Source organism: Psammomys obesus, unplaced genomic scaffold, assembly GCF_907164565.1.
Source record: "Psammomys obesus unplaced genomic scaffold, mPsaObe1.curated_primary_1811, whole genome shotgun sequence".
Taxonomy (NCBI): Eukaryota; Metazoa; Chordata; class Mammalia; order Rodentia; family Muridae; genus Psammomys; species Psammomys obesus.
The window spans coordinates 42,343,626-42,475,552 of record NW_026585504.1 but is presented as its reverse complement, the minus strand read 5'-3'; the positions used below and the strand labels follow the sequence as shown (position 1 = coordinate 42,475,552).

The 131,927-nt window shown below is 44.8% G+C and overlaps 7 protein-coding genes and 1 pseudogene across 10 annotated transcripts in view; 4 read left to right on the top strand and 4 right to left on the bottom strand.

Annotated features, from left to right (window-relative positions):
- The window catches only part of Agbl2 (AGBL carboxypeptidase 2), a 38,855-nt gene extending 5,462 nt beyond the window's left edge, over positions 1-33,393 (top strand). Inside the window, exons 5-18 of one of the 2 annotated variants that reach the window (XM_055604385.1) lie at positions 50-103; positions 2,149-2,334; positions 5,064-5,171; positions 9,660-9,813; positions 12,665-13,447; positions 14,896-15,052; positions 19,436-19,562; positions 21,164-21,264; positions 22,466-22,596; positions 25,330-25,396; positions 26,026-26,148; positions 26,633-26,740; positions 29,061-29,147; positions 32,601-33,393. In XM_055604385.1, coding sequence (XP_055460360.1) covers positions 50-103; positions 2,149-2,334; positions 5,064-5,171; positions 9,660-9,813; positions 12,665-13,447; positions 14,896-15,052; positions 19,436-19,562; positions 21,164-21,264; positions 22,466-22,596; positions 25,330-25,396; positions 26,026-26,148; positions 26,633-26,740; positions 29,061-29,147; positions 32,601-32,774 — 2,360 coding nt within the window. In that variant the 3' untranslated portion in view covers positions 32,775-33,393. Of the gene's footprint in view, positions 1-49; positions 104-2,145; positions 2,335-5,063; positions 5,172-9,659; positions 9,814-12,664; positions 13,448-14,895; positions 15,053-19,435; positions 19,563-21,163; positions 21,265-22,465; positions 22,597-25,329; positions 25,397-26,025; positions 26,149-26,632; positions 26,741-29,060; positions 29,148-32,600 lie in introns of those variants that run through there. The other variant, XM_055604378.1, reaches the window with a different exon arrangement.
- Positions 373-781, bottom strand: LOC129674434 (60S ribosomal protein L28-like; annotated as a pseudogene).
- A 21,115-nt stretch (positions 33,394-54,508) lies between the features above and the next one.
- Positions 54,509-73,540, top strand: Mtch2 (mitochondrial carrier 2). 2 transcript variants are annotated; one of them, XM_055601155.1, is made up of 13 exons: positions 54,509-54,689; positions 56,909-56,993; positions 57,143-57,249; positions 62,075-62,101; positions 62,285-62,347; positions 63,986-64,043; positions 64,506-64,557; positions 65,526-65,585; positions 68,448-68,541; positions 69,627-69,674; positions 70,514-70,581; positions 71,540-71,596; positions 73,332-73,540. In XM_055601155.1, exons 1-13 carry the CDS (start codon positions 54,603-54,605, stop codon positions 73,339-73,341), a joined length of 816 nt encoding a protein of 271 aa, XP_055457130.1. In that variant the 5' UTR covers positions 54,509-54,602; the 3' UTR covers positions 73,342-73,540. The 2 variants fall into 2 exon arrangements, with proteins under 2 accessions (XP_055457130.1, XP_055457126.1); XM_055601151.1 differs by having other exon boundaries at positions 54,510-54,689; positions 71,540-71,615.
- An 18,205-nt stretch (positions 73,541-91,745) lies between these two features.
- On the top strand, positions 91,746-96,993 carry C1qtnf4 (C1q and TNF related 4). The gene is made up of 2 exons (XM_055601149.1): positions 91,746-91,803; positions 94,791-96,993. Exon 2 carries the CDS (start codon positions 94,796-94,798, stop codon positions 95,768-95,770), a length of 975 nt encoding a protein of 324 aa, XP_055457124.1. The 5' UTR covers positions 91,746-91,803; positions 94,791-94,795; the 3' UTR covers positions 95,771-96,993.
- Positions 96,994-97,071: 78 nt separating this feature from the next.
- Fam180b (family with sequence similarity 180 member B) lies at positions 97,072-99,337 on the bottom strand. Its single transcript, XM_055602984.1, is given in 7 exon segments — positions 97,072-97,104; positions 97,245-97,341; positions 97,343-97,399; positions 97,401-97,459; positions 97,461-97,568; positions 97,783-97,853; positions 99,307-99,337. Coding segments are annotated over 7 exon segments (456 nt in total).
- A 493-nt stretch (positions 99,338-99,830) lies between these two features.
- Ndufs3 (NADH:ubiquinone oxidoreductase core subunit S3) lies at positions 99,831-108,377 on the bottom strand. Its single transcript, XM_055601142.1, has 7 exons — positions 108,240-108,377; positions 108,076-108,141; positions 106,326-106,423; positions 105,822-105,971; positions 103,493-103,618; positions 103,246-103,365; positions 99,831-100,082 (listed from the first exon to the last, which is right to left on the bottom strand). Exons 1-7 carry the CDS (start codon positions 108,301-108,303, stop codon positions 99,915-99,917), a joined length of 792 nt encoding a protein of 263 aa, XP_055457117.1. The 5' UTR covers positions 108,304-108,377; the 3' UTR covers positions 99,831-99,914.
- A 9-nt stretch (positions 108,378-108,386) lies between these two features.
- On the top strand, positions 108,387-114,441 carry Kbtbd4 (kelch repeat and BTB domain containing 4). Of its 2 annotated transcripts, none has more exons than XM_055601130.1 (4): positions 108,387-108,466; positions 109,325-109,942; positions 111,120-111,226; positions 112,888-114,441. In XM_055601130.1, the coding sequence occupies exons 1-4, from the start codon at positions 108,448-108,450 to the stop codon at positions 113,746-113,748; spliced, it is 1,605 nt and encodes a 534-aa protein (XP_055457105.1). In that variant the 5' UTR covers positions 108,387-108,447; the 3' UTR covers positions 113,749-114,441. The 2 variants fall into 2 exon arrangements, with proteins under 2 accessions (XP_055457105.1, XP_055457098.1); XM_055601123.1 differs by having other exon boundaries at positions 108,427-108,563.
- Positions 114,442-114,557: 116 nt separating this feature from the next.
- Positions 114,558-121,584, bottom strand: Ptpmt1 (protein tyrosine phosphatase mitochondrial 1). The gene is made up of 4 exons (XM_055601111.1): positions 121,215-121,584; positions 121,042-121,122; positions 117,626-117,817; positions 114,558-115,159 (listed from the first exon to the last, which is right to left on the bottom strand). The coding sequence occupies exons 1-4, from the start codon at positions 121,560-121,562 to the stop codon at positions 115,025-115,027; spliced, it is 756 nt and encodes a 251-aa protein (XP_055457086.1). The 5' UTR covers positions 121,563-121,584; the 3' UTR covers positions 114,558-115,024.
- Positions 121,585-131,927: the final 10,343 nt, after the last annotated feature.

Genomic DNA, 131,927 nt, shown 5'->3' with positions numbered 1-131,927 from the left:
TCTTTCTTTCTTTCTTTCTTTCTTTCTTTCTTTCTTTCTTTCTTTCTAGGGCCTACCTGTTTATCTTCAACTGGGCATGCTCAGATAGACACTGGAACCAGAGGTATTGAACTTCTTATAAGTATAGCACGGATCTGAAATTCTGTTTGTCAGTTGCTGCACTATAGTTTTTTTAAATGTGTGTGTTTGCATGGTATATGTTGTATGTACATCTGTGGGTGTGTATGTTCACCTTTAGAGGCCATTGCTGTATGTCTTTATCCCTCGCAACCTTAATTTTTGAGACAAGCCCCCCCTCTCTCTCTCGTGTGTGTGTGTGTGTGTGTGTGTGTTTGAAAAAGTCAGTGGACTCTTGTTTCTGGGGTGTGGTGCTCAGGAGCTCTTGGTGCAACTGGTCCTGTTCCTCTTCACCACCAGCTTCTGGCTTGGCAGGGTGGCACTGTGGCTGCGGACAGCCGCTCTTCGAAGATCAGGGCGGTGCTTCCTCTCTGAGATCATGTGTCTGGTGCTGCTGAGGGTGGCCGGAGCACTCTTGTTGATGGTGGTCCTCGAGTGAGAAGTGGCAGGTTTTCGCTGACCAGATCTGCGTTTCATGGCGACCATGGCCCCTTTTGCCGTTGGCCTCGGGCTCCACCGGCAGTCAGGCGGTGAATCAGCCTGTTGAAGCGCAAGGAGTTGCAGCACTTTAGATTATCGGGCTCGGTGCTGTAGGTCTGCTCGTTCCTCTCCATCAGGAACTGGAGCACTTCCGAACAACCATCCATTGCAGATGTGTGGACATAGCAGCAGCCCCACCCTACGGCGACCAGAGATGGAAAGGGCTTTGCTTTTTTTTTTTTTTTTTTTGACAGGGTTTCTCTGTGAAGCCTTGACTGTCCTGGACTCACTTTATATACCAGGCTGGCCTCGAACTCACAGAGCTCTGCCTGCCTCTGCCTTCCATGCCTCCCATAGTACTGGGATTACGGCGGGCGGGTGGCTGAGACATGGTCTCTCTTACTGAGCATGGAACTCACTGATTTGGCTAAACTGCCTGGCCAGTGAGCTTCAGGGGATCTACCTGTCTCTGACCATCCCAAACTGGGAAAAAAGACCTGCACCTTTATTCCCACTTCTTATATAGGCCGTGGGCCTCTGAATTCATGTCTGCAAGCTCTTGCGCAGCAAACCAGCTTACCAGTCTACCAGCTGAAGTATCCGCCACCACCTGAGAATTATCATCTTTTTTCTTTCCTTTTTTTCTCCCTATTTCTGTCTGTCTGTCTTTTTTTTTTTTTAATGTGTTTTTTTTTTAAGGACATATTCATTATTTATACAACACTCTGCCTATACACCAGATCTCACTATAGATGGTTATGAGCCACCATGTGGTTGCTGGGAATTGAACTCAGGACCTTTGGAAGAACAGTGAGTGTTCTTAACCTCTGAGCCATCTTTCCAGCCCCCTGTCTGTCTGTCTTTGTATAGGCTGGAGGACAACATTGGGTGCCCTCCTCAGAAATGCTGTCCACAAGCATACATCACCATGCCCAACGTTTTTGCCTATGTCCTGGAGATTTAAGTTTAGGTCTTTGTGCTTCTGTCACTAGAGTTAATGGAGTGTTTGTGCTTTCCCCCATCGTGTTGACAGGAGAAGTGAAAGTCTTCACTGTTGGGAGATCTTGGACCCATTAACTTGAATTTTAAACATTCTTGATTGGCGGTGCACACTTTTAATCCCAGCACTCAGGAGACAAGCAGGCAGATTTCTGTGGGTTCAAGGCCAGCCTGGTCTACATAATGAGTTCCAGGACAGCCAAAGCTACACAAGAAAAACAAAAATCTAGGTTATGCAGAATTTCGACCTAGCGGTTTATAATTTTTATCTGTCATTTTACGCGGTCTACTCTCTTTAAGCTTTTATTGGTGATGGGGGCATGTTACAGCAGCATCTCTGTGCACACTGTGTGCGCCCACCTAGCCTGGAACTCTGTGCAGAACAGGCCTTGAACTCACAGAAATCTTCCCGCCTTTGCCTCCTGAGAGCTGGGATTAGAGCTGTGCACTACCACACCCGGATTGCTGTTAAGTGATCTCCTTAGAAAAGAGCAGTAAATCCCTCGGGGTGGAAAAGGAAGTTGCTCCTATGTTTTCTCTTCCTCTCAGCAGATTCCCTTATGCTGAGCTCCCCACTTGTGAGGAGCAGGCAGCTTCTTTACAATGACCTGGATGAAGTAAAGCCACGCCTTCGAGAACCCCGAGAGCTCTTTTCGTTCATCTCTAGCCGAGGGCCCCTGCAGCTTCCAAGATGGCCAGTGGAGTGTGAGGTCATCAAGGAAAACATTCACCACATTGGTAATGTGTGTGTGTGTGTGTGTGTGTGTGTGTGTGTGTGTGTGTGTTCCTACTACTTTATCGTGCTTTGTTACAAGGCTGTAGGATTTAACGTTGACTATGTGCACACGCGCACCTGTCTCGTGGGCACACGGAAGCTGGAGAGCGGGCCAAGGTATCATGTCTCAGGAGCAGGCCCTTTTGTCCCCGGTTTTAAGACAGCGGCTCTTGCTGGGACCGACAGCTCACAAATGAGGCAGATAGCCCCAGCTGCCCCTCCCCAGCTCCCCAGCGCTGTGGTGTACATGTTCACTCCCAGTTCTCCAGTGTGCGTCCGTGCTGGCCAGCCCAGGTCCTCATGCTCACACCGTAAACACCTCGGCACTGCTGCCAACTCTCCAGCCTTAGAATTTCCTCTTTCAAGCCAACATAGAAGGTAAGACAGGAGGTACGTCTGGTAACTAACCAAAGCAGACACTAGAATGCTTCTGTGTCCAGGAGTGGGAGGATAGCTTTTTTGAGGCCAGAATTTATAAATACTGAAGCCTGTTTTCTCAGCTTTTGTGCATTAGTCACAAAAGCTCCATTCCCACTCAGCTTGTGGATTCTATTTTGTGATGTAAGAGTCCTGTCTACCTGTCTGAGCTCTTGGTATACAGTCCTTTTTTTTTTTTTTTTTTTTTTTTTGAGAAAAAGTGGTTTTTTTCAAGACAGGGTTTCTCTGTGGAGCCCTGGCTTTCCTGGAACTCACTATATAGACCAGGCTTTCCTGGAACTCACAGACCTTCCTGCTTGTCTTCTGAGTTCTGGGATTAAAGGTGTGATATACTGCCCAACTGGCATACAATATTTTGCATATGTATATATATATATATATATACGTTTGTATATGTATATATATTTATATATTATATATGTATATATACACATATATATATTTTATATAAATATATGTGTGTGTGTATATATATACACATTTAGTTTTCGAGATAGCTCTGGCTACTGAACAAAGGCTTGAATTTCATTTTCAGCACCCGGGAAACAAAACACAAAAGCCCAACTCTGCTATTCCCATAAAAAGCTCTAGCAAGCGTAAAATAAACTTAAGAACAGTAAAAAGTATGTTCTGGCACTATGGACTCCATCACTTACATCCAGGCTGGTGAAAGGACCTGGAAAACAGATGTGGCTCTGCTCACTGGCTGGTTCCAGAGGACCTGGCTTTAATTTCCAGCACCCACGTGGTACTTCACAACCATCTGTCATTCTGGCTCCAGGAGACCTGATGCCGTCTCTTTGCCCTCCTAGGTCACCAAGGATGCACGTGGCACACATGCATCCACATATGTGTGTAGATCTATGCAGAGAGTCCCTGTCTCAAAAACACAGAACAAGCAAAAAGGACAAAGTTTCTGACTCTTAAAGTCATCACTTAAGGCTTTATTTTCTCTGAAACAAAGAATGTGCTTTTCTGTAGTAACAAACTGTGTCTCTGAGGCTGGAAAGATGGCTCAGTGGTTAAGAACTTTTCCTAGTTTAGGTGACTACTGCTGTGATGAAACACCATGACCAAGAGCACCTTGGAGAGGAAAGGGTTTATTGGGTTTATACTTCCACATCATTGTTCATCGTCAAAGCAAGTCAGGGCAGGAACTCAAACAGGGCAGGAACCTGGAGGCAGGAGCTGATAAGCAGGCCATGGAGGGGTGCTGCTTACTGGCTTGCTCCTCCTAGCGTGCTGAGCCTGCTTTCTTACAGAACCCTGGCTCCAGCCCAGGAGAGGGCTGTCCCCACCACTCACTAATTAAGAAAATGCCCCACAGGCTTTCTCACAGCCTGAGCATAGGGGGGTGTTTTCTCAATTGCGGTTCCTTCTTCTCAAATGATTTTAGTCTGTGCCAAGTTGACATGAAATTACCCAGCGTAGAGCTCTCGTTCCTCTTCCAGAAGATCCAAGTTCGGGTCGGAGCACCCACGTCCGACAGTTCACATCCACCTGTAGCCCCAGCCCTCCACAGGCACTTGCACACGCTTGGCATACACTCATCCAGACACACATAAATTAAAACACATAAAAAAATTAAATAGCATGTATCTGGCCACATTTCCCTTTCTTCAAGGAAACCCAGGGTCAAGATGCAACCACTGATAGTAACCTTTTGAATTTTCTTTTAAAATTTATAATGGGGGTAGACGGCCAACACACAAGCCTGACAAGCTGAGTTGGAATGCCAGAGTCTACGTAGAAAGCTGGAAGTGATGGGCAGCATACATCTGTCGTCCCCGCGCTGCTAGGAGATGGAGACAGAGTTGTTTGAAAGCTTGAGGTCCAGCCCACCTAGAGTACATAGTCCGAGAGAGGAAACAAAGAGACACTGCCTTAAACACGCATGTGAGAGCAAATTTCTGAAGGCTATCCTCAGAGCTCCCGTGTACACACACCCAGGCACATGAACACAAACAAATTATTAAAAAAAATTGTGATTTTACTGTATATGTATCAATGCTGGTAATACCCCCAGGAGCCTGTGCATACTGGGCACATGCTACCATTTGGCATGCCGCTTGCTCAGTGTCTGCCCTTAGCTGTTACAGAAGGAAGCATGACACTGAATTTATAAGCAGGCTGGAAACTTGGGATGAGAATTAGGTTGGCTTGAACAACATTAACCACTCGAGTAATTATAATTCTATATTCACTTTTATTGTGTCGTCTCTTATTCTGTACTTTGGGAAATATCTTCTTTCAGAGTGGGTTCCACCTGAGCCGGAGTATTTCTACCAGCCTACGGGGCATGAAAGGCTACCAGAGGTTGTGGGAGAAGAGCGAGGCACAGTTGTCTACCAGCTGGATTCAGGTACTGTCATCGCTCTGAACAGCGAATGATAACTCCCACAGAGTTACAGTAAACCTGGTGTGCACAATAAAAGTGATCTGACTTTTTAAACACGCATCCCTGTGTCTGTGTGTTTATGGGCACATGTGCCACGGTGCAGATTTGGAGGTCAGAGGACAGCTGATGTCAGTACTCTCTCACCTTGATGTCGGTTCCAAGGATGAAAAGCTCCTTGACCCACTCAGACATCTTGCCTGCCCTAAAAATGGCTTTACATCCTTCCTCTTTTACTACAAATACTTGCGTGTGAATAAGGAGGATGTATTGTATGGGAAAAGGTACACCACAACATACGCAGAAAAAGAGAGGTCAGAGGACAAGTTCTGAGAGTCACTTACGTCCTCCTACTAGGAGGGACCCAGGACTTAGGCTCAGGTTGTCAGGCTTTGGTGGCAAGTTCTTTTACTTGTTGGATCTTCCTGCCTCTAACAGTGCTCTTTAAAATTGCCACCTTAATGATAATTTTGTCTTTGGCCTGTGTGGAAGCTTTGACAGTCATGACCGATGAGCTGTATGTTTTCAATGGTTTATTTTTAATTACTTTTAAATATTAGTCTGTGTGTTAGGATGTTTTTCCTGCATGAATGCTTGTGCACCACATGCATACAATAACCATGGAGGTCCCAAGAGGGTATATTGTATCCCTTGAAACTGGAGTTACAGGAAGTTTTAAGATACCATGTGGGTGCTAAGAATTGAATCCAGGTCCTTGGAAAAGCAACCAGAGCTCTTAACTGCTGAGCCATCTTTCTAGCTCTTCAATAGTTCCTTTTAATTTATATTTATACATGTATATTTTTGAGACAGGGTTTCTCTGTGTAGCTCTGGCTGTTTGGAATTCATGCTGTAGACCAGGCTGACCTCGAACTTAGAGATCCTCTTGCTTCTTCTCCCAAGTGCTGGGATTAGAAGTGTGCGCCACTACCATCCAGTTTAACATTTTTAATGTCTTATTTTATGTGCATTGGTGTTTTGCCTGTATTTATGTCTGTGTGAAGGCATCACATCCCCTGGAACTAGAGTTACAGACAGTTGTAAGCAGCTGTGTGGGCACTAGTAATAGAACCTGGGTCCTCTGGAAGAACAGCCAGTGTGCTTAACTGCTGAGCCATTTCTCCAGCCCAATAGTTCTTTTTTTAAATGATGATACATTGTTTTTTCTTTTTCTGTCTTTCTCTTTTTCTTTCTTTCTTTCTCTCTTTCTTTTTTCTTTCTTTCTCTCTTTCTCTTTCTTTCCCTCCCTCCCTCTCTCTCTCTCTCTCTCTCTCTTTCTGTCTTTCTTTCATTTGTTTTTGAGACAGCATCTTTCCATGTCACCCTGGATGTCCTGAAGCTCACTATTATAGACCAAGCTAGCCTTGAATTGACTGAGATCCACCTGCCCCTACTACCCAAGTCCTGAGATTATAGATGCGTGCCACCATGCCCAGCACATTTCTCTTCATTGATGAATGTTATTGAGTTACAGAAGTTAGTCCACCTTAAATGATACTTTGAAATATTAAATAAAATAATGAAATTTCTATATTAATGGCATCTGTTTGCTGAATGGTACTTTGCAGTTTCTTAAAAAAAACTGCTCTGTAGGCTTCCAGCTTTCAGCTAGAATGGGCTTATGTACACTTGATTTTCTTCTGTGTTTATTTTCTTCTCCTGATCACTTCTTTATTTGTGTGTTTTCTCCTTTGCTATAGTTTATTCTCTGGCTGTTTGTTATCTAAACTTTACAGAGACAAGATTGCATATGAAAATAAAAGTCGTAACAAGGATCAGTTAAGAAAATGGGTTTCCTGAGGCTAGGAGTGGTAGTACACACTTTTAATCCCAGCTCTTGGAAGGCAGTGGCAGGCAGAACTCTGTGAGTTCAAGGCCAGCCTCGTTTACGTAGAGAGTTCCAGGCCATCGAGTGCTACAAAGATATATACATACATATGATTATATATGATTAAGTATGCGTATATCCTTGAGACTAGAGAGATAGCTCAGAAGCTAAAAACACTTAATGCTCTTCCAGAGGACCTGCGTTTGGTTGCCATAATCCACAATGGGTAGCTCACAACCTCCTGTAACTCCAGCTCCAGGGAATCTAATGTCCTCTTCAGGTCTTCATGGGTACTTGCACATAGGTAGCATGCACATACAAATGAATGAAAAAAAAATCAGATTCTTTACAAACACTGCTTTTTTTTTAATGCTCCATGGTCAGCATGCTTCATAGCATTATCTTGACAATTAGTGAGTCTTAACTGCTGAAATATATAATGTATATTATAATAGTATATGAATATAATAAATATAATGAAAGTATAGTAAAAATTGATTACAATTGTGATCTTCATAAGAAATGCAGGATTTTATGAAGTATCTGATGGATACTAAAATTGCCTAAATCACAAAGTCATTGACAAATAAGTAAAAAAATAAATTTTCACCAAATTAACAGGAGTATCAAAGAAAAATGATAAAGTAGGTTCTTTAGGAAACAATACTAAATACTGTGGGACAAAGAGAGATCTTTGAAACTATAAAGATCTGATGTGTAAAACCTGCAGATGCCAGCTGGGAACACAGCTTAGATAGAAAGGTACTTGTTTGGCAGTTCCAAAACCCTGGGCTTAGTCTGCAGCACCAGAGAGCAGGCAGCACTGTGGAGACAGGAGCAGGGGGATCAGAAGCTCAAGCATATCCTGGGCTACATGTGGAGCTCCAAGCCAGCCTGTACATGTGAGACCCTGGGTCAAAAACATAAGTGAGGGGTCGGGCCTGGTATGGTATGTGCCTTTAATGCCAACAGAGGCAGGTAGGGCAGATCTCTGTGAGTTGAGGACAGCCTGGTCTATGTATGAACTTACAGGCCAGCCAGAGCTACATACAGAGATTCTGTCTCAAAAGAAAAAAAACAAAAAACATGTAACACTCTCACTAAATTTGTATGCAAAGTCATGAAATATTTTTAAACAATTTATTATTATTCGAAGCATCAGGAGGAATGGATTATAAATAACCTAATTTTTTGTTTTTAAAAATTAGTTTATTAACCAATCGTGTTGGCACATGCCTTTAATCCCAGCACTCGAGGAGGCAGAGGCAGGCAGATCTCTGAGTTCAATGCCAGCCTGGTCTATAAATTACATTTATTTATTTGGGGGAGGTGATCATGTGTACCATAGCATATGTTTAGAAGTTGGAGAAGAACTTGTAAGAGCTGGTACTCTGCTTTCACCATGTGACCCTTGGGACCACAACTCAGGTCATCAGGCTTGGTGGCAATTGTCATTATCCACTGAGCCATCTTGACAACAGAATACCTAATTTTCTTAAGCTGCACTTCTTGTTATAGCCTTGATTTCTCCGTGTAGACCTGAATGTTTCGGAACTCACTCTGTAGACCAGGCTGGCCTCGAACTCAGATATCCACCTGCCTCTGCCTCCTGAGTGCCGAGATTAAAAACGTGTGTCACCATGCCCGGCCAAGCATTCTTTCCAAAAGATTTTTATTTTTAATTATGTCCACCTGTGTGTAGGTGTGTGTATATGTACATATGAGGAGAGGGCTCTCTGGTATCAGGAGAGGTTGTTGGATCCCCTGCAACTAGAATTGTAGGCAATCAGGGGCCTCCTCATGTGGCCGCTGGGAGCCCAACTCCAATCTTCTACAAGAGCGTTCCCCATAGCTTTGTTTTAAAAATAAGGTGCTCACCATAACCTTTATTTTTCACTAGCCACTGACATTTTGAATCTCCTCTAGGGAAATTTAACCCGTGCCAATTCTTCTCAAATGTTTATCTTCATTTTATCCTGGAAGAATATGGCAAAACATTACATGCAATGTACTTTATTTGTACATTATCCTTTTTAAAATTGATAGGTCCTAGTTGAATGTTTTATAGAACAAGACTGCAGATGTTTACAGAGCTTCTTTTAAGAAACAGCCAAAATAGCCCTGTTTCTGATTTCTCTCACTTTCCGACATTGTCAGGGTTGGTTGTTTTAGCTTTGGTGATCTGGCATAGTTTTGCTGCGTGGCCCGGAGCTTTGTGGCAATCCTCCTACCCTAGCCTCCACCAGAATTCCAGGAAGGTGGGCGAGGACTTCAGCTCTCATCAACATCCTTTAAAATCAATATTTAGATGGAGACAAGCGGTATCCGCTTTGCCAAGGCTCTGACGAAAAAGGCAGTACTCTAAACCACTTACAGGCTTGAGAGCGATGCACTGTAGGAAATCAAGGGCCTCTGCTGGAGCTGGAGCTTACTAGGCAGAACACTAGCCTGGGGCGGGGGGGGGGGTGAGGCCCTGGGTTCAACCCCCATTGCTATGTGCAAAAGCGTCTAGCAGCTGTAAAGCTAAGGATAGTTAAAAACCCATGAAATGTTTGTAGGGTGGGTAGGGCTCGGCAGCGATGAATGAATTCTGAATGGAGCCTAACGGTATCTTTTCTCATCTGCAGTGCCCACAGAAGGTACCTATTTCACAAATTCCAGAGTAGGAGGCAAACGAGGAGTTATCAAGGAACTTGCTGTTCCGTTACAAGGGCCGGAAGATAGTACCCTGCTGTTTGAGTCCCGGTTTGAGAGTGGGAATCTGCAGAAAGCTGTCAGAGTGTGAGTAACAAGGAGCTTCTCAGAGGGTGGTGACTGAGAAGGCCGAGAGGTGTCTTTAGGAATGACTTCAGGAATTCAGGACGCTTGCAAAAGAGAGGGGTAGAAAACGCACTAAGAGGATGACAAAGAGTGGGCAATTATGACTAATTTTTCCCCGGAATAAAACGTCATTTCTTCTGCTTACAAAAGAAAAGAAGAGTTCACTGAAAAGTTGTATCAGCCCTCTCTGTAGACTCGAGGAGGGCATGGGAGGGGCAGAGGGAGGGAGGGAGGGTAGATTGGGAGGGGACAAGGTAGGGGGGCTACAGCTGGGATACAAAGTGAATAAATTGTAATAAATAAAAAATAATAATTTTTTTTAAAGTTGTATCAGTGAGTTAGGCACCTACGGCACACAGTGCTTGGGAGGCAGGCGCATCTCTGTGAGTTCGAGGCCAGCCTGGTCTACAAAGCGAGTACAGGACAGCCAGGGCTACACAGTGAAACCCTGTCTCAAAAGACCAAAAAAAAAAAAAAAAAAGTTGTATCAGCAAGACGACTCAGTGGGTAAAGACACTTGCCTGTCAGCTTACGACTTGAGTTCAATCCCCGGACTCCACCTGAAGGTCGAAGTAGACAAGCAGCACAGCACACAAGACCCACAAAGTCGGTCTGTGCCCTCCACGCAGACACCGGGGCGCGCACACGCTCACACACACACAACGATACTTAAAACTCTAACACTTTGTACAGCATAAAAAGCCCTGTGTGTGAGAACTATCAGTAGTTTGGTATTTGTGCCCAAATGTGTGTGTGCAGTACACACAGATTGCATGTACGAGTATGTGTAAGTATACACGTATGAATATATGTGCCTCCTCGTGTTTATCTGTGAAGGCACAGTGGCATGTGCTTGTGTGTCCATCTACTCAGGCGGCTAAGGGAGGAGGACTGCTCGAGGCTAGGAGTTCAAGACCAGCCTGGGGAAGGATGCAAGTCCTCATTTTTAAATAACTGAAGCGTGCATATAATTCTATGTCTATCCCATACCGTATTTACCCAGTCCCTCAGGGCCAATCACAATGGTTTTTTTGGTTAATTATCTTAATGAATGAACACCCTTATGAATTATGTTTTTAAATTTTTGTGGTCTTACAGGATGAATTCTAAAAAGAAAATTATTAGGTCAAAGGGTTTGGACCCTTGAAGCTCCACTGTGGCTTCAGTTCCCTTCATTGGTATGTGGAAAGGCCTCTCTCCTAATGCCGACCAGATAAACACAGAAGGTTCAGCATTTACAAATTGAGCCAGGAACCGATGGTGGCGCATGCCTTTAATCCTAGCGCTCGGGAGGCAGAGGCAGGTGGAGCTCTATGAGTTTGAGGGTGAGCCTAGTCTACAGAGTGAGTTCCAGGACATTCAGGGATACATAAAGAGACTCTGTCCCAAAACAAAACAAACAGACAAGAAGCAATGGAACCTGGGAGCTGGAGCAGTGGCTCAGCAATTATGAACACTTGCTACTCTTGCAGGAAACCCAGGTTCCCAGCACCCACACGGGGGCTCACAAACACCCATGACTCCAGTTCTAGGGGATCTGACCCCCTCTTCTGACCTTCACAGGCACCAGCTACACACATGGAACATGTACATATACTCAGGCAAAACATTCGACACCTAAATAAATCTAAAGAAGATTTTAAATCGAACCCAGTGCCTGACACATACTAAGCACGTGCCCCACCGCTGAGCTGTCCCTACCCACTGTCCACTCATTTCAATATACATTTTCGTAATTATGGGCGTGGGTGAACATCTTGTTCTCTTTGCCTTATACATTTCCTTTCGTGAATTTGGCTTTTCATCTCTATTTCTTTGTTTTTGGGGACAGGATTTGCTACATCTCTGATATTGGCCTTAACTTTAGAGACCTCCTACTTCAGGCTCTAGTCCTAAGATTCTAGGTGTGCTCCACTGTACCTAGCTTCTTCTTTAAAAAAAAAAAAAAAAAAAACAACTCTTCCCAGAGAGGAAAGGACACACTTTGGGGCATGCATATGTGTTTGTGCAGGTCAGAGGACAACTTGAAGGAATCGATTCTCTCCTACGTGAGTTCTGGGTTTCACCACATGAGTTCTGGGAACTGAACTCATGTCATCAGGCCTCGTGGCAAGGACCCTTCCCCTCCAAACTGTCTTGCCAGCCCCAGTATCTTGCTCCCTTAAAGCAAAGATAATGTACTCCAGAGATCTTCAAATTGATGACCAGAGATGAAAACAGCACTAGGGCTTGAGGCTTTTCACGACTTGATCTCATCTGTGAGATGGATAGCTAGCAAGCAGCCAGGAGAGGGCACTGTGCAGTGTGTTCCGGAGGAACGTGCTACAGTGACAAGAAACTGCTTAGTGACGTACCAGAAAGAGACCAAGAAGTTAACAGAACCTCCAAACACCCCTTGCAGCAGTAAATTTGTTTGTTTGGCTTTTTAAAACAAGTTTTCCCTAAGTTCAAAAACCCTAGGTAACTCAGGCCAGCCTGAAATCCACTGTATGGTCCAAGCTGGCTTGGAAATTATTATCCTTTTATCTCCGCCCCGGGGCAAGTGCTGTGATTATTAGTACGTCACACCGTATCCAGCTCATAGTAAGATTTGGAACTCTCCCTTCTCAGTCCCAAACAAATTTTCCTCCCACATGCTTCATTAGTATATTATGAGACTTGGAAAAGTAGGTAAACCAGAAAAGAAACAGCTGTGCCAGCCAGTTGTCATCAATCTGTTTTTCCAAGGAGAAAACAATACTTTCCCATATTTGCCTTGAGAGGGAGGTGATGAAGTTGTAGAAATGTTCTTTTTTCTTTCTTTATGTTACAGAGGCATCTTTGAGTATGAGCTCACGCTGCGAACTGACCTCTACACAGACAAACACACTCAGTGGTTTTACTTTAGAGTTCAGAACACCAGAAAGGACATCACCTATCGCTTCACTATCGTCAACTTGCTGAAACCCAAGAGCCTTTATGCAGAAGGGATGAAACCTCTTATGTACTCTCAGTTGGATGCCGCCACCTACAACATTGGCTGGAGGAGAGAAGGACGTGAAATCAAGTACTATAAGAACAACATGGATGACAGGCAGCAGCCGTTATACTGTCTCACCTGGACCGTTCAGTTTCCTCATGACCAGGACACTTGCTTCTTTGCACACTTTTACCCATACACTTATACTGACCTGCAGTACTATCTCTTGTCAGTAGCTAACAACCCCATCCAGTCTCAGTTCTGCAAGCTCCGGGCTTTATGCAGGAGCCTAGCAGGGAATACTGTCTACTTGCTTACCGTCACCAATCCGTCCAGGGACCCTCAAGCGGCAGCTGCAAAGAGAGCTGTGGTGCTGAGCGCCAGAGTTCACCCTGGGGAAAGCAACAGCTCCTGGATCATGAGAGGCTTTTTGGACTTCATCCTTAGCAACAGCCCAGACGCCCAGCTGCTCAGGGACATCTTTGTCTTCAAAGTGATTCCCATGTTAAATCCAGATGGCGTGATTGTGGGGAATTACCGGTGCTCCTTAGCTGGAAGGGACCTGAACAGGCATTATAAGACTGTTCTTAAGGATTCTTTCCCTTGCATTTGGCACACCAAGACCATGATCAAAAGGTGAGAGCTCTTTGTTGATAATTTTGTGAACGCTGTGAGCATTAGTGCCAGCTACTCCTACCTTAGGAGGAGGAGGATCTCTCTTACTTGAGAGGTCTGGTATGGCTTGGAGAGTCTTTGCAGTCACAAATTAATTTTCAGACCTTTAAATCACATCAGGTCTCTAAAAGAAAACTAGGCATGCATCAATATAGCAACCATTTTAACCCTTCTCCCATCCCTCTGGAATTGAATTTAAGGCTTAGCGCATGCTAGGCAAGCACTCTCTCACTGAGCTATAGTCCCAGTTTCATTCTTTTGGGGAGGGGGTGTGACAGGATTCTTTGTTTTAGCTCTGGCTGTCCTGGAACTCTCTCTGTAGACTAGGCTGGCCTCAAACTCACAGAGATCTGCCTGCCTCTGCCTCTCAAGTTCTGGGATTAAAGGTGGGCGCCACCACTGCCTGGCTTCCATCTTCTCTTTTGTGACAGAATCACCCACTGACCCTAGAGCTTCCTGTTTTGGCTGGACTAGCTGGCTCTCAAGCCCCTGGAATCTGTGTATCTCCCCAACCACGTTCTCTGTGTTTCGGCTCTAGACACTCCCTACCACGTTCAGCTTTTACGTGGGTGCTGGGAACCTGAACTTGGCTCCTCATGCTTGCATAATAAGCACTTTATCTACGGAGCCACTTCTCCAGCCCAGTTATTACATGTTCATTTCTGATGGAAGGTCTGGGGTGGAATTCACTATGTCAGACTGGCCTCAAACTGCAGAGATTTGCCTTGCTCTGTTGGGATTAAAGGCTTGTGCCACCATGCTAGGCTCAGTCTCATTTTTTAGTCAAACACAACTGGATGGAAAAGATCAGGGAAGTTTTATCGCTATGAAACTGTAATCATAATGAAACTAACAGTGCTTAAGTATGAAATAACAGATACTATGATCCATGCTTTACACCTCGGCCCATTTAGTGTCCCCATTCACCCTCGGAGATTGCATGTGGTCAATATCCACTATTGTATGCAATAAGGAAATTGAGTTCCAAAATTGTTAAATAACTTGAACAAGGTCACAGAGCTGGCAAGCAACAGGGTATGAATTTGAACACAGGCTCTCTGACGCAGAATCTGAGGGCCCTAAAATCACCATATGTTGCTTCTAATGAAGAGAAAGTAATAAATTAGTCTGCCCTTTCAGGACTGTGTGAAAGCAGCTTGAAGCTATCAGGTAATAGCACCCATCTTAAAAATCTTCCATTCCACTGGAAGTGAGCACATAACAGATAAGATATGGATGAAACTTTCTAATCACACCTGTGTGTACATATATGAAAAGGGTTGGACTGATGGGTTTGACCAACGTGTAAGGATTTTACTATTGACTGATTCTGCGACCACCGATAGGCAAGTGATTTAATCTCCTATGAGTTTGGATGTTCACTGCATCCTTTGTTTGTCCCCCAATAGACTTCTGGAGGAAAGAGAGGTTCTCTTGTATTGTGATTTCCATGGGCACAGCCGCAAGAACAATATCTTCCTGTATGGCTGTAACAGCAACAGCCGCAAGCACTGGCTCCACGAGCGAGTCTTCCCTTTAATGTTGAGCAAGAATGCACCAGATAAGGTAAGCATGTGCTGTAATCTTCTGACCTTATACTGAGGGACAAAGGGACGCATTGCTTCCTAGATGAAGTGTTTGGCTTATTGTGTTTAACGTTATTATCTTTGGTGAATCCCAGGGACCTAGGTGTTAAGAATTTTTAAAAAAGATTTATTTATTCATTTTATGTGCCTTGGTGTTTTGCCTGTATAGATGTCTCTGTGAGTGTGTCAGAAATCCTGGAACTGGAGTTGCAGATATGTGGGTGCTGGGAATTGAACCTGAGTCCTCTGGAAGAGCAGCTAGTGCGCCTAACTGCTGAGTCATCTCTCTAGCCCCCTAGGTGTCAAGAGTTAGAGTGTAGGTTTAAGAATTGCTTTGTCAGGAACTGGAGAGATGTTTGAGCTATTAAAAGCGCTTGTTGCTCTTGCAGAAGATCCAGGTTCAGTTCCCAGCACCCACATGGTGGCCCACAGCCGTATATAACCCCAACTCCAGGGGATCTGATACCATCTTCTGCATCTTCTGTTCTCTGTTGGTAGCAGGCACACACATAGTGCGCATACATACATTCGGGCAAAACATTTACACACATAAAACATGTAATTTAAAACAAATTTTCCTTATATGAAGAGATTTATTGTAGGGGGTAGGGAGAAAGAGACTGAGACAAAGAGATAGAGAGAGATGTGGAAGAGCATAGGAGAAAAGAAAGAGGGGGATGTTGCGGTACCCCCAGAGAGAAAGTCAGAGAGACCATTCTTTTTAAATGGTGGGTCAGCCAGGCATGATAATGATTGACGTTAATGCCAGCACTCTGGAAGCAGAAACTGGCAGATCTCTGTGCTTCAAGGCCAGACTAGTCTACATAGAAAGTTCTGGGCGAGCATGGGCTACAAAGAAAGATAAGCTAGGACACAAGTGCACCTTGAATACATTAAGTGAAAGAAGCCAAATGCAATATTATATGATTCCATTGCATGCGATGCTCAAAAGAGACATTTTTTTCCTTACCATGCTAGGGATCAACAAGGACCCTGTTCGCGCTAGCCATTGAGCTATGTCCACAACCCAGAAAAGGCAAATCTATATCTGTTCATTTGTTGGTTTTCAGAACAGGGCACTATGAGTGTGCCCCAGCACGAGTGTGAAGGTCAGAGGACAAGCCTGAGTCTGGGACCTGTACATGAGGGTAGGCGCGTTAGCAGCAGCTTCACCCCTAGACCTCAGGTTCCTCTCTGGGTTATGGACGGAGATGGTCTAAACTGAGACTGAGGTGATAGGTGAACAACTGTGTAAATATATAAGCCGCTGAATTAGGTATTTTTAAACTGTGGGGCTGTGTGCTTGTCTGTTACGACATGGTCTTGGTTTGTAGCCCTGGCTGCCCCCTCGTTCTCTATTTAAACCAGCAGCCATCCATCTGTCCTTGCCTCTCAAATACCAGGATTACAGACATGAACACCATGCCTAGCAGAATGATAGACATTGTGTATGCAACTGCGTAACTTAAATTAATTCATTTTCTTCCTGTGCAAATTATCTCAATTAAAAATTATTTGGGGGAGGTTACTGAATTCAGGGGCTCCTGCACACTACCTGTGTGCCCCACCACTGAGTTCAACCCCATCTCAAGACATTTTTTTGTTTGTCTGATTGTTTTTCGAGACAAGGTTTCTCTGTGTAGCCCTTGCTGACCTAGCACTTGTTCTGTAGACCAGGCTGACCTCAAACTTAGAGATCCACCTGCCTCTGCTTCCAAGTTCTTGGATTAAAGGTGTGTACCACCTCCACGTAGCAAGATAACTTTTTTTTTTAATTGCTCTAGCTATTTCGCCTGGTCAAAAGTTGAAACTTTTACCAAGTAAAGTAATAATCCTAACACTTTAGAGGCCAAGACAGGAGACATCATGAAGCTAGTCTAGGCTAAAAACTTAACAACTGTTGAAAACAACTTAAAGCTTAATAGTTAACTAACAGCTTTGTGACCACTGGGCAAATACAGATAATGTACGTTAGTTTAGAAGTTGCTTTTTCCCATTATAAGTAGATTCACAAGTATAACTGCCATTAGAGATTGGATTGGATTTAGAAAAATGATAGTTCAAATTTTCATTGGGCTGTGTGTGACAAGGCTGAAGATGTAGCTCAGTTGAGCAAGGGCTTGCCTAGCTTGCAGGAGCACCACATATGCAGGACATGGCAGTACATACTGGTAAATCCTAGCACTCAGGAGGTGGGGACAGGAGGATCACAGAGGGCTACATAGTGAGTTTGAAGCCAGCCCTAGGGTACGTTAGCCCCATGACAAAAACAGAAAACCACTATGAGAAATGTTTTACAGCCTGCTCTCTATTACGAAAGCAGCATTTTTCTCTCCTTTTTTTTCTTCAGATGAAATAATATCTATAAGTCAGTATCTAAAACAGCTAAATGCAGAACTATGGGGCAGGAATTAGAACCCTGCCTGCTCTGGCTCCTTCAGTCTTCCAGGCAGGCATGCTCGAAGGTACTCCTCTAGAACCCCTGGATTCCACAGCACTAGAGAGTGAAATTCCTTCCCATTGTAAAACCTGTCCGTAGAAGGACAGGATGATGTCCAGATATGTTACAGGCTGCAGATCTTGAAGAACTGAGCAGGGCATGAAAAGAAAAGGACATTGAAAACCTAGTGAAAAGACTAACACTATGTGTTGCAGGGGTTTTGATCCCATTGTGAACCCCAAAATTGTGAAACCCTACTTCTGGTTTGCCATAGTTGAAGCCTAACATACACCTTTAATCCAAGAATTTTCTGTTTATTGTAAACAGCCCTAGCACACACCTTTAATCCTGTACACAGGATTTAATAAAGTTAACTCTAAGTCAAGAGGTGGCACAAGAAACCAGCTAACAGTGATTAAAGAGTAGAAGGGACTTTGAGTTGAGGGGTATTTAAGACTGTGTGGAGTGGGAGAAAGGGCTTTGGGGGATTTTTAGCTCTATAGCTTAGGCGTTAGCTCCCTGGGTTTTTGAGCTGGCTCTTTGGGGCTTAAGCTTAGGCCTTGTTTTTTTTTTTTTTTTTTAAGATTTTATGTATTTATTTTATGTGTATGAACACTGTTTTCATGCACCAGAAGAAGGAATCAGATTTCATTTCAGATGGTGAGCCACCATGTGGTTGCTGGGAACTGAACTCAGGACCTCTGGGAAAGCAGCCAGCACTCTTTTTTTTTTTTTTTTTAATTTTATTTTTGTCTTATCAGTTACATTTTATTAACTCTGTATCCCAGCCGTGTCCCGATCCCTCATTTCCTCCCAGTCCCTCCCTCCCTCATCTCTGCCGTGCCCCTTGCCAAGTCCACTGATAGGGGGAACCTCCTCCCCATTCATCCGATCCTGTTTTATCAGGTATCTTCAGGACTCAGCCAGCACTCTTAACTGCTGAGCCGTTGCTCTAGTCCGAGCCTTTAGAATTTTTTTCCATCCAGACCTGAGCTGAAAAGGAAGGTCATCTGGGTGCTTTCTCTGCCTCTCTTAGCAAGCAGGTTTTCATCCCAGCATCTGGCTCCTGAGTATTTATTGGTAAAATAGAATGGTTGGGATTTTCTTTTTCTTTTTTAAAGCAACAGCCACGGGAGGAGAGAACCCTAGACAGAGACTATGGGGAGGGAGTTAGAAACATATATATCAATAACCTTATTTAGAGGTTGGGCAGTGCTGGTGCATGTCTTTAGTCCCAGCATTCAGGAGGCTAAGGCAGGCTGATCGCTATGAGTTGTAGGCTAGCCTGGTCTACAGAGTGATTTCCAGGACAGCTAGGGTTACACAGAGAAACCCTGTCTTGAAAAACAAACAAAAACTTATTTGGCGGAAAACCTAGAGTTGAGAGTTCATATTCTATGGCAGAGAGTAAGTCATAGAGCCCATTTGAAACACATGCGTGTAGTCCCAGCATTCAAAAGGCAGAGGCAGGAGGATTGAAAATCCATTGGGATACATGTCAAGAAAAGAAAAAAGAAAAGAAAGGAAAAGAAAAGAAAAAAGACTTACAAAAGCTGGCCAGCACCTGATGTCAAAGTGTGCCAGTATTCCCAGATTCCTAGGGATCTTTATCTGGCAAGATGCTTTGGGACAGAGGGCAAAGAAGGCTAGGAAGTGAAATTATCTGTTTCTTTCCCTTTTAAAGACCACAGTCCACATTAAATGCTGGGAGGCCTATTATCTCCGCAGCTGAGGCAACCACAGAGCTCCTCAGCCACCACTACATTTTGACAATTCTCCAAACCAGTGTCTTAATGGAACATACTTTAGGAAATAATGCCTCGGAAGCTCCCGAAGAACCATCCTCGTTTCACATTAATGACTCTGAGACATCTTGTATTTGCTAGTTTATATAATTAACAGAGACCATGGGTCTGTTTTTAGTTCTCTTTCGACAGCTGTAACTTTAAGGTGCAAAAATGCAAAGAAGGAACAGGAAGAGTCGTCATGTGGCGGATGGGCATCACCAACAGCTACACCATAGAGTCCACCTTTGGCGGGTCCACCCTGGGTAAGAGAGCTGGGCAATGTGCAGTGTCTGGGGTGGGGGAGGGGAAAGGGCTGGGTAAAGCTGGAGACCTCATGGCTACAGAGGATCTCCTCGATGGCCTTGGGTACCCTAAACAGGAATATAGAATCCAGTGCTTCGCCGTAATGTTTCCTCAGGGCCTGGAATTGGGATGATCCAGGTTTGACTTCCAGCTGCATTTATTATTTCTGTGACCCTGGGTCACTTGTTGAATTTCTGGGATGCTCACATTCCCTCAAAGTGATAATATTACGACCTGGTTATGAATAGCGCTTTACCAGGCAAGACATGCCACAAAGTAAAACCAGAATAATTTTAAAAGAACTTGACAATCCATTGCAATAGTGAACTTTTTTTATTGTCAAAGATTCTTCTGAGCGAAACTAAAGCTGGGGTAGGGAAGGGAGGAGTGGCGCTATCCTGTTCAGAAACATGCTATTCTAGAATAAGACATGGTATCTTAAATTTATTTTTATTTTATTCATGTGTATATCTGTATGTGTCTGTGTATGTGTGTATAATGTGCACGCGCACGTGTGTGTGTGTGTGTGTGTGTGTTTGTGAGTGACACAGTATGGGTGCTAGGAACCAGTCTTGGGTCCTGTGGAAGCACTGTTAACACTGAGCCATCCAGGCCTGTGAGAAGTAGTATTTTTCTAAAAAGCTGCTCACAAATTAGGTTTGCATTTAACCTGTAAGATTTAAGAAGTCGAAAAGATGGCTCAGTTGTTAAGAACATTCACTCTTCTTTGGAGAGGATCTGGGTTTGATTCCCAGAACCCATGTACTCACAGTCATCTGTAACTCCAGTTCCAGGGGATCCAACACCCTCTTCTGACCTCCACAGTCACCAAGCACACTTATGGTGCAAACATACATACAAAAAAAAAAAGCATTCATATTCATAAAATAAATATTAAGCCAGTGCAGTGGCATAATAACGATGGGACTGTGGTCCCATAACTTGGGAGCCAGAGACAGGTGGATCTCTGTGAATTTGAGGCCAGCCTGGTCTATAAAGAAAGTCCAGGATATCCAAGGCTACACAGAGAAACCCTGTCTCAAAAAAAAAAAAAAAAAAGTAAAAAAGAAAAGAAAAAAGAAAAATAAATATAAATATTTTAGAAGTAAAAGATTTAAGGCTGGAGACATAACAGTGGCTAAGGATGTTTGCTGCTCCTCCAGAGGACCTGGGTTCAATCCCAGCACTGAAGTCAGGCAGCTCACAACTGCCTGTAACTCCAGCTCCAGAGGACCCAATGTCTCTGATCTTTCTGAGCACTTTGTACTTATGCTCACAGAAACCTACGGCTACATGTAATTTTTACATTTTTATTTTTATATTTTTGTGTGTGAGTCTTTTGCCTGGACCACGTGTAGACAGTGCCTGCAGAATCCAGAAGAGAGCAATGAATTCCCCTGAAACTGGGTTATGGTTGGTTGTGAGTCACCATATAGGTCAGGGTCACTAACCTGGGTCTTCTGCAAGAAGAGAAAATTCTCTTAACTGCTAAACCATCTCTCCATCCCCACTTTTTTTTTAATCTAATAAATGTTTGTTTGTTTGTTTGTTTGTTTTCCAGGCAGTAAAAGAGACACTCACTTCACTATTGAGGACCTGAAGTCCCTAGGCTATCATGTCTGTGACACGCTTCTGGATTTCTGTGATCCTGACCAAACCAAGGTAAAAATGGATAATCAGGACATGGGTCCAGAGTCCACCCAGACAGTCTTTGTCTTCCTCTTAATATTATTTTTACCTGACGTTTTTTATCATCAGCGAAAATGGAACCCCTAGCCTGTAAATTGTCAACAACAGTAAATTGTCCCTAACTTACAGTTTTGCTCATGGTTGCACACATGTCGCACTCGCTTCACTGAACGAATACTGCCCTTTGCACAAGCAGATACCCCTGTTGCACGGCTAGGCCTCGGCACTTGCTTTCCTTTCCCGTGTCCTTTCAGTTTCTTAAAATCTTATCGTTCGCCTCCACTGTAAGTATTCTCCAGCTTGCCTCTGTCCTAAAGCATGAAGGTTTCCTCTGGCCGTGTTCTTCTAGTGGCTATTTCCGATTCTCTTACTCAATTTGAGAGGGGGTATGCATCCATAGTAACTCATGTCTCATGTTCCTGTTGAAGTGTTGGCTTGATGTGCACTACCTTGGGTACAATGCTTGGTAAAGAATTAGAAGTACTGTTCAGCCAGCACTTCCCTTCCCCCTGTGATGCTGGAGATGGAACACAAGGCCTCCTCCCTCATCTGGGGCACGGCTCTCCTACTTACTTACATCTTTATCCAGGCCATCCTTGCCAGAGGCTAAAGTCAGAACAACTCTTCCTTCTGACTCAGTTAGGGTTTTACTGCTGTGAAGAGACACCAGGACCACTCTTAAAAACATTTAACTGGGGCTGGTTTACAGTTTCAGAGGTTTAGTCCATTATCGTCATGGTGGGAAGCATGGCAGCATGCAGGCAGCCATGGTGCTAGAGAAGGAGCTGAGAGTTCTGTGTCTGGATCTTCCAGCAGCAGGAAGTGAATGCCACACTTCCTCCAAGGCCACACCTACTCCAACAAGGTCACACCTCCTAATAGCTCCCTATGAGCCGATGGAGGCCATTTTCTTTCAAACCACTAACCGTGCTTGCAACCTGGAAAATAAAGGAAACAATTGCAGAAGTGAGATATAGCCATAGAATAGTGGCTAAGACATTGCTCATTCATCTTCTACTTTAAAATAGTTTGACTTGTATAACCTATATAACTTATAATGTCCTCAGTAGAAGTCATTACAGCTTACCCCAACAATAAATTAAGTGCCTTTCAGCATACACTCAAAAACATTGCAGGAAAAGCTTGTAAAACTGTTTTTCCCTCTGCTATATAGTACATGCATTGTCTACAAGAGCTTAAGGATCTCTTACAACAAGAAATCTACAAAAAGTTCAATAACTTTGGACAAGATATGGATTTAGAAGTAAACTGGAGTGATATTCCTTTGTCTGACATTGAATCCAGGTAAAAAACTTCATTTCAAAAAAAAAAAAAAAAAGCTGAGATTGGTAATACATCCTTGATTCCAGTACTTGAGAGACAGAGGCCAGGGGCCTTGGAGGTTTAAGGAAAGCCTTAAGGAGTTACATTTACATGTCACCCCGCCCTCTTATTTATTTATGTATTTATGTATGTATTTATTTATTTATTTATTTACCTAACTGTGTATGTATCTATGTATCTACGTATCGTGTATCTATATCTATCTGTCTGCTATCTATCTATCTATCTATCTATCTATCTATCTATCTATCTATCTATCTGTCTGTTTTGAGACAGTCTTACTGTATCACCCTGGCTGGCCTGAATCTCATGGAGATCTGTCTACCTCTGTTGAATAAAAGGCATGCCCATGCAGATTAAAAGCATGTCCATGTCTTGAGACCTGTGCCACGTATGGTAACACATGCCTTTAATTCCAGTGCTCTGGAGGGATATAGGCAGGTATCTGTTGGTACAAGGCCAGCCTGATCTACATGGTGAGTTCCAGGAAAGCCAGGGCTACATAGAAAGACCTTATGTCTAGTTACTTTTCTATTGCTGCAACAAAACACCATGACCAAGATAACTTAGAAGGTGTTTAATTGGATTTATGGTTTCAGAGAATTAGAGTCTGTGAACAAAGAAATGGTGGCAGGAACAGCTGAGAGCTCACATCTCCTTTTTGGTTTTGCTTTATCTTGTTTTCTTTGAGATACTATATAGTTCTGCCTGTCCTGGAACTCACTATGTAGACCAGGCTGGCCTCGAACTCATTGAGATCCACCTGACTGTGCCTCTGAGTGCTAGAATTAAAGATGTATGCCACTGGAACTGACTTGGGAGCTCATATTTTGATATGCATGTAGGAGGCAGAAAGAGACACTGGATGGCTCCAGTCTTTTGAAACCTCAACACCTCCCTCAGCGACACATGACCTCCTACAAGCCCACACCTTTTCTAATCCTTTTCAAACAATTCTGCTAACTGGGCCCCCATTTATGAACTTAGGAGGCCATTCTCACTCAAATCACCACAGCCTGTCTCAAAAACAAAACAAAAAATGGCCCTTGTAATAATTCAAATGAAAAGTGATAGTAAGTTAGAACAAAATATCAGTGGTGATTGAAGGAGGTGTCAATCTGATTGGATCTAGACTGATTTCAGTCTTACAGTCATAATTACATGCTCTGAAAAGAGCCGGACCAGCAAACAGAAGTGAGGAAGGTGGGGCTTCCCAAGCCCACCTTAGCAACTGGTAAAGCCTTTCAAGGCAGTTAGATCCTGTTATGTTCAAAGCAGTTGGATGTCTTGATGGTGAGGCCACTGGCCTCTTGGTGTTCCTCAGGCTTCTCAGATTCCAATTGGATCCACTCCTTCGTCCTAAAATCGGACAGGAAATCTACAGAGGTACTATGAGGAACCAGAACAATGGAGAAGACAGGGAAGAGAGTTTGTGGAGGAAGACTTTAGATTAGTCTATATTTACACCCAGAAGTTGTGAATGAAGAATTGAAATAGTTAACAGTAGTAGTCCAGGGCCAGTGAGGTAACTCGCTGGCAAAGAACCTGCTCGGCATGTGCGAGCCCCTGGGATCAGTCTCTAGCCCCTTCCCCTCAAACAAACAAAACCTTTCCAGACTTTTTATTTTCTTTTATGTGGATATGTACTTTGCCTTCATGTATGTATGTGTATCACATTCATGCAGTGACTGTAGAGCTCAAAGGAGGGCACAGAACTCTCTGGACTGAATGACAGAAAGGCGTGAGCCATCATGCGGGCTCTGGGAACGGAACTAGGGTCCGCTGAAGAGCAGACCGTGGTCTCCATACCTGAACCACCTCTCCAGACCCCTCCAATGTTTTTGTCTCTTCCTTCCTTTCTTCTTTCTTTCCTTCCTTTCATGTGTGTTTGTTTATTGTTTGTTTGTTTTTAGACAGAGTCTCACAGTGTAGACCTGGCTGGCCTGGAATTCACTATGTAAACAAGACTAGCCTCAAATCCAAAGAAATCCACTTGCTTCTGCCTCCAGAGTGTTTTTAGTTAGAGAGACACACCACCACATCCAGCTTGTTTTCCTTATTGAGACAGGGTGTGACAGTAGCCCAGGTTGGACCCAGCATTTCTCCCGCTTCAGTGTCCTGCATGCTGACTTAGAGCTGTGCACCACTGCACCTGCCTACAAGTTCTTTTTGTTTATTTGTTTTTGTTTTGTTTTTTTCCAATTGAGACAGGGTTTCTCTGTATAACCCTGACTGTCCTAGACTCACTTTGTAGACAAGGCTGGTTTCGAACTCACAAAGATCCATCTGTCTTTGCCTTTCAGAGTTCTGGGATTGCAGGTGTGTGCCAACGTGCCTGGCTTGCCTAAAAATTCTCGCAGTCGTTTTCATGGTGTTTAGCCTGTTGATTATTTATCACGTTTATGTATTTATACATTCAGCACGTTTTCCCAGAGTAATTGGTAGAATGCTGGCTTTTGGAAATTAGTGTCAGCTCAAAAGAAACAAAGAAGGGAAAGCCTCTGTTTTCAGGGAAATCACATTCTCTAGGGCCGCACCCGGTGTGTCCCCTGGTCTCACTCACCCTCCACCAGGGCACCTTTGCCCATCTGCCAGTCCTTGCTTCTGCTGATTGTAAACTCCTGGGTACAGAGCCACTGCCTCCTTAATAACAGTTGTTGTCATCGTCTTCTTCTTTTCCCCTTTTGGAACTAGCACGAGTGGTTCCGACAGCTCCCTCTCGGATGGTCTTCCTGTTCATCTAGTAGGCATAGCAGATGAGGTGAGAGCGCACTGATTCTTGTCCGCACCCAAAACATAAAAATAGAAAAGAAAACAACCTTAAAGCATCATAACACTAGATAATAGGGGAACTGTTCCAGCGGTCCTAGAATCTTCAGAAAATACAGCAGCACTAGTCCTGGGGATGCCGCAAGCATTTGCTAAGGACGAGTGGGTTCCTGGTTTCCGTCACCAGTGAGTCGAACAGAAAATTACAGTTGTGCCCCAGCTGGTCACCCTGCCCCGGAGTGTTTTGCTGTGTCCTTTCTGTGCTTCTTGCTTAACCTCTGGAGCTTCTTTAGAGTAACATCAGGCTGGATATTTTGGCCACATGTCAGTGATCAGAGAGATCTGGACCTGACCTTGTTACCATAGGCCACCTGGTCTTGTGTTGTAAATCACGGACCTTTGGGCATTGATCCAGCTGCCCTTTGGTAGCAATCTATATTGGTGGGAGTCAGGTGCGTTTAATAGGGAACAGCCCCTGGACAGAAGCTGGTTGAACTGTTGACTCCCTCTCCACATGCGGGCTACCACCTGCTCACTATTACATGAAAACTGCCATGTGAGTTATGATGAGCATAACTCAGCAACCCCCTCTGACCAGTTTCTCTGTCATTTCTGGAACAGCTGAATCAGAAGATGGTGTTAAAGAAACCAAAAAAGAAGAGACTGCAGACTAGAAAACAGCGAAATGAGCAGTACCAAAAAAGTTATTTGATGCGGGAGTTAAAGTTAACAGAAGATGCCCCAGTAAGCCATCTCTGCTGCCCACTTCTGCCGTTTATCATCGGTGCTCCAAGGCCGAGGCAGGAGACAGGGCTAGAGTTTATTCCCAACCAGAAGGGGTGGTGGGAAGGGGGGGGGTGCTTTCTGTTTGGAGGTCAGAGTTCTTCCTCAGGTCTTCTGATGTGTCTGAGCAGATTTCAGCCTCATCCCACAGGTCCTCTCCTATCCTTCACTCAGACACAGCACGAGAAAGAGGCGGGAGCTGGGGAGTGTTAGCTGGAGCTCAGCTAGCGTGGCCGGGTGGTTGAGATGAGGGTCAGGAGGGGACGCCTCTCCCCCCGTGTTTGGAGTCTGGGAATATGGTATGGTAGTATGGTAATAGTCACCAGAGCCACCCTGCCTAGACTCTGTGCTTTCTGTAGAGAGAAGTGCTTTCAAGAGCACTTCACTGGTGGGTGAATTGGGTAGATGAGGATCAACTGGAAAACTTTTCACTCAATCCTTGCAGGGAAGGCCAAGATTTGCTTCTACTCTGCACAAGAAATCTACTTTTTTGAAAAGTCCACAGAATTCTAGTTCTTCAATAATGAGAAGTGAAAAGCCAAGGCTCAATGAGGTATTTTTGCTTGACTCTTTGTCACAGGTTCTCTGATTTCTCCAATTAGCATATCAGTCCTGCTAGGTGAAGGACGCAGTAGCCATTATGTTACCTGGGGATGAAGATGATGCTAACATTGCTTTGGATTAAAAACTGAAATCTTATATCAAATATTGATGATTTGTGATTTTATATGAAGAGCATGAGAGGAGGCGACTTTACTCATCCATACATGCATTCATACATACACCCACACATTAACAGACTGCCTATGGTATGATGGGTCCTTTACTGGACACTGACAGTGCAGCGGTAAACAAGACGCCATCTTTTCCTGAGATCTCAGGTGCTGCAGAGGAAGATACACGGAGAGGAGGCGCCCAGACAGCTTTCAGTGCTTTAGAATCTTACAGCCGAAATCCTGATTCTCACTGGATATGTTGGCACACACCTGTAATCTGAGCACTTAGGAAGTAGAAGCAAGGAGACCAAGGAGATCCACTTGAGATCTAGTACCAAAAGGGGAAAAAAGTAGATTTCAGAGTAAAAGTTTATGGCTCAGTGGTAGGAAACTTGCCTTCTGTGTGTAAGGCTCTGAGTTCAGTTCTCAGCAGTGCTTTAAAAAAATGTTTCTTGAACCAGGCATAGTGACATAGGCCTGTAATAACAGCTCATAGAGAGACTAAGAAAGAAGGACCACAAGGTCAAGGCAAGTCTGGGTGCCTTAGAAAGACGCTTCTCTAAATATGGAAGAAAAGATCCTGGAAAGATGGCTCAGCAGTTAAGGATGCTTGCTGTTCTTGCAGAGGACCTGATTTCAGTTCCTAGCACCCACATCAGGTGGCTCCCAGCTGTCTGTAGCTCCATCTCCAAAGGATCTGTTGCCTCTTCTGCCCTCCACAGGCACCTGTATATACACTTATACATATATGCATACATACATACATATATACATACATATTGCCTTTTCTGGCCTTCACTGGCACATGGCATACACTAACACATACATACATATACACTTATACAGATATATATGCAAACATATACACAGTCACTCACATACACACACACACATACACTCACATACACACACCTCACAGGTTTTGATACAATAGTGGCTGGTTCTTAGTCGATTGGATAGAAAGAAAATGAGCCTTCCTCATATAGAACTCTTCTCTGTGGTTATCAACAATACAGCAAGTCCAGTGAGTTCCAACTGCACTATCCTGGGGAAACCCCACAGAGTGCAACCATTTCAGCTCAACACTAAGGACTACTGAATGTCTAACACATGTGCCAAGACCACAAGCTTTCAAGTCTGTTCAAATTCCAGCCCCATTCCAGCCCAGTTTGAGAGACATGACTCTGAAATTGGAAAATTCTGTACCATGAAACTGGTTTCATTAAAACAAACAAACAAACAAAAAACGTACTAACAAGCATCATATAAAAAGTCAGTGAGTTGACTCAGTGAATAAAGACATTTGCTGCTCAAACTTGCAACCTAAATTTGATTTCCAGAGTTCACAGTATAAGGAAAGAAACTCCCACGGGTTGTCCTCTGACCTCCACACATGTCATGCACACAGTTGCCCACTTACACACACACACACACACACACACACACACACACACACCCCAACACAGTAATAACAATACATTTTTATTATGCAAAATTATCTTTAGACAAGGTTTGGCTCAATGGGTGGGAGCCTGCTGAGGAGGCGTGAGGACCTGAGCATGAACCCCTACTGCCAACGTAAAGTCAGGTGTGGCAGTTTCCGATGTAATCTCAGCGGAGGAGGCAGAGACAGGAAGGTGCCAGGGCCCGGCTGGCCAGTCTAAACCAGTTGATGAACTCCGGGTTTAGAAAGAAACTCCACAGCTGTCACCCTGTCACACTAACATACACAACACTTACACACACAACACGTCCATACAGTACCTGCAGGCCCTGTGCGTAAGTGCGCATCTGGAACTCAGTAAATGTCATGCTTACACCAGGCTAAACCTGACATCCAGAACACTTGCGTTCCTAAGCATTTCTGAGAATCCTCTATTGTGTGAGCTGCTCAGCTGGGAGCGCAGCGTCTGAGATGCTAATGCCTGCGTCAGCGGTAGCTTTAGCGTCGGAGGGGATGGGACACTGGATAGCTCCAGGCCCCTAGGGGTACCAAATAAACATCCATACTGCCCTCCCGGGCTGCCGCTCCTCTGTGTTTTGCCTTCCCTTTTGGGTTAGCCTCCTCAGCCAGTATGCATGAGCAAAAACTGTGTAGTTGATATACCCACAATGTTCACCAGGAGAATTTAGCGAGGATGTATTCATTTATTTTAGACACAGTTAAGTGGAAGAAACAAAGACACATCCCTGGATCCAACACTGAGCAGCCTGGTTCTACCTAAGAGTAAAGAAAAAATTCAGGTACTCACCTCATTTGTACATACACATGCCAGCAGTTAATCTTAGTCAATGTTCTTGTTTTGTTTTGTCTGTGTGTTGTTTTGTTTGTGACAGGTTCTCGATACATAGCCTCTTCTAGCCTGAAACTCATTATATAGACCACCTGGCTGGCTTCATGGAGACTTCCAACCATCTTCCTGCCTCTGCCTCCCAAGTGCCAAAATTATAAACGTGCACTACCACGCCCAGCTTAATTAATTTTCACACATATTGTGTGATTTGGATGAGTGGTGCTTCTCTCCACACTGTTACCTTCTCAGATTTGTTCTGCTCTGGTGAACATCCAAGGTAGTTTGTACCCTCAGGCTCAAACCACCTTGGCCACTCTGGGGCACAGCCCTCAAGGTAGGACAGGATTAAAGCTGGCTCACACAGAGCTAAAATTTGGATATCAAGAGTTTAATCTCAGGTTGGAGATTTAGCTCAGTGGTAGAGCGCTTGCCTAGCAAGCACAGGCCCCTGGGTTCAGTCCTCAGCTCTGGAAAAAAAAAAGGAAAAGACAAAATAAAAAATGATCTATTTGTTTAAAAAAAAGTTATTAAAAAAAAGAGTTTAATCTCAACTAGTATCTATTAGGCTGCCATCATTTTGAAGATCCATGGAAGTATGTCAGTTGAAGTTGATAGTAGGTATGTAATGTTAGTGTCATAGGATGTCATCATGTCATGTCATAGTTGGCATGTATGGCCAGCATTAACAATGATCACTCAAAACTGAAGTATATAAATATAAATGACTTGTCTATTTTATGTTCATTTTATGTTGCTGTAACAGAATGCCTGAGGCTAGGTAATTTATAAAGGAAAGGAATTTGTTTTCTGTTTTGTTTTGTTTTTTTTATTTTTGTTTTTTTGAGACAGGGTTTCTCTGTGTAGCCTTGCCTGTCCTGGACTCTCTTTGTAGACCAGGTTGGCCTGAAACTCACAGAATCTGCCTGCCTCTGCTCCCCAAGAGCTGGGATTACAGGAGTGTACCACCATGCCTGGCTGGAAAGGTATTTGCTTAGCTCATGTTTCTGGAGATTAGAGTCCAAGAATCCTTTTGATGCCTTGTGCTGCTTCAGAACATACTAGAAGAATAAGAGGCTGAATGCACAAGGATCAAACTACAAGGAGCAGCTTCAATTTTGTTTTTGTTTTTGGTTTTTTTTGTTTTTGTTTTTTGTTTTTTGTTTTTTGACACGGTCTTTCTACATATCTTTGGCTGTCCTGAAACTCACTATGTAGACCAGGCTGGATTAGAGATCTGCCTCCCTTTGCCTCCCAAGTGTGTGCCACCATGCCTTGGCAGAGTAGCCTCACTATATAACATTTTTTTCTAGTAATTAATACAGCCCCTCAAAATAGCCCAGCTCTGTAAGAATTAAAATTTCTGAATGAGCTCTTAAGGCCCTGCCTCCCACACCACCACGTGAGATTCAGAGCAGATGGGCCGTGTTCAAACCAAGGGTGTTTGTTTTTAAGATGTATCTATTTATTTAATGTAATGAATGCTCTGTCTGCATGTACACCTGCATGCCAACAGAGAGCATCAGACCCCAGTATAGATGGTTGTGAGCCACCATGTGGTTGCTGGGAATTGAACTCAGGACCTCTGGAGGAGCAGCCACTGCTCTTAACCACTGAGCCATTTCTCCAGCTCTCCAAGTTTTTACCTTTGTAAAGCAAGAGAATTATTTATAACATGTCCTTCTAATAACACATCTCACACCCATTTGCACTTAGTGACCGCAACAACTAATGAGGCTCCTTCCAAATAACCCTGGGTTAGCTGTGTGTGGTGGGGCCCACCTGGAATTCTAGCCACTTTGGAGGCTAAGGCAGCTGTACTAGTGAGACCCTGTCTCAGAAAAGGAGAAAAGTAGCTTAGGCTTTGGGCCCTGGGTGTGCCAGTAGGATATTCCTCACATGTGTCTGGGTAGAACAAAGCTGAAAACCTCTGCATTAGCTGAGGTAAGTTGGTTATACAGTGAACCATGCGAAGTCTTCCCATCATGAAATCTCCGATGTTTTTCTAGGTTTTGCATAGGTTAATTCTTGTGTAGATGTTCTCATTTACCTATGAGAGTCTTCTGGAGGACCTGTCATTTTGAGACTCCAAAAGATAAAATCCTCGAGGAAGAGTGACACATGATTACCATGGAGTAGTACCAACTGAAGAGGAAGGCTAAGGGACATTTAAACGAAACTGAAGGTTGAGGCAGAAGGATCATATGCTTGGGGCCAGACAATGATTTTGAGGCCATCCATGACAACATCCAAGACCTTGTTTCAAAAATAATAATTATGGAACCTGGGCAGAGTGGCACATGCTTTTAGTCTCAGCACCTAGGAGGCAGACATAGGCAGATCTCTGTGAGTTTGAGGCGACCCTGGTCTACAGAGTAAGTTCCAGAACAGAGAAGGAAGCAGAAGGGAGACTTGATAGAGTTGGAAAGCCAGCAGTGAGAACCATATAGAGATGCAAGGGCGGAGGAGTCAGGTTAAGTTGGAAGCTAGCTGAGAGACTGCCCCAGCAAAAGGCCAGCAGCCTTAAGCTTTTATATATGTATGTATCTCTATATATATAGATATATACATATATATGTATATATACATATATATACATATGTATATATATAGATATATATACATGTATATATGTATATATATACATATGTATATATATACATATATATGTATATATCTATATATATATAGAGAGAGAGACAGACAGACAGACAGACAGACAGAGAGTAGAGAGATGGCCCAGCAGTTAAGAGCATTTACAGCTCTTCCAGAGTACCTGAGTTCTGTTCCCAGGACCCACATGGAGGCTCACAGCCATCCATTCCATGCCAGGAGATCTGATACCTTCTGGTGCACATAAAGACACACAGTAAAAGCACTTGTTTTATTATGGATAAAATAGCTTTTCCAGAAAAGACTTTAAAAATCATACTTTTTAGTAGGTAATCAAGTAAGAGTTGTAGCAGGCTAACAAGTGAGGAGCTTGTCCTCCTCCCTCATTCAGCATCCATCACTTCAAGCCTGTACGTTACAAAACCGTATGTACAACTGAAACATGCTGATTAGCCTGTAACAAGTGTGTCAGATATCAGAGCTGGAAAGGCGGGCAGCCCCTCTGGCACACTACGTCTCTCTTTCTTTGTGTAATGTTGGTGGGCAGCTCATAAAAAGCACTCCTTCTGCTTCCCAGACCAACGGCAGTGTTGCCCGTTGTCCTCTGCTTGGCTAAGAAACTAGATCAAATGTCTGACTCACCTCTGCCCTGCATCACTGTCAGCCATTTTGGTGTTTGGGGAGAAAATGCAAATGTTTCTAGTTCCTATCTGCTGAGGCCAGCCTCAAGCCTAAGGATAACGTAGACACTGCCGCAGAAAGTGAATTCAACTCTTTTGTCTTGTTCGTGCAGAGCAAGAAGCCAGGCTTCCCGGCATCATGCTCTCCAAAGAGAAGCACAAACTCCAGCCTAGGGCCAGCTCCAGATGTGAAACAAAACTGGTCTAAGACTAGATGCCCTGCCACAAGGAAGGACCATGCCACTCTGGTGGCACAGCCATCCTTGCACATATACTCATTCCCATAGGTGTGCTTTTGCTGTGACACACAGGTGTTTCCTCCCAAGGTTCTGGGGAAGCTTATTGGTTTGGTTCAGTTTTGTATGCAATGCTGGGCACCAAATCTATGGCACTGAGCACACTGGGCAAGCGCTTTACTGTTGAGCTCTGTCTCAAGCTCTCTTGAAAAGGTTGTGGACTGGACTTTCTAAGGTGGAAATCTGTGACTGGAATGGAAACTGTTTATGATGTAGCGTGTCGTACACTCCCCACACACCGACTTGGACTCTGTACTTTCTTCCACTCTGCACATATTCTCAGATGCACACCTCATGAATTCAGCAATTTTTCCCTAAAATGACATTACATTTTGATGTATAGAAAAGCCTTTATTGAAAGCTGAAACATGTATTTCAGCAGAGTATACCTCATTTTAACCAATCTAAAGTTAGATACAAATCAGTTTTTAAAAGATCAAACCATTTTAAACATGTCTTGGGAATGTGCCATGTGAAAAAGTCCTGTGCCAAAGTTTCCAAATGGTGAATTGCCAGTCAGATTGTGGTGTGACAGGTTTGCTCAAAGGGAGATATTCTTACATAGAAAAAACAGTTACATGTGAATTTCATGTTCCATATATTATGTTCAACAAGGTTATGTAAATTTTTAATTCAATAATTAAAAATTGTTCTCTTGAGTTAGTTTTCCTTGACTGTTTTACTACATAATCTAATGTAAAAAGATCAGCCCTTTATTTTCTGTGATCCCTCATGAACACCAAGCACAGTCTTCCAGCTATTCATGTCAGAATTCAGAGTCACATTAAAGAAGAGTCACTCAAGTGGGCATGGTGGCTCATGCCTATAATCCTAGCACTTGGGAGCACAAACCGTGAGTTCAAGGCCAGACTGTTCTACATCCCAAATTCTAGGCCAGCCAGGGTTACAAAGTAAGACAAGACCTTGTAACATTAAAAAAAGGGGGTTAATCCAAGGTAGGTACAGTGGCTCATGTGTAAGTCCAGCACTTGAGACAGGAGAATTGCTGTGAGTTCCTGAGTGAGACTCAGTCTCAACAAGAAAAAAGGAAAATAGAGAGAAAATACTTCTGCTCCTGTAGGCCAACTCCTACTTTTATTTTATTTTTGTCACATTAAATTGAACGTTTCGTAGCATGTTTTTCATTTGTGTGTGTATGTGTTCATGTATGCGTGGGTACATGTTCATTTATGAATGTATGTGTTCATGTGTGTGCGCATATTCATGTATGTTGTAGGTGTTCTACATGTTCACGTATGTGTGTCGTGTGTGCCTGTCCATGTTCATACATGCGCATGCCTGTACGTATACATGTTCACATACGTGAGCATGTGGAGAGCCTATCTCCGGTCCTTTCTAAAAGGCCTTCCTCTTGGGGCTGCATGGCTGGTGGGGCAATATTACCATCTGGTGGCAGCATATGCCCTTTTCTGCTTGTTTTTAACTTAATGTGCGTGTATGAGCACACGCATGCACAGTGGAAGTTGATGGAGGACTCATGGGAGTTGGTCTTCTCCGTTCACCATGTGGAATCCTAGAAATCAAATTCGCATTGCCAGGCTTGGCAGTGGCTGCCTCAAACTATTGGTGAGCCATCTCACCAGCCCCCTTTTCTGGATTTGGAGAGGTAAGGTAACCACAGCTCTTGCTTGTCTTCTGCTTTTTTTTTTTTTAAACAGGCTGTCATGTACAGGCTGCACTCAAACTCATTATATAGTTAAGGGTGACCTTTGACTCCTGATCCTCCTTCCTCCACCTCCCAAGTATTGGGATAACACACATGTGCCACTATGCCTGGCCTGATCACAGCTCCTGAAATGCCTGGCGTCCTGGTACACACCTGTGATCCCAGCACTCAGGAGACAGAGACAGGTGGATCTCTGTGAGTCTGAGGCCAGTCTGATCTAGAAAGCTGTCTAGGACAGCCAAGGCTACACAGAGAAACCTTGTCTCGAGAAAACAAACAACAGACAATGACTAAGTTTTTGTTGCAACAGAAACTCTGTTGGTAGAATAGAAACTGTATAGATACAGAAGCTATTAGAGAACAAAAATCCCGTGTGATTTTTTTCCCCTCCATTTGGCATTTGTCCTAACTTGCTTTCTCTTGCTGTGATAAGCGCCATCACTAAAAGCAACTTGGCAGGTAGGGGAAGGGTTTAGTTGGTTTATAAGTTCCAGTAAGTTGCTTCCAAAGTCCATCACCGAAGAAAGTCATGGCAGGAGCAGAAGCAAAAACTTAGATGCAGGAGTTGACAGCCCCAAACCATCTTCCCTTGAATGGCACCACCTACAGTGGGCTGGAGCTGCCCACATCAGTCATTAATCATGAAACTGCCCTCGCAAACTTGCCTACAGACATTTTTCTTAGGGAGGCATTGTCTCAGTTAAGGTTTCATCTGCTTGTGTCAAGTTGACAGAACACTAAGCATCACAACAGTCAAAGCACAGTCCCTTGAGCCACCCGTGGTGCATGCTCGGTAACCCAGCACTCTAGAAGCCGAGGCATAGCGTCAAAAATTCAAGGCCAACCTAGACTATATATCAAACCCTACGTTGGAGGTGGGGAGTGCGTAAGAATTTTGGAGAACTACGGGATATCCGACAATGCAGAAACTCCTATGACCACTAGCTGTAGTTATATTGTCACAAAATGTTGCCAAAGACATCCGAGTCCATTTTATGAGGCTGTAACCGAGTACAGGAAATAGAGTTGATGAATAAAGGAAGCTCATTTGAGGGCATGGGTGTTGAGAAGATCTTAGGCAGCTGGGGCTGGCTTGAGTTCACTTTTGTGTATTGAGGATAACCTTGAATTTCTGGCCCTCGTGCCTCTACCTTGGGAGCTCTGGGTTTATAGACCTGAGCCAGCATGTCTAGCACAAAACACATTTCTCACGATTAGAAATCCCAAGGTAAAGCATTTAAATTCATTAAATGTTTTTTGCTGGAGACAACACTGAGTCTCAAGGCAATCAAAACCTTCCCCTCATTGCTCAAAACACATGAGCCAGGGAGATCTTGATTTTCTACAAAGCCCTCCTTTGCTAATCAGTTCATTAACCCATGAACCCATTCACCCTCCTGACCCAGTCACCTACCAGAGTCGCACCTCCAGATACCGTGGACACTGCCACATTGGAACAAAGTTCCCAACACTCGGTGGAGAAATGGGAGAAATGTCACACAAAATGCTCTTCTCTGCAGAAACAGAAATGCTAACTTCAAGTTCTCCAAGCTGTTCTCACACTAATTCTGGCTTCATTATCTAGAATAGCAGAGATGTTTCCAGGTCAGAGACTTGGCAACTTCTTCCCCAGATCCCTTTTAAGCTACAAAGCCTACTCTGTTCTTTAAAGTATGAATACAGAGCTGAATGTGATGGTGCAGGCCTGTAATCCATCCTAGCACTTGGGATGTAGAGGCAGGAGGATCAAGAATTCAAATTAGGGAGGGAATGAAGGAGGAGGCTATGGCTGGGATGCAAAGTAAATGACCTGTGATTAATATAAAAAGTAAAAATTAAAAATAATAATAAAAGAATTGAAATTTTAAAAAAAGAGTTGAAGTTCAATCTCAGCTACATAGTGAGTTCAAGGTCTCATAAGTTGCATGAGATCTTATTTCAAAACAATTTAAAAAGTGTATAGGCTCAGTTTAATTGTATTAAATTTGACCAGGGATGTTTTTGTTCATTTCTTTTCTTTCTTTTTCCTTTTCCTTTTTTTTTTTTGTTTTTGTTTTTGTTTGTTTGTTTGAGACAAGGTTTCTCTATGTAGTCCTTGCTATCTTGCAGTTCACTCTTGCTGGCCTCAAACTCTCAGAGATCCACCTGCCTTTGCCTCCCAGGTGCTGGGATTAAAGGCACGCACCACTACTGCCCAAGTTCTGTTCATTCCTGCAAAGGCAAGATCATCTCTGGGGTTTTGTTTTGTTTTGTTTATTATGTAAACAATGTTCTGTCTGCATGTACACCTGAATGCCAGAAGAAGGCACCAGATCTCATTATTGATGGTTGTGAACCACTATGTGGTTGCTGGGAATTGAACTCAGGACCTCTGGAAGAGTAAGCACTGCTCTTAACCTCTGAGCTATCTGTCCAGCCCAAGATCATCTCTCTTAATACTAGCCAAAATCCAACATCTTTATACTCATTTCTTTACCCTGAAGCTGCTTCAGCAAGTATAAAAAAAACCCTGGGATCTATTTTCCATGGTAAGTGGATTCCACCGAGGCTCTGTGCAGTTGTCATGTGATCTATACAAACCAAACTTTCACGTGAAATCAGGTTCACAGAGGCATGTATATGTTGACTGACAAATCTACCGTGGCAAAGCCTGGTACTCCTTCACATCCCGATGAGTGATCATTTAATAATTGACAACCCAAATGTGGTGTTCTACACCTGTAATACTGGATTAGAAGATGGACACAAGAGAACAGTGAGCTGCAGGCCAACCTGAGCTACATACAGAGTTCCAGGCTAGCCTTGGTTACATAGTAAGACCCTGTCAGAGAGAGACAGGGTGGGTCTGGGAGTGGTAGTAGAAGTAAAAGATCGCCGAGGAATTCAGAGAAAGGGCTGAGATGGCTCAGTTGTTAGAGTACCTGCCTTACAAGCGTGAGGACGTAAGGATGGTCATCAGAAAACATGTTTTCAAAAACCATGCCTGTGCATGCAGGTGCCCACAGCAGCCCAAAGACACTCTGGAGCTGGACTTACATATGTTTGTGAGCCACCTGTGCTAGGAACCAAACCTGGGTCCTCTGGAAGAGCAGCCAGCACTCTTAACCACTGAGCCATCTCTCCAACTCCTTCAAACCACGTTATGTGATGAAAATTATGTGTCAAATTACCTTCTGGCTATGTGTTCAAAGTATATATGAGACACTAATGAATTTTGTGTTTAGACTTTGGTTCCTTCCCTAAGACATTTCATTGCATGTGTGCAAAAATTCTAAGATCCTAAAGTACAAAATAGAAAATGCTTCTGATCCTGAGCATTTCAGATAAAAGATGTTGAACCTGTGACACTCCTGAAAATTCCAGTTCTCATTTGACATGTTGTCTTAGTCAGTGTTCTGTTGCTGTGAAGAGACACCATGACCATGGGCAATTCTTTTTTTTTTTTTTTTTTTTTTGGTGTGTGTGTGGAGGGGTGGGAGTTCTCTGTGTAGTGTAGCCTGGGCTATCCTGGAACTCACTCTGTAGACCAGGCTGGCCTCGAACTTAAAGAGTTTGAGGCATGGCAACTCTTAGAAAGAAAGGCATTTAATTGGGGCTTGATTACAGTTGAGAGATTTGTCACCATGGCAGAAAGCATGGTGGCATGCAGGCGGACATGGTGCTGGAAAGTAGCTGAGTCCACATCCGTATCCACAGGCAGCAGGCAGATAGCAAAAGCCCCTGGGCCTGACTTGGGCTTCTGAAACCGCAAAGCCCACCCCCTAGTGACACACTTTCTCAGACGTAGCCACACCCAGTCCAGCAAGGCTACCTCTCCTCAGGCCACTCCCTAAGCACTCAAATACATGAACCTATTGGGGCCATCCTTATTCAAACCGCCACTTGTCTACCCAAGAAGGGGTTTTCCTACTGATTTCATCATCGGAAAGAATCTGTGGAGCAGTGACTGACTTCAGAACTGTGAGAACCGCAACACTATGCTTCTCTACCGTGCAAACACAAACCAGCACACACAAGCCAGTCGGACAGCTTGTCTTAAAGTGTCACCAGCTTGGAGTCCGGGACCCCCATATTCCAAGCCCTCCAGGCTGCAGTGGGGAACAAAGGGGACAGCTGCATGATTGCCCTGGACCCTCGCTTGCTAAGCCTCCAGCCTGTCTGCCTCTGTGTCTGTGTGTGGGAGTGCTGTCACACGCTTGGTGGGATGCGGGCGTGGGACTCTGGTTGCTTGAAGATGCCGTTTGTGGATTTCACATCATGCACCCCAGTCTCGCTCATCTCCCCATCGTTTTGTATCCATGCTCTGCCCTTTCAACCATCCCCTCAACGGAAAATTAAAAAATAAAATAAAATCTAAGAAAACGAACCAGAAATCCTATCATTGTGGAAGCTGCGGTGTGCCTCCGTGCTTCTCACATCGTATCTTTTTGTCCACGCATCTTCACTTGCAGATGTTCATTTCAGGGAGTCTTTGGTTTGGTTTGAGACCTCTGGGTTCTGCTACACCATCAATACAGATCCTCACCAGGACTCCTCTTGGATACACTGTTGTTGCCCTGTATCATGGAGAACCCAAGGCTTTGGGTCCGCAGGACCGGCCCCTTCACATGCTCCAGTTGTTCATGGTTGGGGTGGGTCAAGTCAGAGTGCTGGATCTGGGCCTGGGTGGTAACTGAGTTGGTCAGCTCCCGGTTCTCCCACACCCTCACCACCGGGGAAAGCTCTCCTGGCTAGCTCACCCAATGCTGCAGCCAATGAGGGGCAGGCACAGCTCTCCCACCATCATGTCCTCAGGCGGTCTTACCCATGCCCCTTCCACCAGGGCCAGCTCTACTGGTTGCCCAGGTGAGAGGTGTGGCCAGGAGAGGCACTCTCCTGAGTGCTGCAGACCGTGAGGGGCAGGGCCTGCTCTCCTGAGTGCTGCAGCCAGTGAGGGGCAGGGCCGGCTCTGCACAGCCTTGGACATCAGCGTGGTCCCAGGTAGAAGCCCAGACCAGGGATATCCCCATGGTCTCCGGGGGGTAATATGAGCCACAGACATTGACACAGACCCCTACTGCTGCATGGACTCAGACCCAGACATGGCTTTCAGCAGCAGCACAGCCAGGACTTCATCATGGCCTCAGTGCCAGTGCGGGCTGTTACTCTGGCACCCTCGAGTCTCCCGTTCTGCCTCGCAACGCTTAAACTGTTCTGCTTCTCTTTCTCTCCCCTCTGTCCTTTACACACTTGCACATTGTAGTGGGTTTTACTTCCGGCCATGTGGCAGGCTGGCCTCTGGCTATTCTACCTATTTTTTTTTTTAAAGACTTATTTATGCTATGTGTATGAATATTTTGCCTGCATGTGTGTGTGCACTCATGCGGTGCCTGAGGCTTCTGGAAGAGGGTGTCAGGACCCCTGAAGCTGGAGTCACACCTGCTACCACTGTGAGAACTGAACCCAGATCTCTGAAAATGTATCAGGTTTAACTGCTAAGCCATCTCTCTGGCTTTTTGTTGGTAGTGGTGGTGGTGTTTGTTTAGTTTTTCATGACAAGATTTCTCTGTGTAGCCTTAGCTGTCCTCGAACTCACGAATATCTCCTCCCTGTGTGCTGAGATAACAGGCCTGTACCACCATGCCCAGGTTTTTTTTGGGTTTTTTTTTATTTTTGCTTTTTTTATATAAGATAGGATCATATTATATTGACTTATCTGGCCTGGAACTCAACCCGTAGACCACACTGGCCTTGAACTCACAGAGATCACCAGCCTCTGCTTCCCAGGGGCTACGATTAAAGAAGTACATCACCAGGACCAGGGGCTGCCTGTTCCTCTGAGGCAGGGTTTCCCCTTGAATGTTTGCTAGACTGGAAGCCACCAAGCTCCATCAAACATGTCTCCACCCTTCTCAGAGTTGGAATTATAGGTGTGCGCAGAACACCTGACTTGTTGTGGCCCCTGGGATATGAGTTCTGGGCCTTTTGATTTCAAAGCCAGTGCTTAACTGCTAAGCTATGTCTCTAGCCCATCCTTGAACTTCTGACCCTCCTGCCTCTGTGGCCGGGATAGTAGGCATGCACTAACAAGCCAGGTTTCTCTGATGCTGGGAATTGAACCTAGGCCTCATGCATGCTAGGTGAAGGATACATACTCAGCTGTTTTAGTTACTGTTCTGTTGCTATGAAGTGACACCATGATCAAGGCAGCTTATTTAATTGGGGGCTTGCTTACAGTTTCAGAGGGTTAGTCTATGACCATCGTGACAGGAAGAATGGCAGCAGGCAGACAGGCATGACACTGGAACAATAGCTGAGAGCTTTCATCCACAAGCATAAGGGAGAAAGAGATCAAGACTGGTCCTGGTGTGGGGTTTGGAAACTTCTGAGCCCACCCCCAGTGACATACCTCCTCCAACAAAGGCACACCTCCTAATCCTTCGTAGACATTTCCACCAGCTGGGAATGAAACATTCAAATACTTGAGCCTATGGGAGCCATAATTGTTCAAACCACATCAACTAAGGCATACGCCTGCCCTTTTTGGATTTTTTTTTTTCAGGTTTTTGTTTTGTTTTGTTTTGTCTTGAAAGAAGGTCTCGTGTAGCCTAGGCTGGCCTTGAAATCACTGTGTAGCTGACTTGAACTCCTGATTCTCCTGTCTCCATGTATTGATTTCTGGGATTGCAGGCCTGTGCCGCTGTACCGGGCTGACTTCCTGAGACTTAAAGTGAAGTTACTACAGGGGCTGGAGAGACGGCTCAGTGGTTAAGAGCACTGGCTGCTCTTCCAGAGGACTGTGGCTCAATGCCCAGCATCCATATGGTGGCTCACAGCTACCTTTAACTTCAGCTCTTTGGGATCTATACTCATGTGGACATGCATACATGCAAACACACAGAAAATGAAAATATAAGAAATCAATCTTCCAAGTGCTGGTGACTGCAGGTGAAACACTGCCTTTGTCCCTGTGAAGTCTCACTCATTTGAACACAACTCTTTGCTGTTAGCCATACATTGCATGAGCTATGGGCGGTGTCCCTCTTCAGCCCAGGCCAGCAGGGGTTTCAATCATTTTAGCTCGAGGTGTAACAAGGCTTCTTTGGTTGCTGAGTACAGATTCTCTTTGGCATATGCCGTCTCACTTCACAGACACCCTGAGCTGACTGTTCCTAGAACACTGTGTTCATCAGTGAGAAGTCACTTCTTCAGGAAAGCTCTTCCAAGCTCTATTCATTCCTCTTTGAGCCTCTTTGTCTTACTTCCTTTCCCATTCAGCCTGGACTCCATGGGCCTTGACGTCAACCATTCTCTTGCCAGCACTCCAGTGTCCTCACCCTCTGTCTTCCTACTAGCTCCATCTGGTCGTCCCCCACCTCTGGCTCAAGCATCCACCCTAGCCATCTGTCTTCTCTACCCCTGTCCTAGCCTGCCAATGTGGCTGCCAAAAAAAATGCCTTCTGGGTACTAGGGTCACCACAAATGGATTGCTTGCTGCTCTAAAATGTATCCTCTGCTTCAGGCACCCTCAGTTTTTATATCTCCCCGTTTTCTTCAAGCCCCCTACTTCCTATATGCTACTGTCTTTCTTACCTGTGCTGAGTGGCAATGGCTCAGAAACCAGAGCAGGACAACGATAGAGACAGATTCTAAACTTGCTTTGGTAAGTTTGCTTGTGTTTCACATTGGTGAAATGAATAAGAAACTGTTCTAGCCAGGTATGGTGATGGACACCTTTATCCCCAGTGCTTGGGAGGTAGAGGTAAGCAAATCTCTGAATTCAAAGCCACATGGTCAACAGAAAGAGTTCCGGAAAAGCCAGGGCTACACAGAAAAACCCTGTCTCAAATAAAATGAAAAATAATAATAAAAAAGAAAAACTATTTTACTTCGTTACATTACATGACTAGATTATTATTATTATTATATAATTGAGAAAATTAATAGGTTAGTTACTATTAAGACCAAGATTTTTACTGTGGAAGTGAAAAAAAAATATGGAAGTGAATCACACACACACACACACACACACACACACACACACTTTGAGAATGGGTTGGAATTGAGCCAGTGACCTGATTTCTCTGCATTTGCCTCTCAGTACCTATGGGTGGTTGATCTTAGAAACCCCTGTGAATTCCAGAATCCAAATGTGCTCAAGTCCTTCGTATAAAATACTTTTCTGGGTAAGGTTGGGCAGACGGCTCGGTAAAGTTCTTATCATAAAAGCATGAGGACTTGGAGCAAATGTTCTGCACTCATGTCAGAACCAGATGCAGCGGCGCACATCTGTAACCCCTGTGCTGAGGGGTCCAGATGTGGGATGATCTCCGGGGATCTCCAGCCAGCCGGTCTAGCCGAATAAATGAGCTACAGCTTCGGCGAGAGAACCTGTCTCAAAAAAAATAAGAATAAAACAGAGTGACTGAAGAAGATATCCAATGTTGAGCTCTGGCTTCCACGTGCATTTGAACGTGCATCTGTACAATGTGAGCACACACACAAATACACGCACCCAACCCACACATAATGTTATAGGCTGGGGGATAGCTCAGCTAGAGCATGTGTTTAGAATGTGGCTTGCCCTGCATTCAATCCCCAGTATAAAAAACGAAACCAAACAGACAAAAAACCACATGTGAACAAATACGGCACTGAAGAGATGGCTCAGTAATGGAGAGCACGTGCTGCTCTGGTAGAGAACTTGGATTTAGATCCCAGCAGCAGTTGTATATCACACAGCTCACAAATACCCGTATCCAGTTCCAGAGGATCTGACACCTTCTGGTCTCAGGCATACACACTTTTATAAATAGTCCAAGCAATACAGTAATGCAGTATGGTACTTGCCTGTAACCTCCCTGTACACCTTAAGTCTCCTCTAATTTACTGATCATTTGTAATGCAAGCGAGTGTCATGGAAAACATTGTTGTCCTGTATTGTCCAGGGAATAATGGCAAGAAAGAAGTTTGTGCGTGTTCATCGCAGATGTAGCTTTTCCTGATTCTTAGCCAGCACTGGGAATTGAACATAGGGCTTTGCACTTAGTACGCATGCAGTCTGCCACTTATTGTTACAGAGAAAGAAAATCCCAACATTTGATTTTACCAAAAAAGACTCAAGAGCCAGAGGCTGGAGAGAAAACCTGCTAACTCAGAGAGGCAGAGAAAGCACCTTCCTACTGGATGCACATCCTAGAAGGGAAAAGCCAAAATCCAGAAGCCTTTTCTTTTCCTCCACAATGTCTTAAGAATCTTTCAACTCAAATGTCTCTGTTTAATCCCCATCAGCCAGGTACTCACTCTACTTCTTGACCTAAGGTTAACTTTAGTTAATCCTGTGTACAGAAAGCTCTTGGACCAAAGGCGTGTGCTAGGGCTAGCCTCACCACAACCAGAAACAGGTTTTTACAGTTCACAACCTTGGGTTTCACAATGGGATCAAGTATCCTGCAACAAGCACTGAGCTACATTCACAACTACTTTTATGGCAATCTTTTTATTAAAAGAACTGGTTGAGTGCCAGCAAAATGGCTCAGCGGGTAAAAGCATATTGAAGTCTGACAACCAAGTTCTATGCCCAGGGCCCAAGTGGTAGGAAAGAACAACTCCTGAAAACTGTTCAATATCCATCCCCCCACACACACACACAAACAAACTGGTTAAGAGCTAAGCCTTCAATTCAGTTCTCACTACCATGAAAGAGAAGAAGGGAGGAGGGAAGGAAGGGAGGGAGGTAGGGAGGGAGGAAGGAAGGAAAGAATTTTTGAGTCAGGTGTGGTGGCACATACCTGTAATTAAAGCACTCCGTCTCAAATGGGCAGGCAGAAACAGTCGAATCTCAACTGAGTTCAAGGCCAGCCTGGTCTACAAAGCAAGTCCAGGACAGCCAAGGGCTACACAGATCAACCCTGTCTTGAAAAGCCAAAACAAAAATGAACAAAACCAACTCATGCTTGGCCTAGGCGCTTGTTCTCTCTCTGTGCCTTTCAGCCTGCAGACCAAGACATAAAGGTCTCAGCTGGTGCTCCATGTCTGCCTGCATGCTTCCAATGCTTGCCGCTATGATAACAGACCAAACCTCTGAAACTGTAAGGCGGCTCCTAATTAAATACTTTCCTTTTAAGAGTTACCTTGGTCATGGCGTTTCATCACAGCAATAGAGCAGTGACTAAGACAAGTTACAACCTTCTGTTCAGAGAAAAAAGCCCATCAGAGAAATTTGAAAATAAACTTTTTATTTTCCTTTTTGATCGTTTTGTTTGTTTTTCAAGACAGGGTTTCTCTGTGTAGCCTAGCTGTCCTGGACTCCCTTTGTGGACCAGGCTGGCCCCAAACTCACAGAGATCTGCCTGCCTCTGCCTCCAGAGTGCTGGGATTACAGGTGTGCACCACCACGCCCAGCTGCTCCTTTTTGGTCAGTTGAGGCAGAATCTCACTATTTGATCCTGGCTGGTCTAGAACTCACTATTTAGGGTAGGCTGGCCCCAAACTTCCTATTATCCTCCTGTTTCTGTCTACCACATGCTCAGGATTACAGAACTCCGACATTCTGCCTGAACCTGGAAGCAGACTTCCCCAGAACATAGCCTGCCATGACACCTTTCTGCCATAAGAAAGGTGTTCTCCATAAGAAGGTCTAACCGTTCCTTACGGAACTAATAAAAGCAGGAGGATAAAACCAGACATGCTGGCACATGCCTGTAATCCTAGCATGGAGAGATGGAGGCAAGAGGATCAGAAGTTCAAGCTCATCCTTAGCTAGGTAGCAGCCTGGAATACTTGACACTTTGTCAAAACAAAAATAGGAAATGTAAGTGCAGCAAAGAGAGTCTGCCTTTCCTCTTACAGAATGACGTCAGTTTATTTTATTTTTTATTAGATTAATTTAATTTAATTTGGTGGCAAAGAACTCAAGGAACCCACCCAGCATGACTTGTAGACATCGCAGCAAATTCAGCTCCCAGCAACCTCATCTTTGCACCACACACAGATTTCTCCACAGCCACACCGTTCATGTTTCAGGAGTTGTTGAATGTCTCCTGTAGGCAGGACTGCCCTTGCTAGAACACACTGGTCTTGGGCAGCCATTGGCCCAGGTGTTAGCAGATGAGCCACTTCCTTCCAGTGACTCATGGGAAGGTGTCTGCTGGGGAAACTTTGAAAAGATGTTTTCTGTTTTTTGTCTTTTTCCTTTAAGAAAGGGGGGGGGGAGGAAAGACTCCTCTTGAGATAAGAATGTGGCTCAGTTGGAGTGCTGGCCTTGCATGTTCAGTCTGCATAAGCCAAGCAGCGTAGTACAAGCTGTAATTCCAGCACCCAAAAGGTAGAAGCAGGAGGCTGAGAGTCCAAGATCATCCTAGACTACATGGGTACATAGGGACTTCAAGGCTCTCTAGGCTATATGAGTCCCTGTCTCAAAAAATATTCCCTTTCCCTCTCTTTCCCATATGTCATTGTTACAGGTAATTCCCATGTTTTTCTTACTGCCAATCTAAGAATGAAGAATAGAGAGATATAAGGAATATAGGTCTGGCTGGGCATAGTGGCACATGCCTGTTATCTCAGCAGACCGAGAGGCAAAGGCAGGTGGATATCTGTGAGTTCAAGGCCAGCCTGGTCTACAAAGCAAGTCCAGGACAACCAGGGCTACACAGAGAAACCCTATATTGAAAAACAAACAAACAAACAAAAAAAGGAATGCAAGTCTCTATTATATATAATATGTTATATAACATAAAATGTAACTTGTAACATAAAATATATAGTAAATATAGTATATAAGCATTTTTCTGTAGCACACTGCAAAGTGTCCAGTGTGCATGAAAGTAACAGAAAAGAATCCAGGCCTTTGATTGACTCATCTGACTCAGAAGAAGGCCTGAGTTCAGATCCTCCTGTCTCATAAAACAAAGCTGCTTAATCATGTAGCTCACTTGAATGAAGACATGTTATTTGAAGCAGAAATTACAAAGCCGTGGAGAGTTCTGGAGCCCCTGGAACTCTCTGGGAGAGAGTATGCCAACCCTGTTTCTGTGTGGTCAGGGAGGGGAAAAGCTGAAAAGCAGACCTGAAGATGTCATGGGAGCAGGGAAGACGCAAGGACTTCTCTTTCATCTATCCTCATCCCTGCCCAGGACCAGTGAAGCCCGGCCTCAAAAAAGAAAAACAAAAATTCCAAAGTACCACAAAAATCAACCAACAACCAGCAAATAAGGTAAAACTACTTTAGAAAGGTTGTTAATTAAGGTCACACAGTTCCTTGCCTGTGGGCTAACACACACAGATTCCATCACAGTGAGTACAGGGCTTGATTTTTTTTTTTTTTTAAACAATAATTTGTTACAATAGAAAGCAAATGCTGCCAAGTGATGCTTGCCTCTGGAGCTGAAGCCAGAAGAATCAGTTCAAGGTCATCTGAGGCTACATATGGAGGTGAAGGCTGGCATGGACTACATGAAATACGATATCAGAAAAGGGAACAAACTCCTGGGAGTGTTTTGTTGTTTCTTTCCATAGGCGCCTTAACTGTTATAATTGTCTCATTGTTGTGGTTGATGCGGTGGTCTCAGCACCCCTGCCCTCTCTCCCGGGTTCAGATCCACATCTGTGACAGGCGGTGGCACCATCAAAGCAAGGAGGAGGCAGGAGCGGCCGTCGCTGCTACTTACTCTTTTTCAGTGCAGCCGGGTTGAGTGAGAGTGGGCGCAGCTAGAGGGTGGGAGACGAAGGGAGCAGGCCAGTGAGAGGCGAGGAGCCCTTGCAGCTATGCCGGCGCCTTGCTGTGTGCGCCTCTCCAGGTAGGGCGGCCACTTGGCGGGGCAGGGACCACTTTGCTGCTAGTTTCATTTAGAGGCAACAGCGGTGGGAGGTGGCTCGGCGGGAGAGCAGAAGGGAGCCATGGTGGTGGCTGCACAGGGGGCAGCAACGGTGGCAGAGCTTAGGGTGTTCCCCTGTGCCCAGCCCTGCAGCTCCAGGCAGCTCCAGGCGGCCCCGAGCTCACCCTGCTGGGAGCCTGCTGAGCTCTGCCCACGCCCAGGGGCCTGCAGCCCTGCAGGAAAGGCGAGGCCTTGCAGTGTGTGTTCTTCTAGGGGCTGTGTCCCCTGAGGGCACCCTACGTGTGTGCCTGTATGGTGCAGAGACCCCTGGTTTCCGAGAAGATTTGGGCACAACAACAGATGGCTTCAACTCTGGATTATGGTATACTAACCACTGGGCAAGACTGCCTCAGCTGACCTGCTGCTAAGGCCCAGCCTGAACTATGGACAAAACTGGACACCTGGAAATTTATTGTCTCGTGTTGCTGAAAACGAGCTGAGGTCAGTCTCTCGTGTTCTTCTTCCACAGAAATAGCCTCTCGTCTTCTGTACCTGATGGCTGGACTGCCTCTGTCCATGATTCCATGAAACCACAAGAGCCAGGGACAGCTGTCTAGGTGGTGGACTGACTGGTAATCTCTGTCATTTTGATTGATACATAGATTGATTTAGGTTACAATTTATTCTTCTCAGGTCTCTGATCACACTGATGGCTAGGCTAATGATAGGTTAACAGCCATAGAGCAGACAATTAGATCCACCGTTAATTTATTAGTCAGTTCATTAGCTAGTTAAAACTACTAGGTACTAGATCTCTTGTTTAAAAAGGAAACAGGTTTGTCTTGTTCACAGGCTTTATGTTAAAAAGTAAACAGATTTCAATGTAACTTACTATTCCTTCATTTAAGTGACTGCTCCCAGTAACCAATCACCTGTGCACCGAGGTAAATAAATGGATAAAAAAAGAATGGAGTTTATTTAAGGTCTGAGGATATGAAAATTTAAGTTATGAGGGTCTAAAAAAATGTTTGAGGGTCTAAGAAGATGTTTCAAAGTTGGTAAGTGCAAGGTATGAAAATTGGAGGCTCTAAGAAGGTGTTTCAAAGTTGGTAAGTGCAAGGTATGAAAATTGGAGGGTCTAAGAAGGCATTTTAAGGTATATAAATGCAAGTTGTAATGCTAGAAGAAAGTAATCTAAGGCATTTTAGAAACGGGATGTGTTTCAAGGGAAATGTTTCAGATTTCTGTCCCCCCTATGCTATTGTCGTACTTATGTTGTTATAAGATTTCAAAAGTTCAAAATTTTAACATTGAATAATGGGGTTCTGGGGGCTGGAGAGATGGCTCAGAGTTTAAGAGCACTAGCTGCTCTTCCAAAGGTCCTGAGTTCAATTCCCAACAACCACATGGTGGCTCACAAACATCTATAATGAGACTTGGTGCCCTCTGCTGGCGTGCAGGTGTACACGCAGACAGAACGTTGTATACAAAATAAATAAATAAATCTTAAAAAAAAAAAAAAAGAATAATGGAATTATGCAGTCACAAGCTCAAGATTTTAGATTCCCTTTAGTTGTCTCCTGAATACAGACTTAAAAGTTCTTCTTGTCATGCTAAAAACATGTCTGTCCAATTTGTATATCTAGACCTCTGGACTGAGAAAATACTGTTCATGCTTTTAAACCTAAAGCTATAGCTTTTATTAGGTCTCAGCAGCATGAGTCTATTCCTGCTATCTTACCTGTTAACTGCTTTTTCTAAAATATGGATCTTAATACAATGGTGATACTAATATACTTCCTTTTGTAAACTAAAATTCTTAAGAGCTTCAGGAAATCAAAAGGTCGTAAGACCTGGATCTGACACAGCTTAGAGTACAAATAAATACACTCACCTGTTCTTTTTTTTTTTTTTTTTTTTTAAATATAGTATTCTGCCTGTATGTGTGCCTGCAGGCCAGAAGAGGGCACCAGATCTCATTATAGATGGTTATGAGCAACCATGTGTTGCTGGGAATTGAACTCGGGACCTTTGAAAGACCAGCCAGTGCTCTTAAGCTCTGAGCCATCTCTCCAGCCCCCACTCACCTGATCTTGAAAATGGAATTTTTCCTCTTGATCTTGGGATTCCTCACTTTCCCCAAATACTAGACAAATTTTAATTTCTGTTCCAGATTTTCACCTGGCTGACAGACTCCATTCAGGGATCACTGTGGATGGCGAGTTGCTGAGATCTGGACTTGCTGAAAGCTGGTGTAAACCAGTCCAGCTGAAGTGATTGCTCCCTCTCTCTTCAACTGGATTGCTAATCACATGCTTCTGATAAGTGCCCCATTGCCTAGTCTTTGACTAGCCTTTCAGCCATCCTGGGCCCCTGATAGCAACACCCTAATGTCAGCTACAAGAAGTTACAGAAGAGAATTTGCCACCCATTGTCTCACCTGACAGGCTGAAATGCTAAGTCAAAAGAAACTCTGGCATGGGGGACAAATGGCTACCTATTGACATACCAAAAAAACAGACCCTTAGTTCTATTTCTCCTGGTCATGCTTTATGCCCCTTCCATGATTATGCCTAACATTAGAAAATAAATTCTAAATATCAGGTCTCCACAGTCTGACTCATGATGATAAAAGTATCAACACCAGCGCTTGAACCCATCTCAAGGATTTGAGATAGAGTCCTATTTGAGGGGTCAATGAGAGAGTCTGGCTAAATAGGCCTGACCAACTCCATGACAGGCTTCATTTTCTTGCCAGACAGAACAGGCCTAAAAGTTGCAGGAAAAAAAAACACACACACACACACACACACACACACACACACACACACAGAAAAAGGGCAACCAAATCAGAAACAGCCAAGACATCTGGCCTGGGTAAGATAAAGTTGCTTACCCACCAGTTTGAAAAGCACCTAAGTCCTGACCAGAGTCACATAGCCTTCAGAGTCACATAGACACTAGCCAATCCCGATCAAGGTCACATAGTCACAGTAGGAATTCCCCTTTCTGGCTTTCAAAGGGATGTCCAAGCTCTCCTCAGTGTTGTAAAGGTGCGGGACTTCTGTAGAAATAAACTCTCATTGTTTTTACATACTATTTGAGTCTGGGTCATTCCTTCAGTGAATTCTAGACCCTAACAACTGTTTCAGAGGTTAGCCTATTATCATCATGGTGTGGAGCATGGAGGCACACAAGGCCCTAAAGCGGCAGCTGGGAGCTACAGCCTGAGCTGCAGGCAGCAGAGAGAGAGAGAGAGAGAACTGAGCCTGGCATGGGCTTTTTAAACCTCAAAGCCCACCCTTACTGACATACTTCCTCTAGCAAAGCCACCCCTCCTAATCTTTCTCAAACGGTGTCACTCCCTGGGCCTATGGGGATCATTCTTTTTAAAGCCACTACAGAAAGGAAGTGGAGAAAGGAGAGGGAGTGGGAGGGTAATATTGTTTTATTTATTGTGTGTGTATGTGTGCTCATAGACATGCCATTGTGCTAATGTAGAGGTCAGAAGGCAATCTCCATAGTGGGTTTTAGGGGTTGAAATCTAAATATCTAAAGCCTGGGGTCACCAGGCTTCCATGGCAAATGATTTTAGCTGCTGAGTCATCTTGTTAGCCCAGAAAACATTGTTTTCCCTGCCTGATGATCATATGTCTTTATTTTTATATTAGTACTCCCAACGTTACTTTGGGGGAACTGTGCTGTTCTGAGTCAGACAGTTTGGTGGGCTTTGCAGTACGATGTACATTTCATTCCAGCTTTGAGGGAGAGCATAGGGCTCATGCTCAAACTGACTTGTATAGCCTGTCTTCGGATCACAAACAGTAGCTCGGAACCATGTGTACAATTCAGGCCAAACCCCAAGGATGTGTTAGAACTTCTGGGCTTAAAGTGGCTCCTTTCCTCCTAGACCTGTGACACTGTAAGGTACTGTGTACAAACAAAACTCCTTGAGGGGACATACTATCTGAGAATAAAGCCCAGGAGTACAGAAATCGCCTTGTAAGACCCCGGATGCAACCAGAGGCCAGACTGCTTCTACCAATCAATACATTCTCTTCCTCCCAACCAGTTTAGATGGGATTTTATGCTCAACTGCTCCGAAAAAGCCCTAATTAAGTCAATATATAATAAAATTCATACCCTTTCTTTTTGGTAGGGAACAGAGTGCTTTAGGAGAGAGAGGCGAAGACAATTTTTAAAAAAAGCTTGATGAGGGAGCTCTGTGAGGTACACCGGTGTTTTCTAATGAACAGGAGCACTCAGAGCAGCTCCAGCAGCTTGGCAGTGAGGTGGGTGGTCATCCATTCCTCAGTAAGTTCTATGGGCTGCCACTGGAACCGCTATGCCGACAGATATGTCCTGAGCACCTCTGCACCTGACACTGTTAGATGGTGAAAATACAGCACTGGCAGAATGCGGTGGCATAAGCCTTTAGTCCTAACACTTGAGAGGCTGAAGCAGGAGGATTTCTGTCTTTTCAAGGGGGCCTGATCTATACCTAGCAAGTTTAGACCACCATGGCTACATAGTGAGGCCATGTCAAGAAAGAAAGAAAGGTGGGGTGGGGGTAGAGGGAAAAGAGGAAGACAGAGGAGCACACACAGCACTAGTAAACAACAAAACAAGACAAAAATCCCTGCCCTCATGTACCGCATAGTCTCGTGTGTTTGTGGATAAGGGAAACAATCTTTTGTTCTGTTTTTTGTTTTTTTTTTTTTTGAACAGGGTTCCTCTGTGTAGCCTTGCCTCTCCTGGACTCACTGTGTAAACCAGGCTGGCCTTGAACTCACAAAGATCCACCTGTCTCTTCCTCCCAGAGTGCTGGAATTGATTACAGGTGTGCACTACCACGCCCGGCTAAGGCGAACAATCTTAAAGTAATACAGCAAATTGAAAGGGAGAGACATAAAGCAGGAGAAAGGGACTGATACGAATTTCTAAAATTTATCTATGGAAGGCAGTGAAGGATGATTTACTTATCAGAGCTCCAGCACCAACAGGTTAAGTGACTTAACCCAGGCCACCTCCAAAGCGGTAAAATCAGAATAAAAAAATCAAACGTTGATCTGTTTCAGTTTAGACTGTCTCCCAGCCTAGAGTGTTTTAGCTGGCAAGTCCCTCACTTTTCCTGGGCTCTGTGATTGCCTCTCTGGAGTTTCCACATTACTTACCATCCCATTTTTTCCCAAATGTTGCCTTGGTGCCTGTGCCACTGTGTTTTTCTGGTTCCTTCTCCTTTCCTCCCCACTTTGACTTTTCTTCTCCTCACAGCTTGAGTATTAGTTATTAAATAACCCATCTTAGGGTCACTATGCTGAACTCTTATCATGGATTGCCATTCATATCATATCTTTATAAATGACCGATTTGAACTGTACTCTTCTCTTATCCATAGTTCTGACTTCTGTTCCCTCCCCTTCTGCTGTCTTCTCAAAACTTCATGGGCAGCTTTTGCCGAGAATCATTAAAGAATGTTCTGGCGTAACCTCAGTTGTTCCACCATTCAGCCTAATGATATTCTCTGAGCCTCCCATTGCTCACAGGCAAATAGGACAGAAATAATAAACTTTTTTCCCCTTCCAATGCACACATCCCCTTACTAATTAATGACCTCTCTGCTTCTAATTGATGTTGAAAAATATCAGTGTGTAGTTAAGAGCAACTTGTAAGATTCTTGTAATTCTAATAGCTACACATTTTACTATTACATTCCAATATCTGTTCCAGGCTTGGCTTGGTCATATTACTTTACTTGAGATAATGTTTTGAAGTGGATATTAGATACTCATTTGCCTGAAAGTTTTGAAGAGGTGGTATGACCTGCGTTAAGGTCACACAGTAACTGGCAGAGGTAGACTGAAGATCAGGTCCATTGGACTTCACAGCCCATCTTACCTGCCTCCCAATCAGCTAGTTCTGTGCTGAATACAGGGCCATACTAGGACTAACTCTGTCTTTCAACCACATTTTCAAAAACTCCATTTATACAGTTTCATTTAACGTTCTTAATAAGCCAGAGAGGGTAAGTTAGTTCTGTTGTCCTTATACTTAGATACAAACATTAAAAAAAAAAAAAAATTAAAGATAAGTGACACTAGATGCAAAATAAAAGCCAGATCTCGGTTCCTCATTCTCTGCATTACCTACTGCCTGCATTAGTAGTAGGTACTCTGCATTACCTACTACCCCCTTGTTCTGTATTGGATACTTATTGTCCAATACAATAAGTATTGGATACTTATTGTCCAATACAGAACAAGGGGGTCGGGGTAGGAAGTTGTTCCTTTTTCTCCATTTTGCCTCTAACAGCCTCTGTGGCCTGATTGGCACTCAAATATCTGTTCATCTGTGGAACAAACATTGAGCACTGGTACATGCAGGCTCTGGAAATAAAATTGTGAACAAAGGCCATCTCTGTCCCCGAACCCAGACTTGAAACTGTCAACTGGTACTGACAATTTCCCAGTGACAGGTGTCACAAGGCAACGGGTAGGAAATACAGATAAAATGAACTTAGAGAAAGCATTAAAACAAACAAACAAACAAACAAACAAACAAAAAAACCCACGTTGTTTTTTTTTTTTTTTTTTTTTATTAGTGTCTCACTATGTCACCCAGGCTTACCGGGAATCCAGTTGGTAAAGCAGCCTAGCTTTGAACTCACATATCCACCTGCCTCTGCCTCGCAAATGCTGGGTTAAGGGCCTGGGCCACCACATCTGAGGGAGCACATTTTGTTGCTGTGGCTTTGTATTTCCAGTACTGAGGGTCGAACCCAGAGTTTACGTGCCTGCTCAGGAGGGCTCTACTTTGAGCTCTGGTAAATGCGAAGAGAAGAACCCGCAGAGTCCATTGTTATGTCAGACAGGGATAGTATCTGTTGGGTATTAGAAAGGACAACTGGAACGGAAAGCACCCACTGAACTTGGCGCCGACAAAGCCTGAGAGTGGATGGAAATGTAACCGGGCTCTTCCCGGCAGTAGTCGTCTGACCTTGCCTTAGCGGTCAGGGTCACCACCCCCATCCCACATTACCAAGCCCTCGCGACTCCTTCCGGACACTTCCGGCCTGCGCAAGCGCAAAAGAAGTCGCCTGTTCCAGCGGCGCGCGGAGCCCTCCCCTAGACGCATGCGCGCCCCGCCCACAAGCCCCGCCCCAGGCGCCCCCTCGCGAGCGCCTGCCGTTTCTTTGGGCGGGACAGTGGGCGGGGCCTGAGCTGGCGGCCGCGCTGCGGGCGGGCCAGTGAAGCCGGCGCCCCTGACACGTGATCTGGAACCGGCTGTGTCGCTTGGTGACTCCGTCTGTCGGTCCGTCCGTCCGCGGGTGCCATCATGGCGGACGCGGCCAGTCAGGTGCTCCTGGGCTCCGGTCTCACCATCCTGTCCCAGCCGCTCATGTACGTGAAAGTGCTCATCCAGGTATGAGTCGTCGCTCTACCCTTCCCCGCCAGCGTCCTGGCCGGTCGCCGCCGCCCTCCGCGCCTCTGGGTCGCCTCTGCGCCCCGGGCCTTCACCCTCCCGACGGGCTGCCCTTCCTTCTCCTCAGGGACAGCATTCACGGCCTCGCGGCCCCCTCGGAAACATGGCGAGGCTCGCCCCGGGCAGGCCCGCTCCGTCTCGGCAGCCAACTGCCACCCTAGCCTTCCCTGCCCTGTGGCTCTTCTCAACTTTGTTTTTCCTTCCCTGAGGTTGATCCTGGCCGGTCGCCACCGAGGGCTTCCCAACCCTTTCCCTGTCACCTCACCTCATCCACTCCTCGCCGACATACCCCAAACTCGAGACGTGAAATACATATGTAAGGATAAATTTAAAATTCTAAGAAAGCCAACGTCTTATTGTTTCTTCTCTTCTCTCTCTCTGTTTTCTATTTTGCTGTTTCTACTTCTATTCCCGGTCAGAGATTTTAACACCAGATACCCGGATATACACAAGGAGCTCATTGAGAAGTGATAATGAAGTCAGATTTCCTCAGGATCCATTGAGCGCTTTCACAGCAGCCCATGTGGTTCATGACAATGAAAATCACGTTGGTCAGAGCTGCAAATCATTTGTGTAAAGAGTTTAGCGAGTTTAACTTAACATCAGACTCTCGGGTGTCTCTGGCCTCCCTTTAGCTTTCCAATCACCTATAAAATAGTTTTTAAGTGAAATTTTATATTCATGGGTAAAGAGGCCTATTTTTTTTTTTTTTTTTTTTTTTTTTTTTTGGTAATAGCATTTTCAATTGCTTTTCTAAGTTTCCCTGTGATGAGCAGGCCGTTTTTGAAGCATTTTCTGAGGGTTGACATACTTACCTCATGCTTTGTGTCCCAGAAGGAAGCAGGCTTTAGAATCTCTGTCCTCACTGTACAGTTCTGAAAAAACAAAGCAAAACAAAGCAAGATTCTGGGATAGATCTCATTTTTTGAATTGTTACTCATACAGATTGTGCCAGGTTGACTGATACAAGTTCGGATTTTAGTATAAACATTGAAATTCGAAGAGTGAGATCTGTGTCTAAAACAAAATTGGCACATTTGGAGTTAGATTGCATGAGATGAGTGACAGCATTTTGCAGTACACATAGAAAGCTACACTACTCCATAGTTCTCAACGGAGAGTGTTTTTAAGTGACATTCAGTGCTCTTACCTCAACGATTTAATATCCCAAATCCTGATTTCACAATATCACTGTGTTGCCAAATATTCCAGGGGTTTGGTGAAAGTCCCAAATACTGTTTTTAAAGTTGCATGATAGCACTTTGAGGTCAGAGGGGGAGGATTAACACAGATGAAGGAATTGCAACAGTAGAGAACCCAAACTGTCCTATATTTTTTTTTCTCTCTAGTGTCCCTTTATTTTTTTGGGGGGGGGGGTATAGTCAGGGTTTCTCTGAGTAGCCTTGGCTGTCCTGGACTTTATAGCAAGCTGGCCTGGAACTCACAACGAACCGCTTGCCTCTGCCTCCCAGAGTGCTGCCACCACACCCGGCCTCTAGTGTCCCTTTGGCACTACAATTTCTGAATATATTGTACAAATAAAATGGCAGTCATTAATTTTTATGGCTGTGTATATTGCTAATGAGTCTGTTCATTTAACATGGACGTGGCTTGTAATTATTTTTCTAAGTGAATTACCCAGCTGTATGCATTTGCCTTTGTTGCCTAGTTAGCCTTATAGGTAGGCAGTTGATGTTCACTCAGTGGATATTTTCTCATTTTGTTCAAATATAAAAAATGTTAAAAAAAAAAATTGTCAGCCTTATCAGTAAACTAGGCTTTCCTGACACAGTGGTTTCCTTGTTCTGTTTGCAATTTGATAATCTATCTTAGTTACATGGTTTTACTCTATAGACTTCAACTCAAAGGGCTCAAAGGGCAACTGGGAGTTTATTGAACCCCAGTCTTAATCTGTCCAACAGAACAAAAGGCTGATAAGGATGATATTTCATCTAGAAAAGATAAACTGCATTTTTATTTGTAAAAATTACAGGGATAAGGAGGTAGCTTCCTGATTGAGCATAAGGATGAACATGGAGTCCATTTTCAGCACCAAGCACAAAAAAAATTTTTGAGCCTGATTTTCGTGTTTCAAGACCTTGCAGCCAAAGTATTCCTGGGGCATTGCTTAATGTTGATGCAATCTTTTGTTTTTAAAGGTGGGATATGAGCCTCTTTCTCCAACAATAGGACGAAATATTTTTGGGCGACAAGTGTTTCAGCTCCCTGGCCTCTTTTGCTATGGTAAGTGTCTTTGATTTATTTGGAATTGGGTGACACTGAAGACTGATAGGCTAGAGCTGCTGAGAGAAAATACATACAAAGCATGCTGCCTTGAAACCTCCTCTAACTGTTCCTGGGCTAGAACCTAAACTTCTGGCTTGTGTTCCTAGCTCAGCACATTGCAAGCATCGATGGGAAGCGTGGCTTGTTCACAGGCTTAACTCCAAGACTGTGTTCAGGAGTCCTTGGAACTGTTGTCCACGGTAAAGTTTTACAGGTAAGAGGAAATCCGATGAACGTTTTCAAGCATTCTGGTTGCCTTTTATCAGTTTATTCCACTGATAAAGAGCAATTTCAAAGATAAACTTAGAACCCTTGTCTCTTGAAAGACATTTTCTCTTTATTGATTAAGTAATTGATTGATTGAAGAAAGGATTTCTCTGTGAAGTATAGGCTAGCCTCAGACTTGCTTATTAGCCTAGGTGGCCCTAAATTTGATTCTGCCTTCTGAGTACAGAGATTACAAATGATTGACCACTTGCCTGTCTTGAAAATATATTTTTTTAAATACCCACTCTTACCCAAGAAACAAAGGAAATTTGTGCAAGTTGAAGTAATTGACTGCCATATGTGATCTTCCTTTAAACACAGATTCTGAATAGAAATTAGTTCCATTCACATATACAGTTCAAGTTCTATTTTTAAAATTTTTTTATTGGCTTATTTATTGTAAAAGAAGAAAGCTGATTAAAACATACTTTTTTTCTGGAATTTTTGTGGTTTTTTTTTTTTTTTTAATTTCTAGTGTTAGCTTAGTGACACATTTTCTATTAAAAGTATTAAAAAGAAGCAAAAGCTGTTGCTAGGCATAGTGGTTCATGTGCTTGTAATCCTAGCATTTAGGAGGTGGAGGAAAAGAGGTCAGGAATTCAAGGCCAGTCTCAGTTGTATCCTGAGTACAGCCTGGGCTTCATGGGACCTTGTCTCAAAAAGAACACCAAAGCACAACTGAGGTGGCTCAGCAGGTGACGCTGCCATGATGACTTGAAGCTGATCCTGCAGAACTTCCATGATACTCATAAAGAACTGGCTCCGTCAGGGTTTCTTCTGATATTCTGTATATGTATGTAGCATACGAACACAAATAATAAAGACACATTTACAAAAGAAAGAAAAAATGAACTTAGCAGCTGAGGTGCAGCTCAGTGGTAGAGTCCTCACCCAGCTTGTGCAAAGCTCTGATTGCAGTCTCTAGCACCTGGAAAGGGGGGACTTTAACAAGGGGAAGGGGACTTTAACGTATGGGGTATGGGGTAGTGCTATTTTCTATGGCTGTATGGATATTTGCCTCACTAGGTGTATATTTTTGGTTCTGTGTGTTCTCTGTATGTCAGGGTTTTTGTTATTGTTGGATTTTGTTTTGTTTATGTGTTGTATATGTGCACATGTTTAAGCAAATGAGTCATGCATGGTGCATGTATGAAGGTCAAAGGGCAACCCCTAGTGTGGGTCCTTACCTTCTTCTACCCTGTTTGAAACAGGGTTTCTTTATTCACTGTTGTGTGCACCAGGCTAGCTGACCCACAGGCTCCTGGGGAATTTTGTTCCGGTCTCCTGTCTTTCTGTGGAAGCACAAAGATTGCAGGTATATGGCATGTTGCCATGCCTAGCTTTACTTGGGTCCTGAGATTCTAACTCAGGTTCTCATGTTTGTGCAACAAGGGTTTAACCTACTGAGACATCTCAACATTATGTATGTGTTTCATTGTGTATTTTTAAACTTTTTTTTTCCAGCGGGTGTAGTGGTACATGCCTTTAATGCCAACACTCAGGGAGGCAGATGGCAGGCAAGGATCACTGTGAGTTTGAGGCCAGCCTGGATTACAAAGCAACTCTAGGACAGCCAAGGCTACATAGAGAAACCCTGTCTCGAAAAACAAAACACTTTTTTCTTCTTGCCTGATTTTTTTTTCTTTTCTTTTTTTTTTTTTTGAGACAGAGTTTTGCTGTATAGACCAGGCTGACCTTGAATTCCCACCTGTCTTTGTCTCCTGAGTGCCAGAATTAAAGGCATGTGCCACCACTCGGACCACATTGCATGAATGTTTAAAGTTAAAACAGAACTAATCAATGCAGGTAGTAAAATTTTTGGAAGCATCAGTCCCAGGGCCCCATGCTACAGTTCAGAAGGGTCTGAGCTCATATCCTTCTCAAGGTTCCTCCCGTCACATGTGTCATGTCATGTGATGGGTCTGTGGTCCTGGTGCCAGCTTGTGGGTTGGTGGCATGGAGGGTAGGCATGATAAGAAAAGTGGTCTCAGGGATATTTATGCAGGCTGGCCAGGGCCTCCTGTAGCTTCTGCCAGGTGCTGGTTCCATTTGACTCAGCTTTGTTTCCAGGCACTCAAAATGGTGAAATGTTGCTGCAGCTGGACAGCCTGGTCTGTGTATAGTGTGCATACCTTCCCACCTAGGCTCAGACACTGATTTATTTGCAGGAGGGTGTTGGCACCCTACTAGAGCACCTAAGGCTGAAGGGGTTGTAGAAGCTTGTTGCTTGTCAGCATTATAAAAGGTACTCTTAGGTTAGGGATACTTCTGAGATTTTATATATTTTAGTTACCTAGTTGAGGTGAGCAGTTTTCAAGCTCTGTTTGACCACTGTTTTAATTTTTCTCAGACATCCAACATCCTAAATCCTTCCTAGATAGGCCTGTCTTCACCAGAACCATAGTCAGCATTTTTATCCCTTTGTGCCCTATAACCTTTCAGGGCTGGGTGTTATATTTTAGAGAGAAGGTAGCCACTGCTGTGACATTCCCAGTCCTAACAACAGGAACCTAGCTTGAAGTTGGTGAGCTATGCTTGAGATCTGGACACACACATGTAGGTAGCAGTTGGCCTGGGAGACATCTATGGACCCAGATATGCAAAAAGCCTGTAGAGCTATGGACAAAAGGGGAGCAGTGAGTTGCAAGATGTCTTCAAAAGAGCAAATGTTCTGAAAGGGAAAAGCCATACCTTGAGCCTTCTGCCCACTCTTGCAGGCGCACGCATCCCAGGAGTCTTGTGCATCCTCATAATCTGCCTAACAACAGACAAAGCATTGTTGCCTGCTGTATTCCCTAAGCCACAGTCAGCTGGGAAGGCCCTAAGATGGTTGTCATCGTGGACTGCCAGAACTCTGTGTTGTATAAACCTGGGTGATGAGACTTCTTTCTGAAAGATAGACTTGGGGGTTAAGACAGAGTTTTTCTCTATTGTCCTGGCTGTCTTGGGGCTCTCTATGTAGACCAAGCTGGTCTCTGATTCACAGAGATCCCCCTGCTTCTGCCTCTGACTGCTAGAATTAAAGGTGTGTGCCATTACATCTAGCAGTGGTTTTTTTTACAAAAAAAAAAAAAAAAAATCTGATAAGAATTAGAAAATAAAACTCAGATGTAGTCTAGAAAGCTTGTAAACCCAGCACTTGACAGGTTGAGATAGGAGTAAGAGTTCAGTATTATTATTGGCTATGAGACCTGTCTCAAAAAAAAAAAAAAAAAAAAAAAGGCAAAGAAAATAATGAAGCTAATTGTCATTTACTAAGTATGTGGCTTTGGGCCATTTTACATTCTCCTAGCGCATTTTCTATTTTCTTTGCTTTTTGTCATTTTCCCCACCTCCAGCCCTCCCAAGCCACCTCTCAACAGGAACTTACTATATAGCCCTAACTAACCTGGGATTCACTATGTGGACCAAACTGACCTCAAACTCACAGAGACAGAGAACTGCCTGCCTCTGCCACCTGAGTGCATTTTCTATTTCTAAAACATATCAGAAGCCATATTTCCTCTTGCAGTATAATTTGGGAGTCACAGTCTCTTCTATAGAAAACTGTCTTGCTTGTTTGAGAAGCAATCATGGGCAAAAGGAAAATGTAGTGATACTCAAACTGAATACCAATTCTGTGTTCTTTTACCTTATAGAAAGAAGAATCTTGCCTTGGTATTTCTGCTTTTTTCCCCAAGAAGAATAGGAACTGGGCTATGGTTTTAACAATTCCCTATTAACTTGTATATTTAGTAAATAATGTCCCTGGAGGGTTTTGTTGTTATTGTTAATTCTGACCCCCCCCCCCCCACACACACACACACAGACATATCTTGTTTTTCTTTGCACTACTGGGGATTGAACCAAAAATTTAAGTGGGAACGGGGGAGTATTGCCTGGCACGTATAAAGCCTTGGGTTCCATGCTTGGCACCTTGTATACTGGTGTAGTAGTGTATGCTTATAATCCCAGCACTTGGCAAAGGATCAGAAGTTTAAGGCCATGCTTGTCTTCTTAAGAGGTCAATGCCAGGCTGGATTACATGAAGCCCTATCTCAGAAACAAAAAGGTTTTAAACTAGGCAGTTTACCAACCTACAATGCCAAGACTTAGATGGCTGAGGCAGAAGAATTACCATGTGCTCAAGGTCAGCTTGGCTAAGTAACTAGATCTTACCTCCAAACTCCCCGCCTCCCCATTCCCCACAAAAGCAGAGTTATCAGGAGCATTTGCTAGTTCTTCCAGGTGTTTGATACATTCAACTTTGCAGCAGATAATGCCACCATAGAATATTTATTTCCAGTTGATTAATGTGGAGTAGAAATTGGGAGGTGTGCAGAAGAAAATCAGTGCATTTCACTTCCTGTCAATACTTTCTCTAAGGCTGGAGAGATGGCTCAATGGATAAGAATACTGTTCTTCCAGAGGTCCTGAGTTCCAATTCCCAGCAACTGCTCACCAGCTGTACTGAAACCTGATTCCCCCTTCTGGCATGCAGGCAGGCATACATGCAGATAGAACACTCATACATAAAATAAATAAATCTTATTTTTAAAAAAAAATACCTTCAGTTGGGTGTGGGGTGCATGCCTGTAATCCCCTCACTCTGGGAGACAGAGGCAGGCATATTTCTTTCTTGCTTGTACAAAATGAGTCCAGGACAGCCATGGCTTCACAGAGAAACCCTGTCTTGAAATAAAGAAAGAAAGAAACAAACAAACAAACAAAACATTTCTCTGACAGGACATATTAATAGCCCTAACTATTCTTTATTTTTATTTCTTCTGTAGCATTACCAGGAGTGTGAGAAACCTGAGGTAGGTTAAAGCTGCTTTTCTGTGAACTCCTGTCTGTCTCTGGCAAATTCCTGCTGTTAGACCATAGGAGAAAAGCCAAGGCTTTTTCTTTTCATCTCAGTGGTGTGTTTTATGGGGTAGTCATGAGTTTAAGAACTTCTATTTAAAACCATCAAGATTTCTGTCTTTGCTTTTGATTTCTAGGAGTTAGGACCTGTAAATGTACAAAAGGAAGGCTCATCTTCCTTTGACCGAGTTATCAAAGAGGTAAGAGATGAATTTACTCCTTGTTACTGAACCAGGATCATGAGTCCTGTGCTTCTAGGTCTGTTTTCAAGTGAAATTAAATCTTCAGTTTAATTTGGGTTTTCCTGTGTAATAACCCAAAAGAAGAACATGGCCTGCTCTTGGGAACAGGTGCTACTCAATAAGGCAGGTTTGCATTTGTTCTTTTCTCTGTGTGGGGGTGTTTTGCCTGCTTGTATGCCTGCCTGATACCCATGGAGACCAGAAGAGTAGTTCTTGGAGCTGGAGTTAAAGGGGATTAGGAACTGCCATATGGGTGCTGGGAACCAAACCTAGGTCCTGTGGAAGAGCAGCCAGTGTTCTTAACCACTCAGCAATCTCTTCAGCCCCTTATTTTATTCTTTTTTTTGTTGTTATTTAATTATTATTTATTTTGACACAGTCTGTCTTGTAGCCCTTACTAGCTCTGAGCTCATGATCCGATCCTCTTGCCTCAGCTTTCCCCTCCCCAGTGTGGAATTGACCTTTGAAAGTCTTCTAGTGGTGTTGAAAACATGTAGCAATTATTTTTTTTTTAATTTTTATCTTTTAGTTATTTTATTGAGACAGGGTCTCACTGTGTAGCCCTGGCTGGCCTGGAGCTCAGGCTGTAGATCAGGCTGGCCTCAAACTACAGAGATCCACTCGAGATCTGCCTCCCGAGTGCTGAGATTAAAGGGTGCACTGTACCCAGCACACAGAAAATGTGCATGTTTTTATTTGTCCAGAGATGCATGGTTGAAATGTTCTTTCACTTGTTTCTCATCCCTGTTGTTGGCTTCAGAACCACCCGTAGGCTGAGATGTAGCTTAGAGCATTTCCAAAGCTTGAACATGGATCATTTTCCAGACTAGATAAAATTCAGATTCCTAGTCAGAAAAGATAACTTAGGATAGAAGCTCTGAGGCTCCACACTTGAAGAGTTGTTGTCCCTAAGATGTTGGCACATATCTGAAGGCGAACATCTCTCTAGTGTAAATACCAGCTTCTTTGAATCCTGTCATTGTGAGAGAAAGAGAATAATTCCAAGTGATGGCTCAGGCCTTTAATCCCAGTTACTTTGGGAGGCTGAAGTAGGAGGAGCAGAACTTTAAGACCTGCTTGTTCTACAAAGTAAGTTCAAGGCCAGCCTAAACAACTTAGTGAGACAGACTGCCAGAAAAAGGTCGAAAGGGGTCCAGGATATAACTTGTTAGTAGAGCACTTACCTAACGTGTGTGTGAGAGAGGCCCTGGTTTCAATTTCCACTACTGCCAAATAAATGACTGAATCCAGTACTGGTAAGTTTATATAAACTGATAACCCTCCCCCCTCTTTCTTTGCTGTGTGTGTGTGTGTGTGTGTGTGTGTGTGTGTGTGTGTGTGTTTGTGTGTTTTCTCTTATTGTCTTGTGTGTGGAATTGGGGAAAATAACAGTCTCTTTTTCAGATAGATTTCAAAATGCATGACAGGTATAATACAGTGGCAAAATATTACCTTAATCCCATTGGAGCTAGCTTCTAAAACAGAAAAGCTTTAGTGCCTAGCCCTTTGCCCTGTACTGGGAGTCTATCCACACTCCTTATAGGAATATGAGTGGCATTTATTTAGATTTCAGAAGTGTGTTTTGATTGTTTCTAGACAACTCGAGAGATGATTGCTCGTTCTGCTGCTACCCTCATTACACATCCCTTCCACGGTATGTTTGTAGTTGATGGCATAAAATATTCTTACTTCTTTATTCTATATCTTGATCTTTCTTGGACATTTAGATAGTTTGGCATGGGCATTGATTGCAGGATTCTGCCTTCATATTTTTTGCTCGCCTGCTTTGCCATCTTTTTAGATAGTGAAGTGTCTTTAGATGGAAAAAAAAACTTCTCGGGTTATTAATATAAATCTCAACACACTTGGTGGGGTCTTGTTTTAATTAAAATGAATTTGTTTTACATTTATTTTGGTAGAGGAGGAGGTCCAGGCATTCCACAGCTTATGTGTGGAGGTCAGAGGACAACTGGGAATCCATCTTCTCCTTTTGCCACATAGGTTCTGAGGAGAAACTCAGGTTTGGGGGCTTGTCAGCAAGCATCTTTACCGGCTAACTTGCCTTATTCACTGTCAGCAGTTTTTAAAATAAAATAGTCTTGTCTCTGTCCTACAGTGATCACTCTCAGGTCTATGATACAGTTTATTGGCAGAGAGTCTAAGTACTGGTAAGTGTTTGGGGTTTGTTTTTCTTTCTTTTTTAATTTGTGTGTGTGTGCGCACACCTACTTGTCTGTATGTGCACCATGTGCATTCAGTGTCCATGAAGGCCAGAAGAGGTATTAAATGCCCTAGAACTGGAGTTAGAGACAGGTGTGAACCCCTATCAGGTGCTGGGACTTGAACCTTTAAAAGTAGCAAGTAGCAAGTGCTCTTAAGCACTGAGCATCTTTCCAGCCTGTTCTGTTTTTAACTACTCAAGGAAATTTGTTAAAGCAAAATACATTATTACTACTGAATATTTTTTATGGTTCTTTAGCATTTACAGAACAAATTCATACTTGTGTCATTTGACCTGTACCAAAAGCAGTAAAATACAAGGAAATAGGCCTAGGCTAAGTTAGGACCCTACCCAAAGACCACAGACTACAATGTAGGACCATTGAAACCAAATGCATTCTGAACTGTATATACCACACCCTTCATAGTCTTAGTTTTATTTTTTAAGATTTTATTTATTTTTATGTAGATAAGTGCTCTATCTGCATTAGATAATATTATAGTTGGTTGGGAGCCATTATGTGGTTTCTGGGAATTGAACCCAGGTCCTCTGGAAGAGCAGCCAGTGCTCTTAACAACTGAGCCACCTCCCCAGCCCCAGTAGATTCATAGGTACATGATAGATTCATAAGAGTGAACCAGTGCTAGAAAAGTGGGAAGAAAAGGAGTTATAAATTTGACTTTGTCAAAAGTGATTGTGATTATTAACCATGTGTTGGGAGGTATACCTGCTGTCTCAGGTCACTTTGGGAAGTGGGGGCAGGAGTTCAGGGTTGGCCTCTATTAATAATTTAGGCTGGCTTGGACTATATGAAACCCTGTTTTGGGGAGTGGGAGTTGGGTGGGGAGGTGGTTATTGAAACTCCCTTCTATAGTTCAGTGATCTCGATGTGCTTTGCCTTTTATCATTGCCTAGTGGACTGTGTGACTCTATATTAACCATCTACCGGGAAGAAGGCATCGTGGGATTTTTTGCGTGAGTAAATGTTGAATTTGTCTTGAAGTGATTTTTGTGTTAGTAGCTTGAAAATAAGGGCAGTGAGTCTTTGTTTAATTTGGTGGGAAAATGTTCTCTCTTCCAGGGTTTACTTTATAAATGTTTACAGACCTACTGACTTAAATTTCTCATTGCAAAGATTGCATACACACACCTTTTTTTTTTTTTTTTTTTTTAAGGGAAGTCTCATAGCCCAGACTGACCTCAAACTGGATGAGGATGACTTTGAACTCCTGATCCTTTTGCATCTCTACATCTAGGTGCATGTACAGAAGTTAGGGGACAAGTTGGGAGAATCAGTTTTCTCTTTCCATGTGTGGTTTCCAAGAATTGACTGGACCAGGCATTGCTTTTTTTGTTTTGTTTTGTTTTGTTCTGTTCTGTTCTGTTCTGTTTTTGAGGTAGTGTCTCAAGCTCACAGAATCTACCATGTCTAATTTCTTTGCTTTTTTTAATAAATAGTTTGATATTCATACCTTTATAAGAAGTTCATTTTACAATATAGTTAGTAAAATAAGAAAACCAATTTTTGAAAAAAGGAGAAGTTATAACGTATTTTTCTCACCTTAGGAAAATAAGTATTTGGAAGGCTTGACTTTGGAAGAGCTTCAACTGCTGTACTTTACTAACAAAAATTTACTGTGATCAATGAAATCCTTTTATGTTGTTAGTGTCTCTATGATTGATTGATTGATGCTAGCAATCAAACACAGGTGCACACCTCTAATCCCAGCGCTCTGGGAGGGAAAGGCAGGCGGATCTCTCTTGAGTTCAAGGCCAGCCTGGTATAGTGAGTCCAAAACAGCCAAGGTTACAGAGAGAAACTCTGTCTCACAAAACCAAGAAAAACAAAACAAAAAAACCCTCTAAAACCTACAGGTCTTTGTACATATTTCACCACTGAATTGTACTACTAGCCCCAGATTTATTTATCTATTTGTTTGTTTGTTTGTTTGTCATTTTTATGTGTATGGGTGTTTTGGTTGCATGTATGTGCAGAGGCCAGAACATGGTGTCAGAACCCCTGGAACTGGAGCCACACATGGTTGTGAGCTACCATGGGGCTGCTTAGGAATGAGCCATCTCTCCAGTCCCTAAGTTTTTTTTTGTTTTGTTTTGTTTTAGTATAAATATTCTAACAAATAGAAAAAGCTTATCATTAGTCTCATTGTTGGCCATTTTTAAAAAACTGTTTCACTGGGGTTCTTATACCTCTATCTCCCTTCCAATACCCCAATACCAGGTAGTAGAAACAGAAGTTTATTGGGGAGAAGGAGCATTGAGATTTTTTTGTTTTTTTTTGAGGCAGGATTTCTCTGGAATTACATGCAGTTGTGAACTACTATGTATGTGCTAGGAACTAAATGAGGGTCTTTAGAAAGAATAGTAAGTGCTCTAAACCGCTAAGCCATCTCCCTAGCCCCTATCTCACTTTGAAGAAAGCATTGGTGAGCCTTGAATGTAGCTGAGTTTGTAGTGTGTTTGCTTAGCATACAAGAAGCTTTGGGTTCAGTCCCCAGCACATAAAAAACTGACCATACTGGACTATGCCTATAATCCTGGCACTCAAGAGGCAGGGTTAAGAGGGGAGGAGGGAGGGAGCTACAAGGGGGATACAAAGTGAATAAACTGTGGTTAATAAAAATAAAAATTAAGAGGCTCAGGAATTGGAGGTTCGCCATGGATGCATAGCAAGTTTGAGGCCAGCTTTGGCTACCTGAGACAAACTTGTGTTTCCTAGTCTGAGTGACTTAGAGGGACAGTATGGAACAGTGGTAACATTACCTTGCAGACTGGAGAGTAGGTTTAGAATGCTAGTTCTATCACTACGCCACTGGCATGCAGCAAGTGGATGCCTGTAAATGTCAGTGCTTTCTCTTTTAACCCTCTGCTAGGCAGCAGAGGATCACATTGAACTCCAGGCCCTGCTGCCTCTATCTACTAAGTGCTGCAGTAACAGGTGTGGGCCACTGTACCCAGTTTGTTGATCACTGGGGGATCAAACTTGGGTCCTCATGCTTTAAGCACTCTTACCAGTTGAGCTACATCTCTAGCCTTGGGAAACATGATTTTGATATCTGTGTTTGGATCATTGTCACTTTTTTTTTTTTTCCTCTTGCTCTGCCAAATTTTGGTTTTAGTTTAGTTTTTGTTGTTGTTGTTTTTCGAGACAAGATTTCTCTGTGTAGCCTTGGCTATCCTGAACACACTTTATTGACCAGGCTGGCCTCAAACTTGCAGAGATCCGCCTGTCTGCCTCTGGAATGCTGGGATTAAAGTCATGTACTATCTCCCCAGCTGCCCTGCCAGATTTTAATATCAAAAGGAAAGAAACATAACCATGTTAAGTCTCTTCTGCAAAGCACTTTGTAAATCTTTGGCCTCCTGCATTATGGTGGTTTTGTTTGTTTTCTTTTTTGTTTTGTTGTGTTTTGTTTTAGTTTTCAAGACAGGATTTCTCTGTGTAGCCTTGGCTATCCTGGACTCACTTTGTAGACCAGGCTGGCCTCGAACTCACAGAGATCCACCTGTCTCTGCCTCCCTGAGTGCTGGGATTACAGGTGTCTGCCACCACACCCAGTGCCTGTTACAGTTGCTAATAGTAAAGCTAGCCCTTTGCTGTAGTTTAGAGGGTTAAAAGTGGGAACAAAAGTCATGACGGGCCGGCCTTCAGTAGAGCTGCTAACTAGACTGAACTGGGAATGAGGCTACACTCTGAGTATGATGCCTTTCCAGCCCCTTGCAATGGCTTTAAATCTCTAACTTTTGAGAGAAGTGTTTGTACTGAGTAGACTGTCTCACTGATTGTAATTTTTTCCTTCTTACTGTGTCTTCATGTAGGGGTCTGATTCCTCGCCTCCTAGGTGACATCATTTCCTTGTGGCTCTGTAACTCACTGGCTTATCTCATCAATACCTATGCACTGGACAGTGGGGTGAGTTATGACCTTGGTAAGGTTTGCTGCTGAGGGCTTTCTTTCTGTTTACTGGCAGCCATTTAGCTGTAAGAAAGATGACAGGTTGTTATATGCCATTATACATAAACATGATACAGTAAAAACTATTTGAAGCTGGTTGCATGACTGTGCTATTCCCTATTAAGAGATACACCTAGAAATTTCCTCAGGTCTGGCTGTGTGTGTCCATGGATCTAGCCCTCATATTGTCAGTTCTTCAAGATCACTTTTTTTTTTTTTTAATCTAATTTTAGAACACAGTACAAAGAGAATAGCTGTCTGGTGAATTTATGGGGTTTCCACATCTCCTGGGGTATTGAAGAGCTCCTAAAAATCTCAGCCTGAGAGGTTTTGAGGGTCTGAGTTACCTCTTATCTAAAGTGTGAACAAGACTTCCAAAGGCTTTTTCTTTATGGCATTACATTTGCTTTTGTTTTTCAAATATTGAGGCAAGTACATTTCTTTCTACACCATCCTGTTATGATAGGAATTTGTCGGTATTGATTGATGATGACAGTCAATTTGGAAATCTTTTGATAGGGTCTCACTATGTCAGTCATCTTGATTGCCAGTTTTTTGTTGAGATGGGGTCTGACTATGCAACCCTGCTGACCTGACCACTATATAGATGAAGCTGGCCTTGAATGTAAAAGAATCAACTTGCATATGTCTCTCAATTGCTGGGTATACGGCATGTATCATCATGCCTGGCCTTGACTGACACTTTTTTATATTCTTCATAGGTTTTTGTTGTTGTTGTTGTTGTTGTTGTTTTTTATTTGTTTTTCAAGGCAGGGTTTCTCTGTTATAGCCTTGGCTATTCTGCACTTGCTGTGTAGACCACGCTAGCCTTGAACCCACAGAGATTAGCCTGCCTCTGCCTCCCAGAGTGCTAGGATTACAGGCGTGCACTACCATGCCTGGCTTTGTCTTTATTCGTAAACTTCATTTTCATACTGTCAGGTTGATAATTTAGAAATAGGGTATTGGTATGCTTTTGAGTTTTAACTTACTTTCTACTTTTTGTATGATTCATTATGATAGAGGCTCCTTTTCTATTTCAGGTCTCTACCATGAATGAAATGAAAAGTTATTCCCAAGCTGTCACAGGAGTGAGTTTCTCAATCCTCTTAATATTCAAGGAATAGTCGTGATTATTATTTTTTTATTTTTTTATTTTAAATCTGGCCTGTTTGATCACCATTTTAAAGCTGTCTCCCTAGAAATCTCTATCAAAGAAATGCATTACTCTTTGTCAGAGGTAATAATACAGTTGCTATGTCACAGCAACATTTACCCCATGGTTTTTGTGTTACTCAGCTTTCATGGGGGAGTGGGCCAACTCACGTTGTGTCCTTCACATCGCACTTGAGAACTGCACCCTTTGTACTCGCACATTTATTTGTGTTGTGAGAACTAGGCATATGCCAAGGCATGCATGTGGAAGTAAAAGGAGTTTGGGGAGTCGGTTCTCTCCTTCTGCTCTGTGGGTTCTGAGGATTGAACTCTGAGCCATCTTACTTATCTTGGAAAACTGCTTCACCCTTCCATGTTGATATGGCTAAGCACTCACCATTGCACAAGCTAAAAGTGGGCTTCTAAAGTAGTTCCTGTTGTCTTTGAGAGGAAGCTCATAGTTTCTTCCAGGGACTTTGAAACAGTTTATTAGCTTAAGACCTTTTCTCCTCAATAAGTAGTTCACTTTTATTTGACTGAGACCACAAATCCTAGGATGAGAAGAATCTTCTGGCCTTTTGTTAAATGTTGGATATAGATGGATATTGTAGCAAAAGAGGCACCTCTGAGCTCCAAACTATGTAAATGCATCTGAGGCTGCTGAGAAAGCAAGACTGCTGTTGGAATATTTGAGCATGGTAGCATTAGGCCTTTGAGGAGAAACTATGATGACTAGGAACGGTTTGATAACTCAGCTGCCTTTGCTGTTTTGCAGTTCTTTGCCAGTATGTTGACATACCCCTTTGTACTTGTATCGAATCTTATGGCTGTCAACAACTGTGGGTAAGTGCTTTGTTTTGTTTTGTTGGCTGATGCATGCATATGTGTGCATGCAGAAGCTATAAGTTAATGTGTTGGGTATCTTCAACAATGGCTCTCCATTTTATTTACAAAGGCAGGGTGCCTCACTGAACCTAGAGCTCACCAGATCATCTGGTCTACTTAGCTTGCCATGAGGATCCTCTGCTTCTGCTTACTAAGTGCAGATTATGGGCAGGGTGGGGCATGCAGTATGCAGTTTTGAGTGTTGAGCAGGTGCAGGGTGTCCAAACCCTGATCCTAGGGCTTGCGTGGCAAGTACTTTCCCATGGAACCTTCTCCCCAGACTTGTCTTTGTGTTTTCTTTGTTTTGCATGCATGGAGAACTGAAACCAAGGCCTCTCATGTGCTAGGCATATATACTGTACCGGTTAGTTGCAGCCCCAGTTCGCCAACTTTGCATTTCATATCTTGGTAAACTGTCACCCATAAAACTGGAGTTATAGATGGTTGTGAGCCACCATGTAGCTACTGGGAATTGTATTCAGGTAGGAGAGTGTGGTCAGCAGTGTTTATGTTTTCATATCTAGATTCTTTATGAAGAAGGTTCATTTATAAAGTCCTTTTTCCTGATTGTCACACAGTTGTTCATTTAACCACTAATAGAAGATCTAATGTATCACAAAATAAAACCAAGTCATGAGTCTGGGAAGAGTCCAGTAGGGATGACAGGGATAGAGATGAGAGGGAAATAAGAGGTGTGAGGGAGAGAATCATGGAATACATACTATACATACATGTATGAAATTGCCAGATAACAAAATTAATAAAGTTTCTGTTTGTCTGTTGACTTGAAACCTAACTATAGGATGGTTGACTTTTTTCCTGTGGTATAATTTGTCTCATTGAAACTATCTCTCAGGGAACTTATGCTGGAATTTTGCCAAAAATTCTCTTGTAAATAACATGTTTTCAATTTCAGGCTTGCTGGTGGATCTCCTCCTTACTCCCCAATATATACTTCTTGGATAGATTGCTGGTCCGTGCTACAAAAAGCGGTATTTTTACCTCTCATTTTGTTTTTGTTCTCTTAAATAACTTGTCTTAAATCCCTGATAGTTCTTTAACTGCTGTTAATCAGTGTAACTTTTGCAGTTCTGTATGTCACTCAAGCACAGTAGTATAGCATGCTACTTAGAAATTGCCATCTGGAGCCAGGCACACACCTGTAATCCCAGTACTCGGGGAGGCAGAAGCAGGCCAATACCTATGAATTCAAAGCCAGCCTGGTCTACAGAGCGAGTCCAGGACAGCCAAGGCTACACAGAAAAACCTGTCTTGGGGGGAAAATAGCATGTGGATAAAGAAGTACAAATCCCTACCTGGCAGTCACAAGCCATTTGAGTACCTGAGTGAAAATTACAAGGAGGGTCCACATAGATAATTCTCAAATTCTTTTCAAACTCACCTTTTTTTTTTTTAGGCCTGGATATTGAATCTAGGACCTCATCCAGGCTGAGCACGTGTTCTCTGCACTGAACTCAGCCCAGCAGACTTAACTTTTCTATAGCTCCTGAGAACCTCTTACAGACTTCTTTTCCCACAGTTAGATATGAAGAGTGAAAGTAAAACATAAATTGATTTATTTCACAGAAGTTTGTCAATGTGATACGGATACAACTAGCTGCTTGCTTCCTGACTTTTTAGTGGATGACTTTGTCAGAACTATAGTTTATGGTTACTGCTGGAAGTTACATCACTCAAGCATAATAGTACAACATGCTATATCATTGACCAGTTGGGTCAATCCAGACAGAGTTTTAGTAAAAACTAAGATAATGAATGGGCTGTCCACAAACTTTAGCATGGGGTCACTTAAAATGGCCATCAGCTTACAGATGGTTTTGAGTAGCATGCACTTTTTGAAGGATCGCAGTGAAAGGCGATAAAGAAGCTCTTTGTTGCATTACTTTACAGAACCCAGGATACAGATGAGAAAGGCTTTGTTCACAGAACTCAGGCTCTCCCAGACTGAAGTCTGAATGAAAAGACTCAGTTGTTGCTATGGTTATTTTTGCTCCTGTTCAAGCCAGCTGAATCCAAGCTAGAATCTTTGAATGAATTCAGTATAAACTTAACAAGAATGTTGTGGGATTATTATTATTATTATTTTGTTTTGGTTTTGTTTTCTGGACAGCTAGGGATCAAACCTAGAGCCTTCCAAAATAGGCAAGAGCTCTGCCACCATGCTACATTCCTAAAACTGTTTCATCTTTTTTTGTGGTGTTGGTCATTGAACCTACGGTCTTGCACATGTGTGGGAAACACTTCATCACTGAGCTACAACCCCAGCTCTTCCACAGACCAGATTTTATTTTGGTCCCCATTTCTAACTAATGCCCTGTTGCAGGAGGAAAGAACATAGAAAATGGATTAATGTGCCAGGCAAGCCTTATCTGGGAAACCATCACTCCTGTTCACGCTTAGAAAAACAGCAAAACTATTAGTCCTCTCTGTTGTATCATATAGCATGCTAAACATTTTCCATGACATTCTCAAAATAACTACCTAGTGAAGATTGATGCTATTCATATGTGCTAAGAGGAGCTTAAGAGAGCTCTATGACACAGTGTCAGTTGGCCTTACTATGGGTACAGTCTTGTCCTCGTCGTTTCAGCCACACCTCCTAGAGACGAGCCCTGTCCCAAGTGCAGTATAGACTGGGTGCTTTCATCTTTAAGCTGGACTTTATTTTTGTTTCTTTTTTCTTCCAGGGAAATATGAGCCGAGGAAACAGCTTATTTTTCCGGAAGGTCCCCTATGGGAAGACTTGGTGTTGTGACCTGAGAATGTTAATTTGAAGATATTGGGGCAGGGACAGTGACATTTCTATAGTCCCAGTGCACAGAATTATGGGAGAGAATGCTGATTTCTATACAGTGTGGCGCGCTTTTTTAATAATCATTTAATCTTGGGAAATGGAGGTGATTGGTGTCTGCCTTTTTTGTTCTTCCTAGCACAACATCATTTACCACTGGTGTGTTCTTCCTTAATTATTTGAAATGCGACATTTTTTTTTTCCTCCAAATTCTTGTTTTAAACAGAAAAGTATTTTCCTAAAGAAACAAACAGGTTGTCACGTAGATTTGAGTCTCAGGTTAGGGCTTTGTCGAATGAAAAATAGGATCCCAGTAAGAAGGAATTAATTGTATGAAAGTTGATAAAATTAAGAAGGGACACCGTGCGGGAGTTCAGGAGTTCCCTTGAGCAGATAGGTGCTAGAAAGTCAGCAGCGGCACTGGCCCACCTCCCACTGTGCCCCTTGCAGCTGACCCATCTTGGCTCTCGGTGCTGCTGAGTTACTGTACAAGATTTCTGCATGCCTTCTGGTACTATAAAAGAACAAGTCGTCACTACCAACAAAGAACAGGGACAGTTACAGAGGCTTAAGATTTGGAAAGGAAATATGATGGCCTTTCACTCCAAAGAAGCTCTTGACTTCTTATAGCATGAGAAGCAAGTACTACAGCAAAACAGTAGCCCCTAAAGTACTTGGTGCCACCAGCCCCTAAGGACTGTCTTCACTGCAGTTCCATTGCTTATAAGCTTCCACTCCTAAGTGTTTGTTTCCTTTTGTTACTGAAGAAGGTGAGTAGTTTGATTTTCATTCTGATAACATCCTTGAAAAGTGTATTGGTAACTCCTCCTCTGAAGTCCACATGGCTCCTACGATATTGGCCAGCTCGCATGTCATCCCCTCCGTTAGGCATGTTAAAAACACTGAAGGAAAAACCACTTTAGGACAAGTTCAACTCAAGCATAAAGCTACTATTTCCTCAGGCCTTTCAACAGCAGGTTGAAATGCTCATAAAATGAGAAAACCTAAGGTATAGCTTGTTTAAGTAATTCACTGGTACTTTGCCAAATGAGTAAGCACTAAATTTAATGCTTTTAGACTTCTATCTCAGTGGCAGAGGCCATGATGTTAGCATGCAGGGTCTTCTCCCACTCAGGGTTATGGATGCGACCTAAAGCTCATGAGTAGCTTAGCTTGAAATGTCTGTGATGTCAAAAGTACTTTGTCTCGAAAAGTAATGTAAATTTTATATTCTATTCAATATTATCCGCATCTTTTTTAATATATAAAAAGTGTTTTGCATTACCTACTCTTTTCTCCCAAAAAACCGTCAAGTAAAGATGATCTAGGAAAATGCACCATGTTTATCCTGTGGCTTCTGTGCACACACATACCTGCATGTTCTGAGAACATGTATGTGAGAACCAGTCCACCACTAGAGGGCAGCAGGACTTTGGTTTTGCCTGTGCATTTTGGCTGCTGAATTCACCATGGTCTAGGATTGACCAGTGAAAATTAAAGAAGTCTCGTTTATAAGGCTGAGGTGTGACTAAGTAATGGAGCACTTACCTAACAGGAGCAAGTGCCTGGGGTCTATCTGCAGGATCAGAAAAATGGGGACAGTGATGCAAACCCATAGTCCCAAAATGAGAGGAAGGTCAGGGGTTTATAAATCACCTCCATTACATAGCAAGTTTTAGGCCAACCTAGAGTACATAAATAATTTATATCAAAAAGCTAATAGTCTGTGGTGTTGTACACCTTTAATCCCAACACTCAGGAGGCAGAGGCAGGCAGATCTCTGATCTCTTTGAGGCCAGCCTGGTCTACAAAGCAAGTCCAGGGCAGCCAAGGCTATACAGAGAAACCTTGTCTCTAAAAACCAAAAGAGAGAGAATTTCCAGGGGCTAGAGAGATGACTCAGAGGTAAAGAGTTTGAATTGAACTTTGGTTGTTCTTCCAAAGGTCCTGAGTTCAATTCCCAGCAACCACATGGTGACTCACGACCATCTATAATGAGATCTGTTGCCCCCTTTTGGTGTGCAGGCAGAACACTTTATACGTAATAAATAAACCTTAAAAAAATTAGCTGGGTGTGGTGGCATGGGCCCTTAATCCAAATACTTGGAAGGCAGAGGCAGGCAGACCTACATAGTAGGCCAAACAAAAGTTCTACAGTGAGACTGTCTCAAAGAACCATGCAGAATAACCAGTCCAGTCATTTCAGTCCTGTGTAATTCAGCTGTAGGTTCAGTTAGGGACCCTGTAATCCCTTTGGTCTGTCCTAAGATTTACTACAAACTTTAACATAAAATTAAGTTTAGCAAGGGATGGTTGCATGCATCTGTAGTCCTGACAATTTGGAAGGTTGAGGCATTGTGAGACAAGCTCTCCTAACAATAGCTGAGGTTGTCTTTGACTTTCTGATCTTCCCATCTCAGCCTCCCAGGTGTTGAAATCACAGGCCTGGACCGAGGCTAGTTTAAAAATGACCTAGTTTATTTAGGGTTAGCTGAGACTGGGTCTTGCTGTGTAGCCCAGGCTGTCCTCTTGAGATTCACATGCCTCTGCTTCTAGACTTCTGGGAATAAAGGCTTGCATCCACCATACATGGTCCTTTTTTTGTTGTTGTTAAGGTTGCATTTTTCTAAAGGAGATGAGAATATTGCCTTCTACCAGTTGTGCTGACATGAGAGTTTTCCTCATCCACTTGTTGGCAGGAGAGAAATCTTAATGGCTCACTAGTGTGTGTTAAATCTGCACACCGGTCTAGGCTGCCATTGTCTCACAGTCATGTCTTATAAGTGACAGGGCCCCAAATCACTTGTCTGCAATCAGTTAAGTACAATTTGTATTATAACATCTGTTCTGGAACCAACTTGCCACAACCCCGAAGAACACCTTCAAAAAGATTCTGATAATTATACCAAAATGGGGACAGAGGACAGCAAGACGAAGAAGGCAAAGGGTAGTTGTGTGTGAACAGGGTTGTGAAAGTGTACAAATTGTGACGCTAAATCTCCAGGTTTCAGAGATGACCAATTTGGGGCTTTGTGGCATCAACCTCTGCCTCAGAAAGGCAGCCAAAGGTTTGGAGTATTCCCTAGAAACATGTCAGCTACTGAATCAGTTTCCAGAGTAGCAGGAAGAGCCAAAGGGTAGGTAAGGACAAGACAGAACCACTCACTCCCTATAGATCATCTATTTCAAGCATAAAAGCAGGTTTATTGGATGTAGTTCTTGGGGGTTTCACTCATCTCAAGGAATGAGGCTAGGAAGTTGCCATTGGGGATGGAGACAAAGAGTGCCCAAGGAGAGCATAGAGAGAGGAGGGACATGTCTGGATTATATAGGGAAAGCTAGCCTAGTCGCTGGGCTGGAAGTTCAGGGTAGAGGGGTGGGCTATGTCAGACACACCCTGCAACTGAGGGGGCCTGGGAGAACCAGGAGGCCGGGTCCTTTTGTTATGTTAAATAGCACAGCAATCTGGGGGCAGAAGGACTGATAAAAACGGAGCCACACCTTGTTCTGCTCCCTCCTCCCTGGAGTTCAGTATCAGCCTATCCCTCCTCTGACAAGGCGACACTTAATGCTGAGAAGTACCCCTGTTCCCCGTCACTGAATGGTTTGGAGAGTTCAGGGCCTGGACAGCCCTGTGATACATATTCTTGCCTTCCATGGTGTTGGCTATCCACTGAGAGACAAAATAGTAAAATCATAAAATCTAGTAGGGGACATAGAGAAGGCCCATCAAGTAAAGACCTCTCGTGTCAAACATGAGTCACAGCCTGAGTACAATCCCTGCAGTCACATGTATGGCATGACGTGCACCCCCCCCCAAAAAAAAAAAAACAATTTTAATGGAGTATTAGATTAACTGAAACCATATGTTAAACAGCAAGATTTGGTGCACCCCACAGGCCACTCACTGGTCTCTGAAACAGTGCTCATTGCTAGCAGTGATGTGAGCACCATGGGGTCGCCAAGAGGGATAGTTCATATCCAGGTGGGTACTCATGAAAGCTTTCCTGATGGTGTAATATTAAATAGTTTCTTCAGTTTTTAAACTCTGTTTCGGAGGGGGTCACTGGAGGTGAGGAGAAGATCTGCCAGAGCCATGAGTGTGTATAGAAGCCAGGGGATAACTGTCTGTCCTCTCCTTCCATTAAGTGGATGCCAGAGATCAAATTCCAGTCAGTCCCAGGCCTGGCAGCGAGGCCTCTACCCACTGTGCCATCTCAGTGACCCTAAGTTTGTTCGTTTTTAAGGATAATGTGAGCCAGGTGTGCTGGCACATGCCTTTAATCCCAGCACTCAGGAGGCAGAGGCAGGCAGATTTCTGTGAGGCCAGCCTAGTCTACAGAGTGAGTTCCAGGACAGCCAAGGCTACACAGAGAAGCCCTGTCTCAGAAAAAAAAAAAAAATAGTGTAGACATTGGCAGGATGGTGAAATGAAACGGTTTCCAGCTATGGGATTTTGGGTAAGTTACTAGTGTTTCTTGTTGGACTGGTTTGCTTTGGCTTTGGTGAGGCTGTTAATTGAATCCAGAGCTTGTACATACTAGGCAAACTCTACCACTGAGCAATAAGTCAAAGTCTTAATCCACTTAAATTCAGACCTCTCTTCTCTAAAATGAGAAATAAGCTTATTGAAATATTATTTTTAGTATACTGTAAATATACTATAAATACAGTATTTGGTGCATGGCAGCTATTACTGCTAGATGAGAGGGCATATTTTACAAATAGCAGGGCAAAATCCTAAAATTCATAAAGAAATTGGAGAGTAGTGGGACTCCTTCTCTGGCTGCCCTAACCTTTTTCCAAGGCCTGTGACTGAGTACCTGGAAGAGTCCAGCACATTGTAACACTCAGCAGACACTTGCTGGATGAGTGTCCAGTTGTCTTAGCACATACCTGCCGGTGTATCTTACAGAACTCCCCACACGGAGTTACATAGTAGTTACCTCTATTCCAAAACCCTTAGCATCACTATTACTCTCAAACTTTAACGTGCTTTTTTATTTATTTCTTTTTCTTTCATGTGCATTGTTGTTTTGCCTACACGAATGTCTGTATGAGTTATCAGATCCCCTAGAACTGGAGTGATCTGTGATAGCTGTGAGCTGCCATGTGGTTGCTGGGAATTGAACCCAGGTCCTCTGGAACAGCAGCCAGTGCTCCTAACCACTGAGCCACCACTCCAGCCCCCTCTTAACATATTAACACCCTATTTCCAATGGCAGAAATCCTGGAGTCCTCTCTCCCCTTGCTTCAGAAAAGTCACTGCTAGGTTCTCAGGAGTGCTGCCTCAGAAGCATCACCTCTGCTCAGCTGTTGTAGCAGCCATCTTTTCCTGCCACCAAGGCAGGGCAGAAGGCAGCAGAGAAGCCTCCAGCTGGCTCTGTGTTGTGACCAAGGCAGAGGAGTCTCTTGAGATTTTACCTACCCTGACAACCTGAGCCCAAGCCCCACAGGCCCGATTCTGCAGCCTCTGCTCTGCATTTGTCCCCCTAGCAGCTGCTCTCTGTGTTTGTTCCCTTCCAGGGCGGCCTTTGTGCAGGAGGAGCCAGCCTGAGAGACAGGGTTATTTATAAATGGGAAGTGGGTGTAGAGTTCTGCAGTCACAAATGTTTTAAACAGCCTAATTCCACCTCGCCTCCACTTTGAAATTCCTGTCCACCCCCTCACCTCCCTTCTTTTTCCCAAATCATCTAAGTTCCTGTCCTCCTCTTGGTCAGAGCCACACAGGACAAAAATAAATCAAAATTCAACATCTACAGGCAACTACAGAATAAAATTCTTTAAGGGCTTTGACTGTGGCTTGTGTTAGATGGGCTTACTTAGTGTGTGCAAGACCCAGAGTCCAACCCCCACATGATGAGAAGAATACAGGAAAACGTAAACAAATAAAAACCACAAGAAGCTGGAGACATGGTTCAGTAGTTAAGAGCATGTACTGCTCACACAGCACTGAAGATCTTATGTAGGCTCACAACTCAAGCCCTAGGAGATGGGATGCTCCCCCTCTGGGCTCCACAGGTGCCCACACTCAGAGGCACATACCACACAAACACATGTATACATAATTTAAAAGAAAATAGTTCTTAATTATTGAGATACTGCCTAGTAATAAGTACCTATTGGGATGGAGATAGTAGTCCATGCCTTTAATCCCAGCACTCAGGAGGCAGAAGCAAGTGGATCTTTGTGAGTCAGAGGCCAGCCTGCTCTATAAAGCGAGTTGCAGAGCAGCAAATACTATGCATTGCGTTTAGCCCAGTGGTGGAACATCTGTCTAGAACGTGTGGCGCTCTGGTAAGTAAATAAATGCAATACATATTGATAGCCACTGTACGACCTACGTATATCCATTAGCTTCAACCCTGTAACAGCCATCTGAGCAGAACACCACCCCATTCTAGTTACAGAAGTGGTGTTACAAGGGGTAACCCGTTTGCACAAGAGTAGTAACTGGCAAGAGCATAATTCTCTCCTAGGGCTTCCAGTCTGGGATTTCTGATAACATGCCATGCATTCACTTGAATCCCTGTACTCTTTATGTGATGAGAGCTAACTTTAGTGTGAAAAGGGAGGAAGAACTCACAATTTCACTCTAACAATGAGTGGTTAACACTGTAGAGGCACAGTTGCATGCCCAAAGGTTCACCTGTGGCTTCTTCGCGCTTGTAACTCCAGAGAAAGCAAATATCAATTGAGACGGTTCCAAGAGGACTCTGTTTTGAATCCATAACTATCTGTAAACCATTTGGTATGTCTGGGAGAGGAACCACTCTAGCACCCTACTGGCCAGGCCTGAGTTGTGGGCCCATCCTAAAGAGATCAGGCCTGGGGCAGCCAGACCAGACACCATCCACAGGTAGCTGGATTTTTAGCTAACATGCAGGGTTTGGCTCACCTGAGGAAATTTCACTAGACAAAGAGTCAGCACACCCTTCCAGAGGAAACAGCTTGATTGGAGAGGGAAGGAGAACCAGGCGGTTCACCAAGAATGAAGGAGACATGAGAAACTGAGCTAAGCGGAAGCACAGGTACACACAGATGTTAGCGGTGGCCCACAAACCAGATAACACCCCCCGTTTCCAAATGAAAAAGAAAAACAATTTTCTGCTAAGTACCAGAGACAGGTAGAATTTACATCTGGTGCAACCCTGATGAGAGTGTGGGAGGAGCCAGACACAGTGAGACATGAAAGCCATATCCTCATGGGAGGATATTTCAGACTGCCTAGCCACACTCCAAGAGCCATATGGCAGTGGACTGAGGCACTGCCACTAGCATGGCCACTACGATCTCACCCAGCTACCAGCTAAGCCAGAGGTTCTCAGGGAAGCCAGCCTTTCTAATGCTGCGACCCTTTAATACAGTTCCTCATGCTGTAGTGACCCCAGTCATAAACGTATTTCTATTGCCGCTTCATAACTGTGATTTTGCTGTTGGTATGAATTGTAATGTAAATATTTGATATTCAGAGTATCTGATGTACGACTCTTGTAACTCAGAGGTGGGTTGAGGAACCCCCTCTGGCTACCTGAAGCTTCTCTCCTAAACATCTTGCTGATCATGAAAAGGGACACCTGGTGCTATCAGTAAGACAGGAACCACAAGCCAGGTGGTACTGACACACACCTTTGTTACCTGCACTTGGGAAGCAGAGGCAGGTGGAGACTGAGGTCAGCCTGACCTACACAGTGAAGTTCCAAGACAGCCAAAGCTACAAAACAGACAAAGACAGGAACCACAGCCAGGCTTGGCACCTGTAATCTCTGCTCTTGGCAGGCAGAGGCAGAAGGATTGCCACAAGATTGAGGCCAGCCTAAGCTGTGATGTGAGACCTTGTCTCAAAAACCAGCAAAGGGGGGGCAGCTAACTTAGGAGGGAAGGGCATGTTGGGTAGAAACTAAATTGACGCTTAAATAATAGAATGAGTTAAGGAAGCCAGAGAAAAGTTATCTCAAATTTAGAAACTAGATGGCAATGTGGTACAAACAGTATAGGAAGGTCTAGAGAAGAAATGAGGACATGCCATTTGCAGAAAGTCACTGTGTGGGAGAAAGGAGGAGAAAACCAAAGAAGCCAGCATAGCCCCACAAAGGGTCCAGCTAACAACATTTAAAAGGCATAAAAGATGGGAGAAGGGGTGAGTCCTCGAAAACAAGGCTTGGAAAAGGTACAAACACATCAGCTATTTGTGTTCAGTGTCAGAGGAATGAGTTGAGGACTGTGCTCAACTCATTGGCAGTTGTCAGGGAAGGCTGAGTGCTTAGCCTTGCTTTTCCTCATCGTCCCTGGGGGAAGCATCACTAAGGCAGGCAGAGGAAAAGCAAACATGGATTACAGAAGGCACTGCAACCCCTAAAAGAAGAAATAATAAGAGAAAGCCAAGATACCTAGCCATTCAAAATGAGCTGCAAGACTGAGGTGCGGAGGGACCCTTGAGGTAAGTTCCAGGAAAGGGCCACAGTGGGATGGTGGAAAATGCCCAGCATTAGAGAAATATGCTGATTCTGGAAACACCTCTGTTTCCTTAGTGCATTCTCCCACCCCTAAACTTATTCTAGAATACAATATTGAATTTTGGGTTTGAGAAAAACTTAAAAAATGATTGGTGTCTTCTTCACAAAGAATAGGTATGATGAAAATGATAATACCAATAATAAGTTCTGTTCTTAAATAGTTCCCTGTTTCCAGCTAGACCCTGAGTGGCTCGTGCCTGAGGGACAGGGAGCTATAGTCCTCCTAGGTAATGGACATAAACTCCTGTACGTAGGGCCTGCATCCCCATTTCAGGAGTTAATATTGTGTAGGTGAAGGAACTGAAGTCCAATCCTGTGATACCTGTGGTTACTCTACAGAGGTCCTGAATGGATTTCCTTGCTGAGGGATGAAGTTCTGCAGTACCCCATAACATTTTTGCAGGGCCTGAGGCTGGCCCCTCTTCTAGTTTCCTTGCATTAAAGGTTTTCCTGCAGCATCTCGTTAGCCCAATGCTTTCCCATTTAACATCTTGGACATAGACCAGGTTCCTTTTGATTCCCTTCTTTCTTACCAGCATTAGGACAATTTTTTCCTTGATGTCCCATTTGCCCACAACCATAACAACTTCCAGATACTCTGTTCTTTGGGCCTTTCTGTTGCTGAAATAATACCTCTTTAATAGTCTTCCCTCGTAGGGCGGCAGCCATAGCCACTTCTTGAGTATAAAACAGCCCAATGTCAGAATAAAACCTAATATAGTCAGAAATATTTCCTTGTTTCCTAAAGGGTCTCAAAGCAACTTGGCAGGAACTATTAGCATTTTCATAGGCCAATTGTTTTACTAATAATAATCCAGAATCTGTATCACCTACAAGTCTGCTTGCTGCTAGCGTTACTCTTGCTACAAAATCTTGAAATAAGGTCCCTGACAGATTTTAGACAAATCCTCTACCTGTCTACCTCTTTGTGGAAGTTTATTCCAGGCCTTTGGGCATCAGCATTTACTTGAGCATAAATGGCCACATCAAAATTCAATTGCTGTCCTGTTTTGCTGTAGATTCCTTCCCCAGCAAGCATGTCATAAGTTATAGGAACTCCTTGAGCTTGACTGAGTTCAGCTGTAACTTGACACAGCTCCACAAATTCTGACTTCCATAATAAATGATCTCCTCCTGATAAACATGCTCTTGCTAATTGTTTGCAGTCCCCTGGGCAGAGGGCCTCAGCAGGCAAGGACTCTAACCGAGCTTGAGTAAACGGTGCTGTAGGACCATATTGAGCACATGCAATTTTCAATTCTTTTAATTGTTTAAAATGTATAGGAGCACGGACTCTCACCGTATTACCCTGTCCATCAGGTTGCTCTATAATTGGAAAGCCATAAAACTCAGTTACATCTTCTTCTTTCCACCTAGCTTATTGTAAAGAAGCTTGTAAAGAGGATACAGTTTCTTGTGCAGTGGACAAAAGAAAAGGTCCCCTTGTCTTTTGAGCTAATAGCAACTGTAGCCATCTCAGGAGGAGGGTCCAAGCCTGCAATCAATGAGGGAGTTGGAGTGGGGGATTGAGCCTCATTTTCCCTAGTAGTTAATTCTCCAGTTTTTCTGTGTATTTCCTCCTGGCCCCTCGACCTTCTCTTATTATGTGACCAAGGCCAGCACAGTCTTCATTGCAGTATTTAGGTGACACATTTTTCATTAAGCTTCCTCGGGTCCCTCCACTTAAGGAGCTGCTTTGCCTACTGTTCACATTGCACTTTATCTGTGGTCTCTATTTGTGGCTGCTCTTTTAAAAGTGGAGGCTGTGGGGTGATGGCACACACTTATAGTCTCAGCACTTAAGAAGCTGAGGCAGGGGCATTGCTAGCTAGGATGTGTTCGAGGCCAGTCCTGAAACCTCAGGCTCCCCAGTTGCCTGCCATTCATGCCTCTCTTTGCCCCTCTTCTCCTCATCCAGAGGTTACTAAGCTAGGCTGAGGATTGAGTTTACATCTCAAACTTCCATCAATCACTTACGATTCTTCCGACATCACCCCTGGCAAGCGATTCCCTCGGTGAACACACAAAAAAGCAATTGAACACCATCACTGCTCCCTCACCGGTCAGAATCAGAATGCAATGTCTCTGTCAGCAAAGAATGCTCCAGGCTGGGCCTGGGTCAGCCTGGATCTTCTTTGCTCATACTAGGGCCAGGTCAATCTGGCTGGACAAAACACCTTGAACAGTTTTACAAGGTAACTTATTTAAAAGAAACCTACAGGGCTAAGGTTGTAGCTAAGTGGAAATGCACTTTGCCTAGCATGCATGAGAACCTGGGGTTTTGTTTGTTTGTTTTATTTTTTTAAGACAGGGTTTCTCTGTGTAGCCTTGGCTGTCCTGGACTCACTTTGTAGACCAGGCTGGATTTGAGCTCACAGAGTGTTGGGACGACAGGCATGCGCCACCACAGCTGGTCTGGGTTTTATCTTGAGTAAAATAAGTAAATATAGCTGGGCAGTGGTGGTGCACGCCTTTAATCCCAGCACATAAGTGGTAGAGGCAGGGGTCTGGAGGGATGGCTCAGCAGTTAAGATCACTGTCTGCTTTTCTAGAGGTCCTGAGTTCAGTTCCCAGCAACCACATGGTGGCTCACAATTATCATATACATAAAATAAATAAATCTTTAAGAAAAAATGCAGAAGCAGGTAGATCTCTGTGAGTTTGAGGCCAGCCTGGTCTACAGAGAGAATTCCAGGACAGCCAAGGCTATACAGAGAAATCTTGTCTCAAAAACAATAACAACAGCAAAACAAAACAAAAGACAAGACAACAACATAATATATAAAAAGCCTTATGTTTGGAAGTGAAACCCAGAGCTTGCACGTATTAGCAAGTATTAGATCCTCAGTTCTCTCTCTCCTCTCTCTCTCAATATATAGATCCTCAGCTCTCTCTCCATATATATATCCTCAGCTCTCTATTTCTATAATATAGATCCTCAGCTCTCTCTATATATATCCTTAGCTCTCTATTTCTATAATATCTTAGACCTTCAGCTCTCTCTCTTTATATATATATGTGTGTGTGTGTGTGTATTAGATCTCTAATATATATTAGATCCTCAGTCCTCTATTTCTATATTAGATCCTCAGTGCTCTATCTATCTATCTATCTAGAAGATCCTCAGCTCTGTCTCTCTCCATATATATTATATATCATTAGATCCTCACATCTCTATTTCTATGATATATATTAGATCCTCAGTCTCTCTCTGTATATATATATTAGATCATCAGCTCTGTCTCTCTCCATAGATAGGTAGGTAGATAGATATAATTAGATCCTCAGTTCTCTATTTCTATACTATATTAGATCCTCAGTCTCTCTCCCTATGTGTATATATATGTATATATATACACATATATTAAACATATGTAATATATATTATATCCTCAGCTTTCTATTTATATATTTTATATACAAGTATATATGATGTGAATATATAATGTATATAATTATGTGCACATTATATATATTTGTATATGTAGAAATATATTATATATAATATATAAAATTTATGTATATATTATTATAATATATGTATGTGTGTTTGTAAGATCTGTGAAGTGGAAGTTTATGGTTTCTTTGAAGACTCAGTTTTGTCATGTGATATTTTGCTGCAAGATGGGCACATGTTTTACTGGAGGCTGGCTTGTAAGAGGGCATGTAATGTTTCGCTGTGAGCTCTTTTGTGTGAGGGGTGTGACTTTGGCCAGCTAAGAACATCCATGGGTGGACTTTGAGGAAAGAAGATATATAGAAGCCCAGGAAAAGTGAGACATCACTTTTTGGATCGACATTGCTACATTGATCTTCATGCTTCAACACTTCACAGAGAGAAACGTTCCAGAGACCTTCTTAAGGGAATCCAACTGAGTCTTGCGGCTTTCGCTGACTTGAGTTGCTGCTTGGTGTTGGCCTTTGCACTGGACTGCTGATGTCCTGATGACTGAGTTTGGTAATCCCCTAAAGACCCATCAACCCAAATCAGCAGGAAGTAGATAAAAGAGATCTGTCTACCTTTTCCCTACTGATCTCCTATCTAAGGTGGAGGAGGGGGATGGAAGGCAGGTAAAGGTGTTTAAGAACCCTAAATAAAGTAGGTTTGGTGAAAAATCAAAGCCTACAGGACTGAGGACAACTGTCAGAGTCAATTCCCTTCTTCTACCATGTGGGTCCCAGGGATCAAACTCAAGTCCTCAAGTTTGGTGGCAAGTGCCTTTACCTGCTGAGCCATCTTGCTGCCCATCATGCTTGCTGGGTATTAAACCTAGAGCTTCACATGCTACAAACCTACACCTAATCCCTGAATTTGTGGGGTACAGTAAAGAAACCAAAATAGTCATTCCATGGGTGAAAAGGGGGAGAGTTTATTCCAAACTGCCTAGGCTATCATCTGGGAAAGCAGAGAGAAGTGGCAGGGGACAAATCTGGAAATGGATATTTGGGAGAAAAAGAGCCTGTGAGCTAGGGTGGGAATGGCTTTGAAGTGCATAAGGAGTACATGTGAGCAGGTGCAGGATCCCAGAGGCTAACATGGACAGCAGGCATGTGTTAATGAAAAACCTTAAGTCCCCTTGGCTAGAGACAAGGAAAATTACTCCTTTTGGAAAGTGGAAACTAGCTTCCCAAGTCCCTGAGGGATTCTGGCTTTTGTCTAACTGCCAGAGTTTGGAAACAGGAGTTTCTTCAGTCCTGACAACCCACTCTGTAACTGCTTTCCTATTGTGTTGCTTCCATCTAAACAATTTTTAAATAGTAATGCCATATCTTCACGTGGAGAGCCGCTTGTTTGTCAGGCTGCTTTGTTATTGAAGCTCTCGGCAAATAAACAAGCAACAAAACATGTTTTCACCCTGGCCTTCACCTGGAGGCAGGGATAGACAGGATGATTTGCCAGGGTCACTTCCTTTTGTTTGTGTGAGGATCACACAGACAGGGGGGTGGTAAACAAGTTTGACTTCTCCCTGGACTTCATTATATCAAGGTGCTTTGCTCTGACTATAAAAAGAGACTGTGGAATAAACTGGTGCCTAGTTCCTACTAGCAGCCCTCTCAAACGGATCCCACGTGTAGTGTCTTGATTTTTAAATTTTCTTTCAATCCTCACTCCCCACTCAAGAACTGTTCCACTCTGCCGGCGGGCTTCACCGTTTTCATTTTGTATTGGGCCCTGTAAACTATCTAGCTGATCCTAACTAGGACCTTCCATGAGGCCTTGGCTTTCTTAGGATGGGGTATCTGGGCCCCAAGAGAGGTGGTTTCAAGAGAGAAAGGTCCAGCCCTCCCTTTTATGACCTGACAGTAAGTCTTTTTTTTTTTATTGGCCTTGACAGTGTCTGTAGGAACAAGCAGTGTCCCCGGGAGACATCTGGTAACGGTCTTTGGAAAATGAAGCTTGCCACATCCCACCTAAGAGCCAGTCACATCCCACCCACCTGCAGATGGGGCCCAGGGGTTCAGTTCTGCCACATAGCAGCTTAGAACCTCAAGCCACTCACCATGTACCCAGGCAGTGGGCACCTATGTCGGCCATAGGACAGGCACCTGACTCGGGATCCCTACCTGTTCACTCCCCCGGAGGTCTGCAATCTGCTAGAGAGACAGAGACTCTGCCTCCTGACCTCTGTTTCTCCTGCCGGCATCTCTGCTTGACTGGCAGTTCCTCCTCTTTCTTTTCTCCCTGGGGCGTGTTGTTGCCTTTCTCATTAATTTCCCCTCCACTCCCAGCAAGGTCCCTAGACTCCTGAGCTTGGCTAATTCTCCTGTAATCCTTTGGCAAGCCAAGGAGCTAATTCAATTGTGAGCTTGTGTGCTCATGTTCTCTGGCAAGCATGGAGTCTCTCTTCTAATGTCTCCCATCACGTCCCTCTTTCCTTGCATAGTCCAAACTCATCTAAACACGGCCACTATTTTCTTCTTGGTAGGTTTTCTTCTCTCCTCTGTCCCTTATCTTTTTTTTTTTTTGTCTCTTTTCAATTGGCATGCGCAGCTCTCTCCCCAAGCTGCCGCCTGTGCCTCCTCCACACCCGTGTTCATATCATATTCTTACCTTTAATTGGGTCTTACCCCCTCCCCCATCTCCACCTGCACTCACCAAGTTAGAACCCTTGTTATTATGCAGAAAAGCTTTCTTCATGACACCTTTCCTGATCCCCACCACAGCTAGAAATGCCCCCTCTTTGAGGTTCCATAGAACTTTGTGACTCTGTCCTGACACAGAGCTCTTCTTGTCCATACCCTACTGTCCCACTAAAGGGTTGTCTCCTAGAGTCAAGGTCTAAGGCTCATGCATCTCAGCTTCTTCCTGGGTAGAAGATGCTCTACCACCCAGCCCTGTGCTTAGAACACTTCACTGTCAAGGTGGCAACTGTCCTTCATGCCCTCCTTCCAAGAAGGAAAGAAAAGGAGGAGAGCAGGAGTGGTCCAGCTGGCTGAGTTTGTCCCTTGAGGAGCACTTTCTGGGAGTCAGTGAAAGGCTCAGTAGGTAAGGCTCTTGCCACCTGAGCTTCATACCTAGAACCTACACATGGAAGGAGAGAACCAACTCCTTCAGTTGTACTCTGACCCCTCCACATATGTGCCATGGCACACGCATGCATGTGCACACACACATACACACACACACACACACATACACACACACACACACACACACACACTCCTGTGCATTAAATGTAAAAAGTAAATAAACAAATAGATAAAAACACTTTCTGCATGCTGGGCATGGACTCACATGCCTGTAATCCCAGCATTTGGGGAGTGGGGAGCGAAGGCAGGACAATCAGGAACCCAACTACATGGAGAGTTCAAGGTTAGCTTAGGCTACAAGAGATAGATTCCATATCAAAAAGGTAAATGAGATAGTAAGTAATAAGTTAAGTAAGTGTCTTAGTGAGGGATATGTTGCTGTGAGGAAACACCACGACCAAAAGCAATCTGGGAGGAAAGGGTTTGTTTTTCCTCCACTTCCACATCACTGTTCAGCGCTGAGGAAAGTCATGGCAGGAATTCAAACATGGCTCCATGGAACCCGAAGTTGGGAACTGACGCAGAGGCCATGAGGGAGAGCTGCTTACTCGCTTTCTCCTTATGGCTTCAATACATCAATCACTAATTAAGAAAGTGCCCTACAGGCTTGCCTGCAGCCAGATCTTGTGGGGGCATTTTCTCAACTGAGGTTCCTTCCTAGCCAATGACACTAGCTTCTGTCAAGTTGAGGTAAAACTAGCCAAGACACAAAGAAAGAAAGTTACTTTCTCCCATAGTGCAATCTGCTTATACCGCTTTGACTGTGTTTAGCTGCAAGAGAGACTGGATTCACTGCTCCCCCCAGGCAGGACAGCACCACCTCCCTCCACCCTTGATAACAAATAAAACCCAGAGTAGAGGAGGCTGCAGCCCTGTGTGAAGCAATGAATTCTGGAGCCAGACCCCATGCATCAAATTCTTTACCCCGCATTTGTAAAATTAGTTTAGTGCTATCTGCTTCTGAGGGTGGTAAGAAAAGTGAATATAATAAGAGCTGTGAAAAGCACCTAACATAATCCCAGGCGCACAGCAAATACCCAGTGTCTCAGGCAGACCGTGAGGCAAGAATCTGGGCTTGGAGGTTAGAGAGGTGGCCCAGAGGTTAAAAGCGTGTAGAGTTCAGTTCCCAGCACCCACGCTAGGCAGCTTACAACTCCAAAGAACCTGATGTCCTCTTCTGGCCTCTGTGGGTACATGCCTGCATGTATACACACACACACACACACACACACACAGAGAGAGAGAGAGAGAGAGAGAGAGAGAGAGAGAGAGAGAGAATTTGTGTTTAAATGGTTATTTAGAAGGAAATCTCAGGAAATAGGATGGGGCAAGAAAGGGAAGAAAATAAAGCAAGCAGATCTTACGGAGTCCTCACTAAAGGAGTTCTGAATTCTGCTAGAACATATCTTGGAATTGGGGATGGGAAGGCCCCCCCTCAGGAAGCAGGAAGCTGCAGTGTTCACTCCCAGATTCTGCCCTTCATTAGTTGCTGGAGGGTCTTAGCTCTCCATCACTTCCGGCCTTACATGCGTGCACCACCAAGAATGCTCCAGGAGAGAGCTGCAAATGGGAGTTAGGGTCAAAAACTGTGTGCTGGTAATATCTAGACAGGGGTGGGGGTGGGCATTATGGGTGAGAAGATGTTGGAGTGGAAACAGACCCTGCCAGCACCTGCTGCTTGAACTAGTGTGGTTTACAAAGCAAGAGCAAGCATAGAATACAAGCTAGCCTGGGCTTTTTTCACTGACATCTATTCCTAATTTCCTACCTGGTTTCTAAGGCCCTCCTGACTGCCCCTACACCCACCAGCTCCTGGCATTATTCCCATTGTGCCTTTCCTAGCCCACTGAAACCCTGAAGTAACCCCTACTGCCATGTTACCCATTTCCACCCCGTACCGACTCCTCTGGTGAGAGTTCTTCTATGTTAGGCATCAAATGTCTTCTAGCCCAGCTGGCATTTAATTGTGCTGCCTTCTCTCCTCCCCCACCGTCGTCGCCTGATTGAGGGGTCCGGTGGCTAAGGACAGCCACTGCTGTCACAGGGTGACACCTGGCCTTGCCCAACTCTCCCTTGCATTCCTGTGTGCCTCATCCCACCTTTAGGCTACCTACCTAACGCCCTCCCCACTGGCATGCTCCCCACTTCAAGACGAAGCGACACTGTGATCTGACACCAGACAGGTGTTTTGCCCGTGTCACCTTGTACCCATGCCTCTGCCCAGAATGCTTCCAGCCCTCCCTTTTGATTCAAGCATGTATTCACCCACTCACCCAACACCCGGGAGAAACTTCCCAAGCCCACATCCCTTCAGACAATAGCTGGGGCCAGGTAAGTTTACAGAAGGAAAACTCCAGAGGAGCCCCAGAGAGCGGCAGATCTTACGGGGGCCCGGGAGTGCGAGGCGGCAGATGCTGACCTCAGCCCTATGGCCTTGCTGGACTGACTCCTGCTATGTGGGCACAGCACCCCAGAAGGTTCATGTTCCATACAGGCCCCTTCCATTGTCCTTCTCAACCCTTTCCAGAAAAAAAGAAAGAAAGAAAAAAAGAAGGAAAGAAAGAAAGAAAGAAAGAAAGAAAGAATCCAGTCTGTTCCAAGGTCTGTTCTTTGTCCTTCTCAGAGGGTCTCAGGCTAATGTGCTGATGTCTGCAGCGTTGTCCTTCCTCCAGCCTCGCTAGCACACGTTTTAAGACTCAGAAGTGAGGAGAGGAAAGTGGGGCGTTTTCGCCTCTTTCTTTTCTGAGGACGTTGACCATGTATCCTCTTCCCTCAGACCTGCCCCAAGGCCACTCAGCCTGGACATCTGTCCCTTCAAAACCTCACCTCCTACTGCCCTTGCAGCCCAGTCCGTCCCTCTCCCCACAAACTGGAAAGCTATTCTGTAGGATGCCCTGAGCCATCCCTAGGTTGGCCTCGGTAGCGGCCTCGGTTTCCCCATCTGCTAAATCGGATCAATGACGCCTGCGCTCTTCGTGCACAAGATAAAGCTTGGGGTCCGCGAGTGAGGAAGGGTCCCGCGCTCGGCGCAGGCTCCGTGCGGCGCCCCAGGCCCGGCGGCTCGGCGCCCCTCCCTCGTCCTCCGCTCTCCCCTCCGCCTCCCCTGCTCCCCGCCCCTGCGCTTCTCGGCTTCAGCTTTTGCTGTCCTTCCCCCTGGCTCACGCCTCCCCGTGCCGGGGTCGCCACTCGCCGCTGCCCGAGTCCCTCGCCGCCCCCGCAGGCCCGGCCGAACCGCAGCGCGGGCGCCCGGCGCTCAACCCCGCGACCTCACGGAGCAGGATCGCCGGCTCGGACCGAAGCCACCCGCCCGCCGCCAGCCAGGTGAGAGCAGCCCGGAGGAGGCGGGGGCGCAGGCTTCTCTTCCGTGCGAATGGGGGCGGCGGGAGGCACGAGGGACCCGGTCCCTTTTCCTGGAGAGGAGGACCTGGGAGATTTTTTCATGAAAGAGGCTCAAGGGCTTTTACTCCGAAGAGACGGGCGGAGGGCAGGTCTCACGGAAAGATGGCTTTGGGGGGACCCCTTCCTAGGGCTTCTTTATTTTCCACGAGGAAGGGTTTATTGGCTGCCTCTGAAAGTGGGGCTCCCATTCTTGGAAGGATGCCGGACTTTCAAGGAGGAGAGAAGGGGGTTCTGGCGCTGCCGGAGCGCAGGGCTAAGTGGGCAGCAAGGCGCTGGGGGCTCGGACATGCCCCCAGCCGGACATCGCTGCACCGTCTCCACTGGTTCCGGGCTCTGGGTCGGTCTAGCCAGCTCCGTGTCCCAGTTTTTCTCTTTGAAGATGACTGTTTTGAGCTTCACCTGGACAGAGCTTTGTTGCAGCCATTTCCTTTCCTGGAGCTCTGACACCCACCTGACACCTTACCGTCCCCCTCTGACCTGCTGGGGGAAAAGGTGGTCAGGGGCAGGAATCCGGGGTTCCGGGATATGTGCAGCGAGTATGAAAGGAAGGAAGGTCACTGGACACACAGAAAGACCCTTTGGCGCTGAGGGCTCCATCAGACTTGGTAGGGAGATGGCAAAGGACAGGGTGAGCAGGAGCTTCAGGAGCAGATGAGCAAGGAAAGCTGTAGGGCAGGGGAGAGCAGCCACCACCAGGAGACAAAATGACAGAGGGTTTGCCTTTGTTTGCTTGCTAGCCTCCTCCTTCACTATAGAGGTTCCAACACTCACTCACTCACTCCCCTTGTCTTTTCTGTTTTAGCAAAAAGGGTCACTGAGGCGGGAAACACATTGGCTGGAGAAGCCTTTGTGTAAGAGGGAAAACTGATGAAAAGAACACTGAATTTGAAATTTAAAAAACAAAACTGTTTAAGGCTTACTTTAGTGCTGTGTGGATGACCTTGAGCCAAAACGTGGCCCCTTCTTTAGGCACTGGATTTCTCACCCATAAAATGGGAGAGGGTGTATCTATATGTCCGAAAGAGCATTGTAAGAAAGGAATAGACCAATCTCTTGCCAGATGTGGTTTCCACCACTACAGATGGGCCCCTTTCCTCCTCCCTACCCTCACCAAGTAACGGGTAGGACATCTTCATGAGAATCAGAAAAGTACCCTTCGGGAAGGAAGCACTGTTTGGCTGGACTCGAGGTCTTTATTGTGAGGCTCAAAGGGCAGAGCATTGTATTACAACAGCTGGGCAGGTGGAATGCAAGCTAGATTCCAGTCCTCGGGTGCACATCCAGGTGTGGGGCACAGCTGCCCTCACATCTGTAAGAGACACAAGGCTACACACACTCCCAGGGGACTGCCCAGAAAAGCTCCATGTCCCAAGCTGTCGCTAGCTTCCTTCCTGCTTGCCTCCACTTTGGAGCCTTCGGTCGGTAAGGCTTCAGAGCCTCTGCCCTACTTGAGAGCATGATGGAGTCCCATCATCAGAGTGACCCCAGGGACTGGATGCCTTCACCAAGCTCTCCTGTTACTGAGGCTCTGACCGCTTACATCATTAACGTGATCACATCACTTTTCCCAGGGGAAACAATAGAAGCATCTGGACACCTGGGATGGTCTGAACCTGTACAGACCATGTTCACAATTACTGTCCGGGTACGCTTACCACAAGTTCGTGGGAGGGCCTCCATCATTCCAGTTACATGGATGAAGTCTTTCTCGGAGTTTAAAAAAAAAAAATGCCTGAGGTGACTGGGGCATGAGTTAGTGTCAGAGTGCTTGTGGTTTATTACCTGAGGCTGGTACCCAGATCTAGTGCCCATCCGCTCCATCCTACCACCACCACCACCGAACAGAGCCGATGACTTTGAACTTCCCTATCCTGCCAAAGCCCTGCCAGTTTTATTTCGTCCTCTCTAGCCTCAGCAGTTGTGGCTCTCTCCTTCCCACAGGAGCCAGCCTCCAAGCACAAATGCACAAAGGGAGTTATCATCTCCCTTAAAAATTAAAAGAAATTTATGTATATGGGTGTTTTGCTTGCATGTGTGTCTATGTACCGTGTGTGCCTGCTGCTACTGGAGGCCAGGAGAGGGCATCAGATCTAGAGTTATTGATGGTTGTGAGCTACCATGTGGCGCTGGGAAATTAAACTTGGGTCCTCTTGAATGGCAGTTAAACTCTTAACTGCTGAGCCGTTTCTCCAGCCCCTCCTTACCTCATTCTGTTTTCATAGAAAAGGCACTAAGTCAAAGCCCGGCCAGACCTCTGCAGTGCAGGAAGTACCCCGGGGAAGTCTAGAGACCCTGTGGGTAGGCGGCCAGGAAAGGTTAGAGAGCAGCTCTCTCTCTCTGGTCACTCCTAGATAAGACTTAAAACGCTGTCATGGAAATTGACACAAAGAGCCAGTGTCTATTGTGAAGGGCAGGCCGAGGACCAGAGCAAAGCCAGAGGGAATGCATCAGAAGTGCTGACTGTTGGAAACTTACACTGTAACACTCAGAGAAGGGGTGAGGAGAGAGGACAGGGCAGTAGGCCTCATGACCCAGAACACTTAAGCATGTCTAGGGCGCGGGCGCCAGGTCTTATTTGCAAAAGGATTCTCATGTTTAAAAACAAAAGTCTGTAGAATTACCAGCCTGATCCAATGGTTATGAAAATGTGAACTCTGGACCAGCTAAGGATACTATTAGACATGCCAATTCTCGGGCCTCGGGCCTGACTTAATAAATTCAAAGGCAGGGTACTGTAATAAGCCCTCCAGGTGAGCCTGGGGCACCATAAGCGAGAAGTAATGACCTAGTCCAAGCATGAAGAATAAACGGAGAGCAAGTCATGGGTCAAGAGCAAGGCTGGGTGCAGAAGGTGGCGGCGGCAGCTGCCCAACCCTCCTCCCCTGCCCGGGTCTTCTCTCCCCTCCCAGGTGCCATGCTGCTGCTCCTGCTGGGCTTCCTAAGCCCAGCGGCCTGCTGGGCACTGGGCCAGGTTGGCCCTGGCTCCTCGGAGCTGCGGTCGGCCTTCTCGGCGGCTCGCACCACCCCGCTGGAGGGCACGTCGGAAATGGCGGTGACCTTCGACAAGGTGTACGTGAACATCGGGGGCGACTTCGACGCGGCCACCGGGCGGTTCCGCTGCCGCGTGCCCGGCGCCTACTTCTTCTCCTTCACCGCGGGCAAGGCCCCGCACAAGAGCCTGTCGGTGATGCTGGTGCGCAACCGCGACGAGGTGCAGGCGCTGGCCTTCGACGAGCAGCGGCGGCCGGGCGCCCGGCGCGCCGCCAGCCAGAGCGCCATGCTGCAGCTCGACTACGGCGACACGGTGTGGCTGCGGCTGCACGGAGCCCCGCAGTACGCGCTGGGCGCGCCGGGCGCCACCTTCAGCGGCTACCTGGTGTACGCCGACGCCGACGCGCCTGCGCAGGGGCCCGCGCCGCCGGAGCCGCGCTCGGCCTTCTCCGCGGCGCGCACGCGCAGCCTGGTAGGCTCGGACGCGGGCGCCGGGCCGCGCCACCGGCCGGTGGCCTTCGACACCGAGCTGGTCAACATCGGCGGCGACTTCGACGCGGCGGCCGGCGTGTTCCGCTGCCGTCTCCCCGGCGCCTACTTCTTCTCCTTCACGCTGGGCAAGCTGCCGCGCAAGACGCTGTCGGTGAAGCTGATGAAGAACCGCGACGAGGTGCAGGCCATGATCTACGACGACGGCGCTTCGAGGCGCCGCGAGATGCAGAGCCAGAGCGTGATGCTGGCGCTGCGGCGCGGCGACGCCGTCTGGCTGCTCAGCCACGACCACGATGGCTACGGCGCCTACAGCAACCACGGCAAGTACATCACCTTCTCCGGCTTCCTGGTGTACCCCGACCTCGCCGCTGCCGGCCCGCCGGCCCTCAAGCCCCCCGAGCTCTGAGCCTCTGCTTGAAGGAGCCGGGGAGGGCCATGGGGCATGCATGCCGAGCCGGGACCGCGGCCCGAACGCCCCACCGGCCAGAGCATGACAGCCTGCCCGGCATTCCTGGACTCTGCCAATAAAGTGGGGCTGCCCCTGTCAGCCCTTACGGCCCTGCCCTGTGTCATGAATGTGAAGCCTTTGCCTCCTCCCTTCCTCTCCCCAGGATGACACAGACCGCAATGACTAGGACAGCACATAGGGCCTAGCTGGGGGTCAAGCCTGTGAGAATTGGAAGTTAGGGAATTGATGCTATTCTAAATTCAAGTAGACCTCGCCTTCATGTCCACGACTAGTGCATCTCTCCATCTGACTTTTCACTGACCCGTGGGCCCATATTATGCCTTTCTTTAAGAAGCAGCAACATCCTACTACTCTAACCCACTAGGAACACAGGATTCAAGGAAATGGCATGTTCCTTCTTTCAGTAGGGCATAAGACTGAGATGAAGGACTGATACCTCCCTCCTGCCCTCCCAGAATGGGGTGAGTGATTTGCTCAGAACACGTGTCAGTGTAAGTGGGCTTAGACACAAAACCAAGATGGGCTCTGGGAGGCCAAAACAGAATCAGGGCTCTAACCATGCACAAGTGTGTGAGCCAGACTTCTCCCAGCTTTATTCCTTACTCAGAGGTGTTACATGTGAGGCTGGCTTGAGACAACACATTTTTTTTTTCTATCCACTTCACAAAGAGGTAATGTTTTCCCACTTTTCCCTTTACTCCTCCGTAAATAGAGCTGTTGAAATCCAATCTCTATTCCCAGGCCACGAGGGGACTTAGCAAGCTCAGAGACCACTGAGCTTTTGTTAACTTTGAAATGAGTATATTAACACTGGGTGATGCTGGGCGCAGTGGCTCATGCCTGTAATCCCAGCATTCGGGGAGGCAGAGGCAGGCGGATCGCTGTGAGTTCAAGGCCAGCCTGGTGTACACAGTAAGTCCAGGACAGCCACGGCTACACAGAGAAACCCTGTCTCAAACAAAAAGAAAAAAGAAAAAAAAAAAAAAGGACTGGGTGACAATCAACATACATGGTCCCTGTGTCTCACAGTACTGCCACGGTAGGAGTTAGAGGACCTGACCTGATTTTACTTTGGGGGCAGCTTTTCTTTAGCGTGTATTAAACAGACTTTTCAATCTTGACCTCTGGACAGACATGCATGAACCCGTTGCCTGACGGTCTTGCCCTTAGCACTGTGCTTATTGCCTAGACCCAGCTGGGTGTAGGAAACAAGACAGGATAGGAATAAGCATGGGTGGTCAGGAGCCAGGGGCTACAATAGGCTCAGAGATCTGAAAAGGAGGAACCAGGAGCCAGATGGAGCCCCTGCCTGGGATGGGGAAAGGGTGAGGAAAAAGGGAAGGGTCAGGGGGATATGGTCAAGGATGGAGACCCAACACCCCAAAGAAGGGGCTGGCCCTGGGGCACAAACCCTTGCAAGGTCCCAGCATGTTTCCTGTGCCAAGAGGGCAAAGACCTAGGCCCAATGACCCCTTTCCTCAGCCTCACTAGCCCTATGGAGCCAATAGACAGGACAAGCCTGAAAGGAGCAGGTGCTTGAAATCCCAAGGGCTAAGGGAAGGCCCAAAGATCCTGGAGTTCGTGAAGCCATCATTGCTGAGCACCTTCCAAGTCCCTGGGCATGTTGGTGCTGCAGGTCAAGCCTAAGTCGATGGCCTGAATCTGTGGATCCAAGCTCCTCATCCTCAATGTACAGCTTTCCCATGATTTCCAGTTCCAACTCAGCCTAGAGCAGCTGCCACGGGGAGCTATTTTGGGGTGGGCTGTCTTTAGGGATCAGGTATGGGAGCAAGAGTGTGCATGGAGTTGGGGAGGCCATAAGCTAGTAGTGGGACCCATGCTGGTTGTTCCCCACCCTGGACAGTTCTACCCTTCTTAGTCTCCTTCTAAACCCTGAATTTAGGATACCTGGACCCTCGCACCTCATAGTCCAAGCTAGGAAAAATAACCTCAAGCATCACTTCTGGGTCCTTTGCCTCCTGCAAGCCACCTCTCTCGATGGTGCTGTCCATGGATTGCCCTGGCGCAACAGAGAGGAATCAGATTCCTGCTGTCTTCCACTCTGAACACCCAGCCTCCCAGATAGGCTCTTCTGCTGCCCAGGAGGCATATTTATCAGAAAAGTGCAGGATGCCATCTTGTGCCCCTTCCCTATTCCAAATGCACATATATGCATGCTGATGTCACCTTTCCAGGCACGCCAAGCCTGACTGCCCTCTTGGCAGATACCTAACATAATAACTCCTATGACTTGCACAATGCCCATAGGCTTCCCACACCACCACCCACTACAATGCACATCAGTCTGGTACCCACCAGGCCCCCAGTTCCTCCTCTGGCATGTGAGGATCAAAAGAACCAATTGTACCTGCTGTCAGTCAGCAGCCTTTTCTTGGCTCCCAGACACCCATCATGAAGCCTGTAGCTGCATCATCCTGAAGTCACCCAAGCGAGGAGACCAAGGGCTACCACTAGACAAAGCAGGACTGTAGTGTCCCAGCCATGTCCCCTGACTTCCCCAGCAGCTCTCCGCTCCCTCATCTGCCTACCACAGCTCCAACTTCCCACTGCAGGCTACTCCTGCATTCCTTTACGTGTCACTCTTCAAAGCTGAGTAGGGAAGGGCTGCCTATGGCCTCATTCACCTCCTGGTGGCTATTTTCACCCCTCAGAGATGGGGACTCTTCAGTTTTGGCAGAGCAGCATCTTGCTCAGATGGGTAAGATGTTTAGCTAATAAGACAACAGCTTCAGCTTGACCCTTGTGATGTATGGGATACATCACAGGCAGCAATGCTATTTTCCTGTCTGTTCTCTCACTGATAACATCTTGCTGCAGAAGCCAGCCGGACACTCAGTCCAACCTGACACCTAGTCCAGCCAGCCTCCAGGGCTCCTTAGCTGCCAAAAGCATCAGCTGCATGTCCAGTTCTCCAGCTGCGTCATGGGTAGAACAGGAGTGCCCATGGGAGGCGCTCAGCACAAAGCCAACAGACTAGACTCTAGAGCAACTGGAGAAGGGAGCATTGTCTAGAGGGCAGACAGATAACTTTAGCTCCACAGTGCTTTTTGCCACAGCTTTGATAACTACTTACTAACAACTTTCTAGGCTTAAACCAGAAACTGGGAAGATTCCTTTAGCTTAAGAGTAAGTGGGTCTTACACTTGGCTTACGGAACCCTATGAATGTTTAGGTGGGAGGACAGTAAATTGGGGTTTTTCTGGCCCCACCCAGGCCCCTGGATCTATCAGCTGTCGCCACACAGTCTGCTGAGATAAGGGCTTTCTTCAGCAGTTTCAAGGCCCTCCAGTTGTCACTAGAGACTATTCTGAACCTTAAGGACTGTGAAAACTGAATTACAGCTCCAGACCCCTCTAGAAACACATCCGGGCCCACAGATCACAATGTCTGTGACTGCAGCACATAGCCCCATTAAATACACAGCTGTGGCAGGGAACACTTCCACCTCGTACCTGCCCTCTCGAGTGTGTCATTTCTACCCATTAGCAGCACATGAGGAACTGGGGAAGAGGGATGGCTCATGAGGTCAGAGTACTTGCTGCTGAGCCTGATGACCTGAGTTCAATTCCCAGAATCCAAATTATGGGAGAGAGACACTCCTGAAAATCACCCTTACCTCACCTATGCAGCCATCCCACCAAATAAGTTAATGTTCTAAAAATACACACAGGAAGCCCAGCACTGGTGGCCCATGACTTTTTTTGTGTGTTTGTTTTTGTTTTTTGAGATAGGGTTTGTGTGTGGCCTTGGCTATCCTGGCTGCTGCTTTAAAGTCATGGGCTGCCAGGCTTGCTGGTGGTGCTGGTGGTGCTGGTGGAGTACTCCCAGCACTCGAGGACAGAGACAGATGGATCTACATGTTTGAGGCTAGCCTGGTCTACAGAGTTATTTCTAAGACAGCCAGGGTTACACAGAGAAGCCCTGTCTTGGAAAAAAAAAAAAACTAAAACAAAAAACTAAACAACCTACCACAGAGGAAGGGGTGAATGTCCCTAGGGAGTTTATTTATACAGACAAGCACAGATAAGGAATTTTCCCTCTAGGACACATGCTTTTGGAGCTACTTGGCTTCAGGTTTCTTGTCTCCAGCTTCAAGCTTGAGACTCTCAGGTTGCTGACGGTAGGCAGGAAAGGCCTCCCAGGGGCTGTTCAGGTCAAACTTGCGGAATTCTTGTGCCAACTCCACTGGCTCAGCCACTATCCGCTTCACCTCATCGTCGTAACGGAGCTGCAGGAGCAGAAGTTAGGACTGATGATTGAGGAGCTCACTTCACATGACTCTGGGCGACTCCTGCAGCCCCTCCCCCTCTCCCCTTGACCTTCAGTACACTTTACAGGCTGCCACTCCACACCCATACACACTAGCATCTGCTCAGACGTTCTCATAAACTACTTGAGGGATTCCAAAATGGCCTTTACTTTTTACAGGCTGCCAATCTGTTGACCTACTACCCTGCCCCCTCCCCCACAGCACAACTTGAGCTCTGAACTATTGGCTACCAGACTTGCTAGTCACCCAACCATATACCTTAAAAGCTAATAGCGAGAACTGATTTCAGATTAGGCGCAGTCAGTAGCTGCAGAAAGTATATTTAGGCAAGGAGTGGTGGTGCTCTCCTTAGTCCTAGCACTCAGAAGGTGAGAATCTCTGTTGAGGCCAGCCTAATCTACATAGTTCCAGGACAGGCAAGGCTACACAGAAACGCTGTCTTGAAAACAGATTAAGAAACAAATAACTAACTAAACTAACAGTCACACAACTTCAGCCCTGTGGCCTTAGCGCTGTCACTGTGAAGAACTAAAGCTGTAGGGACTGGAGAGATGGCTCAACAGATAGAACACTTACTACTCTTGAGAGACCTGAGTTCCCAGCCCACATGCAGCTTACAACTGCCTCTAACTCCAGCTCCAAGGGAAATGAGACGTCTTCTGTCTCTGAGAGCATCTCTGTGCGCTCTCCCCCCATACAAACACATTCCAACACACACACACACTTTAAAAATCTTAGCTGGACTGGGCAGTGGTGGCACATGCCTTTAATACCAGAACTCAGGAGACAAAGGCAGGTGAATCTCTGAGTTTGAGGCCAGCCTGGTCTAGAGAGTTCCAGGACAGCCAAGTCTAAAAAACAAAACAAAATACCAACAAAAACAAAATAGAGAGAAACCCAGTCTTGAAAAACAAAAACAAAAACAACAAAAAAATCTTAGCCGGGCATGGTGGTGCACACCTTTAACCCTAGCACTCAGGAGACAGAGGCAGGCAAATATCTGAGTTCGAGGCCAGCCTGAACTACAAAGCAAGTCCAGGACAGCCAAGGCTACACAGAGAAACCCTGTCTTGAAGAAAAAAAAAACAAAAAACAAAAAAACTTAACCCAAACCAAAACTGTAATTATAATTGCAGAACTTGAAAGCCTGAGGCAGGAGTATCTCTGTGAGTCTGGGACCAGCCTGAGCTACAAACACTCTGCCTACATACATCCCCACCAGGCTGGCCTCAAACCCACAGAGATCGCCTGCCTGTCTCTGAGTTCTGGGATTAAAGGCGTGTGCCACCACTGCCCAGCTTTTTTTTTTTCTTTCTTTCTTTTTGAGACAAGGTTTAATTATATAGCCTCTGGTCGCCTGGAACTCACTTTGTAGACCAGGCTGGTCTGGAATTCATGAGATAGCTGCCTGCCTCTGGCTAGGTCCTGGGGTTAAAGTCATTCACCACCATTGGTCTACATCCATCTTTTTAAATGCATGTTGGGATCCAAACTCAGGTCCTCGTGCTTGTGCAAGAGGCACTTTGCCAACTGAGCCATCTTCCAGCCTTCCACTTATTAACAGGCCCTTGCCATGGCCAGTCTGGCCTTAAATACATCCTTCTCAGCTTCCCTAGTGTTGGAATCATAAGAACATACCAGTGTACCTGGCCCGCAGTAGCCATTCCTTTGTTGTTGTTTTTAATTTATTTATTTTTATTTTATGTGCATTGGTATTTTGCCTGCATGTATGTCTGTGTGAGGGTGTCAGATCTTAAGTTATAGACAGGAATGAGCTGCCATGTGGGAATTGAACCCAGGTTCTCTGGAGGAGGAGTCAGTGCTCTTAACCACTGAGCCATCTCTCCAACACTTGTTTTGTTTTTATGAGACTTGGTTTCTCTCTGTAGCCCTGGCTTTCCTGGAACTCACTCTGTAGACTAGGCTGGCCTTGAACTCAAGAGATCTTCCTGCCTCTGTCTCCTGAATTCTGGGATTAAAGGCATGCGCCAACACCTCCTGGCTTTAAGTTGCCATTCTCAAGGGCTGAAATTTTAATATCTTCTCTGCCAAATCCCTTTAGTTCTTCAAGTTTAGAAATTGGGACAGACTGTATCTTTGAGGTTGCCTCAATCATAAAATGATCATTACAAGGCAACCCATTTTGAGAACCCCTCCCTGATTCAGACATTTATTCTAATCAATAAACCTTGTTTACAAGTTGGTGGTGGTGTAGACCTTTGATCTCAGCACAGGGAACAGAAGACAGGCAGATCTCTATGAGTTTGAAGGCAGCCTGGTCTTCAGAGTAAGTTCAACAGCCAGGGCTACAAAGAGAAACCCTGTCTCAAAAACCAAAAACATAAAAAAAAATAATAATAATAAATTAAAAATAAAAAACCTTGTTTGCAGCCAGGCCAAAAAATAAATAAAATATAATATAATAAAAACCCACCATCAAAAAATAAAGTGAAGCTGGGTGCAGTGGTGCACGCCTGTAATCCCAGTACTCAGGGAGGCAGAGGCAGGCAGATCGCTGTGAGGCCAGCCTGGTCCACAAAGCGAGTCCAGGACAGCCAAGGCTACACAGAGAAACCCTGCCTTTTCCTGAAAAACCAAAAAAAAAAAAAAAAAAAGACAGACAGAAAAATGATAACAAGGGGCTAGAGAAATGGTCATTAAGAGCACCACTATTCTTCCAAGACCCAGGTTCGATTCCCAGCACCAACATGGTGGATTATAACCCTCTGAAACTTCAGTTTCAGGGCATCTGGCATACCGTCTTCTGGCTTCCACAGGTACCAAACACACATATACATACATGCAGGCAAAATCATATACGTAAGTAAATCTTAAAAAATAAAATGTAATAATAATTACAATAGTGGCTAACTTTAACATTTACTATATACCAGGCTTTATATGTCACTTAATGCCACCACATAGTTAAGGGCTTACTGTTTCCATTATACAGATGAGAAAACTGTCCCTTGGCTAATTCAAATAACTTGCATCCCATTACAAAAATGAAACTAGGGCAGCAGCTCAGGCTCTTACACCACCATAGTCTACTGAGCATATTCCCATCCTGCTCATGGCCTCCCAGGCTCTGTGACTGCTACCCAGTTTTAAGGTTTGTTACCTCAACATAGCCAGAGAGAGGAAAGTCTTTCCGGAAAGGATGTCCCTCGAAGCCATAATCTGTCAGGATCCTTCTTAAGTCAGGGTGGTTAAAAAAGAAAACTCCAAACATGTCCCAGACCTAAAAAAGAGGGTTCTTTGGAAACCCGTCCGGGCCAGCAGCAGAGGATTTGTACTGCACCACAACGCGTAGTTACAATGCTGGACCTCTGACCCAGAGGCAGGGCCCACTACACCCAGTAACTCACCTCCCTCTCATACCAGTTGGCGGCCTTGTGCACAGACACTACAGACTCAATGGGGGTCAGTTCATTTGCATAGGTCTTCACACGGATCCTCGTGTTGAAGCGCATAGACAGCAGGTTGTAGACAATCTAAGGTGAGAAGGAGCTGGAGGAACAAGGTGGCTATAGGATGGGGGTCTGAATGAGAGCTTCAGTTATTAAGATAAAATTAGTCAGATTCCACCAGTCACCCTGCATTCTCTACAGAGACTTACAAAAAGGCTTAGGCCACAACCGCAGCTCTGTAAGTTAGCCACTGTGTCTTCCCCGTGGAAGCTCTCCCTGCTCACTTGCCCTAATCCTCACTAGGTTAATTTCTGTTATTCTGTTCATCTGTTAAGATCAACACAAGAATTGAGAAGGCTGAGGCAGGAGGACTGCTTACTTCAAGGTCAGTTTGGATGATATAAGGTGACCTACTAAGATTTGGCACAACTGTTCTCTGTATCTAAGGAGCCTCCCAGGCTGCATGTCCTTCTGAGTATGCTTGATCTTCTTTATAATTTTAAGTGTGGTGATGTGAGTGTGTGCACAGCCTTGGTTCAGTTCAGAATGCACAGTGTGCATTCTGGGGCTAGAAAAAGTTTGTCAGGTTTGCAAAGCAAGCATGCCTATCTGCTGAGCCATCTTGCTAGCCCCCAATTTAACTTCTTGCCAGGAGTTATTGTAGTATAACTTATTAGCACTTCTATTTTATAACTTTTCATCTAATACATACTTTTTTTTTTTAGATAGGGTCTCACTATGTAACCTTGGCTGTTCTGGAACTTGCTATGTAGACTAGGCTGGCCTCACACTGAAAGGTATATGATACTATACCTGGTTTTAATAGGTATGTTATTTGGCTATTATATCAGTGCTCATGTTTTAAACAAAACCCCTGTCATGATTTTTAAAGTAAATCATATTATTACCTTAAAATAGACCATAGTTTGTAACACACTGAGGGTTTTCATGTGGGCTCAGCTTTGTTCATGTTGACTGCAGAGATGTTTTAATTTCCTATACACAAGTTTGCTTAGTTGTTGTTGTGCTGATGTTTGTTTTTCATGGTCAAGGTTAAATACGCTAATATATAGTGTCTTTTTTTTGGTGCTCCTGGTGCTGGGATTTAACCCAAGATTCTGTGCATGTTAGGCTTGTGCTCTGCCACTGAGCAATACTGCCAGGCCCCCAAACTTATTTTCAATTACTTCTCTCACAACTCCTTCCTGAGTTCTTTGCTTTGAGTAATTATACCTGCAATGATAAGGAGCATTCTAAAGTCACCAACATAAATTCTACTTTAATATTATATGATCTTCCAGTTCTACTAGTTAACAGAAAAATAAATCCAAGACCAGCCAAAAAAGATCCTCTTGAACCATATAATAGCAAATCCCCAACTGTGGGTATAACTCAATGGTAGAGTGCTTGACCAGCAAGCATAACGCTCCAGGGTCAATGCCCAGTGTACACACATACACGTGTGTAAACATTATTTACATGTTTATTTTTTTGAGACCAGTTTTGCCTGTCCTGGAACTTGCTATGTACTCTAGGCTGGCTTCAAGCTCACAGGGATCTGCCTGCCTCTGCCTCTGCCTCCCAAGTGCTGGGTGCATATGCCACCATACCCAGCATAAACTTAATTTCTATAAAACCAAGCAGAGCATGATGACATGGACCTATAGTTCCAACTATTCAGTAAGCTGAGTAGTTCCAGGCCAACATAGTGAAACCCTGCCTTAAAAACAAAGAAAAAGATGGAAAACGAAAAGAAGGAATCCAATAACCAAAAATGAACAAAAATCCTGCTGTGCTCTATGTAACCCAGGCTGAAAGTGAAAATGAGGAGACTCTGGTTTCCATGGCAGCTGTCACTCAGGAAATCTATGCCCTTTCTTACCTGAACTCTAAATCTCACCTATCTTTTTTTTTAAGTTAGTATCTCAGCTCATCCTGCCCTAGTTTTCCTTGAACTTCCTGTGTAGGTGTAAATGACCTTGAACTGTCCTCACACCCCAAGGGCTAAGTTAGATGTGTACCAATCCACCAATACTGCTGGAGATCAAACCAGGGCATTGTATGTGCTAGGCAGGACCCTACCAACTGGGCTACATATCCTAGCCCCAAATCTCTCAATCTCTCTCTCTCTTTTCTCTGGGTAACAGCCCTGGATGTCCTGGAACATTCTTTGTAGACCAGGCTAGCCTCAAACTCACAGAGCTCCACCTGCCTCTGTCTCCCCAAGTGCTGGGACTAAAGGTGTGCACCACCACACCCAGCATCCCAAACCTCATATTTAACTGACCTCAAAACGGTTCTGCCTGGTTGGGACATCCACTGCCGTCAAGTCAGCCAATGATTTGAACTGTGCATTGGTGTGGTCTCTGAGGAAAGTCAGCACTGGGATGACTCCATCAGGATGGATACAGATTTCTAACTCATTAAGGCAGGTCACCTGCAGATACAGAAAGGCATCGTTCGGAGAGGAAGTAGCTGCTACGGAGTAGCTGATTTCAGCAGGAGTCACATAGTTTAAGGTGGGCGGTTTACAACTTTCCTAATGCTGTGACCTTTAATACAGTTCTTCATGTTGTGGGAAGCCCAACCATAAAACTATTTTTTTTTTTTTGTTGCTACTTCATCACTGTAATTTTGCTACTGTCATAAATCGAAACATAAATATGTTTTCTGATGGTCTTCGGAAATCCCAACTGGGTTACAACCCACAAGTTAAGAACCACTGGCTCAAGATGAAGAAATAAGTGACATGGTGGATTCCTGACCCAGACCCGAGGCCAATGAGCATTACCTGAACTTGTTGGACATACTTGGGTAGGATTTCAGCCACATACTCTCCAAATGCTGAGAGCTGCTTATGGGCCACATCATTCCATGTTCTGACAGTGGCTGGAAAGCAAAAAGCATAAAGAGAAAAGGTAGCAACCAGCCTCTAGTCTTTCAAACTTAAAATAAATATATAGTTTTTGTTTTTTTTTTTAAAAAGGATTTGCTCTCAATAGGACTTTCTAAAGAATCTTCATTTTTTTTTTAAACTGCTTAGGGAGACAGATCTAACTCACTGTGAGTTAGAGGCCAGCCTGGTCTACAAAGTCCAGGATAGCCAAGGTTGCACAGAGAAACCCTGTCTTCAATGGACAAACAAAACACAAAAACAAAAAAACAAAACTTACTTTTGGGCTGGAGAGATGGCTCAGCAGCACTGGCTGCTCTTCTAGAAGTCCTGAGTTCAATTCCCAGCAACCACATAGTGGCTCACAACCATCTATAATGAGATCTGGTGCCCTCTGGCATGCAGGTCTACATGCAGACAGGGCATTGTCTACATAATAAAAAAATCTTAAAACAACAACAACTTACTTTCATTTTGGTGTTTTGCCTGCATATATGGCTATGTACACACAAGTGCCTGATGCTCACAAAGGCCAGAAGAATGTCAGATCCCCTGAGACTGTAGTTATAGATGGTTGTGAACTGGCATGGGGTTCTGGGAATCAAATCTGGGCCACCCCTTCAAGCCCTCTCTGAAAAATCTTAGGGGCACAGGTACAAAGTACCTTCCAGGGATTAGGGAGAGATTAAAACTCGGGGGAAACAGCACTTCTCTTTCACAGTACAGAGAGACTTGTTACTGTAGTTGGGGATCTTTGCTTCCTTTCTACATAATTCCACAGCTGTTTCTCACACTTCTTGTATTCATGAAAACAAAGCAACAGTTTCAGCTCTCCTATCAAACTCAGAGCTCTTTAAAGATGGGAACCAGACTTCTGTTTCTCTTTCTCTCCTTGGTAATTGCTTATACCACATTCTTAATCAAAGAACTAAAGTGCTGAAGAATTCTGAAAGATTCTCTCATTGCCCACACTCCATTGTCAGTCCCTTTGTGTATCAATAAGAAAATAGATGTCCAGAGGTGGAAAAAAATCCAGGTTCTCGGTTTCCCAGTGTGATTCTATTGACTGAAATTAAAATCACCACATGGTCATTCAATTACTTGAGCACCCACACATCACAGTATCAATAAGTATTTTCTGCAGTGGGAAAAAGGCAGACCTGCATTGTCAGTCACTGGAGCTGTGAACTGAACAATCTAATTATCTGGACTGTTTCATGATCTATACATCTATATGGACAGAAAAATACTATGCATCTCACGAGGTTGTTATGAAGTTCAAAGGAGATCATTCACTATAAGCCTCAAAGCCTTAAGGTACCTAGTAAGTACTAAATTGATGTGAGCTACTAATATTCTGGACTTTGGGTCTCAAAAGTTTTGTTGCCTGCCCTCAAAGAGCTGACAGTTTAATCGGAGAAAGAATCAAGAAAACGGGCAGAGGGCGATCAAGATCGGGAGGGAACAAGTATCTAGCACACAGGAAGTTCTCGATTCTAACAGAAGGTGGAGACCATAGCAATCTCCAAGGACAAGCAGAGATTTGACAGGAGGGAAGGGCATTCCAGGGCAAGGACAAACGTCAGATAGAAACAATGAAAGGTCCCTGCTAACGTTGCAGAGAAAAGCGGTGTTCGCACATACTCACGGCGCGTGTCAGCTGCCTCGCTCTCCCTCCTCACTCGCTGCAACGCTACAGAGGATCGCCCAGCCCCTGCACAGGGAGATAAAAGGCACAAAGGCGCGGGTAAGACCCGAGGAGGTCTCCGTGCTAGGTACGCCCATGGTCTCAGCCTGATGTTCCTTGCTCACCCCTAGCTAAGGAAGCGGCCGCCCCGAGCCTACGCCACCAGACCCTGGCTGCGGCAGCCGCCATATTCTGCAAGGTGCCTACAAAGTAGCGGGAGAACGCACAGGCCACGGACCCTCAAGGGCACGGGCCGGAAGTGGAAATGTGCAATGGATCTTCTTCCGGGCAGTCGCGGGGCGGGAAGCAGAGGTTCCGGATCTGGGTACTGGCATGAAAGGAAGTAACGCAGGTAAGAAAGACCCGCAGGTGGGGAAACCGTGAAGTGTACGTAGCCCTAGCAGGGCACAGCGGTGGCCGAAGAGAAGAAGACGCAAAGAATCGTACGGGTGAGAGAAAGGGACAGGGTGGGCGTTCTGGGTCCTAATTTCCACACCGCTCCCCAGCTCCTGAACTAAGCTTTTGATGAGGTGGGTGGGGGGAGACGATGGACAGTTTCCTTGGAGACCGTTTCCTAGGCGACTCTAGGTGGCGCGGTCAGGTTGCACAGGGTTATGGACTTACTTGTGCCCCCGGCCTGGGACGGCTGGGCACTCCCGAGCTTCTTTAGGAACTCATTGGGGCGAGTAGGTAAGTAGGGAACAGCAGCTTAGAAAAGAGTAGAAGTGGAAGTAATGGATGTCCAGGCCCAGGCCTCAGGATCGGAATGTCTGCACTATTATGTCCGGGCAAGGAGGGAATTAACCACAGTAACTGGATGTCTTGTTTTATTTACTTTCTTCTTCTTTAATTATGCTTCCTCAGAGTCTCACTAGTTGTATATCCAAATAATTTGGTTTTAAGCTCATAGACTTCCTCTTTCATCTCTTTCATGGGCTGACCCAAGTCCTAAGTTCTTTGTTACATTATCATCAAGAATATCAGATTTTCCCTCAAGGAAAAACAACAGACATGGAACTTTAATTGAATTCATTGGAGGCGAGGACAAACTGCAGGAATGTCATAGACCATGTTGGCAGGGCCAGGAATAAGGCCAGTCTGGATCCACTTTGCTCTCATTTCCTCCTTCCCCCTATCTTGAATTGGACAGTTGGATTTATGGACTATGTCTGTGAATTACCCAAATACTTAGGGTGGTATTGCTTTGCAGATAGTTGGCAGAGAGAGAAGTTGCCTACCATGGAGTCACCAGAGGAGCCTGGAGCATCTATGGATGAAAACTACTTTGTGAACTATACTTTCAAAGACCGCTCTCACTCAGGCCGAGTGGCTCAGGGCATTATGAAACTGTGTTTAGAGGAGGAGCTCTTTGCTGATGTCACCATTTCAGTGGAAGGCCGAGAGTTTCAGCTCCACCGGCTGGTCCTGTCAGCTCAGAGCTGCTTCTTCCGATCCATGTTCACTTCTAACCTGAAGGAGGCTCACAACCGGGTGATTGTGCTACAAGATGTCAGTGAGTCTGTTTTCCAGCTCCTGGTTGATTATATATACCACGGGACTGTGAAACTTCGAGCCGATGAGCTGCAGGAAATTTATGAGGTGTCAGACATGTATCAGCTGACATCTCTCTTTGAGGAATGTTCTCGGTTTTTGGCACGCACAGTACAAGTGGGAAACTGCCTTCAGGTGATGTGGCTCGCAGACAGGCACAGTGACCCTGAGCTCTACACTGCTGCCAAGCACTGTGCCAAGACCCACCTGGCCCAGCTGCAGAGCACGGAGGAGTTTCTCCACTTGCCCCACCATCTACTCACGGATATCATCTCAGGTAAGTTCACAGAGGGTCTTATCATACCCAGCTATGCAAGAGATGATGTTCAGGTTCAGGAGAACCTCAAGTTTAGGTAACTAACAGGTATCAGTTTATATTATCATCCCCGTCTGGGCAGAGATTTAGATGCAGGTGGAGGTTCAGTGTTGAGAATAGTGTAGCTGCTGTCAGAGACAGCATGCTTCACAGCAGCTAAAGAATAAAAGGCTGCACCACTTTCCCACAATAGGAAGTCAAGTGTCTGATGTCTTCATCAAGATGTCCTGTACCTTCAAGGCCTATAGGACTAGTTACTTAAATAAACTGATGGAGATGCTTATGAATCAAGATATCTGAAATAGGAAAACATTTGGGAATCAACTTTAGGTAACAATGCTGCTCTTGCCAGTGAGGTGGAACTATACTTTGAATGTGCACGGTATAGCCTGGTAGGTGACTGCTGAGGCATATGGGAGCATATTATGCCATCTCCTTTTCTTTTAAAAAGCAAGTCAGAGCTAGTGGTATAAATCACCACTAGTGGTGATAGAGCACTTCCCTGGTGTACATGAGACCCTGGGTTTGACCCCAACACTGCCAAATGCCAGTGGTAGGGCAATTTCAAGTTAACTTCATGTCTGTATTGGATACATACATAAACAGACACACTAATGGTGGTCTCATAAAGGGGCTCAAGTCCTTTTTTATTTTTTATTTTTTTCCTTTGAGACAGTGTCTCTTTACATAGCCCTGGCTGTCATGTATTTCACTATGTAGATCAGAATAGCCTTGAAATCTCAGTTATCTGCCTGGCTCTGCCTCCCAAGGGCGAGAATTAAAGGCATTGCTCTTCTACAGCCAGTTTATGGCTCAAGTCTTGAGAGTTCCTTTAAGATTGTCATTGATAAGGCTAGATAGATGGCTCAGTTGTTAAAAACATTTGTTGCTCTTGCCCTTGATATTCTTACAAAGGACCATGGTTCAATTCCCACAACCCATGTGGTAGCTTACAACCATCAGTAACTCCAGTTCCAGGGCATCTGATGCCATCTTCTGACCTTCATGGGCACCAGGCATGCATGTGGTGCACAGATATGTGCAGGCAAAACACTCATACATAAAATATTTTTTACAGAATTACAAAACAAACCCAGTAATATTGTCATTGACCATACTTTTCTTTTGGCTCTCACAGATGGGGTTCCATGTTCCCAGAACCCAACAGAGGCAATAGAAGCCTGGATCAATTTCAATAAAGAAGAAAGAGAAGCTTTTTCAGAGTCACTCAGGACTAGCTTGAAGGTAAAGATTGGGGTGCCATAATCTCTGTGTATTCTAGCCCTCAGTGGCCTTTTTTTCTTTCTTTTTTGGCAGGGGGAATGTGTGTCTCTTGGTGTTTGTGAGGCGGTCAGAGGACAACTTGCAGGAGTCAGTTCTCTTCTTCCACTATGGGGGTCACGAGGATCAAATACAAGTGCTCAGGCTTGGGGCAAGTGGCTTTACCTACTGAATCATCTCACCAGCCCAACCTGGCTGTGATTGTGAATGTGTGTGTGTGTGTGTGTATGTTTGCGCAAGTGTGTAGAGTTATAGATGTGCAGAAAGTAGGCTATCAGGGGTCTTCCTTGAGACAGTGTCTCTTACAGAAGTTTACCATTTTGGCTAGGCTGGTTAGCCAGTCAGCAAGCTTCCAGGATCTATTTCTCTCTGATCCCTTAAGCTGGTGTTATGCGCATGTACAACCATGTCCAACTTTTTCTGTGGCTACTGGAGATTTTGTAGGGATGCTCAGGTCCTCATGCTGTACATCAAGTGCCCTTCACTCCTTAAGCCATCTTCTAAGCCTCTGACCTGGCCTCTTTTGATAGCCAAAGAGTACCAGTTTGAAGTTAGTAAGAACTGGGGAATCAGATGTGTTTTTTTTTTTTTTCCCCCAGAGCTGAGGATTGAACCCAGGGCCTTGTGCTTGCTAGGCAGGCGCTCTCCCACTGAGCTAAATCCCCAACCCCCAGATGTGTTTTCTTATCCCACAAATCATCAGTCTGTGAGCTTCAAAGCTTTAAAGCTTTTGCTGTCTTCTTGAAATAACTGCTTTCATCGAGTTAAGCTTCAGTCAGATGTGGTGGTTCAGCGGTGCAGCAGTGTAGAGCTCAGGGTCACTGTGCCTGTCTGCGAGCCACATCACCTGAAGGCAGTTTCCCACTTGTACTGTGCGTGCCAAAACCCGAGAACATTTCTCAAGGAGAGACGTCAGCTGATACATGTCTGACACCTCATAAATCATCAGCTCATCAGCTCGAAGTTTCACGTTACCATGGGATAGGGACTGTGGACATGAAGGCAAGAGGATCAGCCTCAGCTACATACTTAGTTCAAGGCCAACATAGGCTATATAAGACTGTATTAAAAATATATATATATGGGATGTAAGTTCTGGTTTTAATTTCTAATATTAAAAATCAAAAAAGTAGGGCTGGAGAGATGGCTCAGAGTTTACGAGTACGGGTTGCTCTTCCAGAGGTCTTGAGTTCAGTTCCCAGCAACCACATGGTGGCTCACAACCATCTATAATGAGATCTGGTGCCCTCTTCTGGTGTGCAGGTGTACATGCAGACACAACATTGTATACGTAATAAATAAATTAAAAAATAAAAATTAAAATTAAAAAAAAAGAAAAACAAAAAAGTAAGAACAGATGTGATACATACCTATAATCCCCCTTGGAGGCTGAAGCAGAAGAATCTAAGTATGAACAGTTTGTGCATCATAGAAAGATCTTATTTGAATAAATATGTAAATAAATTGAATTGTAGGGATGAACAAAACAGATTCTCTGCCCTAGCATAAAATGCCCAGAAGAGAGTAGTTAGGGGAAAGTCAAGACATGAGGCCTGGACCTTTCAGGATACCTGTCTTAGAAGTCTTCATATGAGCTGATGTCATCATTTCAATTTTGCCAACAGGAAATTGGGGAGAATGTGCACATTTACCTTATCGGAAAAGAGTCATCTCGCACCCACTCATTGGCTGTGTCCTTGCACTGTGCAGAAGATGACTCCATCAGTGTAAGTGGCCAAAACAGCTTGTGCCACCAAATCACTGCAGCCTGCAAGCATGGTGGAGACTTGTATGTAGTGGGAGGGTCCATCCCACGGCGCATGTGGAAATGTAACAATGCCACCGTTGACTGGGAGTGGTGTGCTCCTTTGCCCCGGGACCGCCTCCAGCACACCCTGGTATCTGTGCCAGGGAAAGATGCCATATATTCACTGGGTGGCAAGACACTACAGGATACCCTTTCCAATGCAGTCATCTACTACCGGGTAGGTGATAACGTGTGGACAGAGACCACTCAGTTAGAGGTGGCTGTATCTGGGGCTGCTGGGGCCAACCTCAACGGAATCATCTACTTACTAGGGGGCGAGGAGAATGATCTAGACTTCTTTACCAAACCTTCCCGACTTATCCAGTGCTTTGACACAGAAACTGACAAGTGCCATGTGAAGCCCTATGTACTGCCTTTTGCAGGCCGCATGCACGCAGCAGTACATAAGGATCTGGTGTTTATTGTGGCTGAGGGGGACTCTCTGGTGTGCTATAATCCCCTTCTAGACAGCTTCACCCGGCTCTGTCTTCCCGAGGCCTGGAGCTCTGCCCCATCCCTCTGGAAGATTGCCAGCTGTAATGGAAGCATCTATGTCTTCAGGGATCGCTATAAGAAGGGGGATGCCAACACCTATAAACTCGACCCTGCCACTTCAGCTGTAACTGTCACAAGAGGCGTTAAGGTGCTGCTCACCAACTTGCAGTTTGTGCTGGCCTGAGACAGTGATGGGAAGATCAGCTAACCCCTGCGCCCTCCCCTCTTCTGTGCATACCCGGTCAAATCTGAAACACCCCCACCCCAGCTCAGAGTAATGTGTTAGTTTGGGCATACATGAGGAAGGCAGCCCCTCAGCCTGCCCCCAGGCTCATGGGGTGCTCTGTTTAGGGCTTTTCACACTACTGCTGCTTGAACTCTGCCATTATCCCCTGTGATCCTGTGCCTCACTTCAGACTGCTTAGAGCCAACCTCTTCTCAGATTTAGGCACGGCCTCCCCTTACCAGATCAGTGTTAAAAAGAAGCACCTTGGTTCCCATGCAGAAAGAAAGTGGCCCATTCCTTTTGTTTGTAGCCAGCAAAGCCACTTTTCCACAAAGAATTAAGTATTAGAGTTTTCCTTCAGGATTTGGATGGGATGGTGGACTAAGCTAAAAATGTACTTCACCAGCAAGAATCAACTTGAGAATTCAGGATGTTCCTTCTGATGTTTCCTCATCTCTTGTCGGGAAAAGAAACTGTGGTTTGATTTTTGGCTTATATAAACAGATAAGCCAGAAAGTAGAAACAATTATTTCTGATTAATAGCAGAAACTGTTTTCCAAACTCAAATATATACAATCGCTGGTCTTTTAAAAACTCTAAGCTAAATCAAGAGTTAGGAACTGTTCATACCAATAAAAGTTTTTGAAATTATGTGTGTGTCTGTGCTGACTTCTGAAGGGAAACTGATTATAGACTCTACACTGCTGAGCCAGCCACCCTGCCTGTACCCCATACATCCTTTAACATTCTGACCACTGCTCCAGAAGTGTGAGGAGTCCCACAGGGATTGTTTTTATTTTTATTTTTGGAAGTGCTAGGGACCAACTTCAGGGACTTACACATGCTGGGCAAGCATTTTGCCAAGTCATACAATTGAATGACAGTAACAATAGATCTAAGTATTTCTTTCCTTTTCTAGCATTAAATGTCTTTGAGTTATGGTACCGTTATACAAAATATTAGATACACAGTAGATTTCTGTTAAAATTAATATTTCCTTGACCCTGTTGAAGAAAGTAACATTTAGCCAGACAATCTTGCTCTCTGCAGCCATCCAAGTGTTACTTCAGGAAGGAAGGCAAAGGAGGCACATTACTACTCAGCACATTTGCAGTATTGTCCTGGCCTAAGCCCTTTGTCCTTTAAACTTTCTACTGTAGCTCAGGGAGAGCCAAGTTCTTTGTCATCCACAGATTTCATATTCCTAATATATCAGCGTGAGAGATGTCAGCAGTTAGTTCTTCGCTGCCCTTGCAGCGATCTCCTTGTGGAACTCTTTGAGAACTTCCAACTGGTTGGGCCTGATGGAAATGTGTGGCCGGATTCTGGCGATAGCTTCTATAGCCTCTTCTGGGCTCCAGTTGTGCACCTGAAGTACAAGGTTAGAAAATCAGCCAAGAAAGGAAGGAGCAGGAATAACAATGCTTTTGGCCTATGAGTAGGGGCTGAAGGACTCTCGGGATTAATTTTTTAAAAGACTTATGCTAGCAAGGTAGCTCAGTTGGTAAAGGTACTTGCTGCCAAGGATGACAACCATCACCAGAGTTTGGTCCCAGGAATTGCTATAATGAGAGAACTAATTCTAATTCCTGTGAGTTGTCCTCTGACCTCCACATGAGTGCCATGCCCACATGCACTTGCACATACAAATAAAATAAATAATATGCAATCACATTTGTCCAGGTAAATGAGGACTCCATATTAGAGGGCTTTGAAATTCCTGCTCCAAGTTGGCTACAGTGGCACAGGCCTGTAATCCCAGCACCCTAGAAGGCAGAGGCAGGTGGATCTCTGTGAGTTCGAGGCCAGCCTGGTCTACAAGGTGAGTCCAGGACAGCCAAGGCTACACAGAGAAATCCTGTCTCAAAACAAAAGGACACATTCTCTGAGAGCACTTTTAACTACCTATAAGTAATTCTTACTCTGTCAAATAATGAAGAGTCGAACCCATGAAGCTGAAACCCCAGATTTCCCAGGTCTACTCTGTCCTTTTGAAGCTGGAATTTTATTAAGAATTTATAGAAGTTGGTGTAGCTCAGTGGTAAAGTGCTTGCCAGGCTTGAATGAAGCATTGTGTTCAAGACCCAGCACCTTATACACTGGGTACCTTGACATAGTGTGTAACTTGGGAGGGGAGGCAGGAGGATTAGAATTCAAGGCCATCCTCACTGACATAATTGGCTTTGAGACCATCCTACAATACATGAGCCTGACAAAGCACACACACAAAAATTTTTAAGAGCGTATGGTAGGGCTGGAGCGATGGCTCAGAGTTTAAGAACACTTGCTGTTCTTCCAAAGCTTCTGAGTTCAATTCCCAGCAACCACATGGTGGCTCATAACCATCTCTAGTAAGATCTGGTGTACAGGCAGAATGTTGTATAAATAATAAATCTTTAAAAAAAAAAAAAAAAAGAGCATATGGTAGCTGCTTTTCTGCACTTCATAACAATAGCTAGAAAAATTAGCACTTTTTAAATTTAAGAGAGTTACCTTTGTATTTTAAGGATACATACTGATTTAGAACCCAACAGGATTAAAACAGCTTTAGCCTGCTGGGTCAGTTCTCATTTGGACCAAATACCTTCCTAGATTACTTCTAGCAGATTGACACGGTCTCACTATATATGCCTGGTTGACCTGGAACTCAGGCTATGTAGAAAAGTTGGCTGTAAACTTGCAGATCCTCTGACTGCACAGATGTTAGGGTCATAGGTGTGCACCACCATACCCAGCTTCCAGCAGAATCTTTTAATAGCTTTGGTATAGTTCAGTCACATTTAGTCCATTATACTTCCTTAAACTACCCACTTGACTGGAAATACTATGCAAGAACCAGACTATTAGCAAAAATGAGTCAAGCTGGACAGGAAAAGGCAGTACAGAATGATAAAGGACTATAAAGCATTTGCTTCTAAATATTTTTTTAAAGCACCCTGGTTGAATAATTCTTTTTCCTCATTATCAGGGAATAAAGTCAGGGCCTCACACATGCTGGGCAGGCACTCTGCTGCTGAGCAATGGCCCCAGTTTTATTACACAAAATAAGTAACTATGGTAAAACAACAAAAACTAATGTATTCAGAACTTTACCCTGAAATGCTATAAAGCTAGAGGGATCATCACTAGTATTTGTAACCCCGAATTCTCTGACTTGCTATTTTGGGCCATGAACTCATTACACAGCCCTGTAGCTGAGGATGACAAAGTTCTCCCTCCTGCTTCCATCTGCCACGTGCAGGTCACCACACAGTTTTTTTGCCTAATGGACACTAGGTAAGCCCTCTACTTCTTGAACTAGCATCCTGCCATGCTACTTAAAGCAAGTGTTCTGGCCAGGTATGGTGGTGCATTCCTGTAACCCCTGTAATCCCAGCATAGGGGGCAGAGGCAGGATTGCTGCAAGCCTCAGTTACACAGTATAATCTCTACAGTAAACTCCAGGCCAGTCAGGGCTATATAACAATACACTATCTCAAACAAACAAAAAATATGGCTCTTTCAGTGTTCTGTTGGGTCAAACACTTTAAAATTCCTTTATTTTTGTAGATCTGCTGTAGGCAAGCACGTTGACATACCTTCTCATTTAAGTTTCCTGTCATATTTAAGCTAAGGAAACATCAGAGAGGAGATAAAGGACACATTTATCTTTCCTGATTAGTAAGGGCAGAAGGAGAAGCTGACCCAGGCACAAAGCGTGGGGTCTGGCACGAAGCCACACTACCTTCTGAAAGCCTGGAAGTGGGTAATGGCTCTCCAGCGAGGCCTGCCAGTAAACCATGCTACTGAGCTTTGGGAAATCTATTACAAGGCTACTCCAGTGCTATTTCCCCACCTGAATCAGATAGGCTGCCACCATCGTGGCACTTCTGGATCGGCCAGCCTTACAATGCACGTAGACACACTGGCCCAGTGACTGATACTTCAGAGCAAACTGGACTCCTCTGTGGAGGTTGGTCAAGGTAGGAACCCCAGTCATGTCGACGGTGCTAAGCCGTAGCTGTTCAACTCCTGCTTTCTTCCATTCCTAGAATTCCAGGTCCACCAGCATAAAAAGGAAAATCAAAGAAGCTTGAGGTGAATGTTTTGAAGAGGAGATTCCCAGGCAGCAAAACAACAAGCAAGCTCCAGGGGTTACTCTCAAAAACAGAAATGCTGTTAAAACAGCTAACCTTCCGTTAAGCAGACGCAATGCTATTAGAAGAACATTCAAGAAGGGCTGGAGAGATGGCTCGGTAGGTAAGAGCACTGTCTGCTTTCCCCCAAGGACCCAGGTTCAATTCCCAGCACCCACATGGCAGCTCACAACTGTCTGTAACCCCAATTCCAAGGGATCTAACACCTTCACACTAAAGCACATAAAATAAAGTTAAATATTTTTTTTTAAAAAGTATTTCAAATATTCTCTAGATGCTTCAATCTTTAGTTGCAAAAATAATAGCTCCATAAAATCAGCTGTGGGTCTGCAGAGACAGCTCCGTGGGGAAAAGCACTTACTGCTCTTGCAAAAAGACCACCTGAGTTCAGTTTCCAGTACCCCACCGGAAGGCTTACAGTCATCTGTGAGCAATGACCCACAGTCAGGCTTGCTTGCAAAACTAAGCCCAGCGCTTGGGAGGCAAAGGTGCCAGGGTCTCTAGGAATCTGAGTCTACAGAACGAGTTCCTCAGTCTCACAAAACAAAAATACCAGAACAATAAAATTAAGTTTAAAAAAAATCTGCAGAAGTTATGGGGCTGAAGGCTGTAGGTCAGTGGCGTGGTGCCTGGCAAGGGAAGTCCCAAGATTCCCATCACTTCAATAACGGTATGAAGCTGTGTTTTTGCCTATTTAGGACCTGCACAGTGATCAAGCTGTAGGCAAAGTAATACATTTGACCCTAAGTGCATAAATATCTTTACCCCCTTTTAGAGGGGTAGATAGTAAAATAAATAGGGTTATTTATTTTAAAATTTAAAACAACACACTTTAGACAGGAGTGGAGTCTCATGCCTAAAACCCCAATTCTAGGATAACTGGAGCAGGAGGATACATGCTGTAAGTGGAGTTCAAGGCTAGTCTAACACAGAATAAGACTCCCTTCACCCCTTAAAAAAAAAAAAAAAAAAAAAACCCTACCTGCGTTTGTGTAATATTATTTGAGAAAACACAGAAATAAAGCCTTTGCCGTATTAGGCAACAGTGTTTTCGCTTTAAGACTTCAAATCCACTTAGCTACTTTTACTAGCTTTGTTGTTGTTGGTTTGTAAATAAGGTTTCATAAGACCAGAGTGATCTCAGTTCTCACTATAGATAAATCATGTTTGAGCACACATTTTTTTATGATATGAAATTAACTTGGAATAAACCCTTTATTCTAGTGGTGGGTGCATAGGCAAAAGCTTTAATCTGAAATTACTTTTTAAAACATCATGCAGCTATGATAAGACAGACTGGGAAGGAAGCCAAGGAAGCCTAGGATCTGATGTTCCTGCCTCAGCTTCCTGAGTGCTGAAATTACAGGTGTGCTCCTCCATCTCAAGCCCTCCATACCTTTAGCTAGTCCCTGAAATTTAATGACTGCAGGAAGGCCAGTTTAACCCCATAACAAAAACCTGAAAGCACATTTTTGCTTGTATATCAATTGAACCAGAACCAGTCTGAGAGTTGTTATACTCAGGTAAGTCCTGAGTCAGAACGTCTGGGGGCTGGAGGTAGGATCTGCTACTTCGGCAAGGTTACCAGAAGATCCTTGTGCTTCACATGGACAGACCAAGCACACTGTCTGTGTGCCTTCCTCTCTGCTTAGACTAGACAGCTAATGACCCCTCGAGACCTGTGACAATACTTTGGGAAATTCAAGTATCACTGATGTATCCCACCCCCTTTTCCTTTACTATAAAGGACCTCATATAGCTCAGGTTAGCCTGGAACTCATATGTGGCCCAGGAGGAGCTTGAATACCTGAATACCTGACTTTTTTTTTTTTTTTTTTTTTTGGCTTTTCAAGACAGGGTTACTCTGTGTAGCCTTGGCTGTCCTGGTCTCACTTTGTAGACCAAGCTGGCCTTTAACTCAGAGCTCTGCATGCCCCTGCCTCCCTGAGCGCTGAGATTACTGGTGTGAGCCACTACGCCCAACTATCACTCTACAGCTTTTCAATAATTACTAACAAGATATGGGGTCGCTCTTCTTTTTTACTTTTTTTTTTTTCGAGGGTGTAGTGGCAGTGTTTCAAGGCAGGATCCCATTATGTAGCTGTGGCTGACCTTGAACTCACTGTGTAGATTAGGCAGGCCTTAAACTCACAGAGATCCGCCTGCCTCTGCCTCCAGAGCGCTGGAGTTAAAACCGTGCACCACTATGCCTGGCTGGAGCGAGGATGTGCTTTTCTCATCTGTGTGGTTTTGTTTTTAGATACAGGCTCCTGCAGCCCGGGCTGGCCTCCGCCTCACTACACACTGTGGCTGGTCTCACGTTCTCGGTCCTCCCACCCTCACTCTGGTCTGAGGCTCTCCCCTTAAGGAAGTGCTTTCCTTACAGTTAGCCTTCATCTCCAAAGGCTAATACATTGCCTAATTCATATTTGATGCTAAAATCTGCTCAATGAATGAAATCAGCAAAGCGCATAAACCACAATTTTAGTTACTGAGGTTAGTGACCAAGATCACAAATACAAGCTGGGTGTACTAGCACATGACCGTAATCTCGGTACTTGGGAAGTGGGGGCAGGAGAATCAAATCAAATTCATCATCGACTCAAGACCCTGCCTCAGAATAAACAAAAGTAACATACACGTGTACAATTATGTGCCTAAAGACCTCACCCCTCGTACCGATTTTGAAGCAGGATTTCCCTGTGCCCAGACTGGCACGGAACTCACTACATAAGGCCAAGCGGGCCGGGAACTCCCAGCGATCCTTCCGCTTGCCTGTGCATGCTGGAACTGCAGGAGTGAGCCACCCACACCCCGGGTTAGCTCGCTCTCTTTTACTGACAGTGGCCGGGGCCCTTCGAACTCCTGGGATCAAAAAGATCCTGCCTCAGCCACCCGAGTCACCGGGGCCCTAGGCTCGCAAGACTTCTTTCTGGTTTATCAACTTCAGCCGCTTTCCACCTGCAGCCATTGAAACTGGATGCGCATACTCAGTGCTTGAGAAAGCAACCAGGTCTCCAGAGACAAGGTCATCCGCTGCGTCCCTCCCTCCCCTTAGCTTCTCCAGCTTTCACAGGCCCGACTGCCGGGCCAGGCTGGAGGCCCGGGTCCTCACCTTGGCGGTGTTGCACAGGAATCTAGTCTCGTACTCCTCGTTCATGGTGATCACCCCGCGTACGTTCTCGTCCAGTACCAGCTGCCGAGGCAAAGAGGGGGCTCAGCGAGGGCCGAAGGGCGCCAGCCGGGGCCCGGGGCCCGCTCCCGGCCCGACCCGGCGGCCTCTCTCACCCGGCGCGTCATGCTCCGCAGCGGCAGCGCGCCCAGCAGCACCGTGGTGTCGATGCGGTGGTACCAGTCCCGGTGCGCCCGACCGCGCACCCTCCCGCGGAACACGGTGTAGAGCAGCGTCGGGTAGAAGAGCACCCGGGCCAGGCCGGCCTCCAGCCACGCGGACGCCGCCATCCTGCCCCACCCCGCCAGGCCCAGCGGCGAACCGCCCGCCCCCGGGCTCGCGGCCAGCCACCGCGAGGAGGTCGCGGAGGACGAGGGCTGCCGGCCGCCCGGCTCCCCCCGACCCTCCGAAGCCGGGTCCCCGCGGTCCCGACCGGGTTTCGGGAATTCCGGGACCGGAACCATGGTTTGGGAGGGGAACCCCGCGTGGGTGGGGCGGGGCGGGGGAGGGTGGGGTGAAGGGTGGGGTGAGGGACTGGAACAGCAAGGAGAGAAACTGTGACCCTGCCTAGGAAGGAGGGCCCTCTCTCCAACCCTTGACCTCAGAAAGGGGCCGTGACCCCGGGAGCACGCAACACCAAAGAGGAAGCTGGGCAGAGAGACTCCTCTAAGCCGGACGAGGCCCTGGAGGATGCGATGTAAAATGAGCTGCAGTTGGCAGGACCTGGTCTGCCGTGGAGATGTCTACAGTCTAGTCTTTTTTTCTTTTTCGAGACCAGGTATCGAAATGTGTAGCCCTAAATGCCTCTACTGGCTTTGTAAAGTAGGCTGGCCCAGAACACAAGAAAGAGATCCTCCTGCCTCTGCCTTCCCGGTGCTGGGATTAATGATATTCGTCACCACTCTGAGAATCTCCTTCCTCTTCTTACCATTAAATCCACCACCACCCCTAGTCCTGACCAAAGCAGAATATACATAGTATGAAAAATAAATATTAAAAATAATTTTTTCATAGCACTATTGTCTATTTTTTCTGTATCCCCAATTCTTTCACTAGAAGAAATATATTAAAGCTATACTTATTTTATGTATATGAACACTGTTTTGTGGTGCACAGCAGAAGAGGGAATCAGATTCCATTACAGATGGTTGTGAGCCACCATGTGGTTGCTGGGAATTGAACTACAGGTCTTCTGGAAGAACAGCCAGTGCTCTTAACTGCTGAGCCATCTCTCCAGCCCCTGGCTCACGCTTTTAATCCCAGCACTTGGAAGGCAGAGGCAGGCAGACCTTTCTGAGTTGAGATTGAGGCTGGCCTGGTTTACATAGAGAGTTGCAGGACAGCTAGAACTGCATAGTGAGACCCTAACTTGTCTCGAAACACACCACACACACACACACACATGAAATAACTCTAGTATAAGCCAGGCACACAAATGCCCGTAGTCCCAGATATTCAGAAGGCTGAAGCAAAAGAATCCCTTGACTCCAGATATTAAAGACAAGAGAGATGTCTTAGTGGTTAAGAGTGCTTTGTGCTCTTCCAGAAGATCTGGGTTTGACTCCTAGCACCCACATGGAGACTCTCAACCATATGTAACTCCAGTTCCAAGGGACCCAAAGGCCACAGCCATCCTGTCTTTAATCTGTACAGTTCAGTGATTATTAATACACTCTTGCGGTTATATCATCAGCACTATGTAATTTTAGGACATTTTCACCTTCAAATGAACTCTTATACACGTCAGCAATCATACCTAATTCCTCATCTGCTGGTACCCACTAACCTACTTTGTGTGGATTTGACTATTCTGGCATATACATGGATTCAGGTAATATATAGTCGATGCATACTCGTTACACAAATGAAAGTAACTGTAATAACTTTTTGAGACAGTGTTTGTGTAGCCCTGGCTGTCAGGAGTTCAGTCCATAGACCAGGCTACTCTGGAACTCACAGCAAACCACCTGCCTCTGCCTCCCTGAGTGCTGGGATCAAAGGTGTGCGCCACCACTTCCTCAGAGATTTTTGTACCATAGAACTTTCCAGCATTTTCTTATGAGCAGCTAGCTCTGTAGCTAAAGGTGTGTGCCAGCATGTCCAGCTGGCAGTATATTATTCTTTTAAATTTATTTTATGTATATGATTGTCTTATCTGCATGTATGTCTGTGTGCCACATGTATGCCTGGTTTCCAAAGAGACCAGAGGAAGGCATTGGACCCCTGGAACTGAAGTTACGGATAATTTCTATGATTTGGTGCTGAGAACCAAACCTGGGTCTTCTCCAAGAGCACAAGAGCTCTCAATGGCTGAGCCATCCCTCCAGTCCTCCCATTCTATTTCTAATGCACTTAAAATACATGTGTTTTGTAAAAATTGATATTCTATTTACTGTTTAGTAACCTGCTTTTTTTTTTTTTTTTTATCAAGGATGCTCATGAATAGTGTGTCATTTCAGTGCAGATATATGGTTTTCAAAAGGCTGGTCTGGGCATGGTGGCCAGCATGTAATACCAGCACTTGGGAGGCAGAGGCAGGAGAAAGAAACAGATCATCCTCAGCTATAATATATTATGTGTAATATATTATATATATTTCTTTCTCAAAAAAAATGTAATCATACCATTATCCTCAGTATAATGAGTCTGAGGACAGGTTGGACTACCTAAACCCCAAGGAAGAAAGACAGGTGTGGAAGGTGGGAAAAAAAAGAAATGTATTCTCAGTGGAGCTGGCCCTAATGGCAAAGGCACTGGTGAGCCGGCCCGAGGGTATGAGAACAGGAAACTAACCTCTTGGGGCCTATAGTACTTGGGAGAGCGGGGCCCGAACCTCCATTGGGCAGTACAGTGGGGCTAGCTCTAGTGGTAGAGTGTGAGTGACCGCCCCCCCTCCCCAGGGCATGAAAGTGAGTTTCCTGCCAGCTGAAGCATTGGGTGAGCTAGTCCAGGGCCAGTGCTGGAGAGTTGCCCTGGTGGTTTGGGTGCAAGAGAGTTAGCAGACTGACCAACTCAGCTACCATCCACACCCAGGTCCCAGGATTACAGTTGGCCCACCCCAAAAGCTAGCTCCTCTATGAACTGTTAGAATGCATAAAAAGGCTGGCCCTGCTGATCCAAAGCTGCAGGATCTCCACGACACAGGTCAACAACAGGATAACGGACAGGAGTCCTGTGAAGATCCAATTCATGGTGTAGCAAAACCAGACCAATGACTAATTGCAATGAACATTTTCGAGTAAAGATGTGGACAGAGGGGTATACTGTGGGACACACTGTGACACACTACAGATTCCAAGATGAAATGTTTTTCATGCTTTGTTTTGTTTTTACATAGTAAAATTCTTGTTTTTCTTTTGAGGAGGAGGTTGCAAGGGCAAAAGGGTGAATATGAAGGGATGGGGAGAGGAGTGGGAATGTGACACATGATGTGAAAGTCACAAAGAATCAATAAAAAGTTCTTGTTTTTTTTTTAAAGATTTATTTACTTATTTATTATGTATACGATGTTCTGTCTGCATGTACACCTGCAGGTCAGAAGAGAGTGCCAGATCTCATTATAGATGGTTGTGAGCCACACATGTGGCTGCTGGGAATTGAACTCCGGACTTTTAGGAAGAGCAGCCAGTGCTCTTACCCTCCGATCCATACCTCCAGCCCCAATAAAAAGTTTTTTAAAAAAAATGTGTTGCATAGTCTGAATGTTTCAGACACTTTTTTTTTTTTTTTTTTGCTTTATCAGTGAACAAAATGGGAAAGGATTCCTGCCCTCTTTTCTTCTTTGAATTGCATTTCAGAATAAATATCGTTTTGCTAATGAAAAGTTCTCTTTTGTGTTTTTTGTTTGTTTTTGTTTTTTGAGACAGAGTTTCTCTCTGTAGCCTTGACTGTCCTTGTACTAGATCTGTAGACCAGGCTGACCTGGAACTTATAGAGATCCGCCAGCCTCTGCCTCCCAAGTGCTGATTAAAGGTGGCTCATTAAAGGCATGAGCCTTTAACTTGCTAAAAGTTCTTTATAAAGGAAGAAGAAATGACACAATTAACAAACTCAACATTTGGGGTTGGAGAGATGGCTCAGCAGTGGTGAACACTAGCTGCTCTTTCAGAGGACCCAGGTTCGATTCTCAGCATTCATAGCTGTTGGCATACTTTTTTTAAAAAAACGTTTACTCACATTTTTTTTTCTTTTTCTCTCTACTCCATTCCAATCCCTTCCAGCACCCCAATACCAGGTAGGAGAGTGAAAGGGTTAGTGGGAGAGGGGGCACAGTTCTCTTAGCTGCTTCCTGCTGGTTAGGGTTGTCAGGTTTCTTGGAGCCATTCCAACCCTTGTTTCAGGAGATCTCCGTCTTCTTGTCTCAACAGCAAGCAGGAGCAGAAAGGAGGAAACGGGAGAAGGCTTGTTCTTTATCTGGGCTCTGGCATTCTCTCTCTAGAGTTCTCAGATTTAAACTACCTGTAGCTGGCAAAGAGCTCTTAGAGGCCGCATGAGGCAAACAGTCTGCTGCTATGGACCATCTGAATCAGTCCCACATCCCACACCAAAACAAAAACATGTTTATAGCCAAAACATAGGGTGGCTCCTGACCTTCGTTCCAGAGCATGTACATGGTGCACATATATACATACATGCAGAAAAACACCCATACACACAAAATAAAACCTTTTTGTATTTATTTAGAGACAGGGTTTCTCTGTGTAGCCTTGGCTGTCCTGGATTCATTTTGTGGACCAGGCTGGCCTTGAACAACCAGAGATCTGCCAGTCTCTGCCTCCCTGAGTGCTGGGATTACAGGTGAGCACCACCACCATGTCTGGTTAAAACAAATCTGAAAACAGAACAAAACTCAGCATTTGGAACTGGAGCATTAGCTCAGTGATAAAGAGTACTTGTTGCTTATGCAGGGGACCTGGGGTCAGTTCCAGACACCTCCGTGGCAGGTCATAATCTGTAATTTCAGTTCAGGGGAGATCTGACATTCTTCTGATCTGTGTGAGCACTGTGTACATGCAAGCAAAACACTCATGCATATAAAATAAAAAAAAAAATCTTTGGGAGCTGGAGAGATGGCTCAGTGGTTAAGAGCACCGCCTGCTCTTCCAAAGGACCTGGGTTCAATTCCCAGCAACCACATGGCCGCTCACAACCATCTGTAATGCCAACTCCAAGGGATCTGATACATTCACACTAATGCACAATTAAAAAAAATACATTAAAAAATCTTTAAAACTCAGTATTTTGTGTCCTTTAGTAAAATAATTGATCTAGTCAGTAATCTTCAATGGATAAGAATAGAAGAAACACTGACAGTGAAAGGGTGTGTTACAGCAACACACACACACACACACACACTCTCTCCTCATGATAGAATGCAGTGTCTGAGTTCTTGATACCATCCTCCAAAACTTGAATGGAAATATAGTCAGGCTTCAAGTCCAACTTGCTTTTTTAAAATTTATTTTAATTTTTTTAATGTACATTATTTTTTTGGCCCCATGGATATATGTATGAGGATGTTGGATCCCCTGGAACAGGAGTTATAGACAGTTGTGAGCTGCCCTGTGGTTTCTGGGAATTGAACCCCAGTCCTCTGGAAGAACAGCCAGTGCTTGTAACTGCTGAGCCATCTCTCCAGTCCACGTCCAACTTTCATTTGTAAGAATAGAGAGGATAGAGGGATAATCGTCATCATGGGAGAGCAACAGGCAAATAACAGAATTCAGGACGTTCTATAGGTCTGACTGACCCAGTTTCTTCAAGTCCAAAGTATAAAAAGGAGAACGGGGAGAGTGATTGGCGGAAAGAAAACTGGGGACATGGCTCACTTGGGAAAGTTCTAGCCTAGCATGCACTAAGTTCTGTGTTCGATCCTCAGCACTGCACAGAGTGGGCCCAGTGGCATAACACCTGTAAAATTAGCACTGGGGAGAGTAGAGGCAGGAGGATCAGGAGTTTAAGGTCACCCTCAGCTGCTGGATTTAAGTTGGAGGCCAGCATGGGCTATGTGGGGGCCTGTCTTTCAAGTGACTAGATAAATATCTGCACCTATTTAAAATATATGCTTTACGGCCAGAAGTGATGGTACTTACCTTTAGTCCCAGCACTCAGGAGGCAGAGACAGGTAGATCTCTGTGATTTTGAGGCCAGCCTGGTCTACAAAAGTGAGTTCCAGGACAGCTAGAGCTACACAGTGAGACTCTTGTCTCAAAAAACGTGTGTGTGTGTGTGTGTGTGTGTGTGTACATACATATATATGCTTTAATTCATTCTGATATGTGTGCATACCTGTGAAACCACAATCCTAATGAAAATAGTCTTTTGTTGTTCTTCCAGTGATAGTCTGGAATGTGGCTGTAGGCTTCTGGATGAAGATCAGAGGGACCCTGAGATCAGAGGTTCCATTTCTCTAAGGAATGGCTATAGTGATTTTGGGAGAGGCCTGTGCTCCAGGCTCCTGGTCTCACTGGGGAAGGTGGAAATGATTTTTTTTTTTTTTTACCACTTGTTACAGTCAGCTCTTTTAAATGAGATTGTCCTATCAGATGGCAGTGGATACTTGGAGTTCCAAAAGCCTGTGATGACATCAAAGTGTTACAGCTCTCTCTTTGACTAAGCCACCGTATTAACCGCAGAGGTGCGGGCGAAAGCCCATGCCTGGTTGGTTTGCGGCTGAAACACAGGCCCGGTGAAGCTCAGGCCCAGTGGGCTGGAAAGCTAATTCAGGCATGGAGGCATGGAGGCACGGTGGAGAAGTGGAGTGAGAGAGAGAGACACAGAGACAACACAGTGTTATCCTACGGGTGGGGGAAGAATCTCCAGGTGCAGTTAAAGGTTACCGGTGAAAAGCTTGGACACCTCATTAGCATAGGGTGGGTATTTCCAGGAATGTCCAGGTGCCTGCTGAACGGGTTTTCTTATCAGAACAGGGCCAGGCCTGTAATCTTCGCTAAGGACTGTGTGATGCTGCTCCTTACAGGAGATTCCCCAGATCAGGCGACGAGAGACCACTGAGAAGGCAGTCTGTCGCCTTCACGGACGGAGCTCAGAGGCTATCCGGAAATGCCAGATTCTGACCTTACCAGCAGAGTTCTGCCGTCTTTCAATTTCCTCATCTCGCTAATCTCTTCTTGAGTCTCTTTAACCACAAGTGCGCTACTGATTAATGAGCTTTTTGTAGAATTTAATATAACTAGATGTGAATTTTTTTAAAGATTTATTTATTTATTATTTATACAGATTTCTGCCAGATGGTTATGAGCCACCATGAGGTTGCTGGGAATTGAACTCAGGCCCTTTGGAAGGACAGTGAGTGTTCTTCACCTCTGAGCCATCTCTCTAGCCCCCATAGATGTGAATTTTTATGGGTAGTATATGTGTATAGCATAGAGAGGAGCATATGGACAGATCACAACCCATGTAAATGTATATAGTCTAAAGTGACATCAGGTTGGAGGCCACGGCTTTTACCTGCTGAGCCATCTGACTGGCTCAGGGTGAACATTTTCGGTGTTAATGGTTAGTCCCTCTGATATGGCTATATTTGTACGCATTAGGGATGGCTGCTTCTCACAGCTTGATCAGCCTTTTAAGTGTAGTTATTTAAGAGCTTCCAGAGGCCTGCATATGTGGAGATCCCTAGAGTGTAGCCTGCTAGAAAAGAAATGGACGTTTCACAACTCTTCCCACAAACCTTACTCTAGCCTTCTTTTCTTTGTGTGTTCATCTGTATCCTTTGTAATATCGTTTAGAATAAGCTAGTAAAAATTAAAAAAAAAATATTTACTTCCCAATGTGGTAAGACTTACATTGACTTAATCTGAATACTTTTGTGTGTGTAGGCATGTACATGTCTGTGCATACATGTATGTGTATAGACAGTTGTAAGCTGCCATGTGGGTGCTGGGAATTGAACCTGAGTCCTCTGATGCTCTTAAGGTGCCGGGGAAGAGCAGGCAGGGCTCTTAATCCCTGAGCCATCATCTCTCCAGCCCAGAGATAGAGAAATAGAGTCATTCATTGGCCTGGAACTTCGCAAAATGAAGCTCCTGGCTAGGGAGCTTTCAGGATCTGCCTGTGTTTGTCTCCCACTTTAATGTAGATGAGATTACATGTATGTGCCACTGTGCCTGTTTTTTTTTTTATGTGAGTTCTGGGGATCCTACAAGGCAAGTCCTAACAACCCCCAACTTTTTCCTTTTTCTTTTCTTTTTCTTTTCTTTTCTTTTTTTTTTTTTTGAGACTGCATCTCACATAGCTTACGCTGTCCTTGAACTATCTTCCTTCCTCTATTCCTCTACCTCCCAAGTGATGATATTACAGGAGTACATCAACCATGTCCGGATTTGTTTTTGTTTTTTGAGACAGGGTTTTTCTGAGTAGTCTTGACTGCCCTGGACATGCTTTGTAGATCAGGCTGGCCTTGAGCTCACAGAAATCTGTCTGCTTCTGCCTACCAGTTGCTGGGACTGGTATATATAGGTGTGCACCACCACGCCCTGCCAGGTGTTTCTGTTTGTTTATTTTGTTTTGTTTTGACAAAGGCTCTCATACATAACCCTGAAACTTTGCTACATAGATCAAGGCTAGCCTCAAACTCAGAGATCTACCTGCCCCTGCCCCTGAGTGCTGGGATTAAAGGTGTGCACCATTACACCTGGCTGGCTGTTTATTTTTTTATTATTATTACATTTATCTGTCTGTCTGTCTGTCTCTCTCTCTCTCTCTGTGAATGTGTAGACCACAGGTCAACCTCAGGTGTCACTCTTTGGGACAGAGTCTCTTACTGGGACCTGGAGCTCACTCATTAGCTACAAGCTGCAGGGAGCCGCTTGTTTTGCCAGTGGAGTCCAGTGCTAAAACTACCTGGCCTTTGAAGTAATCTGGGGATTGGATTCGAGTCCTCTTGGTCATGCTATAGGTACTTACTTTATTCACTGGACTATGACTTCAGGTGCTATTTTTTTTTTTTTTGAAACAGTTTTACTACATAGTCTAGGTTGGCCTGGAACTCACAGAAATCCATTTCCCTTTGCCACCTTGCCTGGCTCAGCCCATAACTGTGTTATGGAGTCCTGGCTGTCCTGGTCTTGCTTTGTACACCAGGCTGGCCCCAAACTCACAGAGATCTGCCTGCCTCTGCTTCCAGAGTGCTGGGATTAACGGCGTGTGCTACCACGGAGGCACTCCTAACTCTTTTTATATTGACATCCTTCTCATCAATATACCTCCTAAGAAATAAATTCTCTGTAGTAACCATAATCATTCTTAGAAACCTTCCATTACTAGCAGGACTAACCTTCCCTCCTAATAGGATTTTTGCCAAGAGTCTTTTCTTTTCTTTTCTTTTCTTTTCTTTTCTCTCTTTCTCTCTCTCCTTCCTTCCTTCCTTCCTTCCTTCCTTCCTTCCTTCCTATTTTTTTTTTTTTTTTTTTGGTTTTTCGAGGCAGGATGTCTTTGTGTAGCCTTGGCGGTCCTAGACTCAAAGGGATCCGCCTGCCTCTGCCTCCCCAGTGCTGGGATTAAAGGTGTGTGCCGACACTGCCCTGCAGCCAGCCAGGAGGCACTAAGGGAGGCAGAGGCAGGTGGATCTCAGTGTTGTAGGTCAGCCTGGTCTACAAAACGAGTCCAGGACAGCCCAACAGAGAAACCCTGTCTCTGAAGTGGAGGAAAAAGAACTAGCTAAAAATATTGTTCTGGTCTACAAAGTGAGAGGCCAGGACAGCCAAGGCTGCACAGAGAAATCCCTATCTTGAAAAAGAACAAACCAACAGATTTTAAGAAATCATTTTTCCAGCTTTTGTAGCCACTCTAGTTTTTCCTAATCTAATCATTTATATGCAACTAACTCACTTTAATCTCTAACCTGATTCCTAGCAACCAAGAACAGGAAGACAAAAAGGCAATTTGAGCGAGGGAGGGGGAGTTGGGCGGGGTGAGGTGGGGGAGTAGGTGAGGTGTGTGGGGGGGTGCACACCTTTGATCCCAGCTTTCAGGGGAGGCAGAGACAGGCAGATCTCTGAGTTGGAGGCCAGCCTAGTTACAAAGTTCTAAGACAGCCAGGGCTACACATAGAAACTCTGTTTCAAAATTCCCAAAGCTTTACAGTACAATTAGATAATTTGATAATGTACAATTTAGGGGCTAATTGTTTTGCTCTACATGATTGTGCCCCCAGCACATGGGAAAACCCTTGGCTGCTGCTCGGGGGCCTGCCTTTGTGTGTGTGGTGAGGTAGGTTATAATCCGCATTTGTGGGTGTGTAAGTTTTTTGCTCTCGGAAGACAAGTGATAAAGAGAAGAGATTGCCTACCCATGAGTAATTTGTAAATTTATGGAGCCCGGACCTCTCCCAGCTAAGTTTTATTTCTCAATCTGCATTTTATTGTCTCACATTTCACTGTCTAGACTTTGTGGGATAAACAAAAATTTGTAATGTGTGAATCCAACTAGACCCAGGGTAGGAATCCTGAATCCTAAGGGGGGGGGGGGGCTGTGAATCTTCAAAATATTATTATTGTTAACTGTTTTCCTGAGAATTTTTGGGCTGGGTAGTCTTTTAATAGAATACTTAAGGGCTTCCTGTCGCCTCAGGGATTTTTGCCAGATTGCACTCGCACAGCGCTGGTCATCGTCTCTGTACAAGGCACTTCCCTAACTCTAAAAGCTTGCAACACGCATTCCATATGCCAGCAAAGAAGGAAGGCCTGGATACTGTTGTCCGTGTGCTGGTGTGCAAAAAGGAGGGTGTGCCCCGTGTCCAGTGCACCATTTCAGGTCATTCATTCATTCATTCATTCATTCATTCATTCATTCATTCATTCATTCAT

Excerpts from the sequence above, each read along its gene's own strand:
- Mtch2 (XM_055601151.1), top strand. The coding sequence starts at position 54,603 with ATGGCGGACGCGGCCAGTCAGGTGCTCCTGGGCTCCGGTCTCACCATC. Across the intron at positions 64,044-64,505 it reads CATTACACATCCCTTCCACG|TGATCACTCTCAGGTCTATG; the intron begins GTATGTTTGTAG and ends TCTGTCCTACAG. Across the intron at positions 65,586-68,447 it reads GGCATCGTGGGATTTTTTGC|GGGTCTGATTCCTCGCCTCC; the intron begins GTGAGTAAATGT and ends GTCTTCATGTAG.
- C1qtnf4 (XM_055601149.1), top strand. The coding sequence starts at position 94,796 with ATGCTGCTGCTCCTGCTGGGCTTCCTAAGCCCAGCGGCCTGCTGGGCA.
- Ndufs3 (XM_055601142.1), bottom strand. The coding sequence starts at position 108,303 with ATGGCGGCTGCCGCAGCCAGGGTCTGGTGGCGTAGGCTCGGGGCGGCC. Across the intron at positions 105,972-106,325 it reads AGTATGTCCAACAAGTTCAG|GTGACCTGCCTTAATGAGTT; the intron begins GTAATGCTCATT and ends CTGTATCTGCAG. Across the intron at positions 103,366-103,492 it reads CCAACTGGTATGAGAGGGAG|GTCTGGGACATGTTTGGAGT; the intron begins GTGAGTTACTGG and ends CCTCTTTTTTAG.
- Kbtbd4 (XM_055601130.1), top strand. Across the intron at positions 109,943-111,119 it reads ACTCACGGATATCATCTCAG|ATGGGGTTCCATGTTCCCAG; the intron begins GTAAGTTCACAG and ends TGGCTCTCACAG. Across the intron at positions 111,227-112,887 it reads CACTCAGGACTAGCTTGAAG|GAAATTGGGGAGAATGTGCA; the intron begins GTAAAGATTGGG and ends TTTTGCCAACAG.
- Ptpmt1 (XM_055601111.1), bottom strand. The coding sequence starts at position 121,562 with ATGGTTCCGGTCCCGGAATTCCCGAAACCCGGTCGGGACCGCGGGGAC. Across the intron at positions 121,123-121,214 it reads TGCGGAGCATGACGCGCCGG|CTGGTACTGGACGAGAACGT; the intron begins GTGAGAGAGGCC and ends TTGCCTCGGCAG. Across the intron at positions 117,818-121,041 it reads TCCTGTGCAACACCGCCAAG|GAATGGAAGAAAGCAGGAGT; the intron begins GTGAGGACCCGG and ends CTGGAATTCTAG.